This window comes from Pipistrellus hanaki (assembly GCF_964339955.1).
Source record: "Pipistrellus hanaki genome assembly, chromosome: 10".
Classification (NCBI taxonomy): Eukaryota; Metazoa; Chordata; class Mammalia; order Chiroptera; family Vespertilionidae; genus Pipistrellus; species Pipistrellus hanaki.
In genome coordinates, this window is record NC_140512.1 from 29,673,298 (window position 1) to 29,793,826 (window position 120,529).

The 120,529-nt window shown below is 38.4% G+C and overlaps 1 protein-coding gene and 1 long non-coding RNA gene across 2 annotated transcripts; one reads left to right on the plus strand and one right to left on the minus strand.

Annotated features, from left to right (window-relative positions):
• Positions 1-29,678: 29,678 nt before the first annotated feature.
• On the plus strand, positions 29,679-66,493 carry COL1A2 (collagen type I alpha 2 chain). The gene is made up of 51 exons (XM_084896632.1): positions 29,679-29,897; positions 32,968-32,982; positions 33,611-33,646; positions 34,816-34,908; positions 36,167-36,220; positions 39,046-39,090; positions 39,207-39,260; positions 39,361-39,414; positions 39,732-39,785; positions 40,211-40,264; positions 40,766-40,819; positions 42,369-42,413; positions 43,692-43,745; positions 43,850-43,894; positions 44,236-44,289; positions 45,019-45,117; positions 45,244-45,288; positions 45,435-45,533; positions 45,945-45,998; positions 46,177-46,284; positions 46,658-46,711; positions 46,811-46,909; positions 47,821-47,874; positions 48,309-48,407; positions 48,799-48,852; positions 49,319-49,372; positions 49,527-49,580; positions 49,854-49,907; positions 50,862-50,906; positions 52,343-52,441; positions 53,763-53,870; positions 54,537-54,590; positions 55,482-55,535; positions 56,257-56,310; positions 56,405-56,458; positions 56,558-56,665; positions 57,034-57,087; positions 57,817-57,870; positions 58,831-58,992; positions 59,689-59,796; positions 60,467-60,574; positions 60,965-61,018; positions 61,100-61,207; positions 61,340-61,393; positions 61,780-61,887; positions 62,360-62,413; positions 62,529-62,636; positions 62,969-63,227; positions 63,365-63,549; positions 64,264-64,506; positions 66,026-66,493. The coding sequence occupies exons 1-51, from the start codon at positions 29,811-29,813 to the stop codon at positions 66,170-66,172; spliced, it is 4,107 nt and encodes a 1,368-aa protein (XP_084752758.1). The 5' UTR covers positions 29,679-29,810; the 3' UTR covers positions 66,173-66,493.
• On the minus strand, positions 64,623-65,065 carry LOC311628976. Its single transcript, XR_014796110.1, has 2 exons — positions 64,983-65,065; positions 64,623-64,771 (listed from the first exon to the last, which is right to left on the minus strand). It is a non-coding gene; the product is annotated as an uncharacterized lncRNA (long non-coding RNA).
• Positions 66,494-120,529: the final 54,036 nt, after the last annotated feature.

Consider the following 120,529-nt stretch of genomic DNA (forward strand, 5'->3'; position numbering starts at 1 on the left):
CCCCAAGCCGACGTTCTATCCATTGAGCCAAACCGGTCTTGGCAGGTATTTTAAATTTTAATTAATTAAAAATAAGTCAAAGTAAAAATTCAATTTTTCATTCATACAAGCCACACTTCAAGTGTCCAGATGTCACGTGGCTAGTGGCTACTGTATTGGACAGCACAGTTCTAGACTATAAACTCCTGGAGTCACAGTGTCCACCTTCATAATCTCCCCGTTAGCAAGGCTCCATAGGAACCACCAACAGAAGGAGACATATCTGAAGAGAAAAACGACACAACAGATATAAAATAATGAGCAGAGAAGAGAAATGCTATATGTATTGAACAGAATAACCTTCTAGAAACCAAATAAATTTTACCCTTTGGACAGAAACATATAGAAAATGTGGTCCTTAGAGAAAGAGTTTCATAACCAACTGGAATCTAATTTTTAAGCGGGGGTGGGGGTTGGGGGGAAGGGGAGTCTATTCCAGCGATATAAACAGAGAAAAGAAAAAGATGTCTCTAAAGAAAGTTTCTATCTCAACATACGCCAGACATTTATTTCTCTGAATTTCACGTGGAGCTTAATTCTTAACATTAATGTATGTTTCACAAGAACAGCGTAAGATAAGAATGTCCATCCTTGTTAAGACTGCAAAGAAAAAGCCCCCGTAAGAATTTCACAGAAAAAAAGAGTGGGAGGTTGGGTATCTCTGATGAGTCTGGCTAATTTCCCTAAATCCTCTTCGGCTGTTTCCTGTTTTCCAAAATGAAAGCAACTTGGAAATTGTTTACTTTATGGTGGAGACCCAGAAGCAGAGGCCTGCCAGGCTGACTCACAAAGGAGAAGGCCGAGGCTGTCCTTTTCCCCAGGGAAAACTAATTCGAGTCCGATGCAATGCAGTCATTTTTCCCTGGCACACTTTCTCCCTGCCGGGAGCTGTGCTCTCTCTCTCTCTCTCTCTCTCTCTCTCTCTCTCTCTCTCTCTCTCTCTCAGGCCATTCATCAAGCAGTCCTTCCTTGGTTAGCAGAGAGAACTCTGATTGAGTTCTAACCCCGCCATCTGACCCATCCCGGAGAAGGAGAACATAAGGAAAGAGGAAGGGAGATGGTGTTTGTATTGATATTTACATTTCTCAGAACATATAAAACTTTAAAATTCGATGCACACCAGACTAGGATCCCATTGGGAAATGGTGTTTTTTGGTATGTTTTTTTTTTTTTTTTTTTTTTTTTTTTTTTTTTTCCAGAAAGGAGAGTGACCTGTAGCCCCTTTACATCGGAGACACTGTTTTAATTATTCTCCTGTCTTCACTCCTCAAATGAGCCTCCCCTTAATAATTCAATTCCATTCCCCTCCTCTGTGTTTTTAGTCCGCTGAAGTTTAGAACTCATTAGATCATTTCTCATTAGTTAAAAGGTTAATTTTATAAACTTCTGAACCGACAAAACAATAATTGCTTTCTAGTCTATAAACAGATAACAGAATATATATATATATATATATATATATATATATATATACAGTATATATATATTTACAGTGACAATTGCAGGACCAATTCTTGAAGTTAGAATCTACCTGTAGTGGTAAGATTAATATCCTGAGGTGTGGTAGAAGGATGAATTTAAAATTTTTAATGATCTTACAGTGGTTGGGTAATGTTTGAATGTTGGAAAGATGACACCTAGGTATACTTCCCACTGGTAGTTTATTGAGGCATGATTTCATAAGCAATTACCTGAAGAGGAAGGTCACCATTTGGTAGAGAATCATTTATTTCCACTGCTTAGCATTCCCTAAGAACCGACAAGTTATGAGTCCTTGCATACATCCAGCACTCAAGAACTCTTCTCACATTTCTCTTATCTCTAATCTCCCAAATCAGTATAACAACCCTACAGAAAGGTGACATGGAATTAGAGTCCAGGCTGGAAATAATTCTACTCTCCTTCATCCAAAAGTAATGGACTACCAGCTCTGTTATATATGTAAAACTTATTGAGAGATGATTCTCTGTGGAGCTCACATATCTGCACATTTTGCAACAGAAGATCAACTGATTGATCTTTTATTCTGGACTATATTTTTAAGGGATGTTTCTATAGCCGTGGGGGGGCGGGGGCGGAGGGAGGTGCAGCGAGGGTAGAGACATATCTCCCTCTGGAGCAAAGGAAGATACTTTGTGTGCTAATGAATTAAAGATAATGCCTCCCTGGGAGCAAACACAGGAGTGTGTACTGCCCTTTGTGAAATATTTGGGTTTCCTAAATTCCGGATTCATTTCTGTAATGCAGCCTACCGCATATGCAGATGTGTCATCTGGCCTTTTTTGCTTTGCATTAGGGAACCAATAAAATAAAATAAAAAAGAGTTGCTTATACTTTGACCATTGCTATTCTAGTGAGTAATAAACAGTCCTTTGTCTCTTACCTGGGCATCTCTGTCCTCTCTCCGTAATCCTTATTAATTGTCTTGACTAGTTAGAGAACTGGGTAAAATCTCAAACCCTTCACAGTTCTTCGTAAGAATCAGCTAAGAAAAGCTGCACTGTGCTACAGGCTTTGACCACTCAAATACCTGTTGATGTGTTCCTTCATGTTGAGGCTGGAGAGTGCCAGAGAGTGGGAGCTTTGGGACAGCTTCTTACCAGTTGCAGCACACAGGTGCACTGCAGACCTTCGTCAGCGTACAGTTTGGGCTCGATATGTAAAATGTGTTTTTGCTGCAACTAAGGACATACACTTTTACGGTGATGTCCTCAGATAGGATACTAAACCGACTGACCACCCAGTGTGATAGAGAGTAGGCCTTGTTGGGAGTAAGAGATGAGAGGTTCAACTCAATCCAGCATCAAAGGGACACTGGGGGTTTGCTAGAATATATGATGATCTTGCTTCCTGAATATAAAAGTGCTGTCAGAGAGTTTAAAACCTTGACTCAGATAGAGACTTGAAGACTCTAAGGCAGTTATGAGGCAGCAACGAAAATAATTTTATGCTTGGGGGTCACCACAACATGAAGAACTGTATTAAAGGATCCCAGCATTAGAAAGGTTGAGAACCACTGCTCTAAGGGTTACTAGTTGAAGAGGGTGGTTACTTAAGTAAATTTTTTCAATTTTCCAAAACTATGCTTTAAAACACACATACACACACACACACACACACACACACACACACTATTCACATTTTCACCTTTTCAAGTGTGTTTCCTCCAATTAGAATCCAGATGTATGGGGCAAGACACCCAAGATGTGAACCAGACCTGGAATGTCCATAGCTATTCATTGGGTTGGTATTGCCAACCTCAGTATCCCCAAGAAACCACTTCTGCCAGGCTGGTTCTCAAAGGAATGTATAAGTCACACTGGGGACCAAATACAGAGCTGAGTGGTAAGTGCCACATACCCGGCACCCTTCCACTTAAGGTCCTTTCGGAAGCAGTGGGGAAATGCCCTCTTTTCAACCCTCTAAATCCCCTCTGATTCTCAAGTTAGATGAGCATAGATGCTATATAAACAGGTTTAGAGATTAGAGATTTATTCCTCTGGAGTAAGCCTCAGACGATATGTATATGTATATGTGTATGTGTATGTGTATGTATATGTATATGTATATGTATATGTATATGTATATGTATATGTATATGTATATGTGTAGCTTCACCAGGCATCCCTAAGGGATAAGTTAAGAAAGATACAGACCATGAATTCTTGCCAGAGGATCTCAGGTTTCTGGAGAGAATTCCCAAGATAAGGGAGGGATTCCACATACCACAGCCAATAAAGTGACAGGATGCAGGGAGGGCCAAATCAGCTTGACTGAGCCTATCTATCCCTGCCTTTCCCTTTAGAGAATGCGACAAACACTAACATGGAGGGCTCGTCCCATGCCAGTCAGAATGCACTGCTATGCTCAAACACTGTGGTTTCCTTCTAATGAAAAGGTGAAAAATAACCTCCCCTCCCACGAAGCCCTGGAGCTTGAGCTATAGGAACGGACCTCCTCTGACGTTAGCTGGAGAACAAAGAAAAATGACTTCTCTCAGGAATAATTTCACTCTTCACCTTTGATTAAAAGTAAAAACAAAAAACCAAAGCAGATAAATATTTTAGGTGAAGGTGCTAATTGGCCACCTGTTATGTCTACAATTTTACTCTGTAAAGAAAAACCCTGCTGTCTTTCTACTAACGATGCCTTTAAAAAATAAAGCCCTTCCTAGGAAAGTCCAATTTGAGCATGGCTGTATGTTTTAATGAAGACTTTTGACCCCTGGGAAATATAAAAGGGCCATCCAGAAATAGTAATAATAGATTTTCTGTCTTTGAATCCTGGTGGGGAAAGCTTATTTTGAAGAATTTCAATTCTTAATGAAGATACACAACAGATGACAGAACTGATTAACTGCTAAGAGCTCTATTCTTCCCCAGCCATCTATTCAGGGTTTGATCCCTTATTAAAGCTCAATTCCTAGGTCCACCACTGAGAGAAGGAAGGGGAATACTGTCTCTGGCTTCAAACTCATAATGGCTTCCAGCTCTGCTTTGCCCACTTTAAGTAAATTGCTTGGTTTGGCCATTCGGACTGTTTTTTCTGGAAACGGCTCATACTTTTTCTGGGTTGCACTCCTAAACCACTGGAAGTAGTCAGGCTGAGAGGAGCCCAAGTACTTTTTTATGACTTTATTTTACCTGCTCCTTTTGAGCACCCTGCACTTAAAACTTAGCAAATACAGAACATAGATATATTGACAACTGTTTACAATGATGTCCTCCAGGATGGCTCTGCTGTTACCCACTCCCACTCTCCGTGGCGTTTTACTGCAAAAGAGGTAGTGCTGCCCACTCCAGCTGGTGAGTCCCATGGAAAAGTTTACCACAGAATCATTTGCAATCAGTTAAGACGTTGGTCCCATAATGCTTACCAAAGGAAGCTGAAGACACTTCAGAATGGAAATAGAATTCTATATGCCAAACCCTTAAGCTCAGCTTTAAGGAGCCACCCCTGGAAAATATGTATTTTTCTCCTTGTCGGGGACATGGCAAATGGAGATAGCTATGTCTTTAAGATTTTTATTCGCTCTATTCATGCCTGCATCTGTATAGAACATTATCTTCCACTTGGCAGGTCACTTAGACTTGCCCACATCTGTTTCTGCTTTCATTTCTATTACCCTATTCCTTCTGGCCAGAACTCAGGAAGAACTGCAAGTTTATAAGTGCCACGAAGGCATATAGTGGGAGGGAATATTTTCCCTTTTACCAAGCACTTATTTTTGTTTTAAAATTTCCCTACTATTTTTCACTTACGTAGGAGTAATCACAATTGAGTAGAGGCTTCTATCAATATTGTGGAAAATGCCATTTTAAAGAGGCATTTTAGAGTGACTTATATTCTTAAATATTTTATTTTTCCTACAGAACTAGAGACCAGAGGAATGGTAGCTCTTGATTGAAAGACCTTGAGATGCAGAAGTAGGCAAAATTCATTTTGATCCTATTGGCTTTAGATTTTTCTCATCTACATTTATGCGGTTTTCTAAAAAGTACATCTTTTGGCTGTGATGAAGATTAACTACAAACACATGCAGAATACCTGGTAAAATGGAAGTATTAATAAAGAGTAGCTCTTAATATTTTGCAGTAGCAAAATAGGACATTCTGTTCACACTCAGCAATTCCAAGAAAACCTTGCTGGTTATCATCTTTATATAAATCTAACTATTATATAGAGGTTTTCCATTAGGCCCAATAGAATGTCATTGCTAATAATAAAGGCAAAGGTTTACTGAAGCAGAGAAGTTACATTTGCTTAATGTGAGAGAATGGGCCCAAGGACAATATGTTTATGGTTTAGAAAAGAGAAACAAGTTGTTATAACAGCAATAGCATGCTGAGCATGTTGGAGAAAAATACAACACTGATAAGCACTGAAAAATAAGTCCTAATACCAGGAATAACATAAAACAGTGATTATTTACTGAATATCCAGAGAGTAGACCTAAATAAAACAGACAGAATTAGAGGAAGAAAACCATTTTCCATCTCTCTTCTCCATTCTCTTGATTATAATTAGCTTTGGCTTTTAACTAAAGGGTAAAGGAAGGCTGCAACTAGGCCAGGCCAAGGCCCATCTTGTTTAACCATTTGTGGTGACTATGTGGAGTTGTCTCAGAATGTCAATTTTAGTTTTGCCTGTAAGTAATAAAATTATGCACAGGGACTTATCTAGACACATCTAACACCATCATAAACATAAAAGATAATGAAGTTTAAAATAAAGGATGTAAATAAGATTTAAAAAAAAAAATCTCCACATTTTAGGTGTTTATTTCACTTCTGGGGTCAAGCAAAGTTGAGTAAGATATATTGTACAATTTTGATAGAATTTGCATACCCACCTTGATATGAAGGTGGCTTCTTCCATGTGGGAAATGATGTTTACTGTTTTAGAGGAGACGTTTAAGATTCTTATCCTTAAAGCAGTGATTATTTCCTACGTTTCCGAACTATTTTCCCAGGCACCCACAGGCAGACACACTCATGTATCTAAATTCTCTAAAAATATGTTTTGTTTCTTCTCTCAGGTGAAGTTGGCTTTCATAAAGAAAAACATGGATTCTGGTAAACAGTGGAGTTTTTCTTTAATCAGTTTTCTTGTCTCCCTTACTTCCCTCTGGGCCATTTCAATGAAATTAGACTTCACCATGCCATACAAAATAAAGGAAAAGAGGAGTATGAATTAATGAAGTTTGGGTAATATAATTCTTGTAATGAAAGTCAGGCTTATTGCTTTAAAGAAACTATGGTAATTAAAACTAGACTGAGAATTGCTTCATTGAGATTCAAATTTAATAAATAACAAAGCAAGATTTTGCAATTAGTTTATCATATCCAGTCACCAGCCCAAGTATTGCTAACATCTACTTATATTGTAAGTATGCAATCTTATTCATTTATTCATTCATTCTTTCAACACAAATTTATTGATCACATATTATTTGCCAAGAACTATAATAGATGCTAGGGATACAATGATTAATAGGGGAGAATCATTTCTTCACCTTCTTGCTTCTTGCAAAGTTGGAAAAAACTTTCCTTTGAGTAATATTTTCTCTTATGATCTTATTTATGTTATTCCATGTACTTATATAAGCACAAACTCAAAATTAGGTCTAAATTAATAAGGGTTTTTTTTTTTCTACTTATTTTTCAAGGGCAAAAACTTTTTCTTTGGCTGTGGGTCTTTAAAAAATAAACAGATTAAAAGCTATCTATTCCTGGCTGGGTGGCTCAGTTGGTTGGAGCATCATCTCATACATCAAAAGGCTGCAAGTTTGATTCCCCCTCAGGGCACATACCTCGGTTGTGGGTTTGATCTCCAATCAAAGCATGTTATGTACTGGAGGCAATCGGTCAATGTTTCTCTCTCACATCAATGTGTGTGTTTTTCTCTCTCTCTCTCCTCTTTCCTCTCTCTCTAAAATCAGTAAGCATATCTTCAGGTGAGAATTTAAAAAAAAAAGACTAAAAGCTGTCAGAATCTATTTTCTTTTTCTGTAACAATTTGCAGGAAATAGATAACTATTGATTGAAAACTACTTAGGTAGTTTTTTTTTTTTTCTGTAGGATTGTTACAAGAGTTCTAACAAACAACAAATTAAGAGAAATATATGAAGTCAAGAAAATATTATACAGTCAATATGTGGGGGAAATACATTTTGAGGGAAAGAAGCTGAAACCTCCAATAGTTCATAATACCGTTGTTCCAGGTGACAAGATGACTTTGGAAAGTGAAGAGCACACATGTTTTATGTACAGTGCTCAGAAGCACACCAGACGCCCTCAGTACAACACACTAGCCATAAAGGGCATGGAGTCCTGGATGAAGAATGGATCTGGTGGCCCCGGCTCTGCCCTGACGTCGAGCCAGTCGCCACACCTATGGAGAATGTGGGATATTCCAAAGCACAGGAGTTGAAATCAGAAGCCTGATCAGATCTGTGACTGTGGATACAGCTCTTTCCAACATGGACTCCTCTGTCAAAATGATGAGGTCAGGTCAGAAGTTCTCACAGAGAGCACGTAAGGAAGGATGAAGTCTGTGACAACATGGGTGGATCTTGAGGCTATCATGCTAAGTGAAATAAGTCAGATGGAAAAGGACAGCAACCATATGATTTCACTCATGTGTGGATATAAGACAGAAAGCAACGAACAAAACAAACTCACACACACACACAACAGAAAGGTAGTTATCAGAGGTAGAAGGGAGGATGAAGAGGGTAAAGGTGACAGACGGAGGCTTTGGGTGATGAGCACACAATGTAATATACAGATGATGAGTTAAAGAATTGTACACCTGAAACTCATATAATGCTATTAACCAATGTCACCCCAATAAACTTAATTTTTTAAAAGGAGCCTCTAGTGCTAGTATTCTTTATTTCTAGATTAAAATTAATGTCAAAGTTGTTTCCCAAGTGGAAAAATTTTATTAAGGTTCTGAATGGCTCCTGCCCCATTCACTGCTCTCTATCACACTGCTCATTTAGAGGTAATTAGACCATCCAAGGGCAAAGAAAAAGGTAGTAATCTCCCAAATTTGAATTTGAATCACAACCCCCAGTACATCAGTGTGTGACCTTATTTGAAGGTAGAGTTTTAAAAAGAGGTAATCAAGTTAAAATGAAGGCATTAACATGAGCTTTAACCCAAGATGGCAGGTGTCTTTTTATAAAAAGGGGACACAGAAATATGTACAGAGGAAAAATAATATGGAGACACAGGAGAAGACAGCCACCTACAAGCCAAGGAGAGAGGTGTGGAACAGATCCTTCCCTCACAACCCTCAGAAGAAATCATTCAGCCAACACCTTGAACTCAGACATCCAGCCTTCAGAACTGTGAGACGATACAGTTCTGTTAAGTCCTGCAGTGTCTATGCTTTGTACAGAAGCCCTATTAAGCTAGTGCATCCCATAAGCTAGTTCCAAGAAAATAAAAAAGAGGTCTAACTACCCCCAAATAGCAGTAGGTTTGGACCCTAGAGTTCTCGCCCCTTCTAAATACACACCCCAGATTGGAGTTTTCCTTTCATGGCCTATCTTTTTCTTCCATATCTTCCCAACTCCCCCAAACTGCTTATTTTAACCAGATATAAATACAATGTTGGGGTGTCATGGATTGATCAGCTGATTTGCCCAAATTTCCCTACCTCACCTCCCTGGCCCTTTGTAAAACTAGTTGGTTAAACTAGTCACCTTTGTAAAACTAGTTGGTTAAACTTGACTGTGAGGATCCTTCTATATAAATGTTTGTGGTAGATAATAAGATCCTCTGAGACACTTGGACAGGAGTGGTGACGTGATTACAATGATGCTTTAGGAAGATAATTAGTGACAGTGTGAAGAAGGGATTTGGAGAAGAGAGAAATAGAGGCTGAGAAACAATTGCCATTGCTCCAACAGGAGATATGACCAAGTAGTCAACAGAATTAGACTAGGTCAGTGGTTCTCAAACTTGAACATGTCCCAGAATTGCCTGGAAGGCTTGTTAAAACACACATCATTGGGCCTGGATCCCGATAGTCTGTGTTGTTTCAGAAGGTCTGGGGAAGAGGATTGGAATTTCTCTTCCTAGCAGGTTTTCTAAGTGATACTGATTTAGGTACCACACTTTGGGAATTACTGGGCTAGACTGTCACAGCCACAGTGCTTTAGAAAACTGGGGCCACCATCTTATTTTTTAATAATTTTTTTTCAACTTGGCTTTTCAGAAAAACAGGGTTTATTTTTGCTTTTGAATTTGTTTTGGCCTGAAATGTTCAAGCTGTTGGATACATAAGAGAGCCAACTCACTGATAATTGATCATGTAAAATTCTGTCTTATCTGGGGCCATATTAACCAGGAATTAGAAGCCTCAGAACCTAAAACTGAGGGAAAGGATCATGAATTGGTGTCTTCAAATTTGGCGATAGTCTCCTTTAACTTGAAAACCTGGGTGGCTACCACTCTTGTTCTTCCATCTTCCCCACCCCCATTGAGAACCACTGATTTATAACTTTCAAAGCTTTTCCACTTGATTTTAAAGAGTAATTAATGACTTCAAAAACTAATGGTTCTGTTCATCATTCTATGTATGTAGGCTGAGAAAATATTATCCCAATGTACAGACACAAGAAGAGTCTTAAAGAGAATTTCACCCTTGTCTCATTTCTGCTCTTGCCAAGATTTTAATAATTTGCCAGAAAAGATTAATGTTCCAGCTTCAGAAGTTTCCCTTGACATATATGATAGGAACACTATTAGACTGATCATTAAATTTATACAACCAATTTAAAGCAAATTGCCACATAATTAGAGTTCGTTAAAATGAGCCAATCAGCCCAACTTACTTCTCTATTGGTAAATTATGGATTCTGCTTGAATATTCATTCTATATGATTGATCAAATTTCTCTTCCTTTTATCGTGTTCTTACAATCGACTTTATATAAAGTGACTTCCAGCTACAGATTCAGCAAATGAGGAGAAAATAAGCTTCATTTTTCTGGTTTCCTTCAAGTGCAAGAAGAGAAAACCCCAAGAACTGTACTTTCTATTGAATTGAGAAGAGAGATGTGTAATAAGGAAAGAATTTTGTGCAACAATAGCAGCAGTGCCACATAGCTGACCGGCTGGAGCCTGGCCCAGCTGCGCCCGACAGCCCTCCCTTCCAGAGAGAAGCCAGCGTGGCTGAACAGGGGAGCCCTGACAGAGCATTCACAGAGCCTCCACCCATTATACCAGCCATCTCCTTCTGTAGCAGAATTTATGTGTTTATGAAACTTTTGCTCTCCACCCACCCTCTCCAAATCTTACCTTTTGAAACAGTTTTGTGGCTATCACGTGAGAAATTTAGTATATTGGGTCCACCCAAGCTATTCTTGGATTTAAATGAAAAAATAAGTTGCCTTTATTTCCTTGGGGAATTAATTTTACTCCAAAGTTGAGGGTTATGCATTGACACTTTATCAGAGAGAAAGAAAGAGAACGCAAGAGAGAGACAGAGGCTGAGAGACCAAGAGACAGATGGACAGACAGACAGAGAGAATGGGAGAGGAGAGAGAGGCCATTCTGAGACCAACATTTCCACATTTCCTTCCTGGTTGCTATTTAAAGCACTTATTCTGAGTCGGAGAAAATGTAATATATAGTTCCTTCATGTGTTTAAGTGAAGGACCTCATGAGTCATGTGGATTTCTCTACAGCCTAAGTGGTTATTATGTTGACCCAAGGGTGTGCCATTTTGTGGACACTTCATCTATGTGTCCTTGCCTACTTGTAGCGAGCAAGCTCAGTTCTGTAAGACATTGATTAGAGGGACAATGGGAGTTGTTATCTACTGGGGTTTGCATACAGCATAAAGCTCCAACTAGTGTTCACATAATTGAAGATGCTGAGCTTTTAGACTTGATTGTGATTTGGGTTTGGAACTTCTGATTCTAGCTCAGGCTCTCATCTCAAAAAGACTAAGACTGCTCCTTATCCTGAACTATTCCTCTCAGGAGCAACACTAACCATGAATCTTGGAGACTGCAAACCTCCTTTTTAACTACAACAATCTCATTTTTAGTGTTCCCCAAACTGATGTACTCCATCTGCTCCCCTGGTTTACCACTGGATTTCAACTTTACAAAGATTTTACTAAGTGAAATGGCGGTGGGGGATGGAGATGGCCGAGAGTTAGTGCAGCTCTGAGCTGAACAGTGAGGGAAGCTGCTGTGCTTTCTCACCAGCTGTTATACATCAAGAGGAGACAGGCTTCTGTAACCCTTTCCTGGAACACGAGTGCAAAACAAAAGCCAGACGTTCAGTTTTAATGAAGATTGTGCTGTGAAAACATGCACACAACGTAACACCTCTTTCCCACTGAGGTGTAGGTTAGGAAAACACCAATCCGAAATATATAAAGAAAAAGGCTAGGGCTAGACTTGCTCCTGGTCAAATCTCAGAAGTGTAGTCAAATGTGCTGTCCTTAAGAGTTAAGTGCAGGGCACCTCCCAGGAAATGACAAATGGTTCCACAGCCCAAGTTTGGCTCATTCCCCTGCCCCCAATATCCATCCAGACTTCCAGACTTCAAATAGTTCGAAAGAGTGTTTGGTTTGAAATAATTCCTGAGGTTTAGTTTGCCTCGCAAACCACATTCTTTTTACCCTCCTCCCCCAGCCCAGTTTAAAAAAGAAAAAATGAGGGAAAGGAAAAATAGCTTGGCGTTCTGATGATAGACTTGCTTAAAATTGTCCACGTTGCTTGCTGAGGAAAAAAAAAAAATCTAAAGTATATGACTTCTTCTGTAGTTGCTAAAATGTTTGTCTTCAATTAGAGATACTCGTCTTCGATATTTATACTTTCTTATAGCTGGAATTCTTACTGTAGTTTTTATTTTGAAATTTTCCATTTTAGCAACTTAATTCCATTTTAGCCCTACCCCCACGAAGACATCAACTTTTCTGTGAAACCCAAGGTTTCTGAATATACTAAAACCATTAAATCAGTGTCCATGAGTTTATTTGTTTTTATCCTGCAGATGCCTGGGGTCCACCGTTAAAAATTCTCATTCAGTAGGTCTGATTTGGGGCCTTAAACAGTGTAATTAGTCCTCCAGTGATTTTAATGCTAAGCTTGGCTTGGAAAACACTCCTACATAGTGTATCCACCCACCCACCCCCACACACATGCACTAATGCACACATTACTCCCACTTAATGACTAGCATCAGAGAAGAACAGTCGGCAGTAAGAGTTATATTTGTAATTCTATTGCAGATGATATCCTATTTTTTTTCTCTATTGCTAAACTTCTTGAAAAAGTGGCCAGTCTGCCCTCAATATTCCTACTTCGTAACCCTGTCACCCACTTATACTGTGCACAATCTAGCTTTCCTTTTAATAATTCTTAGATCAGTGACCTCTTAATCATAAAATTCAAGTCTTCTTCAGTCCCCTGCTTCTGAGGCACATTTCCAGCCATAGTTCTTGACCACATTCACCCTCTTGAGGCCCCTTCCTCCTTTGGAGTAGGGAGCTCTGCACTCCCTCAGGTCTCTTCCTGTCTCTTTCTTTGTTCTTTCTCTGAATCTTAATGTTCTTTCTGCTGAAAAAAATCCCCTTGGTTCTTTTGTTTTTCATCAATTTACAACTTCTCCTCTGGCAAGTTTGTTCAACCCCACTGAAGCTCTCTTTACAATTACAGAATGTCATGGAAGTGACAGTGCGTGACTTCCATAGTAAGACAGCAGAAGTCTTGCAGCTTCTGCTTTAGTCTCTTAGAACACTCTGCAGGAGCCAAATAACTACCTCCTCTGAATCAGGAGGTTCCCAAATAGATCTCTCTATTCCTGACCTCTCTCCCAGCCTCCATTTCTCTCCTTTTATAGTTTGCAAGATTCCATCTGGCTCTTCCTCTGTAACAAAGTAACATGTTCAAATAAAAATTAATCTTGCCTCCCAAACCCAGTGCTCAGCTGGTGTTTTGTGATTCTGTAAATATTAGCTCAATGTTGATACTTCCACCCAAATAGTTCCAACTCAGGCTCCTCTTTGCTGGTCCTATTGCCAGACTATAAAATGCTGTTTGATTTTAAATATAGGAAAGATTTTTGAGGACAAGAGTATTCAAAGGTTCAAAATGCTCACGATGAGACTTGAACCATCCTTGAAGAACAGAAAGGATTTAGGTAAATCAAAGGAGAGATGGGATGGAATCAGGTAAGAAGATCAACATGTGCAGTTGTCCAGATGCAGGAATAAGTATGACATGTGCAGGTATTCTTATATCTTAAAGATATAAGAATATCTTTAATTAAAGTTGTGTGTTTATTAGTCTCCAAAAGTAATGCCCTAATCAATAATGCTTCTAGGTAAGCGTTCTCTTGGGTAGACCCATCCTCCTGAATCTCAGTTGCCACTGAAGTTCTCTTTATGATTATAGAATATCATGAAAGTGACACTGCATGACTTCCATGGCTAAGACAGCAGAAGTCTTGCAGCTTCTGCTTTAGTCTCTTAGAACACTCTGCAGGAGCCAAATAAGAAATTCGACTGCTGTGCTGGAGATGCCACATGGAGGCATTTCTGTCAACAGGCCCAGCTGAGCCCATCTCTGCTAAGGCAACAGATATATGAACAAAGCCATCTTAGACCAGTTGGACATGACCAGCTGCCAGCTGAACCCTGAGTGACCTCAGTTCATACAAAGTAGAACAAGATAATCACCCAGTTAAGCCCTACTTGAATTCCTGATCCATAAATCAAAAGTTTTAAGCCACTAAGTTTTGAGCTAGTTTGTTAGGCAGTAAAAGATAACCAAAGCACAAAGGCAAATTTTGTTGAGTAGTTGAAAATAAGATTAAATATGTATGATGGTTCCGAATTATGGAGAGCCTTGGAAACATCAAGCAGAGAGGCACTTCTTGCTGATATAAGATAATAGGGACTTAATGAGTGCTTTTGAATAGTAGAATAATAATCATTGCATTGTATGAAAGGTAGTTTGGAAGATATACCCAAAATCCATAGACAAATGCCAAGCTTTGGGCAATTTTATGTAGATGATCTCCGGTCCAAACTTGGCTTTGTGGATATTGAGAAAGTCATTAACTTGAGCTTGCTACTAACTCAAGGGATTGTTGTGATGACTAAATGGGTCATAATATAATAGTACTTTCAAAAACAGCTAGAAAGCTGGAACAGTAATCTGGGTGTAGTGTGACACATTCTTTATTTAGGATAATTGATTTGGTCTATCTCTACCCTTATTTCCAGTCACATTCTGATTCATAATTTGTGCTCTAGCCATGCTAACTGGGGAGGGTGGATGCAACATGCCATACCTTTTCTAAACTCCAATATTCTGTTCTTGCCATGTCCCCTACCTCTAGATCTTTTTCTTCTTATCCACCATGACATTCCAATTCATCTTTCAAGATTCAGCTAGGGTTTTGATTCTTGTAAACTTTTATTGATTTTCATCATTTGAATTAACTGCTTGTTTATTGGGGCCTCCACTATATACTATACTCTAATTATTTCATTACTCTATAATAATCTATGGTATTAAATACAATAGCATTTGTTGGTTTTCATATTTATCTTTTCAGTGGTAGTACGTACTGAGTGACTTTGATTACCCTGCACACAATAGGGTCTCAACAAATGTTTTTAATTTTCTTTTTATCAACTAGAACATTAGGGGTAGTGACATAAGAAAGATTGAAACAAGTGGCATCCTGCAAGGGGCGAGGGGAAGGACTTTATGATTAACTGGATTTAGACAATGCAGATTATGGGAGAGTCTTATGATCCTGAAGTTTCAAATGTGTGCAACTAGTAGAACATGATTGTACAAAGAGACTCAGGAAAAATAATTATTCTGGATATAATGGAAAAATTTGGGGCAGCCTAGATATGAATTTATAGACTTGAAAAAATGGCAGAACATCCAAATTGAAATATCCAGAATTAGTTGTCTGCATAAGGCTAACATTGAGTTCATAGAACAAGAACCAACCTTTAGCAGTAGTGATATGGTTATCTCTTTGATAAAAGATCTTTACTGAGGAAATGTAGAGAGAGAAGAGGAGGCTTATCTATAGGGACCAAGAGAAAAAAAAGAAGTTATAGAGGGAAACTGTAATAGTCATCATTAAGAAGACTACCAATGGTGATGTCACAGAAGCTAGGACAATTGCCTGCTAGTCAGCAACAGATGGATGTCCTGCCTTATCTCAAACATACAATGTGCAAATCTAAATTCAAATTCAGAAGCTTGCCTTTCCTTCCTCCATCTCTGTTCATGTCACCACCATCCACTAAATGTTCCAAAGGACAATTGGGAATCTTCACACTTTTTTTCTTTTATCTGACAGTCTTCTCAACAAATTCTATGAGCCTGTTCTTGAAATATATAACTCTTCTCCTCCTTCTCCTGTTCAACCCACCAGGATGTTATGTGATGCAATTGTTTTGTAACTGCCTGCCTCCAATCACAACTCCCTATGATCCATCTTTCTCACTGCCAGAATCGAAGTTCTAAAACACAAATTAAAGCACAGAAATGCCATGCTAAGAATCCCGCAATAATTCTCCATCCCTTCAAGATAAACTTTGTCCTCCTTGACATTCTTTATCATAAGAAGCCCCCATGTTCCAGCTATGGGAAATTATATGCAAGAATTTCAGACACAATATACCTAAAAAGGAATTCATTTGTTTTTCAAACTCAAAAACACTCTTCAGCCAAGGTTTTCTAACTCAGAAATGTTACCACAAGGCAAAATCCTGGTAGTCATATTTAATTCCTCCTTCTTCCTGATTCTTACATCCCACATGTACCTAATTTTCTTCATCCCCAAAGTTATCACCCCAAGTCCCACTACCATTCATCTCTCAACTGGAAGAGTCTCTTAAAGGGTTGTATTCCACTCACAACCCTTTAAGACCCATTCTTCAGAGCACAGACAGAGGTATCTTTCTAAACAAACTCTGATCATGATTAGAGCTAGAGTTAGAGGATTATGGCTAATGTTTGGTTAGAGTTTAATATTCTTTGGTGGATTCTCACTGATGCTAGGATATATTTCTTAATATGCCTTGATTATCCTCTGGCTTACCTGAAGCATATCTCCATGGATTCAACCCTATCTCAGTGATCCTCCTTCCTTTGGCTAAATGGTACCTCTTTGTTATGGACTGAAGATTTGGGTCCCCACCCCCTCATCCCCCAAATTCAAATGCGATGTATTCAGAGGTGGTGTTTGGGAGATAATTTGGGTTAGATGATGTCATGAGGGTGAGACCTCCATGAAGGGATAAGTCCTTTTAAGAAGAGGAAGAGACACCCCAAGTCTCTCTCTCTCTCTCTCTCTCTCTCTCTCTCTCTCTCTCTCTCTCTCTCTCTCTTCTAGCAAGAAGGCAGCAGTCTGCAAGCCAGGAAGAGGGTTCTCACCAGGAACCAAATCTGTGGGCCCCTTTGATATTAGACTTCCTGGCCTCCAGAACTGTGAGAATCAAATGTCTGTTGTTTAAGCTACCTGGTCTATGGTAGTTTGTTATTGGAGCTCAAACTGACTAAGACATCATTCTAGTTCTGAGTTTGTCATTTCCTTAGAGTCCAGTCTTGTGTCCCATGGCTAGAGTCCCTGCCATGTACTCCCATAGTACCCTACAGATTTCCTGTCAAATGACTCATCACAGTTTATGGTACCAACTTGTTTCATGCCTATCTTTTCTGCTAGACTTTAAGATCAAGAGAGCAGGGATATTCTCACCTTAGATTATCAATGCCTGTCACTGTGCCTGAGACATAGTGGGCACAAAATAAATGTGTAATAAATAAATTTATTCCATCATGTTGTTATGATTTTGCATATTTTTGTGCATTTCCTGCAGTGACAACCTAAAGGAACCTCAATCATCAAGACTCATCATCTTCTCTTGGGGACCCTCCTTAATATTCTCAGGCAAAGTTAGATACCTCTTTTCTGTTTTCCCACAGAAAGACCTTTCTCACATTGTTTCTCTCTCACACATCCCCACTAAATTACGAGCAACCTGAAGGCAATTATCATCTTAAGCATTTTTCTCTTCTCAATGCCCATGATTCAATACATGTGTGCAATAAATGGATAAATGATCCATTTGAGAAAGAGGTAGGTTAAAGTAATATTTCTTCCAAAATTGAGAAATGGAGCTATTCTAACTGTTCAGTGATTTCAGTTGCTCATTACCATATTTGAAAGGTATTATAAATATACAAGAATCAATATTGCATTTTAAAAAAGAGGTATATAAAATAATGGTGTAAATATACTCATTTTACATTTCACATTAGGAAAATACCTTCAGTTAATGGTGAAACCATTCTGCCAATTCCTAAAGCATGTTCACTACAGTACATATTTTAGCCCGCTCTTTATTTTAAAAAACAATTTTTAGGTAGTGCACATTTCTTAATGCTCTTTGGAAAATCCATCTAAAACATTAAAGACCATACAATTTTAAATTGTGTCATAAGATTCCACTATCCTTTCAAGATTACTTTTCTATTTTTATTTATTTGAACTACCACTATCATCTTCTGACTGTACTTTGTACAAATATTTTGGAGATAAAGTTTATAGAAGGAAAAGATTAAAGTTCCCAGAATCAGTGAATTGTACTATTTCAGATCTTTGCCATTGACTTGTCACAAGTCATTGATGGAAGCACTTTGTGTCTCTGGAATGACTCCATTAGGCCTTACATGAAGTGTAGCAATCAAGACTGTAAAAATATACCAAATGGTCTCTTAAGGCTCTTCTTGCTCCCTGCTCCTGCTATGGGCTTTCATAGCTGCCTCAGCTTTATCCAGCTTGAAGAACATTTTGTATTATTTGGGACAATTATAGATGGCTCACATTGAGTTGCCATATTATTTTTTAAAATACATTTTTATTGATTTCAGAGAGGAAAGTAGAGGGAAAGAGTAATGGAAACACACATGCTTATGCACACACACATACACTCACTCAGACTGGGACAACTGAGATGCACCTCTTCACCTCACATGCACATCTATGGAGAGATTCCATTTAGACATGAGAACAGTGAACTCCATACGGACAGCTGTAATGGCCAAGAATCAATTATTTTCTCATTATCATTTGTAATAAAATGATGTCAAAAGAAAAGACATTCTTCAAGGATGTGCTGTATATCCCCTCCTCAGATAGTCCTTCTTCTCTTTCATGTTAAATGAGTACCAACTCTGCCTCCAACCACAGTAGGTGCTATTGACACAGAGCTGAATAAAACAGGCGAGGTCCCAGCCCTCATGGGACATACCTGAGAGAGCAGTGACACTATTGACATTTGAGATGGATAATTATGTGTTACAGAATCTGTTCTGTGTATGTAGGATAGTTAGTAGCATCCCTGACCTCTATCCAATAGTACACTACTCACCCTCCTGTTGTGACTGCAAAACACTCTCTCCAGATATTGCCAAATGTCTCCTCAGGGCAAAAATCACTCTGGGTTGAGAACCACTATTTTAGAGGGAATTATAACAGAAATTATTTTCAATTAGAAATCATGATAAATGTCACCTGCCTCTTCACATGTTGTACCATCTCCAGAGAAAGGGTCTTCCTTTTCTTTCTGGCTGGTGAATTCTTCCAAGATTAGTTTCAATGTCCCTTCCTCTACTCAACTTTTCCAAGAAAAATCTACCCCTTGCTCTTTGATCCTCCTTGTGGAGTCCATTAGACTTTCTTAATACATTGTTCACTGAATAAATTCAAAATATCTTTGTTTTATTGTGAGATCAGATATCTTTGTTCTGATCAGATATCATCATCAACCCGAAACCTGTTGCTTGATTGTAATGCTTATCTCAAAGACCGTGGGGAATTATCTCTATAATCTTAAAAGCATTATATGTTTTCATATTAATAATTTATTGCCTCTTTAATTTAGTGTAGTTGGTATATGATCTTATATTGGTTCTATTCATTTCAGATTTACAATATAGTAATCTGACATTTTTATACCTCACTAGTACTATGTGATCACCTCACAAATTCTAAGTAATCATCTGCCACTAGATGATACCACAATATTCTTGACTATATTCCCCTTCCCTTTTTCACCTGTCTGCTCACCCCCACCCTTCTGGGTTTCACTTATATGTGGAATCTAAAAAACAAACAACCAAAACAAAAATAAACTCCTAGAAACAGAGATCAATATGCCTTTAATTTTCATGTACTAATGCACCGTTCTCTCCCGTTAAAGTAACTCCTCCCCATTAGTGAATTGCCCCTACTTCAAATGTTAGTGGACAAAAGATTTCAGTATATACAGATTTGGTTTTTTATATTTTTTTCCAACCACTAGAATCTTAATTTCAATATATAAGAATTATGAGTCACTCCTATTGGGAATAATTAGGAAAAAGAATGGGTGTTAGGAATAAAAGTAAAGCAAAGCAGATGGTGTGGCAGTAACCGAGGGTTTTGCCCTGAGGCTTTAGGAAATAAGGGAATTTGAGGATACATAAGCCAGGGCCTTAGAATGGCACTCCTGCAGCTGCTAGGAAGAAGGGAAGTGATGTCTGTGCACTAGGGGCCTGATGGTATGTGCTCTGGGGAGTTACCTCTGAGACTAAGGATGCAGGAGTCAACAATTCCAAGACCTGAAATCAGAAAGGTATTGTGAATTTGGATGGAGAACCAGCTACAGGGGGGAAATCCTTTCATATGTATATTACCTTCAGCAAAGCAAAGCAAATTTATGGGTGTTTCATTGAAATGGCAGGGGAGAGAGACCCTGAGAAATTTCTATTGAGCAAAAGGTAAATGGAAAGCAATTGTACCATAACCATTATTAGTAATTTAAGACATGAAAAATGTCACCGATGCTCTCCTTATTTAGCATGCTGTCTTGAGGGTTCTACTTTAGAGATTACACGGAGATTTATAAGGGTTTGCATTCAGGCCCTCTATTACCTTATTTCCCCCATAAAAATGTTAAGTAGCTTAAACTGAATTATCTACTTATCCCCACAATTGGGAAGGAGCTACTATATTTGTGGCATTTTCTGAGCTTGGAATCTATCCCTGTATCTGTCTCTGCCTTTGCACCTGGGACATCATTGGAACACCATCATTGTATTATACATGGAGCATGCAATCCAAAACAGGACATGGAGATTCTGAGAGAAAAGTGCAGAGTGGGGCCACAGAAATGGATTAGGAGGCAGGCAACAATAGGAAGTCAGAAGCAGGGAAAGCATGTGTTGAGCCAAGCCAGGATGGCCATCAGTGAGACAGTGCAAGAAGGAATGCAGGTGTTGCATCAGGTGCTGGGATATAGAGCCCCAGGGAAACACGATTGCAGACCCAAGCCACACTAACAGACATGCATATCGAGGCAGGGTGTTGAAGTGTAGGGGCAGGACTCTGGTCTCCTTGGTGTCAGGAAAGGGCGATAAAGGGAAGGTTGCCAAGATTATGTTTCAGACCTAGTTTTCAATATCGTATCTTGCATAGACAGGTTTGTTGAGTGAGTAAATGAATGAATGAATGAATGAATGAATAAGTGAATAAAATGAATAAAGTCAATCATAGAGGAAACAGGCCCATTATCAAAAGAGGAACTCAAGTTCAAGAAAATGGAAGATATAATCTAAGAATGGGCATACAATTTAGATTGGGTTTCAGATAAACAAAACAAAAAAAACAAAAAACAAAAAACAAACAAACAAAAAGAACAGGGTCACAGAGTGAAATCCAATGAGTGGCAGTTAGAAAATGCTACAATTGGAGCTTCTTCAATTCATGGTACTCAAGGACAGGGCCCATTTCCAGTCTGTGAAGGACTGGACCTACAGGTGCGCCTAAGGGGCCACAGTTGTAAAACCAGGACTCTGCTAGAAAGCCCAGCAGGGATTCACAGGCAGAAACAATGACTTCTTTGGGGTTGTAGTCCAGCATCCTGCACATCCTGAAATGGGAAAATCTATTTTCTTACTAAGCTTCTTGGGTGCTTCGGAAGGAAAGTCCATTTCTTAAGGCTCCAGAGTGCCATTTTTATTCCTGTATCCAAGGGTGACATGGGAACTACAGGGAATAAAAGCATGTATCTGTGATGCCAATATGTAAATAAAATGTTTGAAAACATCTTCTGAGGGTTGGGGGTGGAGAGGCATTTTCTAGAATGAGTAATGAATGGATTTGCAGTTCACCTTGACTCTTTCCTGTCTTACCTGAATTATTTAATTACCTAGGGAGCTCCACACCAGGTCCGCAGAGTGGTGAACTCCAAAGCACTGTAACAGGGAGAGGTTAATTGGTCCATAGAGGAGCCAAGGCTAAAATCCAGACTTCATCAGCCCTGAGTTGTAATCATTGGGGCAATAACACTTAGCTTTCTCGAAGACTTCATGTATAGCCTTCAGAACACATTTTCCACTGTAAGCTTAAGTAGAGTTTGAATCAACAAAAAGGAATGAAAACTGTCTTTCTTTGCTGTTATAAATACTGTAAATAAAGAACAATTAATAGTCTTTCAGAATGTTCTCTTTGAACCAAGGAGAATCAAGAAAAGAAGCAATGAGTTAACATACATATTAGAGAGAGAGCAAAAAAGGATTTGAAGGGTTTTGGGTTTGTTTTCTGTTTGTTTGTTTTTTGTTTGTTTATTTGTTTTTTGAGTAAAGAAGAATAAAGAAAAGGAGTTATTATTTTTAACTGGCCTCTCCCACTTTTTTCATCTTGTCCTGCTCACATTTCTTCTCCATGATGTTAAGTTTAGATAGATCTCAGGTTTACCCGTTTCTCAGTACTAAATCACCTGGAAGACTGTTAAAACACAGATTGCTACTAACCCAAAGAGTTTCTGATTCAGTAGATCTGAGAAGGGCATGTGATTTGTATTTTTAACAGATTCAAAGGTGATGCTGGTATCACTGGTCCAGGGACCACACATTGAGAACTGAACCACTCACCTAGAAGAAACTATTAACTTTTCTGAGCCTAAATTTTCTCCTCTATAAAATAATAACTAATATTCAGGCTGTTATAGAGATTAAATATTGTAAAATATTCCAGACAAATGCTTAATGCTATTTTAATGTAAAGAAAAGAGCAAGAGACTGGGAATCAGGAGATGCCAGGTATATCATAAGCTACTTTATTACCTCTCTAGGCATGTTGACTCATTTATGAAATGTATTACTTCATGCAACTAAAACTGAGTACCTGCTATGTGCCTGATACTGGCCAGAATTCAGAAATATGATAGGAAAACAAACTCTGATTCCACACATTTCTAATTATGATTTGGATGACATCTAAATGGTCTTCCAACTCTAAAATTTTGTGACTTAAAATTAATAAAATTAGCATTTTTTAATTATTCAATCATTTCGTTCTTCATAACTCTGACTCAATTAAATAAAATCTTTATGTGATATCAAAAAAGAATTATTCTATATTGGGTGAGTTGGATAAAATATGTTCACATATTATTCAAGTAAACTTCATTTGTTAATTGTCACTCTCACCTATCAATCAAAAGAAAAATTTAAGTCTGTGGGTTAAAGGGTAAACCATCAATGAAAAAAATATCCAGAATTTACAGTTAAGTTCTATAGTCTCCAGTTCTGTCATGCCAAATCAGTATTCATTTATTGAGTAAATACTTGTTAAATATCTATTACTCAGCAGGCACTATGCCCAGATCTAGGGTTGGAAATGTGAATAACGTAGGCATCGTCTCTGCTATTAAAGACCTCACATTCAATTGAAGTCAGTCAATGAGCAATTAGCTCCGTTAATTAATTCATCAATTATCATTGTGATAGATCCTAGATATTAGGAGTACAAGGTACTTTGAAAATGTACAATAGGTGAATTTGCCTCATTCTAGGAAGCCTAGGAAGCCTCAGACAAATCACTTCATCTCTCAAAGCCTCAGGCTTATAAAATTGGGAAAAATAAAATAAAATAATAAAGTCTAGATAATTGTTGGAGGTTTGAGGTAATTTATGTAAAAATTTTGGCACAGTGCTCAGTACACTATATAATAGGTAGTTATGATGTCACATTAACTAACTAAAGGATTGTTCATGCAAGTAGAGAATGCCAAAGGTCAAAAGCAAATTTTAAATCCTAAAGAATTCATCAGTAATACCATTAACTTAATTTTCTAAGTTTTTTTAAAAAGATGAAATATAAATTATATAATTCTAAATACGGTATCACATACAATTAGATCTTTATAATTCTTCTTCTATAGTAATTAATATAGGAACCAAAGAGAATGTTTCTTGATTCAATTTAATAAATGAGTCCATCAATAACCAACACCCAGAATCTTTTTTGCAACTGAGGTAAAGTCTTCTTATGTCTTCAAGTCACTTGAAAAGAATTGAAAAAATATGAGCCTGGAAACCAAGCCAACCAACCTTCTAATAAGTCAGAATGAACTTTGGAATGCATCAGCATTCCATTGCTTGAAAATTTAAGGATGGGTTTGGAACAAGCTGAAGAAATGTAATCAGCATCTTCTCAAATAAAAAGGTGCACTTAATTTAAAGCTGGAATTTGTGTACCCTCATAGATTCCCTCTGAAATATGGACAATTGACTATGGAATAGTCAATAACAAGATACCACAAAACAATTATAGCCATATATTCAGTATGAGTACAAGAATACTCAAGTGGTTATTTCATATTTCTAAACTTGAAAAATGGGGCACTAAATCCCAAATTAATTCTCCCAGATTCAACTGAGATCCATAAGCTATTAGATAAGTAGATTCTGGACCTCCAAAAAAAATTGATCATTCACTACCAAGTTAAAAGAAAAGGTTGCAAGCACTTACGTGTTCCTTGTTTCAATACTTAAAAGCAAATGAGGAGGAGAATATCGAAGGAAACCTCAAGGTGAACATTTCAATGGAAGTCTTTAAAATGGGGTATGATTAAACATCTGCTTTCAATTATCTCATTTAACAGGCAAAATTCTCTTCCTTATTAACCTCAACATCATCCTTACATGATACCCCAGCTTTTTCTTGACTTCTGTTATACAGTCGTGTGCCAGAAACCAAAGTGTTGGCCTACCACTGATGGTATGCACAATGGTGGTCCCATAAGATTACAACGAAAACTAGATCTGGGGTGGTAAGCACACAACGAAGTATATTGATATTGAATAATATTGGTAAACATTTGAAATGTATATATCATTAACCAATGTTACCTGAATAAGTTCTATTTTTTTATAAAAAGGCTATAATGGAGCTAAAAATTCCTATCACCTTGTGATGTAGCTGTTACAACACTGTAGTGCAATGCATGACTTAGCGAGTTTGTGGTGATGCGTGTGTAAACAAACCGATTGTGCTTCCAGTTGTATAAAAGTATAGCTAGGACCTGCAATTACAGTGGCGGGCTGTACCACCTACTAGTAGATTTGCATAAGTGCACTCTATGATGTTCACACAACCATGAAATCACCTACCGCATTTCTCAGATGTGTTTATTACCTCGCTTCTCCACTTCCTCTCAGCTGAATTCCATCCCATCGAAACCATCCTCATTAGGGTCACCAGTGACCTCCACAGTGCTAATTTATGTAACCTTTTTAGCCTTCTCTGACACGCAAACTTTTCAGCGCCCAGAAAACTATGCTCTCCTTCCACAGACAACCTTTATCTTGCCCTAGTAATGGAGACACTGGTTTCCTTCCATGCTCATGTCACTGTTGCTTCTTAGGCACCTTTATATTTTCTTCTTCTGTTCATAGATGACTTGATGGAGCATTTCAAGGTTTTATTCTGGGTTTCAGTATTGTCTATTTCCATACACACATACAACCTGAAATGTTTCCTCCACTCCAATGACTTCAGTTATCTGATGACTTCTTATCCATAAATCTAGGCCAAGTATATACGTTTTGGGCTTCAAGCTTAAATATCTAATCATCTGCAAAACCTGTCCATTTAATGGTCTACCGACACCCCAACTCAACATACCCAGATTTGACTTTATTTTCCTCCTCTCCTGTACTCCCTCAAATGTTTCCCACCTGGATGGACAATAATACCTGCGGGCAGCCGGTTGCTATGGCCAGAAACCTGGCGATGCTCCTCTAGTCTTCTTTCTCCCTCAGTTGCCACAAACAAACTTCAGAGTCTTTTTCTTCTACTTCTGAAATATTTCTAAAGCCCACCAACGTCTCTCCAACCCCACCAAACACTACCCCACTTCAGACCACCATGCCATCATTGTTTTCCTTCAGAATTACTGCTCCTAACTGGTTTCTGTCTCTGCTGTGTTCCCCTTCTAATTATTTCTAGACACTGAAGCCACAGTCATCTTTCTAAAAGCACTCTCTCATTACATAATTTCTGTGCTTAACATCATGCAAACACTCCCCATAACATAGTTAAGAAAACACAAGGCCCAGAATATAGTTTAAAAGATGCTGTTTGATTTGATCCCTGCTAAACCCACCATGCTCATTTCTAGTTCCTTCCTCTGTTCTCCCCCTTCCCTCCACAATCTCACGTGCTGAGACTTTCATTCCTCAGACCTGCCCAATAGTTTCATGCCTCTGTTCCTGGATTTGTCTCCATCTCTTCTAAATCCTGTTCACATGTAAGGCTTGAGCTTATGGCACCCTCCAGGAAGCCCTCCTTGATCCCAGCCACCTAAATCTAGATTAGCTGTTCATCTTAAATCCTCTCATGAATACATAAGCTCCCTGTACTCCCATCGCAGTACTCCCCACACTTTTTTTCTATCCTCCAACAGAGTAGAAGCCTTGTGAGGGCAATGATCACATCTTTCTGTTCCACAGTCATACACCCAGTAATTGGCACACTAAATATTATTTAAATGAACCATATTTACATAAAGAGATATAATATGGTCTCAGTTAAATAATCAGCAAGAACTGAATAACCCAACTGCCATGATGTAGGAATTTCCATGTTTTTTTCGAAGAAATATCACACAGCCCTCAAAACTTTTCAGATACCATCTTAATTGCTAATATCTACTCAGCAATTGTTTGACAACCAAATTAGCTAAGAGCTGGAACTAGAATGAGATAGTGTGTGGTATTAATGCTTTCCACAGAGTGGATCCTTAATGAGTGTTTGAAAGGAGACGTCAGTCAGATGCGTACTTTGATCAAAGAAAGGAACGGAAGTATAAAACAATATGGCTCTTGCAGGCTGTTCTGCATACCTTTAGCAGTCAAGTTCCCAGCCATTCTCTTGTCATACTTTAAGGTGTGCCCCAGTGTGTCATCTTAGGTCCTAGAGAGCTGAAGAGGCCATCTTTTCTGCAACAGAGAATCACCTGGCAATAGGAACCCAGGTGTGAACTGTCTAGCAGCTTCCCTTCTTCCATCCCCCCCCCCTCAATCTCTACCCTCCTTTATCCACTGTCCTTACTGCTTGCTTCTCCTACTCAGTCTCCAACCTCCCTGTGCCCCAACACTCTCACCCCTGCCCCCAGTCACCAAGCTTCCCCTATGCTCACACACACCATCACAGCCATCTCCAGGACACTCACTTTAGGCATGGGGGTCAGCTCTCTTCCCAGATCCACCCCTAGCCATCCAAAAGCCCCTGGCTGTTTGGAGACAGGCAATATTAAAGGGATCTGAAATTAAGCATTAAAGAATTCCTCCTAGAGAACAAACACTTGATTAACGATCTTTCCCATTGACTGACGAGGAAGAGAAAGTACGGGTCAAAAAAACGTGTGGAAACTGCTAGAAGTGGAATCTGCCTCCCACTTTAAAAGGAAAAATTCCCCTTCAGTTTTCTCCATTTTCATTGTTCCTTTTAGACCAAGCGCCTCCCACCAGTCACTGAGGACCGCCTGCTTCAAGCCCTGCCACATCAGCAGGGAGGGAGCCCTGCACATTTGGTGTTTGCATCAGTTTCCAGGAATGCTTTTCCAGTTCTCAGTTTACTGTGCAGAGGCGGCGGTTTTCCTTTACGTTTATAACTTGTGTGCTTGAATTCCTAGTTCTCCTAGGCTCAAAAACTGAGCGTTTTTATGCTACCAGGGAAATCACAATTCCGCTTCCCAAAACTATTCTAAAATGTAAATGTTCCGATTGAGTGTGGCTTCTTTCTACTCTGCCATCACCTTCGTAGAAGGGACCTGACACCCTTTCAAATTCCTTTACTCCAAGTTATTTCAAAAAGTCTTCCACGCTTGTCTCCCAAGTCACTGCCCTTGCTTAGAAGAAAAGAAGAATGCATTCTAGTTTTCAGTTGTTCTCTTTTATTTGCATATTCTCTTTTTTGCTTGTGAGTTTTTAAGTTTAGAGGAAGCAACCCATTCAAGAATAGTCAGTCGCCTGTTTTATAATAGCTGCTGATGAGTTAAACAGAAATTCTTCCTTAGAGTCCCTCCCCCTCAAAAAAAAAAAAATGAGGGGAGAGGGAAGAGATGGGGAGGGGAAGAAAGGAAGAAAGATTAATAAAGAACTATGATTTCTCTTTGATAGAGATGGAATTGACCTAAAGATGCCCCTTGAGCATTGACTCCCGGGGGGACAATGGCACTGTAAGCCAGGGCTGCCTCCCAGGGGTGCTGGGCCAGCAGAGACAGCCCCAGACCTATGGCCTGTCCTCTGGGCCTGAAATGACACGTCAAGAGGGCAGGGAACGGGACAGCCACGGAAGTTGACTGCACTCAGCATTTCACAGTTCTCAGGAGCTCCGGCCTCCCATCCCCAGTGTCTCAAGGTCAAGGCCCCAGCTCCTCCTCTCCCTGTGGGAAGGGAAGAGAGTTAACATCCATGTTGCTGGGTCGCTGCTGAGGGTGTTATCAGAGAATACTGCCCACATCTCAAACTCGAATTAGAAGCCCCTCGAGATGGGCTAGGCGGTTTCCTCGTCCCTGGAAGGAGCTGGGAAGAAGGCAGGAAGATGCTTGGGGTCCGTGAATGGGCAGCGAGGTCAAGAGGGATTGGGGGGGCTCACTAGAGAGTTATCGAGTCCAGGCTCAGGATGAAGCTAGTGAGTGCACACACGGAGTCTGTGAAGAAGAGGAGGTGGGGGTTCTACTGAAGAGAGGTGTCCTGGCCCATCTGTGGCAGTCATGTGCAGGCCAGACTGCCTAAGTCAGCAGGGGAGGCGAGGGGGAGCGACTCCCCAAAGACTCTGTCTGGTCTGGAGTGCGCAAAGCATGTGCACAAGCATAATCTCCCCAGATGCTGGGTGCCACGCTGCCGCCCTAACCTGCTCCCCACCCCCCAACAGTGGGCATCCTGGGACACCTGCCTAACCCCCCAGGGCCAGAACCCCCCTATCACCACCCTCTCTTCCTCTCCAGAGCCAGGAGAGAGAGAGAGAGAGAGAGAGAGAGAGAGAGAGAGAGAGAGAGAGAGAGAGAGAGAGAGAGAGAGAGAGAGAGAGGCTGACTGCTGGAAAAGTGGGCGCACACACCCTCCAGAGCGGGAGAAAAGCTAGGCGGGGGCTGGGGAGGGGCGGGGGGCGGGATGGGGAGGGGGGGCGGGGGATGGGGAGGAGGAGGGTGGCCAGGGCTGCGCCACGTCGTAGGGTCCTGACTCCCCCCTCCCCTGCCCCCAACGCGCCCGCCCGTGGGCCCCTCTCCACTCCGCCGGTGGCCCGCAGGGCACAAGGTGAGGCCAGGCTGGACAGCTCCTGCTTTGATCTGCCCGCTCCCGTCCCCTCCACCGCCACCCCGCTGCCCCCGAGGTCTGCACACCCTGCCCACGTCTGCGGAGCGCTTCTCCGACGTGTCCACCAGAGTTTCCAAACTTGGAAAGGGCGGGGGAGGGCGGGGGATGGGGAGGGAGGGAGGGAGGAAGGGAGGGCGGAGGTATGCAGACAGCGAGTCAGAGTTTCCCCTTGCAAGCCTCAAAAGTGTCCACGTCCTCAAAAAGAATGGAACCAATTTAAGAAGCCAGCCCCTTGGCCACGTCCCTCCCCCCCGCCCCCCCCCTCTGCGCCCCCGCAGTCAGTCTCCTCCCCGCGGTGGCTGCCCGGGCCCCCAGCCCCAGCCCTCCCATTGGTGGAAGCGCGTTCGGAGGCACCCTCGGGCCAGGGAAAGTTGGGCCGTATAAATAGGGCAGATCCGGGCTTTATTATTTTAGCACCCAGGCGGCAGGAGGTTTGGGCTCCGTTGGAGGTACAGGCCACGACTGCATGCCTGCGCCCGCCAGGTGATCCCTCCGCAGCCGCCGGTGACCCAGGGCTCTGCGACCCAAGGAGTTTGCATGTCTGAGTGGTAGACATGCTCAGCTTTGTGGATACGCGGACTTTGTTGCTGCTTGCAGTAACGTCGTGCCTAGCAACATGCCAATGTAAGTGCCTTCAGCTTGTTTGGGGCAGCAGCCGGGGGAGAGAGAGAGAGTTTAGACGGTTGGGGCAGAAAGGAAGAAGGAAAGTCGTCTTAAGGTCGCGGTGCAGCTTGGAGGGGAAGGGCGCTCTGGCATGTCCACAGGACACATGTAACTTGTCTGAGAAATGAAACCATAGGAGCCCCGACTCGCCCAAACGTGAGGGAACTTTTCTCTGAGCTCTTGATCTGTTCAGGCTAGTCTAGGATTGGATTATAACAATTGATGGGAGGAAGGCCCTACCAGGCCCCATAACTGCCCCGATGCCCACCGTGTAGAACTGGAGACCTGCTGTGGAAACCCCTCTGGTTTTGTAATATGAAACTACCCTCCCCCCCCCCCCCCAAAGGGCTTGTCTCTTCTGGGTGATTTAAGACTTGTCTGGATGGTGGTGGTGGTGGTGATGGTGGTGATGATGATGATGATGATGATGATGATGATGATGATGATGCGCCCTCTGCAGGAAGGACCATGAAAGTGCAGGGGACCAGGCCTTAAGCTAATGGAAGACTCTCAGGTTTACACAGAGAGGTGGTCTGCCTGTCTGAGGAAAGCCATTCTCAGTAGCTGGTCAGCGTATTCTGGGGAGGAAAATGGATGCTACTTGGAATGGACATAATTATGAAAAGTAATATTAGCTTCTCAATTCATTACCTGGTCATGGAAATGGTAACATTTTTTTTAACCACTATCTTCCCTGTCTTTTGTTGAGCCTGAGAGTTCAAGCCTGAGTTTCCAACAATAGCAGATATTCTGAGCACAATAAGTTAGGACATATCAACATTGATCTGAGACCCAAGAGATTGTTTTTTTCTCATGACTTTGCCACTAATTTAGCATGTGACCTTGGGCAAATCAAGCTGACCCTTTCCTAAAATGCAGAATAGAGATTAGATGGACCCCAAGGCCTCTTCCCAGCTATAGGTTTTATGACCAGACTGCCACATCAAGATACTGTGAAGAAAACCAGTCCGCTTTTGTGTTGAAAATGGCTGCCTAATTACCAGACAAAGATAGTGGTTTGATGGAGTTTGAGCTCTGTCTGGCCACACCCAACACTCCAAAACGTTTGCTCCACCCACATGCCACAGTGTCTACAATTGCATCATTACCATTGCAGTTTTTTTGTGTGTGTTTTCTTCCTTCATCCACTTAGAACATACATACTGTGGATACTAAGGAGTAACGGCATCGAACAAATTCACATTGCCAAGTTCTTTCTTTATGAGATCAGAGGGTGGGAGGAAAGAGCTGGCTCCCAGAGAAAAGATGAAACAGACCTAGGAAAGTTTGAAGGCAACTAACTCACCTTCTGATCCACAGCCAGTTACGGTCTGGAATGAATATTACCAAATACACATTCTTTAAAATGGCTCAGTTCTGAGTAACTAAAAGTCAAATATCCAAAATCATAAGGACTTCCGTTAATCAAGTCCATGCACAATTATTTTTTCCTGCTGGTGGACAAAATGAAGTAAACATATCATTTTCTTAATTTAAAAGTAATTTTCATAAATTGCTCTTAAATGTCAGTGCTGGATGTGGTCCACCCTCCTGAATTGTGACTATTGCAACAGATGTTCTCACTCCAAATGACACACTTCTTGGCCACCTAATGAAAGGAATTTTGGGGGAGATTCATCTTATTGCCAGCTTGGCCACACTTATATCCTGTGTTAACCTATAATTTTTATACCATAGGAGAGGAATTCAGTCTTAAGGACTTAACGCAATTATAACAAAGGAGGGGATATTACTTTAGTGTATTTGCCCCGTTATTTTTCAAGATTTTTAATCCAGTTTTTTCATTTATACAGGGCAATTTCTTCTAAGAGGAAAAAGTAATACATATTAAAATAAGCTTACCTATTTAAGTGAACCAATTTAAAGCAAAATTTCAGATGTCTAAATGAATCCATTTTCATAGTGACTAATTTGCCAGTTAGACTTTTTTGGGGGAAAAAATAACATTAAGATTGGTACAAACTCAGTGAAGTACTAAGTAACTTTAAGGCTTTATAAAAAAAACAAAGTCTACTTTAGGTAACATACTTTCCTAAATTTTCCCTTTTTTCATAGTTATATTAAAAATGATCTAAACCATAAGTTATTTCTTCATCAACCTCCTGGTCTTGATACCTGTGTACTTTACCAGCTTCATTTCTAATCATTCAAAATATCCTCCAGACATATTAATATTTCACAGATTTATAAAATAATAAATAATTAACTATTCAAATCAAAATAGTTCCATGTTAATATTTCATGCAAATCACCTTGCTGATTCCCTGCCATACTTTTGACCTTCATAATTTCCAAGTCATTAGAATATCCTTAATTTAAAAAAAGCAATTGGTTTTTTAATTAGGTAAGTTAATTTATAGACTGATATATCTATTTGATGATCACTGATATTGGTCACTGAAATAATACTAATAACTATTTTCTATTTTCCCATTTCTTCTACAGCTTTAAACCAGGTGAGTAAAATTATTTTGATAACTTTTTAATATACTTTGATTGCCTTGGCCACAGTAATGTCCTCTTTGGGGAAGGCTACCTTGGTTTTGACCAAACTGGATTCCCAAGAAAATCATCAAGAGTTATGTTTCTGGCTGCCTTAGAGAGTACCCACCCCCATTTCTAAAATGGGCGGGGCTACTGAGTAAAACCAATCTCATAAGAACACCCATAAGAAATAGAGAGTAAATAAACCAGTGGGTTTTAGCATCAGCTACCATAGAGCAGAAGACCTCACAGCTAGAGAATCTTGTCATTCCCCTGGAATTATTTGCAAGTATTATGAACAAATACTTAGTCCCTGAATTGAATTTGAGGCATAATTACAGATAAGTATATATTTTGGTTCTATGCATATTTTATTTTATTTATTTATGTAACTTAAACTTATACTTTGAAATGTAAAGGTAATATTAATGCACAGTATATATACTTTATAACCATATTTGTATACTACATGAAAATGAGATTCATTTAAAGATACATGTATACAATTTTCCTCATAATAATCTTTCACTTATTCTTTTCTAGGAAACTGCAAGAAAGGTAAGAGTCTAATAATTCTCCATAGTATCTGAAATTATCAGCGATGACTTTTAATTATACTAAATTTATAGTAGACTATAGAAGAAAAAGACTTTGCCAAGATTTGCCCACATAGCTATGCATTAGCTACCCCATAAGATAAAGTAGCTTTGATATTTAAGATAAAGTTTTATCTTCCAGAATCATCTCTAATTATACTTATAAAAAGTGGTGATCTACCTAAAGACAAAAAGAAAGACTCATTTTTATTCTGAAGATGAAATGACTATTATGTTAATTATACGTAATAGATGAAAGTTTATTTTAAAGGGCTTTGACTATATAAATATGATGTTAACGATGTAACAAAATGGTAATTTTACCCACAGACACCATCTTTCTAAAAATAGTAGTTATAATATTGGCCTAATGACTGGGGACTAGAGTCTCCAATCTCCCAGTTTAAAAATATTACATGTAATTATAATAAAAACAATATACTCTTGTACTCTGTTATTTCTTACAGCTGTTATCTAATAACATTGTAGATAAATCAGTCTCACCAACTAATTTCTATTAAGAATGCTGTGCTTGTTCACTGGAAATTGCTTAGACGTTTAGAATTGTGCTGTTTGTATCTCCCTCGTAGGGCCCAACTGGAGATAGAGGACCACGTGGAGAAAGGGTATGTAATTTTTGAACTATCAGAGGGCTTTGGCCCATAATTGAATAATTACACACTAGAAACTACCGATGACTGTCAATTTATAGGAATATTATATATCCAGGTAATTGTGCCACTTTTAAGCAGATAATGCCCTACTACAGAAGAAGCAAATGAGCATTATTATATATAATCAATATTCTTTTCAAGTTAAGATTAGCCTTCAAAAAAAGCAAAACTATTACAGTGAGCCATATTCTTTGCATGGTCTTTCTTTCTTTGTTTTTGGATGACCTGTCCAACACATACATAATGGAAATGTATCTATCTCCCTACCACCACATAGTCCTTATCTTTTTAATATATTTGTTTGCTTTTCAATTGAGATGTCTTATGTAGCTGGGAATAATAGTGAAATTTCAGTCAACCTGTCATAAATGTGCAAATTAGGCTTTCATTATTCATAATATGCTTAGATCCCTGCTATGTTTATTTGGCATATATGGTTTTGCATTATATGATGCTTTTGCCAATACATAAATACCTGTATCTTACATCTTTTGGAAAGTGCAGACTTAAACGTATTCTGCTCAAATGAACCATTAGAGGTGGCATTATGTCGGTAAATTACTTTAACGACATAAGTAGTGTTAATGGTAGGAAATCTGCAGGATTTTCTACCCTGTGATAAAACTGCTTTATTAATTATCACATTAATTAATCCGCTGTTCATACATAACATACCAAAACAATGGAATAAGTTCATCAGAGTCGGAAACTGACAATCAATATGCATAGCTCATCACTTTGCACTGTTACCCACATGAAGTTTATGGTATCATACATTTTAACTATAATTTCTGCCTTTATTTGAATGCTGGAGCTCCATTATGAATTAATATTCAATGGCCGAAATAGCCCTGCTCACAGAGAAACTACCTTGCCTTGTGTCTTCTTCATATATATATCAGTTACTCCTTCTAAAATAGACTCCTGTCATAAGTCAGTTTTAATCAGAGACAACCATGGATATTAAATTTCCACACCACTTGCACACTGAAAGGTCTAAACAACTAATTTTACCACATGTATTCTTTTTCTTGTATTATTTCACCACAGGTATCCTTTTTCTTGTATATATCCCTATGGGATCTGTCTAATCCTGACCTAATTTGCTTTTTACATGACAGGGTCCACCAGGCCCACCAGGCAAAGATGGTGTTGATGGTATCCCAGGCCTTCCTGGCCCACCTGGTCCTCCTGGCCCCCCTGGTCTTGGCGGGGTAAGTGTCTTCTGTATTTTTAACATTCATCTAACTTCAGCTTCTTATACCTCTATTGGAAGAAGACTCATTGTACAATTTATTTTTAGCAGTTAAGTTTGCTATGTGAATATTAGTATATTTTATTTCATTTCTTTGCCCATCTCCTTATGAGCTCTTGCCAGTGACAGGACTGGTCTTTGTATGCACTGAAAGTGGCTGCAGCCCTCACGACCATTATTTAATTTGAGGCTTTAATATCTTTCATCAGTAGGGCACAAAGAAGAGGTGTTGCATTATTAAAGAGTTTGATTAGGTTGAATTATAACTGAAATCCTTGCTCTTCAGCAATTGCGCAAACATTCTACTCTTTTTGTTCTCCTTGGCTTGAAGTCTGCTGAACCAACATTCAAGCAGTTTAGTTTTAATTTGCTTGAAACTAATTTGAGAAAAGTACATTTCCCTTTTTCATTAATATCTTCTTTCTCGCTTTACGTCCTTAACAATGGCTTGAGTGCCAAATGGCCTCACTGCAGGAAGGAAAACATATTTGTTTAATTGGTTAGCACTATGAATCAGAAGTCTGCTTCCAATACTCAACTGTATGCCAGTCAAATAAGACCTTTCTCCCCCGAAGATCTTATTATGATTGCTTATCTACTGGTTGCATTAAAAGGCACCTTCTTTAATAGATCTACCCCTATAAGAGAGATCTTTAACGGTCAAGTTATTACTGTGAACTATTTTTTAAAAAAATGTAATCTTCTAAGGCGCATTTTAATTTAATTTCCCTCTAAACTTGAAAACTCCTTATATCTTTTTTTAAACTCCTGCAAGAAAAAGGCCTCTTGGTCATTTTGTATAGTTCTGGAGGAGTGAGGCAACAGGTGGACATGCAGAGTTGGTCTCAGCTTAATTATCAGAAGCCTTCAGTGACTTTTAAAGTTTAGAAAACTCCCTTTCCTCAGTGGAGCGGTCAGGAATGGGAGTGGAAGGAGAGGATGAACATTGCATGAAAGGGCTTGAAAATTAAGGCAGGGAAGCTCCCCAATTCCAACCAGGGCTGGATTAAATTTAAAATGTGTGTATTTCCCTGACTTTTTAGGAATTTAGCTTGATATGGAATTCTAAAGTAATATTTATATCAAAAGCATTGCTCCCTTTTAAAGAACAACAGAAATATCTTCACAAGTAGCATAAGAAAATGAACTACATGGCTGGTAATTATTCTACTTAAGTTTAATATATAAATATGTTTGTTTATTTTATCCTCCTCTAGAACTTTGCTGCCCAGTTCGATGGAAAAGGAGTGGGACTTGGCCCTGGACCAATGGTATGCTTATCTCTTTTTACCTTAGCCAAAAAAATTACTGAGCAGAGAATCTCTTTTATGTTAAATTTCACATTGCCGTTTATTTTGATAGACTTCAATACTTGGATCAGATAAAAGTGGCAACTTTTTTTTTGGTATTCAAATACATTTAAAAAAAATCTAAGCCTAGTTTAAGGGAGTTCAATTTTCTCTACAAACATGCCTCCTTAGAATAAATCAGATGTTTATATCAAAGAAATAATCTCTGGACACAGTAATCATAACTTAGATAAATCAATTTGATTCAAAAGAGTGACTACTCTGATTAAATTTTTTACACCCTTTGATATTGTTTCAAATGTTAAGCATAGTTAGAGACACAGAAGTATTTCGTTTTATAAACTTGTTGGAAAGGATCAGCAAGTTCTAGTCCAGACCATTCATTTTATAACTAGAGAGCTTAAGCCCTTTCCCGAGGTCATGCAGGTGGCTGATGAAAGACTAGATATCTGATACTGGATGGCATTGTGCATCTAGTGCTTGAATAAAATACTAATTTATTCAGCAAGTATTTCTCAGGCCTTCAATGAACCCCAAATTGTAATATGCATTGGGGATATAATAGTAAATATGATAGATTCTCAACCTCCCTCAAGGAGCTGGAAATGTAGGAAATGTTTCTTTTTATTCATTTTGATTAAAATTCTTTTTTAGTCTATTAACTACAAATTAATAGAAGAGAATGTGAGTAAAATTTAGCACTTATGTCGCTCAGCACAAATATTCATCAATATATGCTATAATTTGAGTGACATTTAGAAAAGTTTTCTATATGATTATGACAATGATGATATATCTTTAATAAGTGAATCTCTTAACATGCATTAGTGAGACCTATTAAGGAAGAAAAAACAGATATGAGCATGCAATGGTATATATTATGTATAAAATAGAGGGGAAATAAGTTGAAGTTAAAACTTTAAGTTGATTAATGCACACATAAAATTTAGGGATTTTAATTAATTGTTTCCAAACAAAGGCATTTATCTGCCCAAAGCTAACATGGTCCTTGGAAAATAAATTTCACCTGGATAATGTATTCAGTACTCTATCTTCAAAAGAAGATGTTTGGCTGGAGTTAATGGTCCACAATAAACTAATACACTATAAGGGCAAGATAATATTTCCTGTAAATTAAAACTCTCACTTGAAAGTTATGTGCCTTTAATTGATGATTTGCAATTTCCTGACTTTTCCTGGTAATTTAAAACCTTCATGTAGGAATTAAGAATTAGAGATTTCTTTTTGGCTTTGTTTACATTGGGTATTTGAAGTTAGCCATTTCAACTAATAGCTAATTTCAACTAAGCAGTACTTATATTTCAAGAAGTTAAAGGAGAAAAAAACAAATCACTAAAAAAAAAAAAAAAAAAAAAAAGACTTACAAAACCCCAGAAAATTAATATGGATTTCAGATTCCCCTGACTTTGAAACACCTCTCTGGGGGGCCTTGACAGAGTGCTTTACTTTTAAATATCAATAAAGTATTATTTAAGCTTGCACATCCACACACATTGGCGGACATATGTAATCAACAGCTATATGTTTCACAAATAGGAAATAAAGGCAGCAATAAAACATTAAAATAATTTTCCATGTTCAAAAATCAATAACTATAAAACCCTAGAGGGTTCTTCCCTGAATTAATGAGTAATCATTGTCTGTCTCACAGCCTCCACAAAATAAACTCCTTTGTATGTAAATGAATATGTGGCAAATACATGGAAAAATGAATAAATATAATTAAAAATTCATGCTGTCAAAGGAAATTATTTCTTAATGTAACCTAAAAAGATATTTGGATTGAAAAGTGACAGTTTCTTTGAATGTCGAGGCAATTTCCAAGACCAAATAAATAATTCTTATAATTAAGATGATGTGCCTTTTCATAAAATTCATATTATTTCACTCTTGGCATTAACACAGTGGGGTAGGCTTGACAGCAGAGTCCCTGTGTGTCATGAACAAATTACCGGAGACTTGTCTGTGTGGTATTTTCAGCAATAGCGGAATGGCCCCTGCAGAAGAGCTTGCATGGGCATTGATTACTGCAAAGGGGAATCAAGAATGGATGTTTACCTTGCAAACTAGTAGCACTGTTTTACTCTACTTAGGCGCTACAGAATAAAGAACAAAGGGGAGAGCCATCGGTTTCCAATTAGGCCATATTTTCAATAATAATATTATACAATAAACTCGTCCAGTCCAATGTTTCAATAATATTTTACTTCTCCTTTTCCCCTCATTACATCCAATTTTGTGTGACATTTTCATCAGTCACCGACAGCCCTTGGAGGAGCTATTAGGTTATAACAAACCTCCCTCTAGTCATTAAGAAGGATTCTTTTATCCTTTTTAATGTATGCCCCTGGGGCAATAAAAATATCCATTTCTTAGCGAGGGATGACATGGGAGATGACGTATGATCAAGGGAATCCAAATGGAAATGCTTCGTCAGCTGCATAGAAGGCAGGCACATATTCTGAACTATGCAAGACTGATCTCAGCATGTCCACTGTGCACAATTTTAAGGGCCCTGTGGCCCTCCCATCTAATTTGCATTGAGTTCTACTGACTTGGGTTAGCAAAGAAGGAAAGGCAAAGGCAGAGTGATAGTGGAGGAAACTTGGGTCCTTAAATGCTTCTTTGGAGAAGGGCAAAAACGATGACATAAAACCATGGCCATTCTGTTCAGCTGTCCATTACAAAACATCTATGGTAATGGCTTTAACCCTACCCAAGGCCATGACCACTGCCAGTGCTAACTCTGTCTGTCCTGTTTCCAGGGTCTGATGGGACCCAGAGGCCCTCCTGGAGCAGCTGGAGCCCCTGTGAGTACAAAAAGCCAGTGGAAGGGGGGGGGGCCTTTATGTAAAAAGCTCTTATGGAAAATTCTTTCCATAGAATTAAATAAAGGCTTGAAGTATGGCGTATTGTTTTCTCTTAGGGCCCTCAAGGTTTCCAAGGACCTGCTGGTGAGCCTGGTGAACCTGGTCAAACTGTAAGTACACTCATCTCCTTTGTGATAAATACCTTTTTTTTTTTTTTTTAAGAAATGTATTAATATATCCTAACACCATGATGGGTCTCCCATTCTCTAGGGTCCTGCGGGTTCTCGTGGTCCAGCTGGCCCTCCTGGCAAGGCCGGTGAGGATGTAAGTATTTACCCTTAAGCATTTCCAAGTGCCATTTAAATCCTCCTGCCTCAACGAGAGTTCCTAGCTTCAAATGAAGTATTCTGCCAAGAACCAACTATGCCCGATAGAACTGTCCCCATATGGAAAAGAGTATGTTAATGAAATATTCATTAATTGGATTGTATTTAAGAAAATATAATTGTTAATTAAATATATACTTGGATTCACATTTTTATGTGATGCCATTTTTTCCCTATTGTGAACGCCAAGATCCCCCACTTCCATTGGAGAGTTTGCCAGGGAAAGGTTAACCCTATACCGCTTTTGTGTTTCAGGGTCACCCTGGAAAACCCGGCCGACCTGGCGAGAGAGGAGTTGTTGGGCCACAGGTAAGGCTTTGTACAGCAGTGGATGGTCCCAACATCGGAAGCATCTCACATATAAGATTGTTGCTAAAACTAAAATCAGTCTAAATAACAACCTAGAGGTCTGCATAATTATAACTCTTACTGAAGGCATCTGACAAACAACAATGTGGACCCAGTTTTTATTAATGCAAATAATGTAATATCGATTACAGCAAACATACTATGAACAGCCAACACAGTGTTTTCTACAAACACTACAGTAGTTGTTACTCAAATAGAGCAAGTTAATGTACTATTCTGTGCTTAAAATATATTAGTCTTTGATTCCAAGCTGGAATTTTCCATTTTGATAAGAAGAAATTTTTTGGAGAGAATAAATAATTGACCTTTTTTTTTTTTTTAACAAAAACTTCATGTGTCTTCTTGTGTGTGTGTGTGTTTTTTAGGGTGCTCGTGGTTTCCCTGGGACTCCTGGACTTCCTGGCTTCAAGGGCATTAGGGTGAGCATATTATTTTCCCCATGAGAAAAAATGTTGATTATTTTTAGGAAAAAAATCTCAACTATATTTAAAATTCTTGGTGGCATATTTGCATCCAAAGTCCTGGAGTTTGCCAGAGTGAAGAGAGTCAAGGAGGGAAGGATTGCTGGGAAGTAGCTTCTTCCCATCTGTTCCTACTTGCCAAGGAGCAGGGATCTCTATGGAGAAAATTGTATAAAATGGCTCAAGAGGTATTTACAGCATCTAAAGATAGGAAGATGATTAACGATGGAGAGGACTAAAGAGAGCAACTAGTCTATATCCTTCCATTTCCCGTGCAGGGAGCTTTCCTAGGGAAAGGGGGGGGTGGGCGCGTTTGCCAGGTGCTGAAGCTCTGGGGGTGCATTCTACCAAAGCCCGTCAGAGGAATTAGCCAGGAGAGAGTAAGGGCAGAGACAGATGTTTGATTTGACCGAGCGCTGGGATGGCACAACCTTTTAATAATAAGGATTTGCCTTTCAGGGACACAATGGTCTGGATGGATTGAAGGGACAACCTGGTGCTCCAGGTATTAAGGTAAAATACTGAATCAGAAACGTTCTTTTTAAAACAATTGCTGTCATTTCCCATCGCCACCAGAAAGTGTATTTTGACCAAAAGCTACTCGTAGTCTAAAGAGTGTCTTATTCTCTCTTCCATACTTCAAATCCCTCAATGGTGGGAACCATGGGGTTCTGTGACAAAAGGCCAATTCATAATAATATTTATTTAATTCAGTATCTGTTATACAGTTGAGATTCAATGTCAATAATTTTTTCCCTTCATCTCCTTTCTTCCTATAATTTCAGTTGATCTCTGCAGCCAAAATAAAAGTAAACAGACACAGTCATATATTAGGCCACTATATGTTATTTTAAACTGTAATTCTTCTTTGCTTTGCACTAATTAGATAGATACATTCATGTCACAATACACTTTCAGCCTCTTTACTGTGATTTATCTATTCACACTCAAAAAAATTTTTAATTAGGTAATTAAAGTCTCAGAAGTGTGTTATCTCTTGGCTAGGCTCTTCTCTGACAGCGTTTTCAACTCTAAAATGTTCTCTCTTCTATTAAGGAGATAATGTGATATTAAAGCGAATACCAACGTAATTACAAATTAATGAGTAACGAATACTAGCGAGACCAGAAATGAACATGAATATGGAGAATCTGTCCTAACTTTCCAGCTGCCACACAAATGGATAAGGTCAAACACGTTCTCTCTAGAGCCTAATGTAATAGCTCAGACTACTAATCAAAGCATCATGAAATGGTAAAGCTTGTAAGAAGCTCTGGGGACTTCCTCTTTTTTGCATCTGAGGGAAACTGGGGCTTAAAGAGAACGAGTGACTTGTCCAAAGTCACACTTAGTGGTTAGAAGCACACAGGCTAGAATTCCTAACTCCCATTCTAGTGCCTGTTCCCAAAAACTACACATCATATAGAATCCTACCGATGAAGGCTCCTTAACTGATCTCCCAAATCCTGTCTTCTATGCCTAAATCAGATTATCTTGAAGGAAAGTTCTTTTTACCTGTGCCATGGCATCAAATTAAACCACCACTACCCTCACCAGCATGTTTTTTACTCAAGCATATAGATTGGAAATAAAGGACAGCTCCAAACATTATTACTAAGTTCAAACGCTCATGTATATTTTACAAAAATAAAAATAACAAGTGTTAAAATAAAGTAGGTAAAATATGTTAATATTAAAAGCAAATTTATCTTCTGTTTTTTTCTTTTTCTGTGATCATTTCTAATATATAAGCCTAGTCTGAGTGATAGCCAAAATAAAAGGGGGAAATTGGAGTGGGGGTACCACTCAACCACATCTCTCTAGTGCTGTGATAGTTGGTATTATCCAAATAAAATCCGTATTTTAGAACATTTTAAAATATATGTGTCATAATTAACAGTCTATATGTGTAAGAAATATTACAAAACATATGAATGGTTCAAATGGAAATTATAGGGCAAAAATTACCCAATTAGAAAAAAGTATGAGTGTGTGTGTGTGTGTGAGAGAGAGAGAGAGAGAGAGAGAGAGAATAACAAAACCTCAATTGTTTTCCATGTAGGGTGAACCTGGTGCCCCTGGTGAAAATGGAACTCCTGGTCAAACAGTAAGTAATAATTACTTTATTGTAAACCTACATGTGTACACTCCTTGCAAGCTGGAACTTCTTTCATGATTTTTGCTCATTAATATTTCCCTCAGCATTGTATTCTTTGGTATCTTTCTTTTTTTTTTTTTTTTTTTATTTATTTAATATATTTTTATTGATTTTTTAGAGAGAGGAAGAGAGAGGGATAGAGAGTTAGAAACATCGATGAGAATCATCGATCAGCTGCCTCTTGCACACCCCGTACTGGGGATGTGCCCACACCTAAGTTTACATGCCCTTGATCAGAATCGAACCTGGGACCTTTCAGTCCACAGGCCGACGCTCTATCCACTGAGCCAAACCGGTTTCAGCTCTTATTTATTTTTTATTTTTTTATTTTTATTTTTTTATTTTATTTATTTTATTTTATTTTATTTTATTTTTTTTAATACTGTTTTGCTTTTCTATAGTTCTTTTTTTTTTATTTTTTACATATTTTCTTGATTTTTTTTTTATTGCCCCCCTCCCTCCCTCCCAGATATCCCCTCCCTCCCCATAGTTTTATGTCCATTGGTTGTACTTATATGCATTTATACAAGTCCTTCGGTTGATCTATTATCTCCCCCTGATATCCCTTCCCTCCCCACTGTAATTTGACAGTCTGCCTGTTGCTTTACTTTCTCTATATCTGTCTCTTGGTTCATCAGTTTATAAAGATCTTTATCATCCACCGATGTGTGAGGTCATGTGGTGTTTCTCTTTCGTTGATTGGCTTATTTCACTCAACATGATGCTCTCCAATTCCATCCAGGTTGCTGCAAATGATGAGAATTCCTTCTTCTTTATGGCAGCATAGTATTCCATTGTGTAGATGTCTTTGGTATCTTTCTAATGGCCTTCTGCATACTTCATTGAAATCTATTACCTTTTAGTTGGAATTTGAATAAGACCCATTTGCTTTTAGTGGGTTCTCATGCATGTTAGAAAAATGGACAGAGTAGCCAAAACCGGTTTGGCTCAGTGGTAGAGCATTGGTCTGCGGACTGAAAGGTCCCAGGTTCGATTCCGGTCAAGGGCATGTACCTTGGTTGGGGGCACATCCCCTGTAGGGGGTGTGCAAGAGGCAGCTGGTCGATGTTTCTCTCTCATCGATGTTTCTAGCTCTCTATCTCTCTCCCTTCCTCTCTCTGTAAAAAATCAATAAAATATACTTAAAAAAATGGATAGAGTAAATGATGCCTGTGACTTTTTTAAAGTTGGCGCTCTGCGTTTCACTGAAAATATTTCTGCTTTTAGGGAGCCCGTGGGCTGCCTGGTGAGCGAGGACGCGTTGGTGCCCCTGGCCCAGCTGTGAGTGCTTCTGTTTTTTATTCATTTTTTCATCCTTTTGGGAGATCCCCTAGTCACTGCTATTGAACTTCCCACTTGACGTTCCCTCTTTATGTTCTCCGCAGGGTGCCCGTGGCAGTGACGGCAGCGTGGGTCCTGTGGGTCCTGCTGTAAGTGTTGACCCTGAAGAGAGGGGGGTGGGAGCGATCTCCTTTATTAACTTCCTATGAAATAGCCCCATGTTAGACAGCAGTGGGGCCTTTGGAAGGGTCTAATTATACGTACTACCCCTGGGGCTTTTGAATGATGGATTACGTAAAATCTACTCTACCTTGGATACCCTGAATGTCTCCCCTTTGCTAAGATACTAATGGCAGCAGACCAGCTGTCGGTTTCTTCTCTGCCAATATTAAATAAGATCAAGCCCCTCTAAGCCTTGCAATATTCTGTGGTTATTGTGTTGCTGATTTACTGGGAGGAAGTGTCTCACCACGTTCTACTTTGATTTCAGGGTCCCCTTGGGTCTGCTGGCCCTCCAGGCTTCCCAGGTGCCCCTGGTCCCAAGGTAAAAACCCGGTGACAACTGTCATTATATTGGTAAACTTCTATGGGGATGAGAAAGATAGAGACTGAGTTTGCAGGTAGATAATTTCAGAACAGATATCTTGGTGAGTACAGGATGTCCAGTTTTCCCTCTCCAAGTTTGAATTACTTCACCTCTCTGCACTCGGGCACTATGAGTATAGATAGAGATGGCAACATAGAAATGATCCTGTAGGTATCCTCTGGGACATACTCCCAAACTAGTGGGGATTGACTAGCTGAGAATCATAGGGACACAGAGAGAGATGAAGCTAGCAGTGGTAGCCAGGACAGTAGAATGAGGATGGTAGCCAGGAAAATAAGATCCCAAACCCAAATCTTGTGGTACCAGACTAGATAAGGGAAATGACTGCAATTCTGAAGAAATTTCATAAAATCGGTGTCCTGCCGAAACCGGTTTGGCTCAATGGATAAAGCGTCGGCTTGGGGACTAAAAGGTCCCGGGTTCGATTCCGGTCAAGGGCATGTACCTTGGTTGCAGGCATATCCCCAGTAGGGGGTGAGCAAGAGGTAGCTGATCGATGACTCTCTCTCATCAATGTTTCTAACTCTCTATCTCTCTCCCTTCCTTTCTGTACAAAATCAATAAAAATATATATTTTTTAAAAATAATAAAATCGGTGTCCTAAAAATGGAGCTCTGCTATTTCATTACTTGCTGCCTAATGCCCCAGGGCCTTTCCCTCTTTTAGGGTGAAATTGGACCTGTTGGTAACCCTGGTCCTTCTGGTCCTGCTGGTCCCCGTGGTGAAGTGGGTCTTCCTGGTCTCTCTGGCCCCGTCGGACCGCCTGTAAGTAGCCACTGTCATTAACCCCACTTTGTGGAAGGAGGAAAGAAAGAGCAAAGCTGGTGTCAAGGAAGAAGACAAATATTTCTATTACCTGATATCTTTCTCCCTTCCTTTTTTTTCCTGTAGGGAAACCCTGGAGCCAATGGCCTGGCTGGTGCTAAGGGTGCTGCTGTGAGTCTATGGTGGGGATGGAGGCAGGGTGGATGTCGGAAGGGGGCCATAGCTAAGATTTGCTGCTGTGGTTTTAATGGCACTAAATGAGTGCTGCCTCTAGGTCTGTGGCTTCAGGATTGACCACGCTGCATTCTCCTTCACAGGGCCTGCCCGGCGTTGCTGGGGCCCCTGGCCTCCCTGGACCCCGAGGCATTCCTGGCCCTCCTGGTGCTGCTGGTGCCGCTGGTCCCAGAGGACTCGTTGTGAGTATCAGGGCTGTAGCTTCCATCATCCAGAAACCCCGCCTCTGCCACCCTTTCATTACCATCTAGACTTCCTCTGGAAGTTTCAAGATTATCACTTTTTCCTTCCTTAGCATTTTGACTGGTATTTCTTCTATAAGTGCATGTATATGTACATGTATGTACAGTCTCTCCCCCCTGCTATCCTAGACTATCACCCAGAGGTCAGTGAGGCACATGTCAACACTACCAGTCTTGTCCTTTCCACCAACACTATTCCCCTGTGAGAGACGTTTCCACGTGAACTGAGCACATTTCTTAGAGAACTTGAGTTTCTCTCTACCTTGATCTATAAACATTCCAAAGTGTACATCTGCAAGAAAGTTGTGACAAATGTCTGTCATTTGACCACTGTGTTGTCTTCAACCCTAGGGTGAGCCTGGTCCAGCTGGTTCCAAAGGAGAGACTGGAAACAAGGGTGAGCCTGTAAGTAGTTCTATTATCATAATTTTATGAAGTTATTACTTTTTTAATCCCACAAGTAATACTTTAACTTTTTTTTTTTAAGTTATCACTTTTTCTCCACCCGGATATGACATCGAAATGATTTTTTCTATTCCCTCTTCTTCTAATTCTTCTTCTTCTTCTTTTTTTTATTAAACAGGGCTCTGCTGGAGCTCAGGGTCCTCCTGGTCCCAGCGGAGAAGAAGGAAAGAGAGGCTCCGCTGGAGAAGCTGGCCCCGCTGGGCCCCCAGGACCTGCTGGGCTGAGAGTAGGTTCCAAAGGCTCTTGACCAGACACACCAGAGACAGATGATAACACCCTCTCCCTGGGTGTTAATTGGTCAGAATTATTGAGTGCATTTTCTAGACGGAGGAAGCATCTGCTTTCCATCTGCTTTATTAAATCAGTGACTCACGTTTCGGCACGCTATAAAATAGATCTGGAAATGATGATGACCCACTTTTGCAAAATGCTTCCTCCAGACATTCCTTTGGTGTCTGGGTAAAAGCTTGCAACTCGGTTTGTGTTCGTATCTCCCCCTTAAGGGAATCGAGATTGCTTGCATCATGCCGTGTTTCAATAAACTCTGCCCCACCTGGTTCAAGGGCCATCTCCAATGCTCTTCATGTACTTTCTTACAGGGAAATCCTGGCTCTCGTGGTCTTCCTGGAGCTGATGGCAGAGCTGGTGTCATGGTAGGTTGCCTATTACTCATCTCCTGGGAAGGAGCCTGAGGCTTCTGGTGGTTGCTGTGTCATTCACTCCAGCCCTGCCCCTCCCCTTCTCTTTAACAGGGCCCCGCTGGTCCACGTGGTGCCACTGGTCCTGCTGGTGCTCGAGGTCCCAATGGAGATGCTGGTCGCCCTGGAGAGCCTGGTCTCATGGGACCCAGAGTAAGTTTCCGATTGATTCTGAGCAAGTAACACATGTCACTGTACCCTTTTTTTTAAAAAAAAAGATGGATATTATTTGAAGGCAACAATATAATAACTAAAAGTAAATGTGTTAGCAGGCTTGATGATGGTTGCCTTTTTAAATTTAGCTTCATCAAAGCCTAGTAGAGATTTCTTACCCATTTGGTTAGTTCATAAATTTCCTATTTATTACTTGATACAATGGCTATGAGGTTTGGGAAAGAATGGATTTATTTTCATATGTCCAAATTAGGTTAGTTCTATCAGCATGAATCTTTTATCACAATTGGTGAGTTTTATATAAGGTATTCGTGAATTGTATTAGGGCTATACATTATCAGTTTATTAGATTCATAGTGAAATCATTTTTCCAGCAATCACAAAGTGCTGTAATGTATTCAGCATCACACTTGCTATGGAGAAACGACCTTGAGGTCCACAGACACCCTATTCCACAGCAATAGAGTAATTTTTTTGCCTCTGTTATCTCTTATGGGTGGATATCAACTGTAACTGTACCATAAACAACTGATAAAGACATGAAACATAGCAATAAAAAAATCCGCTTTGGAAAATTGCTTGCTAAAAGTATTTGTTTCCCTATGATGAGTAAATAACATGATATATTTTGCCCATATAGCATGTTGCTCAACAGTTTCTTGAGATAACTATAAACAGACCAGCTGTAAAAGGAAAAGCACAAAACAAGTAGAAAAGAAAAGATTTCAGGATTCTGGCTAATATTCCTGATGATTTACCCCAGGCAACGAACAAAAAAAGTAGGGGAGAGTGCTTTTGTGAGATTTCAATTAATTGGTGCCTCGTGAACATACTAATTGCAGTATGTGCATGAAAGTGCCAATATGAAAGCATCTTCATTTGCTTTATAGGGTTTTCCCGGTTCCCCTGGAAATGTTGGCCCAGCTGGTAAAGAAGGTCCCGTGGTAAGTGTTGTTCCTTTTCCATTATATTTTCAAGGACACTTATTGCACCCTTATCAAGTCTATTTTGTGGCTTATTTATACACGAACACATTGGAAATAAATATCAGCCATGTACATCATCTAGGAACGCAAAATAATGGGTTGCAATTATGGAGTCCGAAAGGATACAGGACTGAAAGGAGAAAAGGGAAAAGAAAGGAAAAAAAAAAAAAAAAAAAAACATGACAGGGAACCTTGGAGAGGGTGACAGGGTATGAAAAGAGAGGGAGAGAGGGGATTGTGTACCTATGAAATGGCCTGGCTGTGTGTGTAACGACATGCTCCTTAGAAAAGGAAAATGGATTCATGATTCATAATGGAGATGCTGGACCACAAGCCTGAGGTCGTGAGACCGCGTGGATGCTAGGTAACGTTTCAATCAACTCTGGTTTCAGGGTCTCCCTGGGATTGACGGCCGGCCCGGACCCATCGGCCCCGCTGGAGCAAGAGGAGAGCCTGGCAACATCGGATTCCCTGGGCCCAAAGGCCCCACTGTAAGAATCACCTCAACCTCCTTTCCCTTAGCACTTTCATTTTTTGGCCACATTTCACCAAAACTCTGGCATTTCTCTCTTGCCTCAGTTTGCCCTATTTCAAAGGTGCTCCTCTCAACATGGGAAAATTGCAAGTCACTTACCATATTAAAAATTGGAGTCCAGGGTGTCACCTCCTGAAAATCCACCTCCTGAGTCTTGCTTCTGCAGACACAGGTGAACCTTGTTGTATATAGAACTGCAGGGCGATGGATCAAACCTTCGAGTCTAAGGCTTAGATAACCAAATTCGAAGACTGGGAATCTAAAAACAAAAGCAGGAAATGAACATTTCAAAATTGTGATGGCTAATTTGCCATTGAATGTGTAACATTTTTTAATGTTTATTATAGGGTGATGCTGGCAAACCTGGGGAAAGAGGTCACGCTGGTCTTGCTGGTGCCCGGGTAGGTGCTAATTTCTGTGTAGATCTATCCGCATGGTATTCATCCAGGACACACTTCCTGTGAGGCCACCTGACATCATTCCATCATGTTCTTTCCAAGATGACATCCCCTGGGGTTCTTTTACTATTAAAAATGTTCTGTTTTGTTTTTTTTTTAAACCACACTTATCAGGAAGTGAGCTGTAACCAAACAGAATATATGTCAAGTTAGAATGATTTATGGATGCATTCGGATTTTATTTAATTCATTCTCTGACCTTCATTAATTGCCTTCTATCGATGGACTTCCAGTGAACCATATCAAAAGTTGGTAGATGGTATTTGGGCCTTAGCAGGAGACCCAGAATGAGTTTAATTCATGCCAAAATGACAAGCTTTGTTTTTGAGCAAGTAATGCCTGAGGCTTTGAGGCATCTTAAACTGCCTGACTCTCGGCGACCCTGAGATTTTTCTGTTAAACATTTTAGGGTGCCCCAGGTCCTGATGGAAACAATGGTGCTCAGGGACCTCCTGGACCCCAGGTGAGTATTTCTCCCACTCTTATTCTTTTCCGCCCTAAAATAAATATAGTTCAGCAAAATGACCATCTCCCTTTTTTCCTGTCCAAAAGTGATGTCACTAGATAGGAATGGTGCCATCTACCATTCCTTATGCTGTCTTTTCTATCACTTTCAGGGTGTCCAAGGTGGAAAAGGTGAACAGGGTCCCGCTGGACCACCGGGCTTCCAGGTAAGTCATGTAAAATAAACAGAATACTAGTGCCTTTGGGCAGACTACTCATCTGCAGATCACCATACCACTCATCACCACCATAGAGAACAGACTTTCAGAACTGAAGCAAAGAAGGTGCATTTTTTTCAAGGCAAACTTTTGTGTAATGTTTCACTAACACACAATAGTTAGTGATCATGTTGATATTAGAGAGTTCCCCGCAAAACCTAATTATTATCAAAATGCCTGAGTATAGTCATAAGATTGAGATTGGTATTTTCTTTCATCTAGGGACTGCCTGGCCCCGCAGGTACAGCTGGTGAAGCTGGCAAACCAGGAGAAAGGGTGAGTGAAACAAGTTATAATAAACTCACCTAAACTTGGGACTTTCCTTGTTTAATACTCTACTGCAGTGTAATGATAACATGCTAAAGGAAACTTCATGTTTAATATGTTAATGATAGTGTTCTATAAATGTTGGTACTGATGGAGAGAATGAGCCAAGTTACCCCATTTTGTTTAAATCACTTTGTTTTGAGAGTTGAATGAAACATCACACCATGGAAATAAAATAAATCAATGAGCATTCCACTTAGCCTTATTTTTTGTATTGCTCTTGGTAATGTTAAAACATAAATCATGTCCTTCTTCGTAGTGAAAAAAGTAAATGCACTGATTCTTCATCAAACTAGACCATGAAAAATTAGTTTTAATGTTTTTCTTGGCATTCATACATGATACTGTGGTCCACAATCAGAGCATGAGTTCTGAGTCGTTTTCTCTGTAATTGTGATGAATGTTTCTCAATTCAGTTACATTATGTGGCCTGGTCTCCTCTGTCAACAGTCAGACATATTGAGGAGACAGCTGGTCAGTAATAAAGGAGATATAGTTGGGTAGACATTTTAACTAGGTAATGTGCATAATATGATCATTTCTATTTTAAAAAATAGTCAATTAATGTAACTAAAAATAAGCAATGTCCAATAGTGTTCATCATTTTTTATCATATTATCAAAGGAGATAGTCTGTTTGGTCACTTTTCAAAAAACAATACACTAAATAATAGGAAACTTACATTTCCTGATAACAGGTTCTAGGATAGATAAAGCATGGTTCAAAAGGATTCTCAAATCTTTCCATACACCATTAAAAGTTCTCTTGTTCCTAATATCCCATGTAAGAAGGGCCTATCTGACTTTATTTATCTCTTTTAAAGCTTTTCTAAACATGAGTTTGTAAGTAGATTTAAAGAACATACATAAATTTCATGCTTCATTTGTTTCATGTTTTGCTTAGGGTCTCCCTGGTGAATTCGGTCTCCCTGGTCCCGCTGGTCCAAGAGTAAGTGTTACTTAACTAACTTTCATAAACTTCTTTGTATGTGTTTTTAAAACAAGGAATGTTTCCTCCCAAAAACTCTTTGTTTTTTTAAATAGATTTTTACTGATTTCAGAGAGGAAGAGAGATGGAGAGAGAGATAGAAACATCAGTGATGAGAGAGAGTCATTGATTGCCTGCCTCCTGCACGACCCCTACATGGGATCGAGCCTGAAACCCAGGCATGTGCCCTGACTGGGAATTGAACCATGGCCTCCTGGTTCATAGGTCACCCCTCAACCCCTGAGCCATGCTGGCCAGGATCTCCTAAAAACTCTTGATAACCTTGTGACAAGTTCCTGACATTCTTCTGTAGTCAAATATCATCTGTAGAGAGCATTTGAATTTCTAATTAATAATAGACTTACTTATTTGCTCATATTTCTTATTTAAAAGTCATATGGTTATAAGAAACATAAATATTTTTATTATATTTGTGATTTATATAGACAAGCGTGATATATTTATGGCAGTGACTCAACCTTAGTCAAGAAAAATTAATATCTTACTAAGTTTCAATGTTAATTTTTGCAATGTATGCTGATGAATTTTTAAAGTCTAAATCCAAAATCAAGCATCTACTCATAGAAAAAATAAGTATATATATATATATATATATATATATATATATATATATATATATATATATTTAGTTTGTCTGTAGTCATTAGAATAGCTGGGGTGATTTGCTTACCCCTAAAGTGTCCTATTCTGTGGCTTGTTATCATATTTCTAGGATGCCCAAGCAAATTTAGTATCATCAAACTGCAGTATCATAGCACCAAGTTAGAACAAGGGACTTTGAAACAGTAGCAATGTGGACTTATTTGTTAAATATTCTGGGCCATAGAATGTTATGGCAAAATATTTACATGCAAATTGGAAGGTATTTTAATAGACACAAAAATACATATAATATAGACATATAGATATATCTCCTCTGGTAAATATTGTCACTGTTGCATAATTATTGCATGCAATTATGAAATGGAAACATAGAAATGATATCTAATCTTATTATCACCTGTCATTGCTCTCCACCTAAAATGACACACTATTTCACTTTCAATAACTAGAATCTCTTTTTACCTGTGGATCTATCATCAAAAAAAAGGAAATAAACAGAAAAAGGAAATTAATTCCAAAGGCTGAATATTATACTCCAGGAGCAACAAATTTTGGAGTTGTAGCCATAGGATATTAGAGCTGAATGAGATTTTAGAGATCATCTCATCCCACCCCTTCACCTTACTGGTAGAGAATTAAGAAACAATAATTATAATTTGCTAATTGGTAGCAGAACCAGGATTCAAAAGCTTAACAAATATGAACTCTGATGTGTAAAACCGTATCTCTGAAAGTCATGAACACTAACCCTTCTGCCAATCCCTTTCTTACAGGGGGAGCGTGGTCCCCCAGGTGAAAGTGGTGCTGTTGGTCCGTCTGGTCCTACTGGAAGCCGAGGTCCCTCTGGACCCCCCGGGCCTGATGGAAACAAGGTAAAATTTCATGTGATACATGCTGGTTTGGCTCATTAGCCTCTAGAATATGTAGATCCTTGACAATAGTGAATTCACTGTTTTTCATATTATGTATTTATTTCCAGTTCTATGATGGTGGCCATCTCAGTAAATAATAATCCAATTCCAGTGAACCTGAATTATTTCCAAAAAGGGGGAATCCCAGTCTTCTACACACATAAAAAAATTAGTATGGGTTTTCACTATTTTCTCATCATACTGGTCTCCTTCTGTTCCTGTCTGGGCTAAGAGTCTGTTTTAATCTCCAGGTACATTTAGATACTATATTTAGAGAACATACTTTTATCTTCTCAATATCCTCCTTCATAGGGTAAAATTTCAAAAAGTAGTCTAAATTTTAATAAGAGACTTTTTAATGATAAAAAAAAAAATTAACTGGACAGTACCTTCACCCCAAAAACATAAGCCTGAAAATCTTATTTCAAAATGGAATCTAGGGCTTCCAATTTTAAAATAAGTGAAATTATTTCTGAAAAACTTTAATGAAAATAAAGAGAAGACATCTGGTAATACTTTTGATTCTTATCTTTAAGAGAAAAAAGGTAAAGATTAGCTGCAGAAAGCTATTCTAGCACTAGCATGTGGAAGAATATTGGGGGGAGTGATAAAAACAAGATAAGAGAGAAAGTGGGGAGGGGTATGGGATGGGAATGGGGGAATAGGACAAATATGTGATATCTTAATCAATAAAGAAATTTAAAGAAAATGAGGGTTGAAAGCAGATTTTAAAAAAAGAAAGAAAGTGGAAATCAGAAAGTAAATAAGGCTCATCTCAGAAGCTAGTAGACAGGTGTCAAGTATGTGGAACTGTAGAGCTTGATATAGAAATGGAAGCTATAATCCCCGCTCTTAAGGAGATTAAGGTGCAAACATTGCCTCAATCAGTAAGGTCTCTTTCTGTTCCTGTCTGAGCTAAGAGCCTTATTCTTGAAAAAATGTTGTTTGGCAAGTCTTTTTTCACACTCTGCCTCCTATTATCCAATCCTATCCTTTTCTTTCCCTGCCTGCCTCTCTCTGAGGAGGATGGGGAGCAGGTTATAGAAAAATCACAGCACCAATCCCCACTCCCCTCTTCTCTTCAGTCACTGTCATAATAGCATCTTCCTCCATTACATTCTCCCTTCTTTCATAGCCCTCCTTTGTGACTCTAAGTAGGCAAGGATGCTCTCCATTAAATGTTTCTATTGGAATCCTTCAAGAGTTTGAATTTTCTTTCCTTTTTTCTTTCTTTCTTTTTTTTGTCACTGAAATAATTGATTTCACGTATATTTGATCCAAGGGTGAACCTGGAAACGTTGGTGCTCCGGGCAGTGCTGGTGCTAATGGTCCTGGCGGACTCCCCGGAGAGAGGGGTGCTGCTGGCATCCCCGGAGGCAAGGGAGACAAGGTACCCGCTTAGTGCTGGACTTGAAAACATATTGTTGGTGAACTCTAGCGAGAAGGCTGCACGAGGTTGCCCAGGTTTTTACAATTCTTGGCAGGTGGACTTAGTAGCATTTTGATATCTACGCATGTATGTTTCCCCCAGCCACCTAGCACCTACGCATTTCTAAACTCACTAATCTGGCAAAATTCCTTGCTACCATGGAATTTCACACAAACAGATGGTGTTGAGTAATACATGAGGCTCATTTTAATGCCACTAACAATAATGCCTCATCCTGCCCTAATTAATGGCAAAAAGCTATTAATATATTGAACAGCTGTCAACCGTGCTGCTGCATTAGTTATGCCATAGGAGGGATCGGGCACTGCAGCCCGCTGTGACGTTACCTTATAATTCTGCCCACATGAGTTATGCTTGATTATGCTTCAGGAGGGTCATAGAAATTAGAAAAGACTATTTAGCAATCATCTGGAAAGGTCTTTGATTATTTTCCTTTAAAAAAAAAAAATCCTCCTTCCATACAGGTAGAATGGTAGGGAATCAAGGCATGACTAAGATTTTTCAATGACTGGGATATTCTCGTTTGTTCTGTGAAAACACTTCAGCATTATCTTGATTAAAAACTTCTGTCAGAAAACAAAACACGGCTCCTGCTTTATATTTCAGGGTGAACCTGGCCTCCGAGGTGAAATGGGTACCACAGGCAGAGATGGTGCTCGGGTGAGTAAGATTTTGCCTGTTGTTTGTGCTTAGATTATGTGTTTGTACCTCACTCAGTTTGGGGTGAGAAGCTTTCCAAAAACAGAACTGACAAATGAAGATTTGAGTTTAATCTAGGAGTCTCCTATCCCTTCCTGGGTCCACGGCTAATGATACCATGTTACACGTTCCAAAAGCAAAAGTCAGGAGGACTCACCACTTTGAAAATCACAGCCTGAATTGTCTACCTTCCTCATTGTTAACTGAACAAAAGTGAAAACTACTAAACCAAAAGGGTTACTGGAACTTTAAAGGATTGCTGAAGTCATTAGAGGGCTTTAGAAAAAAACAAAAAACAAACAAACAAACAAAAAAACACTAACTCCTACATTTTAAGAAGCCAGAACCTCCTAACCAGATCCTGTTAATGCCATGGAGATGCCAAAGATAATCTCATAATAGCCATACCACAGCTCTTCAAAGCCACAAATGACCTTGGTTTCCTCTTCTCATCTCTCTCTTGGAGCTGATATCTCCCTATGGCACATTCATAGTAGTCCCTTCTCTGAATCACAAAGTCCTAACAGTTCCAAACAAGGCCACCCCTGCGCTGTTCTCCAGGGAATTTAATAAGATCAGGGAGGTCAGATCTCCCCGATTCCTAACCTGCCCTTGCCTTACACAGTTCCAAAGCACTCTCCTCCTGAAAGTGGCTTCCAACAGTATTGATAATTAGAACTGAAATGCATCAAAGGCTTTCTTGATGTCCACCTAGAGCGTGCAGTGAAAGTGGTCTTTCTGTCCCTGGATCAGCACAGTGGGGGGGTTGGGGGGGTGGGGGGAGGGGATGACAGGGGTCAATGTGGATGGTATGGGAGGTTATTATAAGATCTGTTTCCTTTTTGGTACTAGGGCGCTCCTGGTGCCATGGGTGCCCCTGGTCCTTCTGGAGCCTCTGGTGACCGGGTAAGCATTCATTTTCTCTGAGTTGCAACTTTCCCCGCCAATAGCAGTAGCTAAAATGTCCTGCCTGCCTTAGCTCCCAGAAGCCACAGTAATTCATTTTTACGGGTTGGTTTTAAACCCACTTATTTAAAAACTTGTGTTTTGTGATGGGGTGGCAGAAACCAAACACTGTGTGTTTGAAGTTCTCTTCCCCTTCCTACATCTATGCCGGCTATGTAATCTACACTTCAATCCTTATCGTTTGTTTTAAAGTCTTACTCTGCTGCTCATTAAAAATATCCTAATGCACTGAGTCTTCTTAAAGCCTGCAATTGTAGAAAAAGAAAAAAGAAAGAAAGAAATCAATAAAATACATAGTGTGCTCATTTCACACTGAACACTGAAAACAGGCCTCATTTATTGTACTGCACAGATTGCAGGAAATAGATCAGCCCTGTGTTCATCTAAAAATTAGAATGTCCTCTTCCTGGTATTGTAGGCACTGGTTTATAGAGTTTTTGCAAGTGTATGGCCAATACCACTTCAGCCCCCAAACTGAATACAAACATTAAGCAGAGTCAGAACCACTTTATTTTACTCTATAGATGGGCATTAGTTATCTCTCCCAATGCTTCTGCAAACTATGACAGGGGACAACTGTCTAGCACTGTTACCTCTCCTTCCAACGCTGTGAGCATTTGTGTACGGCACAGTAATAAGCTCATCTTTGGCCCCATCATAGGGTGAAGCTGGTGCTGCTGGCCCTGCTGGTCCCGCTGGTCCTCGTGGTAGCCCTGTAAGTAGGAGCCTGGGTCATTGTGGACACTCATAACTTTTAGACATTGATGAACCTAAGATGCTAAGACATAAAAATCCCTTCTCTCACCTAGGGCGAACGTGGTGAAGTTGGTGCCGCTGGTCCCAATGGATTTGCTGGTCCTGCCGTGAGTATCATGTAATGAAGGTTAATCTGAAAACATCCCCAAGTTGGTAAGTGAGTCAGTTTGGACTACCTGAACCATAAAACTATTTCTTTCCAACAGGGTGCCGCTGGTCAACCTGGTGCTAAAGGAGAGAAAGGAACCAGAGGGCCCAAGGGTGAAAATGGTGTTGTTGGTCCTGCAGGCCCTGTAGGAGCTGCTGGACCATCTGTAAGTTGAATGCACTGGTGCTCAACAGCTACCTATGAAACCTTAGAATTGCACGTACATCAATTAAATTCTTACTATACACACAGAGAATATGCCAGATAGAAGATTCTTTTTTAAAATAAGAATTAATATTTGCATCCTGCTTTATGATTTGTAAAAGTCTCATTTATATTGCCTTACTTTTTTAATAATGCCATAGGGTGGTAATATTGAAGTAAGAACATTTATTTTATTTTGTATGAAACAGATAATTTTCTAATTTTTATATTTGCTTCTAAGAGATATGAGAATGATTCCTTTGAATAAAAGAATAACAATGGAAAGAATTATTTTTTAAGTTGATCCCATCTTCTTTTGTTTCCATTTAGGGTCCCAATGGCCCCCCAGGTCCTGCTGGAACTCGTGGTGATGGCGGTCCCCCTGTGAGTATTTAAAATGGACTCATAACTTTTCTTTAAAATCTAAGAGGGACATATTTACACAATAGAATACTATGCAGCTGCAAAAAAGAAGGAGCTCTTACACTTAGAGACTGCATGAAGGGACCTGGAGAGTATGATGCTAAGTTAAATAAGCCAGTCAGAGAAAGACAAGTATCACATGATCTCCCTTATATGTGGAATCTAATGAACAAAACAAACTGATCAACAAAAGAAATCCAAAGACATGGAAGCATGGAACATGATTAATCTTAGAGGGAAGGGGAAGAGAGGAACCAAAGAATTTATATACATTACCCATGAACACAGATAATAGTGTGGTAGATATGGGTGGTGGTGGCAGGTGCAGGGTAGAGGTAGATAGTTATTAAGGTATAAACAACAAGGTGTAATAATGGTATAGTGTCTTATCTTCTTGCTCTTACAACCTCCAGTAATATGTTAACATTTCTAAAAGGACCATCAGAGTTTTAATGCAAAATATGGGTGTTACGAGTGGAGGAATGCTGGTGAGGAAGATGGTAGAGATGGAGGATCTTGGGATCCTGATTTCATAATACTCTATATGAGGCTGCCAGTACCTACTCTTTGGTTCAACCCTTTGTCACATAGTATTGAGGATTTTGTCAGAATTTTCCATTTTATCTGAATCTTTGAAGTTGGTGCTGATTGTAGAATTTTAATATAAAATTTTATTGTGCTTGCTTCTAGGGCATGACTGGATTCCCTGGTGCTGCTGGACGTACTGGTCCTCCTGGACCCAGTGTAAGTACATCACTACAAAAATATGTCTTCATACACTCTAGCCAAAAGACCTGGCCTCTGGTGGGAAACTGGTAAGAAACTCTGTGAAAATATGCTACTAATATTTAGCTATCACTTTCCTAGTCTGAAATCAGTTTTTCTGAACCGTTAAGGCAAATGCATCACAAATTATATCTTATAATATCAATTTAAGAGGATTTTATTCATGTGAACACAAGTTCCCTTTTAGGGGCATCATCTTTTTGTTCAAAATAAAAAACAGAACAGTTTTAGTCACATATCAGATATTTCTATATCTAATTACCCTTTATAGCCAACATTCTGTCCCGTTGTTAAGGTATAATTGTTCCTGAATGTAAAGGTAGTTTGGCCTCTAATTTAATTCTGAGTCAGACTCTTCTGTCAGGACTCAAGAGAATTTAATTAATTACAAAGGATTAAGTCTTTTGATTAAGGTTTCAGGGGGGAAAAATAGCAAAGATGTTGATTTCTTGGAATCCTTTTACAGGTTCATAACAGAAAAATCTTCATTCCCTGTAGGCATTTAATTAAAGCTAGTTGAGAGCATATGTGATTCCTCCTTTATGAACAAAATGCCAGTATTGGCTTTCTTCAAAAAATAAATGAGTAGAGTCCCCCAAAACGCACTCACTTATAACCAACTTTATAACTTTGCCTAGTTCCAATATGCCAGGTTACTAGTACGACAGCATTGCTTCCCCTCACAGATATTTGCCGTAGCTTCTACGTCCGTTCACTTTATTACAGCCTCCAGAGAAGGAAGATGGGAGTTGCTTCTTTCTATAAGAAAGAATGTTTAAAAAGCTAAACGTTTCTCCCAAAAGGCCAGGGTACTATTTTGTCGTTTTCCCTGCATCTTAATATCAAATACCTCAGCTGCTCTCTTCTGGGTCCATGATGACTAACAGAAAGTAAACGACCTTGTACATTTGCCCACAGGGTATCACTGGCCCTCCTGGTCCCCCTGGTGCTTCTGGCAAAGAAGGAATCCGTGGGCCTCGTGGTGACCAAGGTCCAGTTGGCCGAACTGGAGAAACAGGCGCCAGTGGGCCTCCTGGCTTTGTTGGTGAAAAGGGTCCTAATGGAGAGCCTGGTACTGCTGTAAGTGATTTCAAACTCCTCTTTCCTAATCCCTTGTGTGGAATCTTCCAATGGTGTGTGTTTGTTGATGAGCATTGCAGGCTCTTGAGTAGAGCTCAGTTTAGCCAGGAAATCTGTCTAACGGATATTGAGGGTCATCCCTTCAGCGGATGCTCAGAAGGCACTCAATGGGAATAACAATGAATGAGAAAGCTCACTGTTTTACCAAAAAAGCCCTTGAAGTTCTTGAGGGCACCTTACTGATACTGGGATTAGAACAAAATCCCAGTGCAGTGGTCATCCTACCATCTATTAGTTGATCTCAGTAAGCTACCAATTCCTTAAATACGCATTGTCCAATGTGATTCCTACTCTGAAATGTGCTTTTGTTAGACCTGGTTCCATTAGAGGGCAAGGTCAAGATTTGCTTGCCGGCATAGATTCTATAAAAACTCCATAACCTGGGTAAGCTAAACTCGTTCATTTCAACCACATTATTTTTAATGTTGTTACACTGGTTTCAAGAAGGGACCAGGTACAAAAATATACATGCCAAGATGGAAACTCATTGTCATCACTAAAGAAAAGACATCCAAGGATATGTCCTGCTAACTGCACTGTTTCTAAACTGAGGATAGCTCATTCTCATCACCTTCAAGCTAACCTGTCATCAGCTATGTTTTTACAGTAACACTCAGTCTTCTTCATCTTGTTCAGGGACCTCCTGGCACCCCGGGTCCTCAGGGTCTTCTTGGTGCTCCTGGCATTCTGGGTCTCCCAGGCTCCAGAGGTGAACGTGGTCTGCCAGGTGTTTCCGGATCTGTGGTGAGTGTTTGACACCCTTCTTATTCTCATTAACATAATAAAAGATTTTTTTTAAAGCTGCCACTTCACATGTGACAGGTTGATCACTGAATAACTCCACTTAAGATATTTTATTCATGGCATTTCCTTTATTCAGATCACATGTCACTTCTCCAAGAAGCTTTAATACCACCTTACTTAGACACATGCAATAAAGACACAGCTTAACATTATGCAGAATGATTTTTGTTCTTTTTTATGTGCTTAAGAATGACATAAGCTCTAATTGCATTCACTCCCCACTGCAATATGAAATGCTAGCATCATTTATCCTGTGGGAAGAATGAAACTCTGAAAGTTCTGAATCATCCCATTAAACCTTAGACGTTGACAGCAACTAGCAACCATCTCATCTCCATAAACTCTCTCAACTTTATGAATTCACTTCATCTGGGCTAGCAGATAAAATGAGGCTCACCATATACAGTGGACATTCCAAAACTACACAGACCAGGGCAGCTTAAGTGTGTAGAGGAAGGGGGAGGGTGACAGTTCAGACCATTTTGTAGCCTATTCATTTTCATTCTTTCTTCAAGCTGAAAACTCCTGGCTAGGGTTGTTGTTCTGGGAAGGTGAGATTGGCACTCCGTTCAATGAGAGAAATGCTGTTGTGTCTTTTCTGCCTTTTTAGGGTGAGCCTGGTCCTCTCGGCATTTCCGGTCCCCCTGGAGCCCGTGGTCCCCCTGGTGCTGTGGGTAATCCTGGAGTTAACGGTGCTCCTGGCGAAGCTGGCCGTGATGTGAGTCCAACACTTGGTTTGTAAAATAAAACCTGGCAATATTTCATTGTGTGAAGCTTTATAACCTGCGGTGAGGTTCACTTGTTCCAAGTGTCTAAATATGGGGTCAGTAATACCTCCATATACTGACCACTCCTAGTATTGAAAATAAGAAGAATTACTTGGGATGCTGGGTAGGTCTTTAAATAGTATACTTCAAAGCTGACCAAAGTATTAAGAAACACCTCTAAAAAAAAATCTAGGTTGGCAAGGTGTTGTTCTTATTTTTAACAGTCTGAAGGGGGTTTCACTATTGAGTTCTGCAAGTGATGAAGGCAGAACAGCTGAACTAAAGGGGCTGGTGGGTTACAAAGCTCACTAAGTGCCTGTGTTGGTGTGGTGTCTTCACAGGGCAACCCTGGGAGTGATGGTCCCCCAGGCCGTGATGGTCAACCTGGACACAAGGTTGGCATACCTGTTCATCTTCCTCTAATTTAAGATACTAAGCTACAGGCAAGATGCTAAGCTTCATTTTGCCTTTGGTAGGGAGAGCGTGGTTACCCTGGCAACGCTGGTCCTGTTGGCACTGTGGGTGCACCTGGTCCTCATGGCCCCGTGGGTCCCACTGGAAAGCACGGAAACCGTGGTGAACCTGTAAGTTGTGAATACCAGTTCCTTAATGCTGTCATCCTCATCCTGACTGCCCCACACTTGGGAACCTGTGAGGGCCTGGGAGGACAACCTTGGGCATGCGGATAACTTATGTTTTTCTTTTCCAATTCACAGGGTCCTGCTGGTGTTGTTGGTCCCACCGGTGCTGCTGGTCCAAGAGGTCCTAGTGTATGTACATGGTGAAGATTTCTTTACATATGAACATTTAGGAGAAACCTAGACTGTCCATTAAGAAAGATAAATCATATATAGGCTAGACTCTATTGTTGTTGTTTTAATTTAGTCCCTGTTGAGAATTGTTACAAATAGCTTCCCAATCACAATTTCAAATCTCTTATGCTTATTGGTATTAAGTAATCATGAAGATCTAACCAACATTATGGACAGCTCAACTAAAGCAGATTGAGATGGGAGGAGCATGCACATGGCTCTTAGACCTTTGCGTGTCTTGAACTGCCTTAGTAAAGAAATTCAACAACAATTGTTGAGAAGTGAGTGTCATTTTAAATTTCTAAAAAGGTAAATGTCCTCTATGCCCTACTCTTTCTCTGCAGGGCGCACAAGGTATTCGAGGTGATAAGGGAGAACCTGGTGAGAAGGGGCCCAGAGGTCTGCCTGGCTTAAAGGGACACAATGGATTGCAAGGTCTTCCCGGTCTTGCTGTAAGTAAAATGAGGACATACAGCATATATGCAGATTTTTAAAGGCCTTCAACCTAAAATGATCTTCCTTAGATTTTCACTGGTATTATTCTAAAATGTCCTGCCTCATATTCATTTACCATTCTCTGGCCAACTTCATCTCTCGGAGATAATACTGTTTCATCCCACCATGAAAAGGTGAGGGTTAAGGGAGATAAAAATACACATATATTAAAATCTCCTGGCAACAATGTCCTTCAACCTCACTTAAAGTAAATGTAATTAGAGGAATGACTAATATTGCACTGCTGAAATAGCTTGCAGGGGAAAAAAATTGAATATAATAGACATAATGGGAGAAAAGAGCCCCATTTTACATTTTCAATTTTCTCAATCCAGAGTTCATTTGAACTAAAGTTTTCCATTCAGTTTTTAAAAATCTATCTATTGACATGGGTTCTGAAAATGTGATTTTCCTGTTCTCTCTTTAAAGGGTCATCATGGTGATCAAGGTGCTCCTGGCACTGTGGGTCCTGCTGGCCCTAGGGTAGGTCACTCTAAGAGACATCTATCTCTGAAATAGAGCCTACAGAAGGTAGGGGGCCCCAGGCCTTTGCTCCCTTGGGGGGTTTACACTGGCTCACAAAGTCCTTCTTCCCTAGGGCCCTGCCGGTCCTTCTGGCCCTCCTGGCAAAGATGGTCGCAATGGACATCCTGGTGTGGTCGGACCCGCTGGCCTCCGCGGCACTCAGGGTAGCCAAGGTCCTGCTGTAAGTATTATTTGGGAAAAGAGTAAAGAGCCTCACTGGCCTAAAGAGTAAACCAAGATAATTATGTCAGCACATTAAAGTAGTCCCCCAGTTCCATTTTTCTAAAATATCTAAAAGTGGTCTGTATGTAATGAGTGTTTAAGTCCATCCCTTCATGTATGCACAAGAGCAGGTTGTTTATTTACATAAACTTGATTTTTTATTTATTTATTTATTATTTTTACTTATTAAAACACGCTTTTGTGTGATGCCCATCTGAAAACCTGCCATCATTGATGTCTCTCAGTGTAACCAAATACCAAGCCTCCTCTTTCTCACTTTCACCTTTGCAGGGTCCTCCTGGTCCCCCTGGCCCTCCCGGGCCTCCCGGCATAAGCGGTGGTGGTTATGACTTTGGTTTTGATGGAGACTTCTACAGGGCTGACCAGCCTCGTTCACCACCTTCTCTCAGACCCAAGGATTATGAAGTTGATGCCACTCTGAAATCTCTCAACAACCAGATTGAGACCCTTCTTACTCCCGAAGGCTCTAGGAAGAACCCAGCTCGCACATGCCGTGACTTGAGACTCAGCCACCCAGAGTGGAGCAGTGGTAGGTCAAGATGCCCAAGGCAGAATGTCCCTTCTCACAAGCTGGGCTTTTCAAAATCAGTTCCCACTGATACTTAGAATGAAAAGTAAAACCCCAGTGAGAGGTTTCATGGTCCGGGTCTTGTTTTTTTCTTAAAGGTTACTACTGGATTGACCCTAACCAGGGATGTACTATGGATGCTATCAAAGTATACTGCGATTTCTCTACTGGCGAGACCTGCATCCGGGCTCAACCGGAGAACATCCCAGTCAAGAACGAGTACAGAAGTCCCAAGGCCAAGAAGCACGTCTGGTTAGGAGAAACTATCAATGGTGGAACCCAGGTGAGGAGTCCCACAAACCTTCCTTCCCTTGCCAAACAATATTTTGTTAGCGTTGTTTGTTTTATAATCCTTCTGGAATGGGCTTACCAAAAGAACATGCTCTTTTGGGGATTCTATCTTGAGTTACACATTAAAGACATATTGATTGAACATATCCATACAAATCAAAGTTATTACTCAAATTTGACTTAACAGATAATCACTGGAGAAACTAATGTCATTTAATATGAAGATGTAGTGACCATGCATATGTATTTTCAGCATATGTGCTTATCTAAATTTTTAATTAACCTTTTCACTGATTTATTGAATGCTTACTGGTGGGAATCACAAAAAAAGAAAACAATCCAAATATCGATCTCTGCTCTTTTATTCTAAATAAGAAACATACACAAAAAGGCTTGTCTGAAAGAGGTACCTTTCTGAGCTGACCTAACCTCGGCTTGGTTATTCCCAAGGCCCTTCTAGGTAACTAATACTTCAAAGATAAGTGAATTCTGTTTCCTTTAATGCCAGTGGGAGAAAAGAGGGGACATATATAACACTTTCAACAATAAATATTTTTTAAATGATAAAGTAAAATTTCCTTATTCTTAAAGTTCAAATCTGACTTCCTTGTTTTTCCCTATACCAGACAATTTTTCCCCCCCAAATCAACTCTTAGTATCTGAGACCTTCTCCACTTAATTGGAATTTCCATTTTATTCTCTGTAGTTTGAATACAATGTTGAAGGAGTGACTACCAAGGAAATGGCTACCCAGCTTGCCTTCATGCGACTGCTGGCCAACCATGCCTCTCAAAACATCACCTACCACTGCAAGAACAGCATTGCATACATGGATGATGAGACTGGCAACCTGAAGAAGTCTGTCATTCTGCAAGGCTCCAATGACGTTGAACTTGTTTCCGAGGGCAACAGCAGGTTCACTTACACTGTTCTTGTAGACGGCTGCTCTGTAAGTAAAAGTGAAATATGGGAATAGTGAATAGCACTTACCTGAGGGGCTGGGGGGGTCCTAGTTTAGAAATATTCACAAAATGAACAGATAAGTGAGTGGTCTAACTTATTTAAAACCATTTTACATGAACTTATTTATTTAAATTCAGATGTTAAATCCAGAGTATTCTTCTAAGATCTTTCTTGCTCCTTCGAAAATTCTCTGAAATAACTGAAATATATACTATGTCCATATATTAGTTGTTTTTCTTTTGTATTAGTTTCTTCTCTTTCCTTAAATTAGGGGTGTCGAACTCAATCAGAGAAGGGGCCAAAATCTAAAATCCAGCCTAAATCGCGGGCCGAATGGTTTACTGAACAGTCATAAACTGACAATGTCATAAACTGACAGCGGAGTGCAGTGATGACAGCGCGGTGCGGGCCACATTGCAAGGCCTGGCGGGCTGGATTTGGCCCGCAGGCCTTGTGTTTGACACATGTGCCTTAAATGATAATTTATGCCCATAACTTAAAATTACTTGAGGTTTAAAGGACCCAAGCTATATTTATAGTTACATGTATGTTATTTTACTTGCTAGCATGGCCTACATTTAAATATTTTTATGCTTTCTCTACAATCCTATATAATAAAAGGCTAATATGCAAATCGACCAAACAGCAGAATGACCAGTTGCTATGACACGCACTGATCACCAGGGGCAGACACTCTATATAGGAGCTGTCCCCTGGTGGTCAGTGCACTCCCACAGGGGGAACACTGCTCAGCCAGAAGCTGTGGCAAGTGCAGTGGAGATGGTGGAGCCTCTCCTGCCTCCGTGGCAGCACTAAAGATGTCCAACTGCTGGCTTAACCAGTCAGACATCCTCCAAGGGTTCCCAGACTGCTAGAAGGCTCAGGCCAGGCTGAGGAATGCCCCCTTCCCTGGTGCACAAATTCTGTGCACAGGGCCTCTAGTATACTATAAATCAGGGGTCTTCAAACTACGGCCCGCAGGCCACATGCGGCCCGCAGAGGAGTCTGATCCGGCCCGCCAGGTTTTTTGGGCAGTGAGCGCAGCCAAGGTGTTACAGTAGGAATTAGTAGTTCATATAGTCCGGCCCTCCAGCTCTCTGAGGGACCGTGATCTGGCCCCCACTTTAAAAAGTTTGAGGATCCCTGCTATAAATGGAAGAAAAATTTAAATATACGGATAGCAATACTCCGCAACTCCCCATTCCCCCCCCCCCCCCGCAGACACACACACATCCTAAAAATGATGATGTAGACATAAATCACTTGGAATATGTATTGCAATGTTGTTGTTGTTTTAATTAGACTAGTAGGAAGCCTCTCCCCCTAAAGACACCCCCTGATGCTTCTGTTTCAAAGATGAATGTGTTGATCTGAGACACATGTCTTTAGAATGAAGCAAGTGAAAATGCAGTTCTTATATCTAAGAGTTAGATGATATTAGATTCCAAAATATTGCTGCTTTATGTATATATTTTCTTCTCTCTCTCTCTTTTTTTTTTTAACAGAAAAAGACAAACGAATGGGGAAAGACAATCATTGAATACAAAACGAATAAGCCATCTCGCCTGCCTTTCCTTGATATTGCAATTTTGGACATCGGTGGTGCTGACCAAGAAATCAGTTTGGACATTGGCCCAGTCTGTTTCAAATAGTTGAACTCAACCTAAATTAAAAGAAAGGAAATCTAAAATAACAACTTTCTCTCTTTGCCACTTCTTTTTCTTCCTTTTTCTTTAAAAGCTGAATCCTTCCATTTCCTCTGCACATCTACTTGCTTAAATTGCGGGCAAAAGAGAAGGAGGATTGATCAGAGCATTGTGCAATACGATTTCATTAATCCCCTCTCCCTCTCCACTCCCCAAAAGATTTGGATTTTTTTTTCTCTCAACACTCTTACACCTGTTGTGGACAATGTCAACCTTTGTAAGAAAACCAAAATAAAAATTGAAAAATAAAAACCATGAACATGTGCACCACTTGTGGCTTTTGAATATCTTCCACAGAGGGAAGTTTAAAACCCAAACTTCCGATGGTTTAAACTACCTCAAAACACTTTCCTGTGAGTGTGATCCATACCATTAGGTGCTGGCCCAGACAGAGATGAGCTGAGGTACTTGTCTTGTTTTGTTCAAAAACACAAAGGTGCTAATTAATAGTATTTCAGATACTTGAAAAATGTTGATGGTGCTAGAAGAATTTCAGAAGACACTCCTCTGTACTGAGTTGTATTGTGTTTCTTTCCATTTGATTTTGCATCACTAATTTACACCTTATCCCTGAATAAAAGTATGCAGATAATTTGCCCAACATTGTTCTCTTCTTTAAATTCAGCATTTGTTCTTTGCCAGTCTCATTTTCATCCTCTCCCATGGTTCCAAAGAAGCCTTGCTTCTCAGACAAGCAGAAAAAATTAAATTGTACCTATTTTGTATATGTGAGATGTTTAAATAAATTGTGAAAAAAAAATGAAATAAAGCATGTTTGGTTTTCCAAAAGAAAACATTGAGTAAAATTCCTTGCTTCAATGCTCTTTGCAATATAAGTAGGGATTCTGACATCTCTATCAGCCATGAGACTGAGTGTTTCTTGTTGGATAGAAACTATGCAGAAGGGCAGTTTGGTTTGGTAGAAAGAGCAGAGAATAAGGGCCCAGGGGATCTGAGCCCCAGTTCTGGCTGATTGGCCTTGAGCACTTCACCTTTTTGCGTTTCAGTTTCTATATCTATAATATGGGGAAGATTCCTTCTCTGGATGATTATGCATTTGTCCTACTCAAAATTCATGATACCATGGCATTGTTGACCTAAGTTTATTCTAAGCAGAGGACCACAGAACCTTTTGGGGTATTATCCATTAAGCATTTTGAAACAGTGGCTGAAAGTTGGTCTATGCACAATTAATTCTATCAACTAAAATAGTTTCACATATTCATAAAAAAAAAAATGCCATATAGTTCAATCTTATGCAACTGAATACAATGCCTGTTAAGAGGCAATGTGTGTGCTGTCAATCAGCACAGACAATTGTGGATAACAGTACCATGAACACCTACCTGCCAAATCAAATTCATTTTTCTTCCCTGAACCTTTCAATGACATCTTAAATACACTTAAATATAGGAATGTGTCAAGTAAAATGTTAAAATTCATTTAGTGCTTATTTCCTGTTGCAGAACATAATTGCGATTATAATATTTGCCTCCTGTTATAAGTCATCTCAAGATTCAATTAGTTTTTAAAGCAACTGAACTTTATGGAAATCTAACATTAACTCTAAAAACTTAGCAAAGTCTACTAACTAAATTGTAACTTCAAATCATGGTCCTTCTGCTACCTGAATCAAATACTGGAATGTACAGTACAAAGCAGGTTCGCAGTCCTTAATCCACCAAATTAAGACTCATAAGGAATCAGTATTCTGAAAGTACCTTGCAAATTCTTATGTGCACTAATTGGGAAACCTTTGGCTAAGGTGATTTCCAAAATTCTTTATAGCTATAATATTTTATGTCTAGCAGAATGAATCAATATACCTTGCCAGACAATATAAAGAAAGCTAAACCTCTGGGTCACAATACTAGTAATCCCCCACAAATTAGTAATTGCAAATAGTCAAGCAAATTTGCATGATAATCAGTTAGAAATCTCTGGATTAAACATATGCTATGTCCCCAGGCTTACAATACAAGATATAACCATAAGGATAGTGTAAAGAGTGGAGAGAGATAAGAAGGAAGAAAGCCAACTTTTATTGAGTACCAACTATGAGCCAAATACTATGCTAAATGATAAGAATAATGGTATTTGTTGAATTGAATCCAACTAGGTAGATATCTTAAGCCAACAGTTACCTAGCAATTATTTAATCACTGGTTGAGACTACAAGAAAATAGTTAAATAAACAATGGTATTTCTGATAGATAACGAAGAGGAAACAAGTGATAGTATACCTGATAAGTATACCAATTATGAATAAATAATGATATATCTAATAGATAACAGGAAAAGAGTGAAATACATTTTGGTATCCCAATAACATTTATGCAAAAGAAAAACATTTATAATGGAATGTTATCATCTTTAAAATATAATATTCAAGTACACTTTCAGAGACATATTAAAATACATATAAAATGCCAAAGAGTAGGTACATTCAACTAGTAATGATAAGAATAATTTTTATCCCTAAATTTTCCAAATAAGCTATAATACAATTATTTTAATAATTTACAACAAACTTACTCTTAAAATGTTATAAAAAGAAATAAACAGTCAACAAATGAAAAAAATCCTGATTGGGGAATGGCAGCTCCAGGTAATGGCTCATCACCCTCCCACCCACCTGTTTTCTAAAAGGAAATGAAATATTGCGATTAAGAGTCATCATTACCATGTCCCAGCCACTCTGGGGACCCTGGGGAGAGGGGGCACAAAGCCATACCACCTCAGGGGCAGCAGCATCCTCAGGGATTCGCAGTTCAGAGATCCCTGAGAGAGAGAATAAAATAATGTGTGCACACAATTTTAAACCAAGTGTTCTCTGAGGATAGCAGTGGACACTGTTAATGAATGAGAGGAAACCTCAGGAAATTAACCTGAGCATCATGCAGTAATAGTGATATTTGGATTGAACTGGCCAGTTCTTGCCAGATATCTCGTTTTACCTTCAAGCCCTCTGTCTGTCTAAACGCTTTTCCTCTGGAAGCCATATGGTAAAAGTCTGGTGCTTACCAAGCCAGGAGGTCCACTGTAAGTATTCTCAGGGCCTGGGCCAGATGCTGAAGGCTTGGCCCTTTCATAGCCTCTTTAGAGGGACCCCCTCACCTCTTCCTGACCTTTGGTCATGTGAAGGTCAGCTGTCTTTAGCTTGTGCCCATGTGAAGTGGAAGAACATCACACGTGAGAGAGGGAAGGAGCAAGGTAGCCAAAATGAAAGGAGGCGATATTAATCAAGTCTGGTAAAAGGGTCACTTAAAATTCTAAAATCAATATAGCTAATGCACTGGCAAAGAGCAAAGACACCTGAGCAAGGCCGAACACATTTATTATCTTTAATGCCAAAAGCCTTTTTTATGCTATTCCACTTAATATCGCCGAAAAGGAAGTTCAGAAATTGGATTATGTATAAGAAAAGTTGGAAATGTCGTTTTGGGTCAGCACAACAATCCATCTGGATGAGTGCTGCGCCTTTGACAGTGGCACCAGGGGAAATTTGGGAGAAAGCAGTGGTTGGCACTTCCCGGGAAGTCAGCCTCAAAACTCCCATTTAATAGCCCATTATAAATCTTTTCTGTACACAGATGTATCTAAACCCTTCCAGACCTTTCTATCTGTTTTGAAATATGTCTGGTATTACAGTACCAACAGCAGGGAGTAAATGCTGAATTGTTAGCTCAGCCTCCTGGCCCTCTGCTCACGTAGCGAAAATATGTGTTCTGTCCTTATGCCTAGATCAGCCAGGGAGGATTCAACAACTCGGTGTCTTCGGGGAGCACCCATAACTGCAGCAAAGGGGCGAAAGACAGCCCATCGTGATTGACTCCCCCCGTGGTTCAGTGGAACGAGCACATCATGTGTGGTCAGCAGCCAAGGGTATGAGCACCAGCTCCACCCCTGGCTAGCCAAAGACCCTTAGGAAAGTGTCTTAAGTTGTCTGAGAATTTGGTTAACATACCATTGCCTTGCACACCTACCCCACGTATCTCACAGGGGGGGGATTAAATAGGGCAGGTGTTAAAGTGCCTTGTGAGGTGTGACTGAATGTTGCCTGTCATCATTAGGTCAAAAACTCTGTCAACGAGCCAAAACCGGTTTGGCTCAGTGGCAGAGCATCAGTCTACGGACTGTAAGGTCCTGGTTTGATTCTGGTCAGGGGCATGTACATTGGTTGCGGGCACATCCCCGGTAGAGGGTGTGCAAGAGGCAGCTGTTCGTTGTTTCTCTCTCATCGACGTTTCTAGCTCTCTATCTCTCTCCCTTCCTCTCTGTAAAAAATCAATAAAATATATTTTTTTAAAAAGAAAAGAAAAGAAAAAAACCTCTGTCAACAGGAGTCATCTCTTTTTTTAAAATATATTCTTTTTAAAAAATATATTTTATTGATTTTTTTACCGAGAGGAAGAGAGAGGATAGAGAGCTAGAAACATCAATGAGAGAGAATCATCGACCAGCTGCCTTTTGCACACCCCCCACTGATGATGTGCCCACAACCAGGGTACATGCCCTTGACCGGAATTCAACCCGGGACCTTTCAGTCCGCAGGCCGACGCTCTATCTACTGAGTCAAACGGGTTTTGGCAAGGGAATCATCTCTTAATGAACTCTCCTGTCCTTGGCCCACCAATTTAGGAGGAGAAGAGACTATCATTTAAATTTAATTAGCATCACTCTCTTTAATTAGTATTCTATCAATATTTTCATGCTGCCCAATCAGTAAAAACGTGAGCTCTTACAACTAGTTTTGTTGAACTATTTACATACAAATGTTATAGGTATACTATGGTACTAATATATTATGTGCTATATAAAATCTATGTGGAATAAAAAAAACTTCACAGAAGTAAATAAAAAGAGAAAATTCCATACTCCGCTGGATCATTTTGCACCCACCCCGGGGTGCATACACCTCCCCACCCCACATTTTAGAGATTATTGCTTTAAACAAGGATTCGTGAGGGACTTCTGCGCAGGGCGTCTTGAAATAGAGTGCCAAGTTCTTGTTTATGTGCATTTTTCTTGAAATACGTTATGAACTGATAACCTAAAGAAGTATGTCACTCACTTCATTAAACTCTGGACCTTTCTGAAATATTGACTTTCATATCTCATCTGAACGGCTGTTTCTCCGGCTCTGAGACCTGAGAGAACAAGCCAGCACTGGCTCAAATTAAAAGAGAGGTTTAATCTTTCATTCTTTCGCATCCCTGCTGTGGGTCCTCTGTCCCAACCTTTAACAAGGCTTGGCAGATGCTTTATAAACCAGCCTTGTACTTTGCAAAATCAAAATGCACCTGTTCATTGACCCTTTCCAAATAAGAAAAAGCAATCGTGGAGATCGACTAATGAGTTGGTCCTTTAAGGTAAAATATGCATATTTTAGTTGTTTTTTTTGTTTTGTTTTGTTTTGTTTTGTTTTGTTTTCTTTTGGTTTGTTTTGTTTTGTTTTGTCTTGTTTTGTCTTTAAGAAGCCCTAACCTAAAGGATTGCAATTCCTGGCACCATATAAGGCTCTAAGGACAAACATGGAACTTGTTTTTCAGGGGCCCTCAAACTACCCCATAGAACCAAATGTCTCCTCCTCATCTAACTGCCTCTGAGCAGAGTCCAAGAATTAACCATTCTAATGGATTCTAGAAAGATATCCTTAAAACTGCAATTCACTACATATTTAAATAAATTCATAAACACAGAGTGCATTTTACCACTAACGTGAATAGTTTTTCCTAGTGCAGCGTTGCTCTTGGCGTTCAATGTCTTAATTGACCATAAACAGAATGAAAAAAGAGAAATAATTTTTAATGGAATCTATTGTTGCCAGGCAGGACAAGAACACCGCACTCATAAACCACTGTGCTGAGTGGATAGCCTTTCTCTCCTTATGGGATGTCGCTTCAAGTTCACTGCTCCCCCTGCTGACTGAATAACAGAACACCCCAGCCCTTCAAAAGGGCCACATGCACCCGTCCGGAGAATGGAAGTTCAATGTTAGGAGGAGAAAATAGAACATCAGCTTCCTATGCTTATTGCCTGTCTGCCCCAGACACACAGCCTTCTCTTCAGCTTCCATGGTGGCCTACCTTCATGTCGCCAATGCTCCCTGTTGTTCTTACCCTCTCTAATCTAGCCTGGATATCTTTCTAGTAAGTAGAAGTCACAAGTAGGCAAACATAAATCCAAAAGGAGAATGGACTTTAGGGTGGGTAGAGCTGCCCAATGCTACAAATGTTGCCCCAAAATTCTGAGAGTTGCCCCTCAGGATTTAAGCAAGGGGTTTTAGGGATTATACGAAACAGAGACAACAGATGACAGAAAGAACAGAGGCTTAGGGAGCAGAGCTATCTGGATTTGAATCCTGCCTCCACTGTTTCCTCATCTATAAAGATGGGGATGATGATGTCAAGACCCACAGGATTGTCAGGATCAGAATTTGGCGGAGAGTAGGTACCCAGCACCATTGCTATCATTATCCTCACAAGGCTAGATCTCCTCTGACAGCCATTAACTCCACAGCTAAGGAAAGCATTCACCTTTCCAGGAGAGCTACATTCTCTGACAACAGTGACCTACCATTCCATTCCATTTCATTTTGATTCCATTATACTTCAATTTCTCCTACAACAAATAGGATCCAGCAAAGGTCCACATTTTGGTGAGTCTTCCATAATCCAATAAAAAGGCTCTGAGCTTTTATTAAAAGTTTGAAAACCTTTTCTTTTTTTTTTCTTTTTTTTTACAAAAATAATGTCCAACAATTCCACTTTAATAGTTAAAAAAAAAAAAAAAAAAAAAGTAAAGCTTCTGACCAAAAAGAACAAATTTACATTCAACTGGTCTCTGCCCTGTGCCATGAGGTGCATCCAATTTTGGAGAGAAATCTTTCTGAGCTTAGAAACAGTCCTTTTGCTTATTTGGAAGCCAGTTCTACACAAATAGACCGTAACTCATACATATTAAATTAGCCAAACTTCTGACACTTAATGTTCACAATTTGATTTTCTAAAACTTTGTCTCTGGTAATGAAAATCCTCACCTAAGAATTATCAGCACAAGAAATGATCATAATTATTAAATTCATGTCCTCTGGGAAATGCCTCGGCCTATTATATTTACTCAGGGTTTTAAATATCATTAAATCACCTCTTATTGGCAGTGCTTTGAATGTCTATATGAATAATATTATAAATGAATCCACTTCAAAGAGACATGGAAGAAGGTTTGATTATAGTTATATCCAACATAGTTTTTCTGTTACTGATTATCGGTTTCCTTCTCCCTCTAATACAGAAGTCTAAAATAATTTCAAAAACTTTTATCAATATAATGTAAAGTTTCCATGTTCTATTTTGCACATTATGATATATATGTTCCTAATCAAAAGATTAAAAAAAAAAAAACCTCCTCAGATAACATCTATAAAATTGCCCAGGTAACCATTTCTCTGTATTATCCATAATGAATATTTACTTTCGGTTATTGTTCAGCATGCTACTATAATACAGGGAACTTATGGTCAATTTGAAGCTCCCCAGGTTTTCTTAGATTTTCTTCAACTAAAATGTCATAATAAACACTCACCTTGCCACCATAAATTATAAAGAGAGCATTGCTTTTCTGCTCTCAAGCTTGAGAGAGCTATCTAGCAAGCAGAGTACAAAGTCCATGAAATCCTTTGAACCTTTGCATAGAGAAAGACAAATCAATGTCAAAAATGATGTGCCTTCTCACCAATACATAACTTAAACCGTGTATGTTAAAGGAGTTATAGGGTAACTGGACTTCTTTTTTATTATCACTTTGGCTAGGTTTCTGCCAAGTGAGTCTAATTCAGTAAAATGGGAAAAATCTCCAGTCTCCATTCTGGGTTGGGGAGAATAACATCCAAACAGATTAGTCACCCTCTACCACATATATTTATTATGGTTTAATTGGTCTGAAGTATTGTTTCAAAACTCCCTTGTGATTGTAATATGATTGCAGTCAGTCTTGAATAAAATTGTACTAGGCTGAAGCCATAGGTTTATGAAATCCTCCCTTAAAGCTGGAAGTATAGATGCTTCTTCTAGGCAGACAGTGTGCAATACTTCTCCAAGTTTCCAAGACCCTACACAATGTTTACCTAAACAGGATTGCTGAGGATGAAGAATACTCTGAGGTGATTCTTACATACTCCCAAAGTTGGGGAACTCTCACTTACTGCTGTGATCATCTTATTTGCATATTCTTGGATGATTCTGTGCTCTTCTCCCCAAAATGTTTAGGACTACAGCTCTAAAATCCTGGGTTCTCTAAGCTGCTTCAATGAAAACATGTAATGGCTCATTGATCACGTAAGCAATTAATTTGGGAACAGTTTCAGTATTATAAATGTGATTACTTATTGCAAACCTAATTAATCCAGTCAGGAGGAATGTTAATTACAAAGGAATATGAAAATTAGCATGAGTGCATGACTAAATGCCTAAATTCTAACCTATTATGTTATCTTTCTGGTAATTTAATTTTAAAATACTTCCGTGGGAAGTCTCATGTAGATGTGTGTGTGTGGGTAATAAGATAACATGAGTCCACACTTGAGGGCTGATTAAGTAATCCTGGAAATATGCCTTAAAGGTATTTAAAGAGCATTATTGAAATCTATAGGAGAGGATATGTTAATTAGCATAAAAGATGCTAAAAATAAAATTTTATTGTTGAAACTATGGTCTTGAAGATATATTACTAGCCAGTAAGTATTTGATATTAACAAAACTTAGGCTAAACCTTACTCTACTTTGTAGATACCACTTAATAGTAAAATTGACTATAAGAAACATATAGTCCAATCTATTTTCAATCACCAGAGGCTAGCTATTGACCTAAAACTCTTGACTCACTAAATTGGCTTAGATCAATTCACAAAATGACTCCAAAATTTTTTTTTGAGAAATGTCAGAAGATGGCCAAAAAAATGACATACAAAGTAAAACTATATTTAATTGATTTTTTAAAAGATATGGAATAATGCTGAAAACAATAACCGCATTACTTTTCTGAGCAATGGACTACCTATCAAACAAATCCAGATATAGTGAAAAACAATTAAGGTTTTCAAAGCTCCTAAGAATCTCTCCTAATTTGGGAACAGCCAAGATTTATGAGGTCTGTGCATTCATGATCCTTCCTTGTTGGGCATCATGAAAAACTAGAGGCAGAGAGAATTTAAAAGTTGGAGTGGAGAATGACAGAGACTAGGATCCACTGAAGTTGCAATGACACTCTTGAAACCACTCTCAATTTCTGATAAGATCCCAGAAGAGTACTATGTTTTTGGTTGTTCTTTGAATTATGTAATAATCCAATATTCTTCCATTAACTTTCTTTTTTTGCTTAAGTTAGATGAAGTTGGTTTCTGTTACACAAAACAAAACAAAACAAAAAAGCTTTTAACTATACCTCTATAAACAGGATAGGGCAAAAATAAAGGAATATGGGTACATCTTAGAGTAAGTAGGTACTTAGGGTTGGCAGAAATAAGAACCAAAAGGTTGAATGGTTCAACAAAAAGTATCCAGAGAAAAAATATTGTTGGGACACAATTCTCCATGGGTCTTTGGCTTTCTGAAAACTCTCCTGCAAATAAAGGTACTGAAGACCTTTGTTTTGGACTGCCTTTTTGAGGATGTTCATTGGGAGAGAGAGTATGTGTATGTGTCGCTGCAGAGCGGAGGGCAGGTTACTGCCCAGTATAATAAAGTTAGTTTCCTGACAGGACAAATGTCAAGCAGGTTTTTCTTAAGACCATTGTAAAAGACCTGGGCTCCCTTTGCTTGGGGCTCCTTTGTTGTGACATGTCCACCTGAGATGCTCTGCATTGCCACCATGGGCAAGGGTACCAGAAGCAAACATAAAACTTACGTTGCTTGCCTCGTTGTGAGTAATAACACCCTTTGTCTCTGATTCAGAAGTCACATGTCTTCTGCCGGCATCTATTAAATTTTGACAGGCTAACAGCTTTAGAGGAAATTTCAGACCCTTCACAGTCCTTGACAAACATTTCAAAGAATTCATATCAGAATGAAGCTGCATCCGTTCTGTATTCTTGTCTTTCAAGTTGCCTAGCAACTGGTTGGTCACCATTGATCTGACAATCTGCAGTAATGAAAGACCATGCTATGTAGAAAAAGTGTGTTTGAACTATACGCATCTAAGATGACAGAGATTGTCTGATTCATCACCGATTTCCTTTACCGCCCTAGCCCAATTCCTAATATAGACTGTACGCTCAATAATTTTATGTTGAAGAAATTGCTAAAAGAAAGAATTAACGATAAATATGACTGATGGGAAATGTATAGAATCGTAATAACTCAGATAGTTTTAAATATGAATCCTAGGTTTGTGTTTCTTTTTTTTCGGAGTCATCTTTTTAAAATGTGAATAACAGAGACATACTCAAGGGAGCTCAAGAAACAGGGATATTCATAGAGGAAGAAGAGTGGGAAAGGTAAAGAGCTTTGCTGAAATAAAGTTGGAATGTGGCTCTCTATTGAAGGTGGTTTTAGAGTTCTCAGGAGCAGGAATTTGGGATGCTTTTTACTCTATAGTGCCACCACAAATCTGATTCATTCATACTCTGAACGTTTGTCCTTTCAGATCTGATATTAATTGGCAATGTTTTTTTTTTTCTACTTACTATTCTAATTCTTCAGGGAGAGATCTGAGGCAGTCCATCAATTCCTTGGCAGCCTATTAACTGGTGATCTTTGAGTAGATATCCCATCAACTATGATCATTAAAGTCATGTGGTATAACACGTGGCCAGCTAGGCACCACAAACCATGAGTAGGGCAATTTTGAAAGGGGTAAAGGGTGGGAAAGGCCATGAATAACATCTTTACCTGAATGTCTGCTGCCTATCTGTCCTTCTCACACTCTTCCTATTCCTACTTGCTCTTGAAAAACGTGCATCTTATTACACAAGGTTCGAGTATTTTGTCTTTAGATAAAAACACAAAACACAAAGAGTTCTCAGACATAAATTAAAACAAAAATGCCTATAAACAAAAATTGTGGGAGGTGAGGATGAAGAACATAAATAAAAACACAAAAGACAACACCAAAACCGGTTTGGCTCAGTGAACAGAGCGTCGGCCTTTGGACTGAAGGTTCCCGGGTTTGATCCTGGTCAGGGGCATGTACCTTGGTTGCAGGCACATCCCCGGTGGGAGGTGTGTGGGAGGCAGCTGATCAATGTTTCTCTCTCATTGATGTTTCTCCCTCTCTCTCTCTCCCTTCCTCTCTAAAATAAATAAAAATATATTTTTAAAAAAAACAAAAAAAAAAACTGAGACTGATTGAAAAAAAAGAAAATTCCAATCCCCCATCTCATGCTTATTACAGGATATATCCTCATGAACACATTGAAGGGGAAATTTTAAAAATCTATTTAAATTGTTGTCTCTCTCACACAGAGAATAAATTCATGTATGTTAACTATATGTGGTGATTTTCTGTATAAATCATTAAATATATATAATATCAATCCAATTTTCTTTAAAATTTTTCATTTTATGCAAGACACATTTAAAAAATCCAGAAAGAGCCGAAACCGGTTTGGTTCAGTGGTAGAGCGTCGGTCTGTGGACTGAAAGGTCCCAGGTTCGATTCTGGTCAAGGACATGTACATTGGTTGGGAGCACATCCCCGATAGGGGGTGTGCAAGAGGCAGCTGGTCGATGTTTCTCTCTCATTGACGTTTCTAGCTCTCTCTCTCCCTTCCTCTCTGTAAAAGATCAATAAAATATATATTTTTTTAAATCCAGAAAGAATGTATGCAAAAATTTTCATAACCATCATCTCTAATGAGAGTATGGGTATTGTTTTTTGTTTTTAATCTTTTTGTACTTTTCAAAATTTTTAAATAAACTTTTTTATTTTAATTATCAGGAAAAAATGCAATTATTTTTAAATAGCATTCACAATACATAGAATATATCTTTAAAATGAAGCCTATTTGATGACAAATGTCTTGCAATTATAGTCTTGGTATGCAACTTCTGTATTAAAAAATAAGCATTTGGTTAAACTATTGGTAAACAAGATAGAAACATGAGAACATATCTACAATGCAGGAAGTTTCAAACAACTTCCTGCATTATAGAAATCCATTACTCTACTTTGCTACAAGCAGTGCTATTAGGGACTGTTGGACATGGAAACAGCCTCATTCTACTGAAACTGAACATTAAAAAGTACTTTTCAAAAGAAAAAAAATAAGATTCTATCTAGGTGTGTATTATACATACATACAAAGTCCATAGTAAATTACCTTAGAAGGTGCCTTCTGAGCTTCCATGAATTCCTACACTGTATGCACTTTCCTAAAATATCATTAAAACACCTATTATGGCAGTACTTCTCCGTTTCATTCATAAAAGGTGCATAGACATATTCATGCAATAAACGTAATTTCGTACTGAAACACATATATCCCTCTAGCAAGTGTTTTAGTGATTGAAAAAAAAGAAATGTCTCATATGAGAATGATTTAAAAGACAGGTCAGTTAAAATAGTTCTTTGATTATGTAAAAAAAATTACTGTTGGTTGAGCCACTGTGTCAGATGTGAAATGAGATAAAACTGTCAGAACAACTTTTAAATTCTCAGCATTAAACTGAATTAATAAATTGAGCAAAGACATGGTTCAAGTAGGATTGAAAGGTTCTGCTAAAACCAGAGTATTTAGATCCATTAGCAACACAGCTACAAGAAAGACTATCTTGTCAAAAAGAAGCATAGGCTGTGGAAAATTAATAAAAAATGCTAGACCCAATCTTGGGGTAGAATTACATGGAAGGGATTAGGAAGTGAGGGGAAGGTAATTAAGTAGAAAGAACAGCCGGAAAGAACTGAAAAGCAAAAGATCAGATGGTCTGAGGTTGAGCCCCTCACCATCTGTTGGCAATCATCAAAAATTTATTTGATCTTATTGTGTAGTTACTTTGTAAGAGGAAAAAAAGACCCTCATTCTAATGACTGAGTAGGTAAGACACAAGGTGAATGCCCATTATTAACAGGGCTTATTATTTTGGCAAGTAAAATCACTCCCATTGCAACATAACAAATACAATTAATGCAATCTAATTGTTCCATCTTCCTAAAAAGGTTCTTGGGTTTTCTGGCCTTTCGTGATTTAGTTGGAGGGCTTTGTAATTTTCTTGTCATTGTTTGTTGTGTACCAGCCCATATAATTTGCTCTTGTAAAATTTCTGAATGACAAAATAGAAACAGACTCATAAATACAGAGAACAGACTGACAGCTATCGGAGGGGTTGGGGGTGAGTGGGTTGGGGCACTGGGTGGAAAACATGAAGGAAGTAAGAAAAATGAATGAATAAAATAAAACAAAACTCATAGCCACAGACAACAGTATAGTAATTACCAGAGGGAAAAGGGCTGGAGTTGGGAGGTAGAAAAGGATAAAGGGGGGAAATGACTTGGGGTGGTGAGCATACTATACAATATATAGATGATGTATTATAGAATCACACACCCGAAACCTATATAGTAATCCTATTAATAATATCATCCCAATAAAGTCAATAAAAAATTTTTTAAACTTCTTAGTGACTGCTTGTCTCCATTAGGAAAGTAGGTCAACCAGCCTCTTATGTATCCCCTTCCGATGGCCATCAGCACCCGTGATTTCATTATCAGTTAAGAGTGCTACTATCTACCCAGCTGTATAATGAAGAGAACTCAATTCCTCCCTCTGGCACCCATAATTCACTCAACTGTCAAATCCTTCTAGATGTTTTTCTTACATGTTTTACCTTTTATTTTATTTCATTTTTGAATTTTAATAATACATATTTTTACCTTTATAGTTGAAAGTATTACATATGTCCCTTCCCTCTCTCCCCCGCAGGGAAGCAGGGGAGGGTGGGTGAGAGACCAACCAAAGAACTTGTACGCATCTATGCATAACCCACGGACAGACAATAGGTGGTGAAGGCCTGGGGTGTGTGTGAGGCGGGGGGCTAGAATAGGTCAATGGGGGAATAAAAGGGACATATGTTTTACCTTTTACATACTTTAGTGCTTCCTTCCCCCTTTTTCCCTTGTACTGCAACTTTTCACTTCGGGCTTTCATAGTCTTTCACCTTCACTACTATCTGCCTCTTCTCCCATTCCCCTCAAACCCACCTTCCATCACACAGAGGAAATACAAATCTGGCCTTTCCATCTCCCGTGACAAGATCTCTGTTTTCACAGCACTGACGAGGATACAGTCGAATGGCATCTGCGCCGTGTGTGAAACCCTTAACCACAATGTCCCCTGACAATTTCACCTCTTTAGCTCTTCTCTCCCATCTCACAGCTTATGTCCTTCAGCAAAACCAGAGTAATTTATAAAGCAACTATTAATAAATAATTAAGCAAATTCTATTATAACCAACTCAAGACATGCCTCGGGGAGGAGCGTACTCACTCATTCTTCAGGCCTGTGCCATGCATTACTATGTTTGAATTAGCTGCTTGGGTTTTGGAGTGCCACTCTAGAGGGTCGGGCAGAGCAGACTACACAGCCAGCTGTCACACAGCAGCCTTTGCACAAAAGGTCTCGACACATACAGCTCAAGACTAACAGATAGATCATCGTACCTCTGGATATGTATTAGCATTGCCTGCCAGTCAGGCAGTGTGAAGCTACACAGGAGAGCAATATATTTCTCTTTATTAAAAATGATTAAGACAGTGTCATCCTTTGTCTGCTACCATCACTCACATAGCCAGCCACATACTTTTAACATACTGGGCATTTAAAAGCTTTATCAGGAAAGGCTGCCTGCCTCAAATCAGGGATTTTATTTAATTTAGCTCTGAAGTTGCTTGAGGAAAATAAATTGATGTCACTTATTTTTTTTCATTTTAAAGTCACATTTGCATCGCACATGTACTATTTAACAGTTCACATGATCAATAAAATGACTGCCGAAGCCAAGGATGTGTTAATGAGAGATTCTACTATCCGAGTAAGTGGTTTCCTTCTGAAAAGTTGGATTGTGTTGGCTTGTTTGTTTATGTTTTTTATCATAAGAAGGCCATCTTTTTTTGGGAAAAAAAATAGCTGAATGTTTTCACAAAGTAGTAGGCTCATTGTACATGATGCTAAATTCCTTTTAGGAACTAACATATCTTCATAAGTGGGAATATTCTGCACCACTCCTTCCACCTTCTTACTCCAAACTCGTATAAACTGGTTTGAAGTGCTGGTTCATTACTGTGCCAAATGCCAGTGAAGAAATATTTTTAAATGTTTTCCACATATCTACAAATGGAATAAAATAACATTGAGGTAGTAAAAAATTCAGATTGCATTTTTAATCGATTTTTAGAGAAAGGGAGGGAGAAAAACAGTGATTGGTTGCCTCCTGCACCCACCCCAACCAGGGACAGAACCTGCAACCTGGGTATGTGTCCTGACCAGGCTCAAAACCGCGATCTTTTGGTGCATAGGACAATGCCCCAACCAACCGAGCCACACCAGCCAGTGCCCTGCTGCATGTTTAAATATTTATGTTTCCTTTTAGAAAGCAAAGATGAGGTTTTTTTTGTTTGTCTATTTGATAGCACACTTTTATACTATATATTTTAATAGCTTTATTGGTGAAATAATCAACACAAAATAAGCTGCCGGTATTTAAAGCATACTTGATGTATATATTTGATATATATACATTCTAATATATATATATATATATACACACACACACACACACACACACACACACACACACACTAGAAGCTGGTTCATGAAATTCATGCACAGGGGGCGTGTCCCTCAGCCCAGTCTGCACCCTCTGCAATCCGGGACCCCTTGGGGGATGTCTGGACCACTGGCTCCTAATTGCTCATCTTCCTGCCTGTCAGGTCACTCCTAACTGCCCCCCCTGCCAGCCTGATTGCCCCTCACAGCCCCCCATTGCCAGCCAGGTCACACCCAACTGCCCCCTCCCTGTCATCCTGGTCACCCCCAACTGCCCTCTCTGCCAGCCTAGTAACCCCTTACTGCCCCCCTGCCAGCCTAATCACCCCCAACTACTCCATTGCTGACCTGGGCACCCCTAACTGCCCCCCCCTGCTAGCCTGGTCACTCCATGCAGCCTGTTTGTTCAGTCATTTGATTGTCCCTCACTAACCCCCCTGCTGGCCTGGTCATAGGCAGTCATCTTGTGAGGGTTGTGAGGGTTAATTTGCATATAACATCTTAATTATATAGGATATGGACTTCACTGTTTCTAATTAAAAACTTCAAAATGAATAAAGAAGGAAAATATCAGCTGTATCCATAGTACTACAGGTAATCACAGTGAAAACTTTTGAGCATGCCCTTCCAAATTTTTAAAATCATGTATGAATAAAATAGATATATGCATTCACTCTGATCAAATTGTGAACAAACTGCATAGCACTGCACATATTTTCCCTTTTTTTAATTAGTTTTCATAAATAATTTTCCACCGCATTATCTTTCTAAAGATAATTTTAATATATATCATGTAAATTTTTACTTATCATTAGTAAAATTATTTTAAAATGAATGTGGAAGAAGATATCTATAACCATAAAAATAACCATACAAAACCACTATTAAAATTCTAAAATAATTTAATCTACATATATGAATTATAAATATAGATAAGTGTATACACATATGCTTTTATTTACAGTATAGTAAAATAATAATCAAACTATATGTATTATTATATACCCTCATTTTAAAATATTTTAAGGAGTACTTAAGTTTCTGCTTTCCAAAGGTTAAAAAATACAGAAGTGAATGCAGAGGGAAATTTATCGCCAATAATTCTAGTTACACAGATAATCACTATTAACACTTTAGAAGAATATCCTTCTGGAGTGACAAATATCGATAAAAATATATTGTTACTTAAATCCTATTTGTAATCTAACTTTGATATGAGCATTTTCCATGTTCTTTTAAAGAAATAATTTCAAATAACAGAATAGTTCTATAATATGGAGTACTTTTGACATTGAGTATAATAAAGTTTTAGGAATAGTGGCCAACCTTATAGCTGAATTTTTTGTTGTTTTTTTAAAATGTATAATCCTTTGGTTAGTAATAGGTTAAGCCTTTCTAGTTTCTCAAATGCTTATAGGCTTCTTTAAAAAGTGTTTTATTTATTTATTTCATCATTTCTGTGTGCTATACATATTTTTTCCAGCTTATCATTTGCTGTTTGGTGATATTTATACACAGAAGTTTCCAATATACCTTTTCTTTAGCAATTTTGCTTAGCCTAAATATCCGCAGATATATTTTTAATTCATTTCATTTTGTACTTTTAATTTTTCACATCTGGAGTTTATTTGGTAAATGATGTGAGGTAACCAAGCATCCTTGCATGTGAATTTGAAGTGGCATCTTTATCACATAATAAATTCTTATGTATGCATTTGAATTTAAAATCTGTGCGAGCAGAGTGATGAAAGCTGCAGTTCAATCTCCGGGCTTTTGTTCCTTTTGTGTCTGTTTGTTAAATATGGCATTGATTTGGGACGGTGCTTTGTTTTAGCACTCCATAAAATGCTGGTATTGAAGACTTACATTTCAATTATACACACACATATAGTTATTGTTCCTCTTCAGACTTATGTTTTCTTTTAAAGCAATACAAGCTTTCAATTAAAAGAAGTAACTAAAAAGAAAATATAAAGAAGGAACAAAAATCATTTTAATCCCTCTTAACTTTTAGTACTCAACAGCAACCACTGATCACACTTTGGCATATTTAATTCCAAGATTTTTTTTTTTAAATCACTTCTCCCCTTCAAAGAAGCACCAAGAGATAAAAGTAAAGGTTTTTCAAGGGTTTCATAATAATGATTTAAAAATTTTTTCAGTGCAGCTTTTACTATTTCATAATAATGGAATTATTTATTCTTTTAAGGAGATTAGAAATATATATTTTTGAAGCTAAACATATCAATTCATACTCAAACATATACATTCAAACAGAAAACAAGCATGTTTTCTTTAAGGACTCATTAACATGGAAATTCTCTATCTTACCAGCGGGTGGCAATCTCAACATATACACAGCCTGGTATTTTCAACAGACCTCGTTTATACAAAAAGGAAAACGACCTAAAATGTCTGACAACCGTTACTCAGCAGCTGTTATTAATAGTTGTCCTTTGGTTGCTGTGATTTAAAAGAAAGAAAGGAAGGAAGGTAGAAAGAAAACAGGAAATCTGCAGGAATAATCGCAATTGAAAATATTTCACCACATGGGACAAAATTACCATGGCTTCATGTGAGCTCCGTGAACAGAAAAGCTATGTGGTAAAATATTATTCCTCGTGTGCTCCCAGAGAACAACACAGTGTCTTAAACATTTCCAGAAAGGACTGAGTTCACCTCAACCCAATGTCCTACAGTTATATGACAGACACTTATTGCTAAACAAAACATTGAACAAAAAAAAGTAACGGTGAATATAATTGTGATGGGAAAATGGCAAGTTTGGATTGTTAGCAAGACATCCAAAACACATAGCTGAGCCACCATGACAGTGAAAGGCAGGCAGGATAGCAGAAGGCTTGCAAGGGCAGAAGAATCCACATGGAGAATCCACTTGCAAATAATAGTCTGCAATTGCACTTAGCTCCAATTTCCAATTTTAGAAACAAACAAAAAAAGAACAGCTTTTTAAGGGCAAATTTTCATATATATATGAAATATATATATATTTCATAGAGGAAGGGAGAAGGAGAGAGAAATAGAAGTATCAATAATGGGAGAGAATCATTGATCAGCTGCCTCCTGCACAACCCTCTATGGATCAAGCCAGAAACCCAGGCATGTAACCTGACTGGGAATCAAATCATAACTTCCTGATTCATAGTTTGAGGCTCAACCACTGAGCCACACCAGCTGAGCTAGTGCAATCTTCAATAATCCCAAACATCAGGTCATGAAAGAGAGCAGTCTGGAAGCCTTCATGGATAGGTTGGCCTACACATTTATATAGTATCTTGCAACCAAAGATACTATATGTGTGGCAATTCTTTTTATTTTGTAGAAAAAACGTACACCTTTTTGCACTGGAAATTTTAAAGAAACTAAATAGCAAAATCCCTTGAGAGAGAGAGAACAAAGCCTCAAAGTATTGCACAGTATAAAATTGAGGTTGGAGGGGGGCGGGGGGAGGCATTGGTTCATACCCTGTTTCCCCGAAAATAAGACAGTGTCTTATATTAATTTTTGCTCCCAAAAATGCGCTAGGTCTTATTTTCAGGGGATGTCTTATTTTTCCATGAAGAAGAATACGGTACACATTTATTGTTAAATGAAAATAAAGGAAATTTATTACCTATATACGGTACGGTAGTACGGTAGTTGTCAACACAAACCAGACAAACTGGGAATCCTACAGTATCAAGAATTTACTCATTTATTCAATGACAATTATATCATCATCTTCTGGATCATCATCATAACAATCCAATTCCTGAATTTCCTGGTGAATTTCTTGTGACTCCATTTCTTTCAGAATCAGTGGACCAAATCTCTCATGTTTAGCCTAGGGGGGGCCTTATTTTCGGGGGATGCCTTATATTTCACTCAGAAGGAAACCTGTAAGTAGGTCTTATTTTCGGAGAATGTCTTATTTTCGGGGAAACACGGTAGAAGCAAAGTTGTGGAATTTCTTCAAACCAAGTGCAGCTCTGAGACAGAGAGAGCTATGAATCCACTTTGTCCAAACCCAGTTCTCACGTACTGACCACGAACCCTGGGCCCTTAGCTATCTACAGTTGGTTAGTTCCAATTTCCGACCTATTCCTGTTCCACTGGTCAAGCACCTACTGAGCCAGCAGGATCAGGGCATAATGAGAGTTTGATTTACGATTCGACAATGCTGAGAGCTTCTTGGAAACCGGTAGGCACTCCCTCAAGAAATTCATAAAGATTGAAGAGGCTATAGCCAATACTGGTTTGGCTCAGTGGATAGAGCATCGGCCTATGGACTGAAAGGTCCCAGGTTTGATTCCGGTCAAGGGCATGTACCTTGGTTGCGGGCACATCCCCAGTAGGGGGTGTGCAAGAGGCAGCTGATTGATGTTTCTCTCTCATCGATGTTTCTAACTTTCTATATCTCTCCCTTCCTAGAGAGAGAAAGAGAGAAAGGAAGGAAGGAAAGATGGAAGGAAGGAAAGACGGAAGGAAGGAAAGATGGAAGGAAGGAAAGAAGGAAGGAAGGAAGGAAGGAAGGAAGGAAGGAAGGAAGGAAGGAAGGAAGGAAGGAAGGAAGGAAAGAAGAAAGGAAAATAAATGGCAAGGACAAGATAGCATACTTAGAAACTTAGCCAAAGTAGCTGCAAGAGTAAGGGCTTCCAAAGTGTGATGACTCTTGATGGTGAGTATCCCAGGTTCAGCCTTAAGGACTGCTATTACGAGTAGAGCTTGAATGTAAATAGAAACCTAAACACTGCAAACTTCCCCAACAGCATTAGCACCAAAGGAAGAGACCTTCTCATCCACAGCACCACCCAGACCTCTGAGCCATGTCTCAGATAGAGCGAGGTTTCTGGAAACCTCCTCCACTTGCTTCTTATCAGTGGCATTCTCAGGGTGTAGGTGCACATAATTAAGCCCAATAATTCTAGCAATGAGAAATAAAACTGCTGCTCTAAGCTAGACACCTTTTCTCCATTAACAGAGCACGGCAATCCTTCAGCTTTTTTTTTTTTTAGTATTGAACTGGAGCTTTGAGTAAATATTTATCGGAGGTCAGTTTCATGTAAACAGCACTAAAATAAGCAATCTGCTGTCCTAACCACCCAGTGAGCCACATTCAGCCATCTGAGGAGGATTAAAACCACCTCAGGTAGATGGCACTGGATGAATTAATGCAGGAGTGAGTGCCAGTACGAGCACTGCAGATTCCAAAAGCTTTAAAAGTTCAGAGTCAAGGAGAAGTGGTGGCAGGCAGGACTTCACAGCTTACACTCACTGTGTTCATTTGGTGCCAGGTTCTGTCCCATGTCCCCTTAGTAGCATGATTTCATTTAATCCTCACATCAACCATGTGAGTTAGATACTACCGTGTTTCCCCGAAAATAAGACCTACTTACAAATTTCCTTCTGAGTGAAATATAAGGCATCCCCCGAAAATAAGGCCCCCCCTAGGCTAAACATGAGAGATTTGGTCCACTGATTCTGAAAGAAATGGAGTCACAAGAAATTCACCAGGAAATTCAGGAATTGGATTGTTATGATGATGTTCCAGAAGATGATGACATGATTGTCATTGACTAAATGAGCAAATTCTTGATACTGTAGGATTCCCAGTTTGTCTGGTTTGTGTTGACAACTACCGTACTATCGTACCGTATACAGGTAATAAATTTCCTTTATTTTCATTTAACAATAAATGTATACCGTATTCTTCTTCATGGAAAAATAAGACATCCCCTGAAAATAAGACCTAGCGCATCTTTGGGAGCAAAAATTAATATAAGACACTGTCTTATTTTCTGGGAAACGGTATTCTTACCCCCCTTTCCCAAGCAGGGAAACGGAGGCTGAGAGATGCTAAATCACTTCTCCGAAGTTAGCGATTGGGAAGCTCTGGTTTTGAACCTAGACAGCCCGACTCCTTCTGCTATGCATTCTCCCTACACAACTGTGGCACCATTGTTTCTCAGTCATGCCCGAGAAAATCAGAGGTGTCTCATTTAGCTTAGTTCATAGCGGCTGCTTTCTAATCTTCAGGGACTGGCACTTCTGGGCTCTCCTTGTTATGTGAAACCAGGCAAAATGGCCATAATGAAACGGCCTGAAGCTTTGTCACATCTGAGTCCGCTGCATTCATAGGGATCCAGCCCACATTGGCAGGTTAGGGCTCCGTAGAAAATGAGCAACATAAACATCCAAATAACCCATAATAGAAGAGGTAGGGAAAGAGCTGACATTTTTGATTCAAAGGACAGCAGCACAGATTCAAAACTATTTACATCTTATTCACTCAAAGAACAAGCAAGACAATACATATTGTGTGCAAGGTCCTGCAACACACGCTATTGGTATTCACTGCAGGGCTTGGGGAGTGTTAATGGATCTTCAGATATGTTTCTTGCGATTTTTCTTTGTAACTTGAGTTTTTCATGCTAAGCACATAAAGTTACAGTGAGCATGGAAAGCACTACATAATACCAAAAGGAGATACGCCAAAAGAATAAAGCCTCTCCGGAAAATTAGTTGAGACTATTAATATTAATTGAAAAACCAAGACCTATTACGATCATATCAAGCCTCAAGAAAACAGTGCTATGAATAATCACAAGGTAGAAAGAATCCCTTCCACAGTCACACAGTACTTGGCCTTTTCATATGGTTCTTGGGAAGGCAGCAAAACAACAAAAATGCCAAACAACCTATGAATAATCCCTATCAGACTAATGAAAGGGGGTAGGGGGAGAGAGACCAAAATAAAGTAATTTTATGTCCTTTGTGAAACAACTTAAACATTTTTCTAAACAAGTATTATATTTGAGGAGCCAAATTGTGCCTCAAAGGGAACCAGCTGGCCATGAAATATAATCTCCTCTGCTGGGCGGAGGATAAACAAAGTTTAGTCCTTCGTGCAGAACATGCAGTGAAGATGGAAAGCACGTTGCCCTGGGATTTGTCCGGAGCAGGTGTCAGCAGCCTCTGTGAGATGGCTGTCAAGTCTTTATTTATTTGCTCTCTCAAGAACTGGAAGAGGGAGAGAGTCTAGTGTCTTTAGGTCACTCACAAAACACATGCCCGGAGTGGATGCACTCTGAGGCAGGTAGGTTAAATCTTTAAGCAGAAACACTGAGAGAAACACCTGGTTCCCATTTGCTGCTCCACTGAAAAGGTCAGGGGAGGGCATCACCCCCCGGTGAACTTCTCTTCCCACAATTCCAGGCACGGCGACCTGGGCCTCTTTCAAGTCCCCAGGAATTTCTTCTTATCGTGCAAATATTCTTTGGATAGACCACATCTCATACTTAGTATTGCAAAAGCCTCATGAAGCCGAAACACAGATAACACTTGGGCGTCATTGCAATCTTACGATCAGAGAGGAGGACAGTTTGGCTCCGGGTGTCCCTCTGGTCTCAGTGGGGAGGGGGTGGGAGGCAGCGACAGGAAAAGGCGATGAGGGCTGTTGGTTAAGAAACGGAGTTGCTGTTTATTTTGCTGCTGTTCTATTTCCATCTGTGTTAGGATCTCAAAGGAAGGTGAGATGGATCAGCTTTGCGGCTAGAATACAATCATATTTTGCATATATTTGTGCTACCGGATGGGTTAGTAAACAAGAATGATTGAGTTCTGACCTGAAGCAGCACACTGTATCTGGGATTTGGTGGAACAGCAAACACTACAGCTTGTTTTACCCCTAGATTGCTAGCAAACAGATTTTTTTTTTTTTTTTTTTTTTTTTTTTTTTTTTTTTTACTGCTGTTTATCTATGCACCAGAACCAATGGAGCATTGTGACGAAAGTCCTCCAGGTCATCGCAATAAATACATAAAGAGAATTGTACATACAGTTGGATCAGTTAAGAAAGCATTTGCTTTTTCCATTTAATCCTATGTATTTCTTTTTGAAAAGTTTGACCCTAGGTCAATTTTCTTTAGTCTATACAGAAGAACAGAAATGCTCTGTAAGATGGATGATGGAATATTAATTAAAGACCTTTACAAATCTTTATAATTTGACAAATTCTGTAATGAAGTGGAAACTCGTGGCCACCTCCAGATTCTCTGCCCTGGGTGGTTTTTAGCCTGTTTTCTCCGTATCTTCCACATGTAACCATTATCTGTAAGACATTTTGTTGTTCTTCTTGATTAGCAATAGTCATCTCCTGCTTTTTTCAATTAAATTGCATAGTTTTCCTTGACAAACTATTTCCCCACCTGCCTCCTAACTCTCAATCTGTGTATTTTACACCATGCTAGCCTGGCCAGTCAGAGCAACAGAACCAGTAGAATGGGTCAGGAACCACATGACCCAAGTTATCCCCATCGCAGTGGCTGTGAGGATTTGTGTGGCAACTGCCAGAAAGACACTTTCTCCCTGTTCTTCTGTACTTAAAAGTTGGAGAAGCCAGGCCTAGTGCTTGCCTGAGAATGAAGCCAACACAGGAGATAGCAAAGTAAGGAGAAATGTTATTTGAGTCCCGTATCAAACCCTAGATGTTCTGCTACACGGGACAATATGTTCTTTTCCTTAAGCTATTTGGAGTTAACGTCCCTTCCTCAAGCAACCAAGGGAGACCTATGTAATACAGAGGCCAATTTAATTGCTTCTTTTGAACCTTCTGACTACTATGTCCTTTCTGTTTCTATTCTTTAATTCATTATAATAGCTATTTAACAAAACACCTTATTTCCTTAACTAAATCATACTTTTCTTTCACACTTTGGGTCCAAAGAAACTTTGGGAGTAAGCTGTGATATAACCAGCATTGCCCACATGTAGACAAACTTACCAAAGTAAAACTAGAAGTCAAGCAATGCAATTAAGGACAATAGATTCCAGGAGATGGCAGTGGACCCAGAAGCAGAATATCATATGAACAAAATGGCCTGTATTTTTTAAAATTCTTAAGATGATAAAAGATAGAGACAAACCCTAGTCAGGTTAGCTCAGTGCATAGAGTGTCAGCTTGCAGACTCAAAGGTCTAAGGTTCGATTCTGATCAAGGGCACATGCCCAGGTTGCGGGCTTGGTCCCCAGTGGAGTGCATGCAGGAGGCAGCCAATCAATGATTACCCTCATCATTAATGTTTCTATCTCTTTCTTCCTCTCCCTTTCTCTCTGAAATTAATAAAAATATATTTTTTTAAAAAAAGATAGACACAAATGAGAACTGCTCCAGATTGAAGGGGACTAAAATCACATGGCAACTAAATACATTCAATCCTGGACAAGAAAGGAAAAAAATGCAAACACATATACATACCTTTGGGCCATTTGGCAAAATTTTAATAAAATCTGTGCAGTAGACTGTAATCTCTATGCCAGTTTCTGCTTTGGATTATGATATTGTCATTATGTTAAAGGGTGTATTTGCTTTGAGTAAATATACATTTACATATTTAGGTGTGATGGAACATCATGTCTGTAAATTGGTTTTAAATTATATAGACAAAATAATGACAATGAATACTTGATAAAAAGAGATAGAGAGAAAACAAATATTAACAATGGAGAATCTGGGTAAACAGGCTATGAAACTTCTTTGTACCGTTTCCACAACACCTCTGTAATTTGAAAAATTAATTCAAAGTAAATTTTTTAAAAAAGAAAAAAATTCTAAAAACCACAAATGAAAAAGATAGGAAAAAAACATAATTTACAAAGAAAGAAGAATCAGATTAGTATTAGGCTTTTCATCAACAATAAAAGAACATAATGAATTAACATAAGGATGTTAAAGGAATATAACTTTGAGAACAGAAGTATATATAAATGTTTAAGATGCCCGTCTCAGATAGCAACAAATTAAACAGATTCAATATATTGCCGGGACCGGTTTGGCTCAGTGGATAGAGCGTCGGCCTGCGGACTGAAAGGTCCCGGCTTTGATTCCGGTCAAGGGCATGTACCTTGGTTGCAGGCACATCCCCAGCAGGGGGTGTGCAAGAGGCAGCTGGTCGGTGTTTCTCTCTTATCGACGTTTCTAACTCTCTGTTCCTCTCAATTCCTCTCTGTATAAAATCAATAAAAATATATTAAAAAAATAAAAAAATAAACAGATTCAATATAAGTATGAACAATGTCTGAATAACAACATTTGCTAATATATCTAACTATATGTGTGTCTATGTATAAATAAGAGTAAATAGAACATTTATTTTTGGCTCTCAAAATTGTCACTATTTGGACAGTTTCTTTTTATAATACACTAGAGACCCGGTACACAAAATTCATACATGGGGGTGTGTGTCCCTCAGCCCAGCCTGCACCCTCTCCAGTCTCGGATCCCTCTCACAATCCAAGACTGCTGGCTCCCAACTGCTTGCCTGCCTGTCTTCCTGATTGCTCCTAACTTCTTCTGCCTGCCAGCCTGATCACCCCTAAACACTCTCCTGCCAGCCTGATTGATACCTAACTGATCCTCTGTCAGCCTGATTGCCTCTAACTGCCCTCCCCTGTGGGCCTGGTCACCCTTAACTGCCCTCCTTTGCAAGCTTGGGTGCCCCCCAACTGACCTTTCTTACAGGCCCAGTTGCCCCCAACTTCCCTCATCTACTGGCCTGGTCACCCCTAACTGCCCTCCCCTGCTGACCTGATCACCCCCAACTTCCCTCCCTTGCAGGCCTGGTCCCTCCCAACTGCCCTCCCCTGCTGGCCACCTTTTGGAGGCCATCTTGTGTCCACATGCGGGCATCCATCTTTGACCACGTGGGGGCAGCCATCTTTTGTGTTAGAGTGAAGGTAAATTTGCATATTACTCTTTCATTAGATAGGATGGCATTTTAAGATTGAATAAGTATAAGCCCATATCTCTTATCTGAAATTGAAAAATCCAGAAAGCTCTGAAAATCTTAAAGTAATTTTTAAGACCTTTTTTTTTTTTTTTTTTTTTTTTTTAGGAAAATATAATCTGATCTGAAATAATCTGGTAGCAAAAGCTGGTCTTAATTGACAAGAGGCCATTTCATTTAAAGACTTTATTTATTCTAGAATGTGAATATTCATATGTTGGTGGGGAAAAAAATATATTTCTGGGTAAGCAGTGCTGCCCCAACCCCTCTGAAAGAAGTTATATAATAAATCCATATACTATATAAGAATTTATATAACCATTACACAACCCAATCCATTTTAAACTCTGTACACACAAATCATATCTCAGGTGGTTTTCTATAGGGACTGTACTGGTGCAGTGTTTCCTCTGCATTCAGACCTAAGGAAAAAAGCGCAATGAGGGGAGTCTTTCAGCTCCGGTATCTATTTTCCCCTCCTTAAATCTTCCCAAACAAGTATTTTCTTGTGGCAAGACTTCAGTTTTATGACTATAATAACATGTAAACTTAAACTGTTTAAGTTTTGTTTTGTTTTTCCATGTAGAGAGTAATGAAATGCAAATATTTTCCCTTGCCCAGAGGCAGGATTTGAATATTAGATGGGGGTGGGGGGGGCACACTAATATTTTGATTGTTAGTGATTCCACATGTAAGGGTAATGAACCACCAAAGTTTATTGTAGAAAAAAAAAAAAAAAACAGGAAAAAAAAACACACACACAGAAATAAACTTGAGGGAAGAGAACGTGCCTCTGAGGGAAGTCCAAATAGAGTGAAATATATTTCCCACCACCTTTCCCATCTTTGGCCGTAAGGAACTTGGAAGGAGATGAGTAAATGAAAGGGGGTACCAGAAGCAGCCCCAGGGGCTGTGGAGCCCAAGGAGAGAGCTTGCTGTCTGGGAAGAAACCAGAGGGTGGGCCTAGTTAATTTAAGGACACTGCCAGGAGCAGGGCCCACAGAGTGCATGCAAGTTGAGTAAGCAGGAGCTTTCCCTTGAGTGAGAATGTCACTGTTCCAGCTGATCCTCTTTATCCACAAGAAAGCACTCAATAGAACCCACTGCTTCACCTATTGACTTGGAGCAGGATGATGCCTTCTGAGTTACAGAATAACCCACGGAGAAAATCTCCCTCCTGATTATGATAATCTGGGATCTTTCTAAACCCAAGATAGGGGAGTTGAAATTCTAGACAACTGGTGTAGCCGTAATGATTGGAAAATCTCCCCTTATATTGCTGCTGCAGGAGGAAGGGTACAGAACTAAACAAAATGTTATTTTGTAAATGACTTGAGAGACAGTCCTACATCTAAATGATTTGTAAATGTACAATAGTTCATACTCCTAGCTATTCCAACAACTTCTTATCAATAGTTGTTATCAGAGGTGTGGGCAGTTTTAGTTACGGAACTAATCCACAGATCTTAAAAAAAAAAAAAAAAAAAAAAAAAAAGAGTATGAAAAGGAATCATATTAAAAATAATTGCAGTGTATGTAACAGATTTAATGCAAAAATAATTTTGTATACTAGGCACTACTAAAGGAAACAAAATGTAACAGCAAAACCCTGAGCAAGTTCTATAGACCTACAGACCTGTTTCTTATGTTGAATAGGTCTGTATCTGAGTCTTGGAGAAGGGAGCAAGTTCATGTCTTTCATACTTTCACATACCATCATTCCACCATTCAAGCCTGCCTCAGTTGCATCCACACCTGAATTCACCTCTTTCTTAAAAGTTTCTATAAATAACCAAACCAAAGAAGCATTATGTTAAATGATAATTATCAAGGAAAGATAAAATCATGACTCTCATACAAATATGGAATTAATGCACGTCAAAAATATTTAGCCCATTAATTAAATGAGGGGCTCAATACAAGGGATTCTAAAGAAGTCCTCAAAGGAGACACATTTATGAATTCACAATATTGAGATGAATTTGCAAAACTGGCTTTTCCACAGGGGGGAAAATGTGTTCCTTCCATCAGACATAATTTCTTTGCATGTGTATAGACAATAATTATTTGCATTATCTATTTTTCCTACAATTTAGCTTCACTTTGTACAGAGTTTTAAAATAGCTTAGCTAGAGACAGAGTTACATACCCTCTAAATTCAGATAATCCCTAAAGACTCTAATATTGCATTGAATATATAGACAGTAATCTCCTCTGCTCATTCTAAAGTATTAAATTTCCCCTTACAAATATTACTTGAATACAATTTTCAAACTGTCACAACCATTTCTGCAATTCTATAAGTCAAGCTAAAGATTCTGTTTTAAAGGAAATGCTCATCACTCATGTGGATTATAAGAAAATGTCAAGGCTTTTGATAATTGTCAAAGTATCGATGACAGGGAGTAGGCAGAAATGATTAATTTTCCTGTTCTGATATTTAGATAGATTTACAGTTTGTAAAAACTGAGGAAAGAAAAATAGTCTGTCAATCATCACTTTAAAAATAATGTTGAGTAGAAGAAACATCTTGGTAATCATCAACAGCAATAAAAATGCCAATAAATATTTTTACATGTGCTGCAATATTTCTGGGTAGATCTAACATTAAGGATTCTCTCAATTCTCAAGAAAGAAATGTACCAAGTAGTTCAAATTTTATTGAACCCATTTTAAAAAGACTTGGGCCACCCAAATTGTCATTTCTGAAATATTTTTTACATTATAAAGCAAACAGAAATATTGTGAATTAAATGCTAATGGTAGCTGATATATTAACTAGGGATCCAAATATTGGTACAATATAGTTTTTTCTTTCATATATATGTATCATATATGCACACAACAAATATCTACATCATATGTAGCACAAAGCAAGCTTTTATAATTTTAAATTTTATAACTTTGTATAAATATTATAGTATTGTTATATAATTTGGGGTGGGGGGCTCTCCTTAGGGCTTATTGGATGCCAAGTCTTTTGGTCACAAATAAAACCCTAAATTATAACACCAAAGGAGTTGCGGGTAGCCAGTGGGGTTAAGACTTGATGAAGAAGAGAACACATAAAAGTGAGCCTGAACATCTGCAAGCAATTTCCCTGTGTAGCATTCCCTCCAACGCTACACACACAGAAAGCAGGACTCCCATAACCCTAGTCATAAGTACTAGTATGCTAAAGAGCCAGGCAAAGATTTTATCAGTGTGGCAGTACTGAGGATGTGTACATTATAATACGGGGCTCACAAAAGTAAAGGGGACCCAGGAAACACCGCTATGATTGCACTTGAGACCACAGGAAGGCTGTATCTTCGAAAAAAGGGGCTAAGCTAAAGAAATGAAGGAAAATTAGAACTGAGGCAGTCCCATCAAACTGGAGAATCCACTCTCTACTAGATTGAGGTGGTCAGCTATTACTTTATCTTCCTATCAAAATGAAATTAAATTGTCTTTGGGGAAAGATATCATCATCTAAGATGTTCATTCAGATGCCCAATATTCCATCAAATATTACTAGAGAAAACAAGAAATTGGAATATATAACAAAAAAATAGAAAAAAAATAAGACTAGAAATAGAACTAAAGATGACCCAGATTTATCATTAGAGACTTTAAAATAACAATGTTTGGTATATTCATGAAAATAGAGAAAATAATGGAGGATTTGTAAGAAAATAGGAATCTACTGAAAGGGGTTAAGTGGAAATTGTATAACTAAAAAGATATTAATTGAAATTAAAAATCTAATACATGAATTGAACAGATAAGGTAAAAGTAAAGATTAATAAACTGGGAGAAAGTAACTAGAAATCACCCACATGTGAAGTAAAAATAAAATTCAATGGGGAAAATTCAGTGGAGAAAGAATAGTCCTTTTAAAAATGACACTGAGACAACTTCATATGCATATGCAAAACAGTAAAGTTGAACCTCTAACTCAAAATGGATTATAACCATAAATGTAAAGCTAAAGCCTAGGTGTAAATCTTCAAGACCTTAGATTTGGCAGTGATCTCTTAGATATGTCACCAAAAGCACAAGCAGCAAAAGGAAAATGATAAATTAGATTTTATCAAATTAAAATGTTTGCACTTCAAAAACACAAGAAAATTAAAAAATACAACTCACAGAATGTAAGAAAATATTAGTAAATTGTATATCTGACAAGGGACACATTTAGTACAAAGAACTCTTACAACTCAACAATAAAAAGATAACACAATTTAAAAATGGGCAAAGAATTTCAATAGCTGTTTCTCCAAAGGAAATATACAACTTACCAATAAGCACCTGATGCTAAAAATCATTAGTCAAATGCCAATTAAAATGACAATGAGAAAGCATCTCTAAGCTATTAAGATCACTCAAATGAAAAGACAATAAAAATATGTTAGTGAGAATGGGAAGAAATTGGAAACTTCCTACATTTCTTGTGAAAATTATAAAATTTTGCAAGCACTTGGGGGGAAAAAAGTTTGGCAGTTCCTCAAAAAGTTAAACATAGTATAAATATATGACCCAGAAATTCTACTCCCATGTCTATATCTATGAGAATTGAAAACATATGTCAACACTAAAATGTATATACATGAATGTTCATAGCAGCATTATTCATAATAGCCAAAGAGTATAAAAATTCCAAATGTCATTGATAATCAATATAAAGTATGGTATATATCCATACAATTGGACAATATTTGGTCCTAAAGACAAAAAAAGTACTTTACACACATGCTACACATTGATAAACCTTGAAAATATCATGCTAAGTGAAAGAAGCCACACAAAGGTCATATTTTGTAATTCCACTTATGTGAAAAGTCCAAAATAGGCAAATTTATAGTGAAAGAAAATAGATTATTAGTTGCCAAGGGCTGGGAAGAAAGTGGAATATGAAGTGATTGATAATGGGCACAAAATTCCTTGTATAAGGTTTCTATTCAGAGGTAACAAAAATATTCTAAAATTAGATGGTATTAACAACTCCGTAAACATAATAAAACTAGATAGTATATTGATAACTCTGTAAACATAATAAAAACCACTATGTTTTTATTATATGTACATTTAAACCACTGAGTTTTTATTATATTTACATTTGTCATACTTTAACAGGGTGACTTTTATGGTATGTGAATTATATATCAATATAGTGGTTATAAATTTAATTACATTATAAAACAAAAACAAAACTGAGAAAATTCAATGTACATATATGCAGAAAAAAATACTACCAAGAGTTCTTAGGTTAGAAGGAAAATGACCCAGTGCTAGTTTTGTGATACAGGAATTAAGGAAAATCATCAAAAGTTCAGAAATAAAATGGATTAACTCCTAAAAAGGATGAACACAAATTAACATTAAAATAAATTTAAGAAATGAACATCATTGAATGTTTTACAGTTATTCAAAATATAAGAGGTTTTTATGAATAGTTTTATGCTATAAAATTTGAGCAATGAGATGAAATGGAAAAAAATCCGTTGAAAAAGACACCTTCTCATTACTTACATAAAAAAGATATAGAAAATTAAAACAGTCCCATACCTGTTTAACAAAATTACATCTGTAATGAAAATAACCTTCCCTCAAAGATGGAACCACTGGTGAACTGTTGCTAACATAAAGAATAATAATAACCATACTAACTTTTCTAAGAAAAAGAGAGGGAAAATTTCTACCTTGCTTTGTATGACCAACATAATCTAATACCCATATCTGTCAAGAATATTACAAGGAAAATTATAAGCCAATATATCTTACAAACATAGGTACAAAGACCTTAAATAAAATAGTAATATATTGAATCCAGCAAAGTATAAAATTCTAAAGACAAAAAAAAAATCTTTGGGGACTATTCCAAAACTTTACTTAATTGTCCTATACAGAACCCTCCTTCCAGAATAACAGAATACATATTCTTTTCAGTGGTTGAGCATCAACCTATGAACCAGGAAGTCACAGCTGGATTCCCAATCAGGGCACATACCCACGTTTTGGGCTAGATCCCCAGTGTGGGGCGTGCAGGAGGAAGCTTATCAATGATTCTCTCTCATCATTGATGTTTCTATTTATCTCTTCCTCTCCTTTCCTCTCTGAAATCAATAGAAATTAAGAAAATAAAAATATAATGTATATAGAAATGCAAATAACCAACAATAGTTAAGAATATATATCTGACAAATGACTCATATCCAAAACATATAATAATTAAAACTCTATAATAAGACTCCATTCTTTAAGTGAGTGAAAGATTTGATAGTGCATGAAAAGATGTTCAACATTATTAGTCATGAGGGAAAGGCAAATTAAACTACAATGAAATACCAATACACATCTGCTAGGATGGCTGGCATCAGAAACACTACAATAAAAAGTATCAATGAAGATGTGAAGACAATAAGACCCTGTTAGATTGCTAGAGGCAATATAAAAAGATAAAACTTTTAAAAGCACTTCAGCAGTTTCTTGAATGGTTAAAATTACTATATGACCTACAAATTTCATCTCTAAGTATCTACTCATAAGTAATAAAAGCATATGCCCACACAAAGACTTGTACACAAATGTTCATAGCAGCAATATTCAAAAATGCCCCAAACTAGACACATCCTAATGCCCATTAACTCATGAGTGGATGAACACAATATGGTGTATCCATATAGTGAAATACTATTTAGTATCAAAAAGAAACTACTGGTATCTGCAACAACATAGGTGAACTTCAAAAATATGATGCTAAGAGAAAAAGACAGCAACTAATGTTTATATAATATATGATTCCATTTATGTGAAATTTCTAGAAAAGGCAGAACTATAGAGACAAAAAGCAGGTCAGTGGTCACCTGGGACAATGGGTGCGAATGTGGACTGACTACAAATGGGCAAAAATAATGGATGATGGAAATGTTCTAAAATAGGACTGTGCTGATGCTGCACAAATTCATAAATTCAAGGAAATTTACCAAACTGTGCACTTATTGTTGTGTTAATTTATGATATAAAAATTGTAAATTAAACTCAATATATATGTTTATTTGCTAACTGACTCCCAAGTCATGGGTGTATCAGAAACACACACACACACACACACACACACACACACACACACACAGAAAAAGATGAAAGAACTTCAGTGTAATTTTAGCAGCCACACAACAGATAGAGTTTGAAGTCTGAATCCAACTAAGTTTATTTCCCACTGAAATAAATTTAAAAAAATCTGAACTTTTGGAATACTATAACCGAATCCATAGCACAACACTGACAATATCTAAGACATATTCCAAAGTTTCTGAACATATAAAACAACAACATGAACAACATGAAAATGTTACCCATTCTCAAGGAAAAAGACAACTTAGTCTATATATATATATCCATCCAGAAGTAGCAAAATTAACACCACCAAACCAATAATTAGTATTTAATAAGAGCTTATGAAACATATAAAACAGTTCAAAAACTGGAAGATTTCAAATTTAAAATGGACATAAAGCTCAGGGGCATGGCATTACAAGATGTCTGTTCAACTTTTACAATAATTGTTATCACAAAGGGTTTTTCCGGATAGCAAGGTATTGGTTGGTTAAAAGTGATTCTTACACAATTTTTAGCCTAAGATGACATAGGTTTCTCTTATGATTTACAGGAAACAGCCCAGGTTTTACTTTTTTGCTTAGTTGTGAGGCTTATCTGATTTTTTCTGTTCAGGGAATTTTCAAGTGAGATAAGGAAAATATTCTGGTAATACATGAAATGTCAGGAAATCTCAGTAAAGATATAAAAACTATGCAAAAGAAACAAATTCTAAAACTGAAATATGAAATTTCTGAAATTAAAAACAAAACAAAATCTTGTTTAGACATAGCAACAAAATAGAGATAATAGAGGAAACAGTGAAACTGATTACACAAGAATAGGAATTATTGAACTGGAAAAAAAAAAGACCCCAAAATTAGAAGAAAATGAACAGATTTCAATACTCCACTAATCAGAATTTCTGATTAACCAAAACATCCATTCCCCAACCTTGATGGGTCACTGTGTCACACAACTTCACCATGCTATGAAAGCTCCCCTATTTTCGAGCCATTTGTTTTGTGTCCACAAATAAAAAACAAGATTCGCTCTACTATTCTATCAGATGAAATAATTACAATACAGATCAACAATCCCTTTGGGTTTTTTTGTTTGTTGGTTTGTTGGTTGGTCTTGCTTGGGAGCTTTATGGTTTATTGGTTTGTTTTCATTTTTTTAAATTAAATTTATTGGGGTGACAACCTTAAGGACTTAATATCTTTTGGAAATCAGAACTTCTTGTATTTATGTGTTTGCTTGCTTTGTGCGTGGTTTTTAAATTTATCTTTATTGTTGAAAGTATTGTATATGTTCCCCATTTTCTCCCCATTGACCCTGTGTTTTTTTAATTCTCACCAAAGGACATATTCATTGATTTTAGAGAGAGGAAAGGAGGGAGAAAGAGAGAGAGAGAGAGAGAGAGAGAGAGAGAGAGAGAGAGAGAGAGAGAGAGAGAGAGTGGGAGGAATCAACCAGCAGACTCTTTTATGTGCACCCATCGGGGACTGAATGTACAACCTAGGTATATGTGCCCTGAATGAGAATCTAACTCGCAACCTTTGTGTGTATGTGATGATACTCCAACACCGGCCAGGGCAAGAAAGTTGTTGATATCTTATATAACAACTTCAGGGTGGTTGTTCTTAATCATGCACATTAATAATTCTTTAATCATACATATGAATATTCACACAAAGTAGGATAAAATATATAAATTGATACAGAACAGTTCATGTCAGATCTTATCACTTGTTTGCTGCAATATACCTTTTCCCCCAGCTTTTTTACTTTAGAATTGCAAATAAAAAATTGTGAACCTATGATAGCAAACACTAAAATTACATTTTTCAGGAGCTATGCATGTTCTAAAAGCTTCACATATCAACATATTTGACTCACAACCAGCTTAACAGGTAGACACTCAGATTAGCCTCGTTTTAAAAATGAGGAAACTGAGGTACAAAGAGGTTACATAATTTACCCCAAATTACATACCTAATAAGATGTAAGATCAGGATTCCATTCCAGAGTTTAATCCTTATCCACCTAGTTATGCTGGTTCTCTGAAATCTAATTTAAGTCGCAATTATCGGTAAAGCAACACTTTTAAAGGTCATCCTAAACAACAATTTCTAACTGCAGCAGGATACCTGTCAGTTTCTGGCCAAAGGGACCATTAGGACTATAGAAAAAACGCCCCTGTTCTGCTCTATGTGCATTCTTGCGCTGTGCACAGAAATAGAAAACCTTGCTCAAATCCCCAATATGTACAATATCCACCAGTATATACCAATAACCACACTTTTTTTCCCCCTCTGCTATGCTGGCACGGAAAGAAATGGTAGAGAGTGAGAAACAGGGAGGGGAGGCAAGCAGAAGGGAAAATAACATGTGAAAATCAATAGAATCCCCCTGGGCAGTCTTTTGCCGTTCCATGTGTTCGTCCTTTCCCTTGAGAGAACAGGGTGGCGAGTTGTCTGGGCTTGACTAGAAGTCACACTGCATTGGGTCCCCGTGATCAACTCTTGAGGAATTATAAGAGTCTCGCGTTAGATGGCTGGCCATTGATTTTGAACAGTTCTCAACCACTCATTTATTCACTATATTAAAGACAGCTTGAAAAGCTTTAGCAGTATTTTCTATAACATAAGTTCAACTGCAAAGACTTCTTTGACATCCCTCTAGTGACTGTAGCAAATTATTAGCTTTTCTTTGAAAATCAAGCGATGAGCTTTTCCAAATTAGATCTCTTCATACCCGTGTTTCCCCGAAAATAAGATATCCTCTGAAAATAAGATCTAGCGCATGGAAAGATAAGACATCCCCTGAAAATAAGACCTAGCGCAACTTTGGGAGAAAAAATTAATATAAGACACTGTCTTATTTTCGGGGAAACAGGGTAGATATATAGTAATCATTCTCTGTCCCGATATCTTCTATTTAGGTGATTGGCTTCGCTATCTAAAACATTAGTGTTGAAAACGTATTTTTTTAAATAAGATGTTTTGATAAGTCAAAGAAACAAGGTATTCATTGTGTCCCTTGCCATCCTGCATACAGTCAAATCTAGGCAGTGCCTGTAGGTCGAAAATCATTTTAATTATATGTCTATATTCCTCTTAGAAAACAATCTGCCTTATTTTGTACTCTGGCTTTCCTATTCTGATTCCAGTGCCCTGGAGGGCCCAGGTAATAACAGTGTTGACTCCTAGATTTGAAAAACAATTTTAGTGAGATTAGATTTGGTGAAAATGCTGGTCTACTGTAATTTTGTATTTATGGTATTCAGAGAACAGAGAGAAGATAAAGAAGTCCAAGAATCAAAGAGTTTACAAAGTTATTTAGTTCTAAAAACATGAAAAGCTAAGTTAGCTGAACTCATCTTGAAAGATCTAAAAAAGTAAATGAGAATAAATAATCAATGAACAACCACCAGACCACAACCTTGCCATCAAGTACTATTTTTTTCCTAAATGAAAAATGATGTATTTTACTGAGAAACTTAATTCATAACATTTAGTTAATGTTATTACTGTCTCAAATAGAATCTCCCAAATTATTTTCTTTTTTTTTTTTTAGTTCAATGAGAATGTTTAAGTTGTACAATATAATCACCACCCAAAACTAAATATAGGTTTTTTTTTCTCTCAATCCAAAACCATGGCTCTGCATAGTTTCAGTCAATTCCCTCTTAGGTAGTATTTAAAAAAAACAAACAAAAACTTGAGATCAAATGGGCAAATGTGGGAAAAGACCAAACTATATAGATGAAACTTTCAAATGACTCTGTTGCCTCTATTATCTCTCCCCCAAGGGCAGAAGGGCCATTACTGCTGCATTTGGGAGAGTGAAATATTCTTCTCCTTGTGGAACTGAACCCATCGCCTCTCTTCTGGGTGATCACAGCCAGGGTAAGTACACTAAGTGAATCAAGAAAAGAGGTTGCCAGCGGGCATGTCTGCAGACAGGCCACGAAAGAGCTCTGCTTTGAGTTTTCCCAGGGCAAAAAATCACATTCGGGGAAAAGAAACTTTCAATCAAGTCAGATGAAGAGGTTAATATTCCAGAAGTCCTCTTTTTCACCTGGTTACAACTAAACACCATGGGTCAGGAAGAAGGACACTAGCATTTGAACATCACAGTGCTCTAGGCACCTTGATGGGGACTTTGTTCATGGACCGCATTTGCTAGTATAATAAATGCTGTGACCCAGATGTCTTTTTCCCTCGTTATACTGATGAGCCTAACGCAGAGAAGCTGGGTAACTTGTTCACCGTTTGTCTTATTCGTAAATAAAATGGGATTCAAACATAGGTCTGTGTGACTCCAAAGCATTCGCTCTTCCCACTGGGTTTGGAAAACTGCCTCCCAGCAAACATGCTCCCTCCTTCTTGCCTCACGTCTCAGAAATACAAGCTCCTTCCTTTCTCTCTTATCTGAGGCAGGAATTGGCCTTCAACATGGACTGTCCTTCCTTCCCCTCAAACAGAGATTCCTCTTTAGTTAACTGCTTTCCCTCGAACATCTTCAGGGAATCCCCTCTACAGAAACACTTGGGGACTGGGAACCAGCCACGTCAGGACAAAAGGACGAAATCTTTTTAAAATGCACTCTTTGAAAAGGAGGGAATGGGCAGTTTTTGTTTATAGCGCAAGTACAATAAATCCTGGCAGTGTGGGTTTAGGTCTGTTCTCGATCACCCCTCACAATGGAACCTGTGTACCCGGGGCATCAGGGTAGGCCCACATGCCTCGCCTGCAGGCCTCCTCAGGGGACACTGCTTCTTGAGGACCTCTGTATCTGGGATGGGGAAGGTGGAAATGAGCACTGAGCAATCCTTTGCTTTCTTCATTTGTCTTCACACCAGACTTTGCTGGACAGGTGAGGGGACACTGAAATGAGTGTGGGGAAAGGAATTTAAAGTTACATATTAAATATGACTTTTCTAACAGTTCAGAAGCCAACCGGACATGACTTACAGCAGAGTTTTTACCTACACAATAGTTCCATCATAGTTTGTATGAGTCAGGATACCTCCTTTGCTGCTACTAAGATATATGGGGGGGGGGGGGGGGGGGGAGGTTGACTCCAAGGAGATTACATGGACATTGTTTATGGACATTTTGTCCGGGTTATATAGAAGCATAAATTATTCTCACCACTGAACACTTCTTTTCTTGAAACAATGTATTTTTATTGATTTCAGAGAGGATGGGAGAGGGAGAGAGATAGAAACATCAACGATGAGAATCATTGATCAGCTGCCTCCTGCACGCCCCCTACTGGGGATCAAGCTAGGGCATGTGCCCTGACCAGGGATTGAACCATGACTTCCTGGTTCATTCGTCTCAACAACTGAGTCACACTGGCTGGGCTGAACACTTCTTTTTAGACCAGAGTTTTTATGTCCTGCAGATTTGGTATCTCTCTTATGGCCTGACATTCTTCCTAGCCAAATCATATTTTGTTTCTGAAATTCAGTATTACTCAACTTTATTAAACCCTCAGCCTTCTGAAAATATTTAGGACTCCTACGTATTGCCTATATATACATTTTAAAACAGCAATTGTAACCTTAATTTAACTTTACTTTATAAATGATAACCTGTGAGAATAAAAATTAAAAATTAAATTCTCCTGAAGTCAGTACGTGAAGTTTTCAGTAAGGAGAGGAGAGAAGATAGACCTTTAAGGGTTAAGCTAGCACACCATGGCTAAGAACAGAAGAAAGAAGAAAAGCTCTCAGGCCAGTCCTAAATGCATTCACAGTTAAAGAACGTTTACTTAACCCATTCCCTTTGTTCTGATCTCTCCTTCAAGTAAGCTTCAGATTGTAATTTGACATCTCATGTTCAATTATCTACAGAAAGAGAATGGTCTAGTCATGGATTATAGTTCTCAGGTTAGTGTGACAACTGCATTTTCCATTAAAAATTAACAAATTGGCACTCAATTTTGGATATCAACCTTGTTTTCTTGGTTTGCATGAAACTGTCACTGAGAAATACATCCATTCTTATGAGTTGACTGAACCTTGAGGGCTTCAAGCCTCGACAGGCTCAGGGCCAGATCATGCGCTGTGCTAAATTCACCAAAATAAAGGCCCCTCGCAGTGTTCTGTGAGGAGCCTAGAAAGCCAGCTGCTGGCTTGGCTCTGACAACACACCTCTCAGATGGGTTCTGTCTTCACATTTCTATTCCTTCTGTGCACCATTGTTAACCATAGCAGCCCATTAATTGTTGGCAACCTCGTTAGCCTTATGCGCCAGGGTTTACCACAGACAGAATATATTCTTCACATCAAACTGGAGGTGAATGCAACTTTTGTTGTGTTCTCTCATCCACTTACGTCAGTATTCAATCGTCACTTTTGGCAAGAAAAACAAAATTAAAGGAGAGACTGTCACTATCCCTGTCCTCTCCTCACCACCAAGACTACCAAGCTACACTTTTTAAAAAAAATGTATTCTAGACTCACAGGCCTTCCCCCCAATTTACTCTACATGTTTACTTTTACCAGTTTCGATAAAGAAGTTCACGTTTCTTTTCCTGTGCAATTTTTCTGTCTTGAACATCTGAGAGCAGACAGATTTGCAAATCCATCATCAAGGTAGGTGACTACAAATATATTCTATTCATGGTCACCCATGTTATCTGGAGAGTTGTTTGCTTTTCCCACTGTTTCTGTTCCCGAGGGCTCTACTTCATAGGATACCCACAAACAATAGTCACCCCATGACAGGCAACATGAAAAAGCATTTCTCTGTTTATCTCCAGGTGTACTCTGAATTAAATCAACCAAGAGGAACCCCCATTATATTCATGAAAATGTTTTATTGCGATAGGTTTTACGTATTTATTTGAAATTGTGTTGAGGCAGGGACAGATCAGAGTGGGCTTCCTTTGTTCTCACGTCGCTGCCATAAAAAGTCTTTTCTGCAAAAAATGAAATGAGATCAATAAGCCCCAGTTATAACTATATTATGGGCAGAGGAAAATTAAAATTTAGCTTGCACATCTAAGTCATGGGAGTTTGCGGTGTAGTCCTATTGATCACAAATAGCCTTTGAAGCTAGGTGATCGAAGATGGCTGCTGCCATATGCTGTTGGGGCTGGAAATTATAGGCAATATCACAACATAACCAACCTACTCCAATTCATCAATAGGTTCTGGGTGAAAGGGAGAGGAAGAAATGTTTCTCTAATAATAAACAATATCCATGACAAAAGTATGATTTCTTACCTCCTGTATTAGCTCTTTTTGAATATTTGCTTGTGCTTGCTGTTTTTATAACAAGCTGGAGAAACTGTGGGACAATAAATTCTTCCATGTCCTGGGAATGTGACTATGCATTTTTCAGGATGCCTTTGGAAAAAGAGTGAGCAATCTTGGATAAGAAGATACAGTTTGCTCGGTTTCAAGAATAAACTGTGCCAGGAATTATCTCTCCCAGGTACGGCCATAAAGCCCTTCTGAGAAATAAAAGAGGCAGTGTAACCCATTTGAAATAATATCGAAAGTCCCACAGATTGAATTTTGGTGGTTTACATATATTTTCCTTTTCCACAAACATGTATTTCCTTTACCATGTGAATATGTGTATTTCCTTCTTTCTTTGATGTAGCATTGTTAATCTCCGTTCTTTGACCTTATCTCAACCTCTATTTATTCAGCATTTTTCATTGTCTTTCAATAGTTTCAGTGAAAACTTAACAAGGCCCTCTAGTCTCTGTGATCTGCTATATAGTGGGCATTTGTCATTAACCATTCTACATATTAATACTGCTCTAACATCCTTTTAGGGAACTATTTTGGCCCCTTTGTGTATGATGGTAGTTGGAAAGTAATTGTAGGTGCATGGAAGCTGGGTAAGTACAGCCCAATTGAATTTATTCATCCTACACCGTGAATCTGAGCAAGTGAAGCAAGAACAAAACAAACAATTGACAGTCATATACAGCAGTGTCAAAGGAGCAACATCCCGGCCAGACTGTTCCAGCCATGCTATGGAGTCTGTACTTTCTGTAACCAATATCCCTTACCAACATATTACATAAGTCAGTACAGATGTTCTTCGATCTATTATGGGGTTATGTCCTAAAACCCTATTGTAAATTGAAAATATCCTAAATTGAAAATGCATTTAACACACCTAATCTACTGAGCGAGCATCATGGCTTAACTTAACCTACCTTTAACTTGCTCAGAACACTTACATTAGCCTACAATTGGGCAAAGCCATCTAACACAAAGCCCATTTTATTATGGTGTGTTGAATACCTCATGTAATTTATGGAATACCATCCTGAAAGTGAAAAGCAGAATGATCATGTGGGTAATCACCATTAATGCCCACAGATAAAAGTACACTCACTGGGCCTGAAGAATGTTTGAGCCTTTGAACTACAATTAATTGCTGGATGATGTGGATGCTACAAGCAACAGGATTATCAATTTCTCTCTCTTCTGATGAGGCTTGAGAATAGCTGATAGAAAGCACTGGGGCATCATCAACACTTGTTGATCCTTTAGCAGGCATAGTGCTCTCCAGCGGATTGCTTTTACCCCATGGTAAAATCAAAAAATCCTAACTCAAATCATGATAGGTTAGGAACCATCTGTACTTAATTATGCATGAGTTCATAATTTTAGTACTTCAATTTTGCCTTCCCAAAAGCATTTTAAGTTAAAGAGTTGATGTTTACTATATGCTGAAAACCTTAGGAAAATAGAAAACATAAACTGAGGAGGTTTTAAAAATAAGGTACACAAACTAGAAACAGACTCATATATACAGGTTGACAGTTGCCAGAGGGGAGGAAGTTTGGGGGACTGGGTGAAAGAGGTGAAGGGACTTAACTAGTACAGATAGGTAATTACAGGACAATCCCAGAGATGTATATTACAACAGAGGGAATATAGTCAATAATATTCTAATAACCACATATGGGGCCAGTGGGTACTTAAAATATTGAGGAGACCACTCTGTAACGTGCATATTGTCTAAACACGACACTGTTCATCTGAAACTAATACAGAATAATACTGAATATGAACTGTAAAAAAAAGATTATATTTACAGTACTCATGAAGACATGTTCATATATGTATATGTAGACACATATTTTAGAAGTAATTATAAAATGTTAATAAAAGAAATAAAGGACTTAAATAAATAACACACATAAAAAAAGAAAAAAGTTCAGGATGAAGAGACAAACACTACAGCTAAAGTAACCTGCCACAGGTCTCATGCTAAGCAGTGGAATCAGGATTAGAGCCCAGATTGCCTACTCTGCTGTTTATTACTCTCTCCACTACAACAAGTTTCCTTCCTGTTCATTAAGTGGGGTTTTTTTTAAACATCAAGACTAAACTATGAATCATATTCTCAGATAATATTCAAAGAGAACATCCTATGCATTCCAACAAGAAGCCTACCAGCAGTTATAGAGCACTCACAAAACAATAGAACCGCATCCGTCATTTTAGGATGTCATCCCGCAGAGCTAATGGAACACAGAAACTAATTCCCAAGAATGTGCCAAAGAAAGTAATTTCCCACAAGAACCCAAAGAAATACACTGATCTGATAATGACAGCGATAACTGATATACTGCTCATAAGCCTTCGTTTATCATGGGCTTTGTAGAGTTATTCCTGTAATGCACAGACATCTTTCTCCTGGTTTCTTCCCTGAGACAGCTACAATGGTTAAAGTCCCAGGGTTAACCGGAAGGTATCTTGTTGGTTTCAGAGTGACTATTTGCATAAGTGTAGCAGAGAGCAGTTTAAGGATTGTGCTGAGTGGTCCTGATCCACATTAGAGAAGAAGCCAGAAACATGGCTGCAGAGGACGGAGCACACATCCCTCACAGTCTGTGCATTCCTTAACGTGGTTACGGGAGCACCGCTCTAATGAGAGACACTGCCTATTGCTCTCGCCAGAGATTTCCATCTCTGGAGTTGAAATCTAAATCCAAGAGGAAATGTTTCCTGTTCTGGGTTTACATCATAAATATTAAAGAGCAGGACTTTTAGCTGCCATGCTTTCATTATTTTCCACACATTTTCTATATTTTCCACATAATTTCTATAGCACATTAATGGCTCGTGCTTCTCTCGTTTGGCATGATTAATGTGAACTATTTACAACAAATCTACAACCCATCATCATTTCAATCTTATAGCAAACAGATATAACATCTAGATACTAAATGTCAATTATAACTACTTAAGTATATACACCCCCAGGAGAGGCAAGTATTTAATCCTCAAGTATGAAGAGTTGAGGGAGATTAAAAATGGTATAGCATACCATGTGTACCAGTTAATAATGCGGATTTTGTAATAAAGAAAACATGATAATTTCAAGATAAACATCAAAAGTGCTTTATTCAAAGTAATGTCCATTGCTAGCTACACATCTCCATCTTTGAGGTAATTTGTGGATACCATCTCAATAGAACTTTTCTTTTTTTTTTTTTTGAGGCAGACCATTCAGAGACCAAATTTTCCACTTCATATGTTTTGAAGGTGCTGCTCAGAAAGTGCGTGTGTCATTGATCAGAACAAGTGGGAATCTGAAGGAGCAAGGTCTGGTGAATAAGGCAAGCGGGTTAATACTTCCTAGGCAAGATCTTTTAACGTGTCTTTAACTGGTTTTGAAGTGTCTGATGGTGCATTATCATGAAGCAAAATTACTTTGCTGTGTTTTCTGGATAATTCTGATCATTTTATGATCAAAGCATGGTTCAAATTGATTGTTGTCGGTAGAAATCAGTACTTACTGTTTCACCTGGTTTTAGAAGCTCATAATCCACCAAGCCTTCCTGATCCCACCAAACACAGAGCATTGTCTTCTTTCCAAAGCAATTTGGCCTTGCAGTCGATGTTGATGGTTGACCTGGATCAACCCATGATTTTGTGCATTTGGGATTCTCAAAATAAATCCACTTTTCATTGCCAGTCATAATTTGGTGCAAAAAAATGCTTTCATGCTGTTGCAGTAACATTTTTTCTGATGACTTTTCAGTTTTCCATTTGTCTTTCATTCAGTTGATGTGGCACCATTTTTCTTTCTTTAAAATCTTTCCTATTGTTTGTAAATGATCAGAAATTGTTTGCTGAGCAACATTTAATCTTTCTGCAAGTTATTTTTTAGTTTGACATGCATCTTCATCCAATAATGCTTGTAATTATTGGTCTTCAAACTTTTTCGGTTGACTTGGAAGTTCTTTGTCTTTCATATCAAAATCATCACTTTTAAAGTACTTAAACAAGTATCTTGAGATGGAGCATGTTCAACATAAGCTTCCTGAAGTATATGATAACTTTCAGCGCACTTTTCTTCAAAATAAAGTAATGAATTAAAACTAACCACAAATGCTCTTTTTTTTTTGGCGTGAAATTTGACATTTTTAAGTGTAAAAATATCTATGATGTTAACACCTTCAGAAAATGTGACATGTGAAGTTTTGAAGCTTTCTGTCAATACAACAAAATATCATACACATCAAATCACATATATATCAACATATGTGTGTAACTCCATCTACTTTAATGACTGAAAAAATCCACATTATTAACCAGTACACCTGGAAAATGAATTTTTTATAACTATCTTTATATAGTAGTAGCCTTGAGGTCATCAAAGAGCAAATGTAAGATATCATAGTAGTTTCTTACCTCTGAAACCAGGATTCTTTAGAATTATATGCTATATGTGATCCATTAAATAAAGTTAGTTTAATAAATCCAGAGTCTTCTACCAGCAGACTAGGGCCAAGAAAATGCTACATTTGGGGAAGGGAAGGAAAGTTGTCATCAACACATTTTACCACGGCCTACAAGGCCTTCTGCTTCTTGGGCTCTGCCTACTTTGCTATATTATCTTCTATCTCCATCTGCCTCACTAACCAAACTCCATCCACTTTACCTTCTTTCTTCATCTTACCTAGGGGCATTTTACTCTTTTGCCCCAGAGTGTGGAATGAGTGGCTTTTTTTCTCAGCTTCCTATTTGCCCACTGCCATCTTCATAGATACTTTCAACTTGTTACTCTATTTGCTTCACAGCATTCAACACCAAACAAAATTACCCAACTTATTTGTAATCAGTTTACTTACAGTTTGAACTCTATGGAGAAACAAACATAAAGCAGTTTCCTTTTTTTCCAGTCACAGCCTTCAACCTTGTAATGCTCAATTTTCCTTTCCTGCCTCTTAACAATAGTTCTGGCAGATCTCAAAGCTGTTGGATCACTTTCAATTACGAAAAATTCAGTCTATTTGAATTTTAAACCTGTCTTATTTTTTTTCTCAGGATATGTCTTCCCAGAAGCCTCCTGTACACCTTATCTCTATTCTATCCAATAGTAGGGCTTCTGGAATAGGTGGCAAAAAGGAAAAATGGCTAGTTGTGGGTGTGCCTCTTTAGCTCATAGAGGTTTCTCTGGGCAACCCCACTTGGCTTTTGAAGTTCTACTTGTTGCAAGCCTCCAACTTCGGGGTTTTCAGAAAACTCTGAGGGATCCCTGACATAGAGATCTAGCACTCTAGCTCACTCTTTCCAACCTTTCACAGCAGCTGCCCCAGGGGTATACCACCATGCTCTTGGTATCAAGAGCTCAAATGAGGTACCAGGAAGTCATCTACACTTCATAATGTCTATTGGAACTGGGGAAGTCTCACATTTTTGCCATGCAAAGATTCGAGGACAGGCCATTTCCTCTGTTCTGCCGTCTGTTTCTGATTTTTCCCTTCTTCTTTTTTTTTTTTTAATATATTTTATTGATTTTGTACAGAGAGGAAGGGAGAGAGATAGAAAGTTAGAAACATCGATGAGAGAGTCATCGATCAGCTGCCTCTTGCACACCCCCTACTGGGGATGTGCCCGCAACCAAGATACATGCCCTTGACCGGAATCAAACCCGGGACCTTTCAGTCCCCAAGCCGACGCTCTATCCATTGAGCCAAACCGGTTTCGGCTGATTTTTCCCTTCTATGTTAAGATGGCATAGAGGCAACCAACCATAGCATTCATTAGTCCTAATCTTATCCCTAACACAAACCTGGGCCCTAGCCCTAACCCTAGCCCTTAAACAAAATAATAATAATAGATGCCATAGAGGCAGCTGGGAAAGTAGGGCATGAGCAGGTGATCCCTTAGTAAATAAGTTGCAATCTAACTTTCTTGCAGATGCCCCCCATCTCTAGAGTGGCTCTCTTGCAGCTCCCTTCACTTAGCTTTAGAGAAGAAACTGCCGAGCACTCTCAGGATGGTTGTTGCTCTCTCTATCCCCTCTCTGATTTCCTCTAAGAGAAACTGAATGGTAATGAAGTACTGGGAAATGGCTTGAAGCTTGGAAGAATTGGTTAAAAACCCACAAGCCTCGAGGGGGTGACTGTTTCCAAATCTTCTCTGTTGTCTTTAGAACCTGCACCAGTCAACATATTTTTAAACTCCAGCTTTGGCTTCTAGTCATGAATTTAGGAGTAATGAAAAAGGGTCTCTTTTACTCATCATCCTGTATTAAGTTTTATTTTATTTGTGTGTGTGTGTGTTTTAGCACATCCCTCCAGAGCAAAAGTTAAAAGAGGTCAAGGATACCATACCCCGGCCTATAGCATAGGGCTTGGCACCTATGAGGTGCTAAATAATATTTCCCAATGGATGGTATTCTTTGTTTTTCTAATCCTCACCCAAAGATATGTTTATTGACTTTTTTTTAAGAGAGAGAGAGACATAAATTATGTGAGAGAGAAATATTATTTGGTTGTCTCCACTGTGTGCCCAGACCAGGGATCAAACCCACAACCTAGGTAAGAGTATTATAGCTATAACCAAAATACTCAGTCTTCTTCATTTCTTTAATATGAAAAATATCCCTGGTCATATAATTTACTTTTCATCCAAACTTTTAAAAGAGAGAATATTTCTTCAGTTTCTCCTTTTTTTTTTTTTTTAAATTCAGATTATTCTCTTATCAAATTTACACAGGGGAAGAAAAGTACTGTGCAATGTCTCCCTTGGTTCTCTGCACAACTTTCCTAAATTCCCTCCTGAATTTTTTCTTTAGGTCCACAAGTAATTCCTGATTAGGTGCATAAAAAAAAGGTGATATATTCTAAGCCAATTTTAAAAAAGGAGAGCCAAAGGACTTACCCAGGAGCTGCCAAGCAGAGCGAGCATACTCTTTTCACTTAGACTGCCTGAGGGGGCTTTAAAACGGAGGTTCTAAAGATACTGGAGTAGAAGGCAGCCGTGCCCCCAAAGGACATATTTTTACTGTCAAAGAACTCAAGTTTCTAAAATGAACCCTTCCTATAAACCCTTGCCTTTCCCTTCATTGCCTCTGACACCATGCAGGTCATTATTTGGGCCACATGAAGCAACCACTAAACACATCGGCAATTGCCACATTTGTAACGAATGATCTTTAGAATCTCTTTCCCACTTATCACATCTAGGCAACTACCAAAGTATGTAGTTCCTACCCATAAAGAAGTTCTCAATTATGTCCTACCAGTTTCTCATCATCGAGCCAGTCAAGTACATTGTAAGGAAAAATTATGCACCAATGTAAAAAAAAAAAAAAAAAGTACCTAGCATTTAGATCATACCCTTCCAGGTATCTGATTCTAGCCTTTCACTGTCCTTCAGTTATAACTCCATAAATTTTAGATGCCTGATAGCAATGCACAAATAATTATTGTCTATAATTGTGTACATTCCTACTGGGGGAACAGTTGGTTAACTTTCCTCTCTTCCTACCCTCTCCAATGAGCCCATTTTTACCCCTATTTGCAAATTTATTTCAATATCCCAATGTATAAATATGTCGTTTTAAAATTCTCCTTTGAACTTTTTGTAATACCTCACCAGTTCCTCATTAATGAGTTAAATAAAATATTTAACGTCTATTTATTGTTATAGCTGCATTAAAGTTACAATTTAACCTTTTTTTTAAGAAGTATATTTTAACATATTCAACAATGATAGACTGTCATATCTTTACTTTCAAGATCATCAGTAACATGGCCTTTGGACATTCTATTCCCCTTGTAAAGTCTTTGATACTAAAATAGTCTAAGTCACTATTCTCTGAGTAAACCATGGAAGTTTTTATTTCTCTTTTTCTGGTTCTTGACCAAGACTAATTATCTGTTCCTGTCTTATCTAACTCCAAAGCAGGACCCATGGACCAATGGGTACATTGGTCCACTGGATAGTCTTAATTTCATAGTCAAGAAATATATAAATTTGGTTGTGCACAGCCAAACAGTCATTCCTCACTGGTGATAGCAGTATTTGAGAATCTGGTTTTATTATTTATCAATAGGTGATCTCTGTCAGGATATAATGAGAATGAGGTGAGAGATGATAAAGAAATTTGGTTTGTTAGCCTTTTTATTGTTTGTCTGACTATATGTGAACTCAACTCAGTCAAGAAAATATTTTATGTTCACTGAAAGTAGAACATCCCTTTGCAATCTGCTCTAGTGAGTTGTTATGGTTCTGAATTTACTGTTAACCTGTGATTAAGGTTATAGAGTTAAAACCACAAGCTCTCAGCAAGCTTGTGCATCTGTAATTAAGAAAAACCTTTACTTCTCAATGTGTGCATGATGTTTTCCTAACTCTAGAATATATAAATGAATTATGAAGTATCTCAAATCCATATAGCTCCATTCTAATTCATTCTTAAAGAAAAATAAGTATTTATATAACTAATATTCTCAAATTTCCTAAGAAACAAAGAAATTAGATATGTAAAACTAGGCTTGAAATTTTCTTACAAAAACCTCAAGGTCAGATAGAAGCAGATTTGTATAAAAACTTAAGCACACATAATAAAGTTGAATCTTTTACAAACTAGGCTAGTTTGATAACTGTTGGTTTGAAAGCAACTATATGATTCTTCCCTGGTTTTATTGATGTGGTTGTATTGGTTTGCTAATGTTATGTAACAATATTACCACAAATTTCTCAGCTTAAAGCAACACACATTAACTCACAGTTATGTTGATCAATCAAAGCTAAGTTTAAGCCTAGTGCAATCAGAAAGACCACCACCATAGAAGATCCTAGTAGTATCTCAAAATGGAGAGGTTTGGGAGCATAATTATAAAGCTTGGGGATAAGTGGTTGAAGGCAGTTTGTCAATAAAGAAAACTGAGACAGGGGACAGTCTTTGACATTATAATTTAGGATTGAGGGACAAATGAGTAATCTATTATCCCAATATGAGAAAAAGCTGTTTGGCCACTTGAATAAACTATATGGATAATTGCTTTTCAGGAATTTCCTGAAGCAAATAGTGAAATCATTTGTTGGTTTATAGCTTTATATTCCTGAGCAAGAATTTCCTGGAACAAATATTAAGTTAAATTGATACAAGGGATCTTAGTTCTCGGTCCCAATCATTAACATATGTAAATACAAATTATCTAAATTCTTAAGTTATAATTCTCATAAATGATTTTCTAAGTTACAATATGTTAACTTAACCAAGATCTTTATTTAACTTTAAAACTATAGGCTTTACTTAAAACTATTTAATGTGTAATGTTGGACACTAGATAATTTCTAAGCAAAATATAACACTGAAATATGGTCACCCAACGTATTTTTAATATATATTATTTTATCTCTCATAGTGGATATATTTGTTGGTCTGTAAATGATTGTCTTCATTTTTCTAATTTAAAAGGAGAAAATGGGTTGTGTGACTCTAAAGGGCTTTATGTGTGTATCCATGAATTACTTAATTTGACAGGAAGTTATAATTCATATGGGTAATCAAAGGCAATACTAAAGCAATAGTAATAGAAAAGTACTACTGAGAATGCAATGGAATGGAATGTGTTTCATTTTTAAGGAGAGTAGTTTTACTTGAAAGTAACAAATCTAATTCTTCCACAGTGTGAAAGGATTGTGCAACATAAATTTTGGATATAGAAAGTCATAGATTTGTAGAAAAAATTGTATTTGTGTCAAACTGCAAGTAATGAGTCTGAAAAGAAGCAATAAGCTGTATTCAAATTTTGACAAAGTTCACTCAGTTTCAAAGGTTTATTTGTAATATAATTTAAAAAGGAGGAAGCTCATGAACCTTTAACTGCTAAATAGGATATCAATGCAAAACTAGAATTTAGTTTTCTATATATTAAAATGATAGTTTATCTTAAATCATTTGATCTTCTCTTAAGAGGTAGTGAAGTGGGTCAAAATATGCCCCTCCAATATAGACCACTTTGGCATATTGATTATTTTGAATTAAAGTTATTTAAAAGCAAACAAACACAGAGCCAGTTCAAGAAAGCCACTCTGACCTCTCTTTGTTACCCTGAAGCTGGAAATAAATCTCCCATGAGAAAGGTACCCTCCCTGTACCAAGAGGGTACAGGGCACCGTTAGCATCAGAAATAGGAAAGTCATGGCTGAGAACGCTGCATAAACAAACCTGTTACTTCCTCTCTACTACCACAATCCAAACTATTTTCTTGTCAGTTTTTCACAAATTTATTGGTTTTTTTATCTAAAAGTGACTGCTTTGGTCACTTCTTGGACTCGAATATTTTAATTTCCCATATGTATGAAATTAAATTCATTTTCTCCTGTTAATGTGACTATATCAATTTAACTATTAGACCAGAAAGAAAAAAAAAATAGAAAAGGGTTTGATCTGTCAGCATGATAGAAATTTCATATCCCATCAAAATAGTTTTCTGTGCTTTGTGCTGACTTTTTCAAGCCCTTGATTAAGTGTCCACTTTTAAAAAGTCTAAACCTGTAAAGAATTTTTATAAGAGCTTATTTGAGTCTAAACTGACAATAATTGCTGGAAAACAAGATCTCAAATGCTCCGGAGAATAGCAATTCTGCAGTTTCATTTATGCATTTGGGATTAAGAAGGGGACATAAGGAAGATTACTTAAGACTATGGGCTCTCTAGAGGGTGGTTATGCTTCTGAAAAGAGGCATTTCAGAGGTGTGTTAGCCTACATGCACAGAAACAGTGGACGGGGCTTATTTAAGGCAAAGATAAATCTCTTACTAAAAAACGTTACATACCTGACTTCCCACGTGACATGCCCATTTAGAAATTTATGGTCAGAACACCTTGTGAGCTTCCTTTACGACTAGAACACTTTTTTTTTTTTTATCAGTATAAGCAACAAAAACATAAAGTTCCTCATTTCTGAGAGAGCTAAGATTCCTTTTAAGTGCGCTACCTTCTTATTTAGAATATTGTATTGTCCCTTTGATGAATAGGTAGCTAATTTATTGTTTCCAAGTCTCACCTGAAAACTTTTTTGATTTTGCTTTTCTGCAATCATATCCTAGAATTAGAAAAATAAAATTTTCAGGTTTTTTTTGTTTGTTTGTTTTTTGTTGTTGTTTTACATATAAAGCTTCTTTGAAATTTCCTATAAGGTTCCCTTCATGAATTAATTCATAAAGATTTTTTCTTTTGCTGTATAAAAAAAAAGTGGTAACTAAAAAATCTGTTTCTTGACATCTGCATTTCTTAATTAGCTCAACACTACTGTAAGAACTAATCAAGAGCTGTTAAATTGATTGGTACATTTTATATAGTAGATGAAATATTATTTGTATATATGTTTCTGAAATTGTATACATTACAGAATGAATTCGAAGGCCTTGTGGGTTTGTCAATGCTCTCACCGTCCATAATACAGTAGTCTCCCATTATCCATGAGGGGTACATTCTGAGACCCTCCAGATGCCTGAAACTTCAGAGAGTACCTAAGCCTTTACATACTGTGTTTTTTCTATACACACCTACCTATGGTAAAGTTTAGCTTATAGATTAGGCACAATAAGAGATTAACAATAACTAACAGTAAAAGAGAACAATTGTAATAATGTACTGTAATAAAATTATGTGAATGGCTTTGGGCCATTATTAAGTAAAATAAGATTACTTGAACATAAGAATTGTGATAGTATAACGGTTGATCTTATAACCAAGACAGCTAAGTGACTGGTGGGTGGGTGGCATATATGAATATGCTAGACAAAGGGATAATTCATGTCTTAGGCAGGATGGCACAAGATTTCATCACACTCAGAACAATGCGCAATTCAAATCTTAGGATTTGTTTATTTCTGGAATTTTCCATTTAATATTTTTGGACCACAGGTAACTGAAACCACAGAAGGCAAAACCTCAAATAAAACTGGACTACTGTATGTTTTTCCTCCCAATGGAAAAACATTGGCAAGTTCTTACCAAAAACTATATACTGCACTCAACAGAAAATGTTGTTTTCAGTTTTAACAATGTTGGTTACCATAGTAAATTAACCAAAATCACTTAGTCTCATTGACAGAGGATTTCTGTTATCTTCTGATGCTCATCAAAAGGCTCACAAGTTAAAATTTTGGGTCCTGTCCAGGTAGCTCAGTTGGTTAGATCATCATCCTGATATGCCAAGGTTGTGTGTTCGATCCCTGGTCAGGGTACATACAATAAACCAATAAATGCATAAGTAAGTGGAATAACAAATTGATGTTTCTCTCTCCCCCCACAAAATCAATTAATCAATAAAAATTAAAAATTGGCCAACCCGGTTTGGCTCAATGGATAGAGTGTCAGCCTGTGGACTGAAGAGTCCCAGGTTGATTCTCTTCAAGGGCATGTACCTTGATTGCGGGCACATCCCCAGTAGGTGGTGTGTAGGAAGCAGCTGATCAATTTTTCTCTCTCGTCAATGTTTCTAACTCTATCTCTCTCCCTTTCTCTCTTAATAAAAAAAAAATAATTTTATTATTTAAAAATCAATAACATATAGTTTTTTTAAAAATTAAAAATTGTATTTTCAATAAAAAGAAGGGCAATCTCAGAATGTCGTGGAAAGGACTATACCATGTACTTTGCTGATATTTCAATGAACAGGCTCATGTGTAACAACTTTGGAGCATAAGACAGCATTGCCTGCACAATTGTCAGATATATGTGGAAACCAGTTGGGATTTCCAGGATTCTTTTTAGTTCGGAAGCAGATGACTTCACGAAAACAGCCCAGTGAGCCAAGATGCAGCAGAACAAGAAATAAATACATAAAACTAAATGAGCTAATAAGGGAAATTTAATTATAACTATTTGGTTTGGAATACTGATGGCATCTATTTATTAACTCGCTGTTTTCTGATGCTTGTATGAAAAAGCCTTTTCTTTTACTTGGTAATCTATTTCTAACTCTCAACATCAAGTGGAACACTTAAAAAAATCACTTCTCACTATCAGTGCCTTCTTCAAAATTTAAAACCAAATACCTTTATTAAGTCTCCATATCTTACATGAAAATAAAGTTACTCACATGAGGTAAGAAGCTATCTTACTTTCACCAGATAGCAAATTATTTTTTAAAAGTATGTATTGTACCCCAACAGAGAATTTTACCATCTTAAATTCTGACATTATTATACAAGGTCATACCTGAGTGTCATATTTGAAAATATATGACATTTAATTAGATATGGAAATATCATCATTAAAGAGCAAGTGTTGTATTTTATGTGTAAAAACAATGCTTATAAATCCCATCCAAGAAAACTAGCCTGGTAATTGTTTTATGGTTAAAGCCTCACAGGTCATAAGCATATTTGGGACTTCAAATATAAATGAATTCATCAGAATCTAAAAG

Bases quoted from the DNA above. Each gene is read 5' to 3' on its own strand.
- COL1A2 (XM_084896632.1), top strand. From the start codon at position 29,811: ATGCTCAGCTTTGTGGATACGCGGACTTTGTTGCTGCTTGCAGTAACG. The intron at 39,091-39,206 runs GTGAGTACAAAA...GTTTTCTCTTAG, and splicing joins CTGGAGCAGCTGGAGCCCCT to GGCCCTCAAGGTTTCCAAGG. The intron at 49,581-49,853 runs GTAAGTCATGTA...TCTTTCATCTAG, and splicing joins CTGGACCACCGGGCTTCCAG to GGACTGCCTGGCCCCGCAGG.